This window comes from Myodes glareolus, chromosome 9 (assembly GCF_982192425.1).
Source record: "Myodes glareolus chromosome 9, mMyoGla1.1, whole genome shotgun sequence".
In the NCBI taxonomy this organism is placed as follows: domain Eukaryota; kingdom Metazoa; phylum Chordata; class Mammalia; order Rodentia; family Cricetidae; genus Myodes; species Myodes glareolus.
In genome coordinates, this window is record NC_142034.1 from 80,873,032 (window position 1) to 81,016,051 (window position 143,020).

A 143,020-nucleotide genomic window follows, 5' to 3' on the forward strand; every position below is an offset into this window, starting at 1 on the left:
CTCCTTATAGCCTTTATTCTTCACAAAGCAGATGGAAGAACCTGGTAAAAATGGGAATCAGCTCTTTTTCATGGCACCTCCTAGGGGATGAGGCCTGTTAAGATGCAGCTGTGCATCGCCTTGCCAGCTGCCAGCTGTCAGGAACTCATCGAAGTGGATGATGACCGTAAGCTCTGTACTAAGCACGTGGCTACAGACGTAGCCACGGATGCTCTGGGTGAAGAGTGGAAGGATCACGTGGTCCACATGGGCGGTGGGAACAACACACAAGGTTTCCTCAGGAACCAAGGAGCCAGCTGTTGGTTGAGTCAGGCGCATCTTTGTTATAGACGAAGAGAACTGGAGAGAGGAAGTGTAAGTCTGTAATAGCATAGATGCCAATCTGAGTGTTCTCAACTTGATTATTGTAAAAAAAAAAAAAAAGGAGGGGGGAGTGTAATGGTCTGTTCTGTCCCTTTAAGAGACAAGCTCTGCCCACTCCCTCCCCTCAAAAGGATCGGATCTTCCTTCTGTTTCCAGCTTGAGTTCTCTCTTTTCCATGCGGAAGAGGTAGTTTCTCCTCTCCTCTCACCCCCTTCCCCTTTCTCCCTGTTTTCCCCCCTCTCCCTCTCTCTGCTCTTCCTTCTTCTCCCCTTTTCCTCTTTCCCCTCCGTAACCCACTCACTCTGCATGGTGTGCCTATCCATCTCTGTCTCTCACCCACCCACCATGGCTCCTTGTGGGAGCCACTTACCACCTCCCACCAGCCTGGGACCCACAGAGGTCTCAGGTGGTGAAACCGGCTGCCCCTCTGGCCCGCTGTGTTCTCCTACCTGCAGTGACCTGCTACTGCCCCTCGGGGAAACTGCACCATTTTGTCATTACAGGGAGAGAAGGATATTTCCTTAACTGACATGTGTCACTATGCCTCAGAGGTTGGAGACCAAAAGAGCTAGCAAAATCCAAAATCTTTTCAACCTCTCTAAAGAAGGTGAAACCCATCAAAATGATAATCAAAAAGCCCTTATACCAAGAAGGGAAGAAGCGCAGGACCAAACTACCCAAGACTCAGTGTCTTGTTACTCCATGTGTCCTGCAACACAAACACTGGCCTATTGCTCTGAAGAATCAACGCACTAAGAAAAATAAGCAGGAGGCTGCAGAATATGCTAAACTTTCGGCCAAGAGAATGAAGGAAGCCAAAGAAAACCTCCAGGAGCCGATTGCCAAGAGATGTATGTAGTCTGTCCTCGCTGAGTGAGTTCTGCTTCTAAGTTTGAGCCCAGCCAAAAATAAGTAACAAATAAGTCTTTAAAATGTAACAAGTAAATAACCATCATAAAGCACTTGCAAGGTAGTTGCAAGAGAATTAGGAATTCAAGGTCCTCCTTGGCTACCTAGTACAGGTCCAGCTTGGGCTATGTAGGAGTCTCTTTAAAAAGAAAGGAAACAAACAAGTATTCACAGTGCTTGACTCTTGGGAGCAGAGGCAGGACGGTCCCAAAGTTCAAGGTCAGCCTGGTCAGGGAGTTCCCGGCTAACCAGGCCTATTCAGGAATTGGTCAACTAATCAGACAGTCGCTGTAAATCTGCACAGGACATATCCACCCCCAAAGCTGTAGGATGGCTGACTTGGTCCTCAGCAGCAAATCCAAAGCCTTGTCCTGTACAGTCCACAGTCCTTCCTGTAGCTGATCTCAGTTTTCTTTCGCTGTCAAACTCCGACCACACTGTCCTTCCATCCATGCACTCACCATGCTACACTCCCACTGCCCCAGCTTCTGTACAAGCTGAGCCTTTGCCTGAACCCCCTCTGCTCACTTCCCTTCCGCATCCTCCTTGGTGGTGTCCACACAAACTTTCCTTGTCAGACCACGTCCTTCCCCTCCCTCCCAATCCGAAAATGACCTTTTCAAGTATTTGTGCACCATCCACTGTACTCCTACTTACTGGGAACCCAGGCTAGGCCCTGAGCATGCTGGGTAAATAATCTACTACTGAGAGCCATCCCTAGTCTTTTTCTTTCTCTTTCTTTCTTTTTAAAATTTCGTTACGTTTTATTTGTTGGTTTTGATGGGGTGTGTTGCATGGGTCCCACGCCTCCGTGTGGAGGTCAGAGGGCAAATTTCAGGGGTCAGTTCTCTTTGTCCCGTGTGGGTCATGAGGGTCAAACTCAGGTTGTGAAGCTCGGTGACTTCTGTCCTTATCCCATGAATACTTAGCAAATACTGAGTACATGTGTGGCCTTTGCTGCACGGCATTTGTCCTGGAAACCTGAAGTGCTCGTCATCCTCCCCAGTTCCGGAGCTCTGACTTTTATCCTGGTTCAGGCTTCTCAGGCATCCCCAGCGGTAGTTTCAGAGGTCCAGTCCACTATTGTAGAGGGGAGCCCAGCGGCATGGAGACAGTGGCGCTACCTCTCGACTCAGAGGCCACAGGACGTCGACTCCTCGTCTTTTTATTTCATGATCAGGCTCTTGCTATATGGCCCAATTTAGCCTTGAATGATTGAATTAGTCTTCCTGCTTCTACTTCATAAGTGCTGGGGTTACAGGTATACATCACCACTACTTTTTTGAAACGAGGTTTTGTTTTGCCTAGTCTGACCTTGAACTACTGATCCTCCTGCTCCCGCTCCTGAGTTCTGGGATTACCTGTACCAACACACCTGGTTCCCCACTGCTCCTCTTTTTGTTTTGGACAGGGTCTCACAGCATAGCCTAGGCTGGCCCCACCCTGCCTTCACAACCTAGCTCTTGCCTGTCTTCGCTGTGCCCTCAGGGCGTGCAGTTTGATACACACACACACACACACACACACACACACACACACACTGGACATTCAGCGTGTGTTTATTGAGTAGACAGACTAACGAACAAGCACCTTGATGGTCTCCAGAGATCTTTGGCGTTTTGGCTCTTTATGCCACTGACATAGTGTACATATTGTCACATCTTGCTCTGAGGAATAACACAGTGATATGGGTGTGAAGGAGGGGAGAAGTCATTCCAAGCAAATGAGAAGAAGTCCCAGGTCAAGGAAGCTTGGGAACTCCTTACGCCTTTCCGTGTGACACTGAGAAGAGCACTTTCCTCCTGAAGGCTGTCTGTACGGCTCCTTTGTGGGGATCTGGTTGTTGCTATTACCCGCTGGCTTCCCTGGGGTAGTGTAAGGTCCTCTTACCCTTAGCAGGCTGTACAAAGGTGACCACTAGAGGGGGCTCCAACTCACAGCATCTGTCTGCAGGGCCGTTGGCTGCCTGGGAGGTTTGCTAGTTTTGCTTCTGAGGCCTTTCCTTCCTCTCTAATCTTTTTTCCTTGCTGTCTTCAGTCTTTCTCTCTCCTCTCTCCAGGGTTTTCCTCTCCTACTTGACTCTCAGCCCTTCTCCTCAATCTCTGTTGCCCAGTTAGGTTGGCCCCACCCTGTGATTAGCCCTAGGGTCAGACATAGCTTGGACAGAGATTCGCCAACATGGGACCTCTCTGCCCACCAGGGAGTTCACAGTTTAATCTGAATCTCCCCAAAGCCAGAAAGCCATGATGCTTCCTGGGAAGCCTGCCTAGGAGGGACCGAAGAGAGACCTGCTCTTCTTACCTAGGAGTTCCACATTCCACTGAGTGGCTACCTCACACCTCATTTCCTGAGATGGAAAGTTGAGGGAAAAATGGGAACAGCTTTGCCTCACTGAGGGATAAACTGAGGCTCCAGCCCAAAGTGAAATAAAGTGTTAAACGTGTTCAAATCCTCATTCTGCTGTTTAGTGAGCTTGGGCAGGTTGCTTCACCTCCGGGCTCAGTGTGTTAGGGCTGTGAGAGACGTGTGTAAATGCTTAGAGCTGAGCCTGGAGTTAGTCTCTAGGCCAAGACCACCTGCCCAGCTGAGGTGTCAGAACTGCGATGGATCCCCATCTTTGAACTCTTAGGCTGAATGTCTTCCTTGTGGGTGGAAGCCACAGGGAACAGAATGCCCCCCTCTGGGCTCTTCTTTTGGGGAGAGTTTTTGGCACCAGTCAAAGCACAGAAACGCCTGTCCTCAGGCACATTGTATCTCTTTGTGTCATGGATTCCTCTGGGGGAGGGGGCTAGCCTTCATTCTGACCAGGCCATACCTGAGAGACCCTCAAACCCAGCTCAGGTGGAAAGGAGGAAGAGGTCGGGGAAGGGCGGGAGGACTAATGGAACCCTCACAGAGGAAGCTCTGCCAGCCATCTTTGACCTAGCTGCTCCACTTGCCTGGTTGACCCTACAGATAGACTCACAGATAGAAGTAAAACGATGCATGGTGTTCCCAGCTACCGTGTGTCTTGCTGTTACAGAATAGTCAAAGCGAGACATGGTGGTGCACACCTATAATCCTAGTACTAAGAAGGGACAAGGCCAGCCTCAGCTACATAGGAAATTTGAGGCCAGCCTGGGCTACATAAGATCATGTCTCAGAAATGAAATTAAATGCCCCCTCTTTCCCACAAGGATCAAGTCTCTACTTTGCTGCTCCCAATTGCCATTGTATCTCTCCTTTCCTCTTTTTATCAAGTTTTTTCTTTTTAAATACAAGGACCCATTATGTAGCCCAGTATGGCCTTGAACTTAGGGTGATCCTCCTGCCGTAGCCTTTCAAGTACTGTAATTACTGGAGTTATAGATTGGTTGTGAACCACCATGTGGGTTCTGGGACTCAAACCTGAGATCTCCGAAAGAACAAGCACTCTTAAATGCTGAACTCTTCTTCCTCTTAATTCTTTTTAATAAAAAAAAAATCAACCCGTAGCAGTCTGTTCTCTCCTTCTATCATGTGAGGCCTGGGGATTGAACTCAGGTCGCCAGAGTTGGTGGTGAGTGCTTTTATCTGCTGAAGCATTGTCTGTTTGCCTCTCCTCCCCAAATTTAGCCAGGGTCTCATTCTGTAGGACAAGTTGGTTTGTCTACAGGATCAAACCTATGATCCCGAGTACTTGGATTGCAGGCCTGCAGAACCACAGCCAGCACCCTTGTGTTTCCTTATTCCAGAACACAGTGGTGAATGAAGCAGAAGCCTTCCCCAGGCAGGAGGCCTCACCCCGCAAGCAGCCTTGAGCTCTGGCTTCCTGTTCTCCCAGAAGAGTGTGGAAGATGGCATCATGGGTGGGGCAGGAAGGGGGTGACTGTGGCAAAGCTTTTCCACTGGCTGTTCAGCCTGGAAGTTTCTCTGGAAGTGAAAGAGATGTGGACGTCTCCGTTTTTACTGCTGGTGTGGTGGTTCGGATGGGTGGTGACAAGGGCAGGGTCTTCCACTTGGCTGGGGACCCAAGGCCACCTAGGGAAGGACAAGATCCAGTAATGATTAGTTTGCTGATTAGTTTGTTTCATTATCTACGACTAGCTCTCAGGGATCCCAGCCAAGAAGTGCAATTAATGAGGGTCAACCCCATGAACTTCCCCTCCTAAGCCTGCACACATTTCCTTTCTGCTCATGATACAGCCCCTAGCTCAGGACAACAGAGAGACCTGTGCATGATAATACAGCCCCTAGCTCAGGACAAGGAAGAGACCTGTGTGAACACATCTGTGTCTAGGCTGACACAGTCTTCACTCATGCACACACAGACCTGCCTGTTAGGCCAACAGGTGCATACACACATGGAAATATGCACATATACACGCTCCCATTCGATGCATGCTTTCAGACACACAGTGCGCTCAGACAGCTACCCCGAAGTCCAGTACAAATTCTCACAGCGGTAGTTTCCAAAGGTGGCTGCCAGCTAGTCTTGTATTTCTCCCACCATCTGTCAAGAAGAAAACCTTCTATCCTCCTCTTGTCCGTTTGTGGTGGAAGCAATGCTCTGACATTTCTGAGCCCATGCTTGAAGAAGCCCGGGAAGGAGCCATCTATGAATGAATGAGTCCATCCATCCGGAGGCTGCCATGTTGGGAGGAAGCCCAAGTGAGCCACACAAGTCCCAAGTGCTGGGACTAAAGGTATGGGTCATCACCACCCAGCTCTGTTTATATTTTTGAGGTAGATATTGTTATGTAGTTCAGAGTGGCCTGAACCTATTAGCAATTCTCCTGTTTTAGCCTTCCAAGTGCTGGATTACAGACATGAACTACCATGCCTACATCTAGATTACCCTCATACCATGTGAACTCCTCTCTCTCTCTCTCTCTCTCTCTCACAGAAGTTACTCCATAACGTGATACAGTCAGGGAGCCCTTGCAAGACTTCATATGCCATTTAAACTTTGACCATCCAAAATTATGAAGAAAGTAGACTTCCTTTCTTTTTAAGTTACCTAGCCTCTGTTATGTTGTTACAGCAAAAGAAAAGTAGGATAATGTGCAAGGCAAGAAAAACACATGGATAAACTATTAGAAAGGGCTCCAACCTTTAACGTTAGCTCTAGGTAGAACTATGAGTCTGTATACATGAAAATCATAGTTGGCAAGAAATGAGAGGCAAGCAGGAAAGAGACTCGATGTAGCCGCCAGTGGGTGAGCTCTGGAACTCAGCCACCTCACCTATGTGAACCTCAACCTCCTTATCTATTAAAGGGGTTTAATGACAGCAAATGATATACTCTGATGATCAGATGAGATATACTATCTCTGACTGCCCTGTGGACTCTGGTATCAGCCTGGAATAACACTTCAAATGCAAAAGCATCCTTCCTTATGTTAGAGATTCAGGACTAAGCAGAAGACAAGGTCGGGGGTGCGTGTATGGCGTTTCTGGAGACACAGTCCTTTGAATGCCCCTCAAACATTTTGACCTTCAGGTACTCCAAAGAAAGAGAAAAAATAGGAACGGCCAAGCCTCTTCTCGGCATTCTCCATATGTTCGATCCTTTCCATAATTTTGCTGCCTGCATTAAGTAATTACTTGTCTTTGCTTCTGAGCTTGGAGCCATAGTAGTTCCCAATAACTAGAGGCTTAATAACGCTAAGTCGTAATGAGTGTCCTGCAGAATTACACACCGCATTAACACCAAATGAGTTCATTAGAAATTCATTAGGCATGATTCCTGTGGCTGCCACAGGAATTAATCACGGTTAGCCAGCGGCAGGAAAGTGGGTGATGGATAATTGCGGGCAGGGTGGGAAGATCTTTTGGCATCTGATTTTGGCCCCGAGCAGTTTTTTGTGAGAGTCCTGGATTGTTTTTGGTGTGAATTTGGAGGTGAGGCTACTTGGATGTCATTAGACCTCCTTCATTCTTCCTCCTCCTCCTTCCTGAATGTAGCCACACTTGGGGTGGGATCTACAGACATGGAGTTAGGCCACCTTCTCTTTCAATCCTGATTGTAACAGGCCAACTTAGCACAATTGACTCCAAGGTGGAAGTACCATTCAGGCCATAAAACCCAGCAGGTAGACAGTACCACCTGCCAAAATAAAAACAAAGACCTAACCCATCAACATCCATAGTTCTAAGAAAGTCTCTAAATGTACTAACCTTGCCTTTTGACTTCTGTAGTTCAGCTTCTGGCTAACTGTTCTTGTTAACCAAAGTATGGCGACCCAAGATGTGTTTCTTTTGTTCTTAAAAGCTCACCCAGAGAAACACTCGAGGCTATGCTGGGATCTCGATTACCCAGTGTAGTGGCCCTCCAGCTAATACTGACTTTCTATTGGTTTCAACCTGACCTGTGTCCGAGCAGTCTTCTCTGGTGGGTAGTCCGCAACCCTGATGAGCCGGGAAGTCATATTCATCTGGCCTGCACAGTATTAACCCGTTCTCTTCCAACATCATCCTACCATGTTCCTCAAAGAGCTGGCCTTTGAAGATCCTGCAGCCTGTGAATCTCTATGGAACTATCCATCAAGGCTCCCCCAGCCCCAACCCACGTGTCTCTCACTAGGTCAATAGTTCTCTCTCTCTCTCTCTCTCTCTCTCTCTCTCTCTCTCTCTCTCTTGACAAGGTAGCCTAGATTGACCTCTAATTTGTTATGTAGTCAAAGATGAACTTGAACTTACGATCTTCTTGCCTCTACCTCCAGAATCCTGGGATTACAGCATGTGCTACCACATCTAGTTAATGTGGTGCTAGGGGCTAAATCCAAGGCTCTGTGCATGCCAGGCAAGTAGTCTGCCAACTGAGCTGCCTCCCCAACCCCTCTCCCACATTTACTTTCTTTTTCTTTCCTTTTCCTTTCTTTTCTTTTCTTTTCTTTTCTTTTCTTTTCTTTTCTTTTCTTTCCTTTCCTTTCCTTTCCTTTCCTTTCCTTTCTCTTTCTTTCTTTCTTTCTTCCTTTCTTTCTTTCTTTCTTTCTTTCTCTCTTTTTCTTTCTTTAAGGCAGGCTCTCACTATATAGCCCTGGTGGTCCTGTAACTCAATATCTACACCAGGTTGGGCTTGATTTCTCAGATCTGCCTGCCTCTGCCTCTTGAGTGCTGGGATTACAGACATGTGTCTCCACTCTCAGCCCATATTTTCTTATTAGCTAGTAATATTCCTTAAGTTAGGCTGTCGCCGGCTTATGACAGGTTAATTTACAAGTTTTGACTTTGGTGCAGATGTGATGTGAGTTTAATAGAAACCATGCTTTTTTTTTTGCGGGGGGGGTACAGTGCTAGGGATTTAGACACAGCTGCAGCCATGCCAAGCATCCTTAGATTCTCCCCCTGAACGATACACATCTATCCTCATGCTTTGAATTTTGATCTTCTTTGGGTCTTAGTGACTTCCATTAGCTAATGACCTGGACATCCAGTAGAAGTTCAGCCACATCCCCCAGTGCCTCAAATAATACTGCCCATGTCAGTGCCTGGTCCTCAGTAACACTTTGATTGTTCTTATCAGCGCTAAGTCTTCGGGTGAATAAGTTGTGATGTATTGTTGGGGGGATATCATACTGTGAATCCCGAGTTTGCATTTTTGTTAATTAAATAAAGCTCACCTTGGGTCAGGAGGCTGAGTGAACACTAGTTGACAGGAAGTAATCATAGAGTGTCAGAGGGCATCCAGGAGAGTTACATGCCCAGGAAGAGGCTGGGACGGATTTGGAGTGACATGACTTTTTATACTGTGGTGGAGCTCAAGGCTGCTCTCTTGGGGAGACGCCGGTAATGACAGAGGCTTAGCTAGTTGCTACTCTGCCTGAGCTTGCAGGTTTTCAATCTTACCTTTGAATCTCAAGTCTTATTTATAAATAGAGCAATAGAGATTCAGCTAAAGCTACCTTTGTGGCAATGACGGGGCCAGTGCCTATGGGAACAGATTTCGCCAAGCTGCAGCCTCAGTCAGTAAAAATAACCTTGGAGCTGTAATTGCTGGCTGAAATAGTAGTAGATTAAGGCACAATAAGTTATCTTCACAGTGAATGGCAATGTGGCTGTTGAAAACAGTGTCTTGGCCAGGCAGCGGTGGCATGCACCTTTAATCCCAGTCGCTAGAGAGGCAGAGGCTGGTGGATCTCTGAGTTTGAGGGTAGGCTGGTCTACACATTGAGTTCCAGGACTACAGAGAGACACCCTGTCTCAAAAAACTAAAAGCCCAAAAAGAAACAGCAACAACAGCAGCAGCAACAAAAACCCAGTGTCTTGGTGTGGTGGTGCACTCCTGTAATCCCAGTACCCAGGATGCTGAGGCACCAAGAGGGTTTTGAGTTCAAAGCCAGCCTGGACTAAATAGTGAGATCCTATCTGAAAATAAAACACAACAACAGCAAATACCAGGCGTGGTGGCACATGCCTGTAATCCCAGCACTGGGAAGAATGAGGCAGGAGGATCATGAGTTTGAATCCGGCCTCGGAATATTAGTTATTTTTCTGACCAATGTTACAAAATACATGAGAGAAATCGATAACGTAGAATCCAGTTATTTTGTCGCATGGTTTCTGAGGCCTCAGTCCATCCCAGTGGAAAGAGCATGAAGACAGGAGCTGTTTATTCTGTTTGTGACCACAGCTGCTCACAGGGAGCCAACCAGCACATAGAGAAAGGAGGCCAGAAGCAATAGTGAACCTTCAAAGACCTCTCCTCAGCGGCCTTCTTCCTCCATCCTGATTCCATGCATGTAAGATTCCAAAGCCTTCAAAATTGTGCCACAAGCTGGGGTCCGGGTATTTCAAATGCGAGCCTGTGTGGGATCCATGCAGGAGAGCCAGAGGGACTATGTTTGCCAGGCACAACATGCTGCTGCGCATATGAGCTCACAGAGACTGCGAACAGCATGCCCAAGCCCTGTGTAAGATAAAGCCTTGCAAAAATCCAAGCACAGAGGTCGGGAAGTGGGCCCCAAGTCCCACCCTTAACCAAGAAGCTATTTGTCATCGGTAGCTTCTGGAAGAGAGAAAAATCTGTTCTCAGTAGAGTAAAACTGAGGTAACAACTTTGCTCCAGGGCAGACCCTGTGCCCAGGAGCAGTTAGTAACACAAACTGGACTCCATAGTTTTGTTGGTTTTGGTGTGTATTTGTTTTGCTTTAAGAGAGAGAAAGGACATGTGTCCGAGTGAGCAGGGAAGTAAGGGGGGGGGGGGATCTGGGAGTATTGGAGAGGGAAAAATACAATTGAAATTTATTGTATAAAATTCTCAAAGGTTAAATAAAAACATTATAAAAAGGGAGTGTGTTGGGGACATTCTAGACTCAAACCATAATACTGGGCTACGTAGTCAGTTCCAGGCTGTTTTGGGCTCAGTCTGTGTCTCTCCACCCTGTTGATCAGGGTGGCCCCAGCTGGTTGGAATGTGGTTGGCAGTTCACTAGGAAGATGAGGTTTGATCCACATCAGTTGTTATGAGCAAGGAGAGTGGGCTCAGCTCTGCTAAAAGGAAGGACAGCTGAGCTATTCAGAGCCCCCCTGAGCTTCTTGAGCTGGGGAAGTAGCTCAACTGGTAGAGTGTGTGTTGCCAAGGGTGCATGAAGCTATGAGTTCAATCCCAGCACCAGTCTGAGTGTTGTGGCTCCTGCTTGGAACCCCAGCGCTGGGGAGGTGGAGACAGAAGAAGTTCAAGGTCATCTTCAGGTAGATTGAGGCTAGCCTAGACTACATGAGATCTCTTCCCCACAATTCCCCTTCCCCAAAAAAGAAAAAGGAGAAATCTTGAGGGAGAAAATGGTTTGTTCTAGGGCCTGACGGGGAAGTAAGCTAAAAGTTAGGGATAAAGTGGGAGTGGGGGTGAAGAGGGATAAACTGCTAGACACTGTCTGCTGTTTCAGTATTCCCTCACACAGAACCCAGGGCTCAGGAAACTGAGTGACTTAATTGGTAAATACAGTTTACATCCATGTGAGGATGTGGATAAGGAGCGCAGAAGGAAGCCCAGGACTCCTCTTCGATCAGGGACCCGAGTACCCAGGTCCCCACTCCTTACTCTGCATATTCTCAGGAAACGGTGGCTGTCTGAGACACAGCCAGAGTCCAGGTGGGAAGTTGGGGTGTCCAAAAGGAGTAGCCTTCGACTCGTTCTTATCTCCACGGGGGTATATTTGCACCACTGGTTCAATGGCCCCATAAAACCTGCGGTTGGAGTTCATTTACCCTTCCTGGGAGGCTGAATGTTCAAGCGGATGAACCCCACAATAAGAGAAAAGAGACGGGTGTGGGTGGATGGAAGGGGTGGGTCAGATGCATCATGGGAAGAGGGTAGAGCTGAGTCAGGCACCCGAGTGCCAACTCGGTCCTTTCCACCCCTCACCACTCCCATCCTGTCCTTGGCGGCTGAGCAGCAGTTTGGGAGAAGTTGGTGGGGCGGGAGCTAAGTGGGGGCCAGAGAGGCCATAGGTCTGTCCTGCTGGCTTCTCACCCAGGTCTTCCGGCACCGCTGCTCTGAATGTTGGTTTGCAACTTCACACACTTGTTTGGGAAGAATCAATGAATGAGGTCAACCAGAAAGGCCCCAGACCTATTAGCTATTACTGTCATTGTTATTTCTTCATTATTATTACTCTGGAGGAGAAATTCTCACATGGCTGTGGGAGAAAATGTAAACCATTCTAGCCTTTCTGAATGGCAGCGATAGCTATAAATACTTTATTATTCTTTAAAAAAATCATTATCTTGTACTTACTTATTGTGTGTGTGTGTGTGTGTGTGTGTGTGTGTGTGTGTGTGTGTGGACCCATGCCACAGCACATGTGTGTCAAAGGGCAACTTTGCTGGCGTTCGTTCTCTCTTCCTATCAGGAGGGTCCTGGGGATTGAACTCAGGCTATCAGGCTTGGTGGCCCTATTTTACTATTTCTTAAATTAATGAATTATTATTATTTTTCTAAGGCAGTGTCTCACTCTGTAGCACCAACTGTCCTGGAATTCTGGATAAACCTCCTGCCTCAGTCTCAGATCTTAGTCCCAAGTACTAAGATTACAAGCACACACCACAACGCCCTTTGAAATATATTTTAAATATAAGACCTTTTTTTGTGTGTGGTGTGGTGGCATATACCTCTAAGCCCAGTCCCGGGAGTCAGAGGTAGGCAAATCTCTGAGTTCAAGCCTAATCTACATAGTGGTACCTTGTCTCAGACTTGTTTCTTCCGGGAATATTATGTTTAGTAATCTAGCCCTTTATTTTTTTCTATTTGTTGTACAAAAACAATAAGGGTCCTGTGCAACATATGGAGTGTTCATATGTATCTCAGTTTGATTGGTTTTCCCCACCTCTCCCCCAGCTCTCCCCTCATCCCTTTCATCCTCCTCCCCACTGTACCCTTTAATCCCAGTATTTCTCCCTCCCATGTTGCTCTATTGTCTCCCTTGGAAGCCCGTGTGACTTTTTCCCCAGTCACAGGGCCTCTTTCTTGCTTAGGAATCCATCCTTAGCAGATAGTCCTGCTCATTATCTGAGATATATACACACCAGAGAGATGTCAGGAATAATTGATTAATTATAGCAGAAAAGAACTGGAAATAACCCAAAGATCCAGGTAGAAAGTAAATTAACATAGACTAGAACATAGACTACTGAGTGTGGTGCTGTGGATAGATCCCAAGATCATGCCCATGCTAGGCAAGCTCTCTACCACTGAGCAATTTAAGGTGATAATAAACATCAAATGTATTGGCGCTTGCCTGAAGTTCCACTTCTTGGGAGGGTAAGGCAGGAGGATCAGGAGTTTAAGGTTCTCCTAGACTTCACAGGGAGTTTGAGGCCTATCTGTCCTACTTGAGACTCTGTCTCAAAAAGGGAGAAAGAGAGAAAAGAGAAGAGAGAAGAGAGAAGAGAGAGAGAGAGAGAGAGAGAGAGAGAGAGAAAGAGAGAGAGAGAGGAAAAACTCATTGTCCAGTTTCTAGGATTGGAGACTGAAGTGTGTGGCAGAGCTGACTTTTATCAATTTAGAAAGTACTGCGGTCCGTAAGATGGCTCAACAGAGAAAGGCACTTGCTGCCAGGCTTCACCAGAACTCAATCTCTGTGCCCCACATGATGGAGACAGAGAACCCATTTCTGAAAATTACCTTCTGACCTGCTCTCTCTCTCTCTCTCTCTCTCTCTCTCTCTCTCACACACACACACACACACACACACGGGGCATATAGGAACAAACACAAACTCAAAAGAAAGGGAGATCTGTGAGTTTGAGGCCAGCCTGGTCTACAGAACAAGTTCCAGGACAGCCAAGGCTGCACTGAGAAACCCTGTCTCAAAAAAAAGGGGGGGTTATGGTGGTGTGAAAAAGAGGGGTGGTATGGGGGAGGAGACAGAGAGAGACACAAAAGAAAGAGAAATCAGTCTCGAGTTTGGGAGTCGGCAACTGTGGCTAATTCTGCTTTGAACAGAAATGATGGGGGCTTATAGAGAGGAGACCCCAGAAAAGGGGAGTTTTTATTTGTTCGCTTTTGGTTTGTTTCTGAAACAGGACCTTGTTCTGCAGTCCATGCTGTCCTTGGTCTTATGGCAATCCTCCTGCCTCAGCCTCTCAAGTACTAGGGCTATTGATGGAGTCCCAATGCCCAGCCGATATTCAACAGCAGGAATGACGAAGATGCTGATGATGAGGATGCTGATGATGAAGATGCTGGTGAGGGCCTTTGTAGCTACTTTGCATTGCTATCCCTGTGTGGCCCAAGAAGCTAACCAATAAGCAAAGCAGGCAGCTGTCACCCCAAAGCCTGGGACTTCCACGTGTAAAGAGGCACAGATCACATCGAGCTCACACACTGCCCATAAATGCTTTGGGTCTAGGTTGGCCTGGGTGCTCCATGGAAAAGATGCACGCCTCGTTCTTCTGGGTCACGACATCCAGAGCAATGCAGTGCTTGGTGAATGGAAGAACAAGTGAAAGCAGGATGAGGAAAGGGCAGGGCAGGGATGCGTGGAGGGTGGGATGAGCAGAGAGGTGAATGACCACGCTCTATGGCAGTCCTGACCCTAACCTTGCTGAGAAGCAGTGGGATTGCAGGTGGTTTTTCCTGGGTGAATAACCTTTGGGTTCTGCTCCTCCACCTCCTGCCCACATCATAAAACAGCAAACACCTCCTAATTAGGGGCAGGTCTGAGGAGTGGGGTGACTTTGGGGCTGAACCTTGGCAGTTGGGAGCATTTATAAACGGAGACTCCAGACTCCTCAGTACCAACCTTCTTCCTCAGCTCACTGCTCTCTGCGGCCAGCTCTCTCCCAGCATCATGGCTTTCAGTGGCAAATTTGAATTTGAGAGTGAGAAGAACTATGACGAGTTCATGAAGGGCCTGGGTGAGTTTCTTCGTATCTCTTTCCTGGGGCTGGCTGCTTGAACCCAAGCCTTTGGGGAAGAGTGGGATAGAATTCCATCCATCCATCCATTTATCCATCCATCCATCCATCCATCCATCCATCCATCCATCCATCCATTCACCCGTCCATCCATCCATCCACACTTTTGCAGAGCATTCTGTCCTGTCTCTAAGAATATTGAAGCTGTTAGACATTGTTTAATTTTTTTAAAAGGCTTAGAATCTTAGTATTTCTAGTACCTTCTTATCTCCATTTTGAACTTGAGGCTCAACCAAGTTACGTTAATATTCCAAGTCACAGAGTTGTGATTGGTGAAGCAGAGATTTGATCTTTAGTTATTCAAATGTTTGTTGTTGTTACTAGAGACAGGGTCTCATGTAGCCCAAGCTGGCCTCAAAATCACTTTGTAACTGAGGATGACTTTGAAATTCTGCACCTTCTGCCTCTCTTTCTAAGTGCCAGGATTACAGGCATGTGCATGCTTATTTTATGTAGTCCTGGGGATCAAACCTGAGGTTTCATGTATGCGAGGCAATCGCTGTGTCAACTGAGACACATTCCTAGCCCCACTCAAACTTATTGAACATGTGCTACACGCAAAGGTTGTCCCAATATTCTTGACGTGGCACCTCGGCATGATCGACCTAAGTCAGTGACAGAGGTCATTAACACCCAGGACCCTCTCTTGAGAGCTGTCACTATATCCTGCCAGGGAGAGATGACCAGGGAGGTAATATAAAAACCAGGTTTGACAAGAAAAGCCACACGTGCTCGTAACTGCTGAGCCATCTCCTCAAGATTTGCTGTTATTGAAGAATACCAAGTAGTTGTGAGGGGCTGTGAGAGACACAACCACATTGGATTCAGCTCTCACAACAGCTCCAAGGGTCAGACCTTACTGTCATCATTTTGTAAAGGAAAGCAGTGGGGTAGTGACCTGCTCAAGCCACAGGTCTCAGGGCAGAGTTGGGATTTGAACCATCGGCTATCTATGTCTCAGACACTCTATTGGTCCTGCAGACTTGCCTGCCTCTGGGAAGGAAACCTCTCTCTCCAAATCAGGGTGATAAGTAGATCCTATGTGAACTCTTTGCTTGTGGCGGGGCACAGGTGTTTCAGAAGACGTGACTACAAAGGCACGGAACCTAAAGATCACCACAGAGATCCAGCAGAATGGACAGGACTTCACCTGGATCCAGTCTTACTCTGGGACCAACATCATGACCAACAAGTTCACCATTGGCAAAGAAAGTGAAATTCAGACCGTGGGAGGCAAGAAGTTCAAGGTGAGAGGCCCCTGACTGCCCTTTCCTGTCTTCCCAGGCTAAAGACCAGTTTCTCCATTTCAGATATGGCCTCTCCGCTCCTCAGGCTGAGGCTTCTGTTTATAGCTTAGCCTTCTGTGTAAAAAACTTTCTTTCTTGTGTTTTTAATGCTTCTGCTGGGTAATGGCTGTCATTAGTTAGGAACCCAACACAGAGATACAAATAGCTGATGTGCTGGTGGGGTACACGTCATTAATCCCAGCACTCAGGTGGCAGAGACAAGAGGTTCTCTGTGAGTTCCAGATCAGCGAAGGCTACATAGAAAGATGCTGTCTCAGACAAACAACCTCAGAACTCAAAAAACAAAAAATAGTCTATTTTCTGAGCATGGTGCATGGTGCAAGTTACAGCACTTAGGAGGCAGAAGCGGGCTGTCTCTGTGAGTTCTGAGCCAGCCAAGGCTGCCTATGCCTAGTGAGACCTCTTCTCAAAAAGAAAAAGCTAGCCGGGGAGTAGTGGTGCATGCCTTTCATCCTAGGACTTGGGAGGCAGAGGCAAGCAGATCTCTGTGAGTTCGAGGCCAGTCTGATCTACAGAGTGAGTTATAGGAAAGCCAGAGCTATAACAGAAAAACCCTGTCTCAATACTGGCCCCATCCTAAAAAAGAAAGAAAGGACGAAAGAAAGAAAGGAAGAAAGAAAGAAAGAAAGAAAGAAAGAAAGAAAGAGAGGAAGAAAGGAAGGAAGGAAGAAAGAAAACCTAATATTTGCTGAATATTTAACATAATTCACTTCAGATATTTACTGAATAGTTGTTCTATCTGTCTGTCTATCTATCTATCTATCTATCTATCTATCTATCTATCTATCTATCATCTGTCTGTCATCTATCTATCATCTATCTATCTAATCTATCTATCATTATCTATCTATCTATCTACCTATCATCTATCTATCTATCTATCTACCTACTTATCTATCTATCTATCTACCTATCATCTATCTAATCTATCTCTATCTATCTATCTATCTATCTATCTATCTATCTATCTATCTATCTATTGTGTATGCACATATACATGTATGTATACTCGGCTGTGCATGTGTGTATGAAAACCAGAGGTTCGTATCAGGGTTCTATTCTCTTTAACACTCTCCACCTTGCTTTTTGAGGCAGGATCTCTCGCTGAGCCTGGTGCTTTGCAATCCTGCTCGACTGGCTGACCAGTAGGCCCTTGGGCTCTGCCTGTCTCTGTCCCCCAGTGAGGGGGGTGTGGTATGGGGATGCAGCTGTCAGCATACGCTGTCATGTATGAGTGCTGAGGATCCACACTCTAGCCCCTTTGCCCACTGAGCCATCTCACCAGCTATTTTCTCCTTTCCCTTTGTTTTTGAGACCTCTGTGTGTGGTAGGAAAGCACTCTGCCAACTGAATCAGTCCTACATATATTATTTATTTATTTTCTATTTTTTTTTTATTTTTCGAGACAGGGTTTCTCTGTTAATAGTCCTAGCTGTTCTGGAACTCATGCTGTAGACCAGGCTGGCCTTGAACTCACATAGACCCAACTGCCTCTGCTGCCTTAGTGCTGGGATTAAAGGCATGCATCATCACCACCTGGCCCACGTGCTATTTTTAAAATAACCTAAGTGATGCCTAAAGACTTGTTAGGCTGTGCTGAGAGGCTTTGTGTTCAGTGCCCTGTCTCTCTTCCAGGCTACTCTGAAGCTGGAGAACGGGAAGGTGGTGGTAGACTTGCCCAACTTTCACCAGACCTCAGAGATCGTGGGTGACAAGCTGGTAGAGGTGAGTTTGCAGAGTTTCCTATTAATTCCATTTTATCATTTATTTAGTTTTTATTTTATGTGTATTAGAGTTTTGTCTGCATGCATGTCTATGTGTGAATGTCAGATCTTGAAGTTACAGACAGTTGTGAGCTGCCATGTGGGTGCTGGGAATTGAACCTGGGCCCTCTAGAAGAGCAGTCAGTGCTCCCAACAGCTAAGCCATCTCTCTAACCTCATATTATTTCTGTTTTAAAAAGGTGCTTTATGGGGCTCAGAGACGGCACGCAACCTGCCTGAGGTCACGCAGCTAGTACACTGTAGAGGCAGAATGTGTCAGCTGATTTCTAGAGGAAGTTCTCAGCCTTTTCTCAAAGACCAGTGGGTCTCTCTGCCAGCCTGCCATGTTTCTTTCTCATAGAATTAAAATACATCTGATCATGGTGGCAAATGCCTGTGATCTCTACACTCTACAGGCCAGAAGGATCCTGAGTTCCAGGTCAGCCTGGACTAGAGTGAGACACTGATCCCTCAAAATGCACGCGTGCACACACACACACACACACACACACACACACACACACACACACACTTGCACAGCCAGGCATATATTTTCGTGGAAATTGCATGCCTACCTGAATGAGGTTCTAGGTTCAACCCTTGGTACTGCCAAAATCAACACTATTGAACTGATACAATAAGAATTGGAAAATAGACGTAGCACTGTTAAAACAAAGGTGAGCCAAAGGGTAAATTGCTTGCTACAAAGTCTGACCATCTAAGTGCGATTCCTGCCACCCACGTGATGGACGGAGAGAACTAACTCCCCCAAGTTGTCTCCTCACCCCCGCGTGCAAACTGTGGCACAGGCACCCCCCCCCCCCGACACACACACACACAAAGAATAAAAGTATCATCTGCTCTGGATGAACACTGGCCCGTTGGAAGATTTAATGGGAGTTTTGAATGAAATGCCAGCCAGTGGGTCCTGACCTCCAAAGCAGTGTTCCCGGGCCTGAGGTGTGCAGAGAGAGCTGAGGGTAGGACACGTGAAACTTTGTGTCCACAAGGCTTCATCTTCACAGGCTGAATCAACCCTCAGTTTGCTCCTCTGCATAATGGGAGTAGCTTCCTGGGGCTCTTGGGAACTATAGATGGACTATTGTGAAGAGGACTTGGCATGCAGTAGTCAAAGTGTGTGTGTGTGTGTGTGTGTGTGTGTGTGTGTGTGTGTGTGTCAGGATAGAGGCTGACATTCCTGCAGCCCATCACGCTTGCTCCTGGTCAGCATTTTCTCTGCAGCGACTCCTGTAACTGACAGGAAATCTAAGCCCCAGAAGGCAGTGCACCTGCCTCACATCCACCCAGGAATAGCAATGGTGGCTGACCTTGCTTCCCCTGCACCCCACGATCACCTCAGGGCCACCGTCTAGGGGAGTAGCACTGACGTTCTCTGTTCTGGTTGCTTCTTTCAGATCTTCACCAGTGGGGGTGTGACCTATGAACGAATAAGCAAGAGGCTGGCTTGAGCCTCCACCCTGGGCTGGGCTCTGAGGGGCTACAACCCTCCAATAAATGTGCTTCATGCTACTGGTCCCAGAGTGTCTTTGTTTCTCTCTACTGGTGTCTTAGGGCAACTCTTTCCTGAAGGGGAGTAAGAAAGTGTCCAGGGATGGCTGCACTGGCCAGATGTTGGCCCTGAGATGCTTGTGGGTTCTACCACGGCCGAGGGAGGTGTGGATGTTAAATCTGGAGGGCAATGCCCCCCATCCATGGGAGCGGCCACAGGCGGAACGTGGAGGCACACTTCTGCCAACACCTTGTACCGTCTGCCAACACCTTGTACCGTCTGCCACCGTATTGCTTTCAGACTCCTTTAAAGGCACAGTTTGGGGCTAACAGGATGGCTCAGAGAGTAACAGTGCTCAGTAAGCATGAAGACTTGAGGTCAATATTTAGCACCTGAGTAAAAAGCCACACGTGGTTGTGCTTAGACCTAGAACCTCAGCTCCGTGGGGAGTAGAGACTGGAGAATCTTAGGGACTTCATGGACTCCAGCCTACTTCCAGGTTCAGAGATCCTGGCTCAAGGAAGTAAAACAGAGGGATGGAGCAGAACACCCAGATCTTCCTGTATACAGGCACCCCACACATACCTCACACACAGATATACACATATACACGGACACTGTGGTACATGTGAGACTGTCCTCTGAGCCAAGCAACCGCAATTTGGGGGAGTTCAGCTGTACTCGCTTGCAAAGGGACAATCCCAGCTGGGCTTGTTGACTGCTTACAGTCCCTCATGGAGGTCCTAGGTACGACCCTAGGACCCTTGGAACACAGCCTGTCCCTACCTGTTGCAGGCAATGCTGCCTTAATTGCATATGGCTCCGGGGAGGGGATAGAGGCTTTAGGTCTTGCCTTGAAGACTAGGGAAGGAGGCTCCATCTTTGAGGCTGTGAGGAAGCCTTAATCTTTGCTAGGCAAGGCTTTCCAGCTGCAGCCTGTCGGGGAAGGAGCACCCACACCCTTGGGAGAAATCCTCAGCTATGCTCTGTAAGGAAACCCAATAAACTCACTGCTTTGCCAGCGTGCACTGTGGCTGAATGGAGCTTTGGTTTGTTCTTGGGACCTTAGGGGAAGGGGCTGATGTGCAGATGTCTCTCCCCTCGGAAGGAATTTTATTAACAGATGCAGTTGTCTGAGAAGGGTGCCATGATTTTCAACACAGGACAAGTCTATCCTGACTCTCGGTGGGAAGGTATGGGTGGCAACAACACCTTTAGGAAGGGCCCTGCCTACCAGGCTCCAGGATAGGGCAGACATGGAATCTTCAGCTCTTACCCAGAGAAGTCATTTCAGTTTGACTGGGAAACTGCTGTCCCTTGGTCTCAGTGCATCCACTGGTACAAAAAAGGGCTGCAAGTATCAACAAGGGCTGGGGGGAAACAGTGGCCTATGATATGGCAAAGGCTCACGGGTGTGGCAAGAGAGACTTCCCCAGATGTCCTGGACCGGAGGAACCTGGTTTGTGGGGGGAAGTACTTGGAAGTATGGGTAGGAGGCTGCTCACTCCATGGTGGGTAACAGGGCCATGGGTTGAGGATTCTGAAGCAGCTGGTTTGTGACCTCACGGGAAATGGAATCTGTCCGGGTATGGAGCAGAGCAGGCAGCCTGCTGGACCCCTCACGCAGATGGGCCCGTTTCCATCTTCTCCTCTCCTGTGGAGTTCTTGCCATGTCTGGGTATTCACTGGCCTTCTCCCGCTTCCCACAGTTTTTGCTTTGTTTTGTATGAAGTTTCATACTTCCCCCTCTTCCCCTGCGGAAACTCTAGCTCATTTATTTATTTATTTATTTATTTATTATGTATACAATATTCTTTCTGCATGTATGCCTGCAGACCAGAAGAGGGCACCAGACCTCATTACAGATGGTTGTGAGCCACCATGTGGTTGCCGGGAATTGAACTTAGGACCTTTGGAAGAGCAGGCAGTGCTCTTAACCACTGAGCCATCTCTCCAGCCTAAAACTCTAGCTCTTTTGCCATTGGCAAAGCAAACTGTCAAAAGGCCAAAGATGAGTGATGTTGACTTTGCAAGCAGGATTGTTATCCCAGCCCTGAGCTACTGCCTCGGTTTGTGAAAAGGGACACACACACACACACACACACACAGAGAGAGAGAGAGAGAGAGAGAGAGAGCGCCACATCAGTACCCATTGGAAAGCTTGCTCCTAACACAGTGGAATGGCGCAAACCTTCTTGGAAAAGGACATGTTCCTCCATAGAAGTTGAATTATTAGCCAGGCCTGGTGACACATTTCTGCCATCCCCGTTACTTAGGAAGATGAGGCAGGAGGACCGCAAGTTTAAGGACTATATAGATCAGTGGTCCCCAACCTTCTTAATGTTACCACCCTTTAATATAGCTCCTCGTGTGGTGACTGACAAACATAAAGTTATTTCGTTGCTATTTTATAACTATAATTTTGCTACGGTTATGAATCATAATGTAAATATCTGATATGCGACCCCAAAGGGGTCATGACCCACAGGCTGAGAATCACTGACCACTAAACAAATCTGAAGTCAGCTGGGACTAGAAAGAGTTCAAGGCTAGCCTGGACAACTTAGTGTGCCGCTATCTAAGAGATAGATAAGACAAGTACAAAGAGGACTGAGGATGGAGCCCAGAGGCAGAGAATTGGCTCAACATGTTCGAGGCCCTGGGTTCGATCCTCAACACTGAAAAAAAGAAAGCTGAATTATCAAAGGCAGGTACACTAAGATTATCTTGGATATACAAATTCTTATGTATATGTATGTGCATGGAAGACATAAGAAATAAGGTTAAAGGCATGTTGGCACATGCCTTTAATCCCAGCACTGAAAAGTAGAGGTAGGCCTATCTCTGTGAGTTTGAGGCCAGCCTGGTCTACATAGAGCAGACTTCATGCCATTCAATGGTACATAGTGAAAACCATGCCTCAATTTTTTTTTTTTTTTTTTTTTACTTTGCAGCTGGTAGCAACTGGCTTGCAGCACAGGTGCTTACTAAGTGGTCCTTAAGGTGCTTCCCCTTTGATGTAATCTCCAGTCTTTTGCTTTTGAAGTTTCCTTGGCCTCAACAGAAGTTCTATCCAGTGCACTGATAGCGTCCTCTGTTGCTTTCCTCGCTCTATCAAGACTTTGCCCATCTTTTCAAGAGCAGCGCACAGTCTCCTACCTCCCCAGCCAGCAGCCAGGACCCCACAAGTTCCACCGTTTTGCCAAACTTATTGCTAATTAAATGAACTAGGGAAGTGTTAAATCGAAGGAGCAGCATCGCTGTTTCCCCTGCAGACTGAATAACGACTCACAGTGGGCTTGGATAATAAGTCGCTGAATAACAGAGTTAGCCATGATTAGGCTGAAAATTGTAAGAGGGAGAGGGAGAAAGAAGGGAGTTGGGGGAGGGACAGAGGAGAGGAAGGTAGGGGAGAGTTCATCACCGTGATTATTCTAAAATAAATTCAAGGGTTGGAGAGATGGCTTAGTTGGTAAGCTGGCTATTCCGAAAGCATGAGGTCCTGAGTTCAGATCCCCAGAACACAAAAGCCAGAGGTGGAGGTGTACGCAGTGACCTCCGTGTTAGGTGGGCAGAGATGAACAGACCCCTAAAGCCTGGTGGCTGTTTAACACAGACAGTCATCTGGAAGTTCCGTGGCTAGTTTACACATAGTCAGTGGCTTTAGCGTCAGGGAGAGGCTCTATGTTAAAAATAAAGGAAATCACTGGGCAGTGGTGGCACATGCCTTTAATCCCAGCTCTCAGGAGGCAGAGGCAAGCCATCTCCCTGAGCTCAAGGTTGGTCTACAGAGCTAGTTCCAGGACAGCTAGGGCAGTTACTCAGAGAAACCTTGTGTAGAAAACAAAACAAAACAAACGCACAGAAACAGAAAAAAAGGGAAATTAACTAGATCCAAAGACTACACAACTTTATGAATTTATATAGTTAAAATTCACATTCAATTTTATTTATTTATTGGTTTTTCGAGAGAGGATTACTCTTTACACCATGCATGCTGGCATGTCAGCACCACTGACACACACTACTGAAACACATCAGTTCCGATTCCAGACTAGTTAATGTTTAGATTACAGTGTTTGTTCTCTACATAATAAGCTTTTGCTCTTGTTTTTTTTTTTTTTTTTTTTTTTTTTTTTTTTTTTTTTTTTTTTTTTTTGAGACAAGGTTTCTCTGTGTAACCCTGGCTGTCCAGCTCTGTACACTAGACTGGTCTCGAACTCAGAGATCTGCTTGCCTCTGCCTCCCAAGAGTGGGGATTAAAGACTTGGGTCACCAACACTGCCAGGCAAGTTTTCTTATTCATATACAAACATAATGGTCCAGTTATGGGAAGCAAAACCATGCAATGTATGTGTCCCAGCACATGAGAGGCAGAGGGAGGTGGATCTCTGTGAGTTTGAGGGTAGCCTGGTCTACAAAGTGAGTTCCAAGACAGTCAAGGCTGTTACACAGAGACATCCTGTCACAGAAAAAGGAAAAAAAGAAAAGAAAAAAGAAAAGAAAGAGAAAAAGAAAGTTAAAATGTTGTTTATTAATTGATCATGACAAAGTATCTAGCCCAGGCTTTTCTCAAACTCACTACGTATCTATCCAAAGATGCCATTATGTTCTGAAGTATGAAGCAGTCAGTCAAAATTTTAACTCTTTATGTAAAAATTCTGTCAGGCCTATCTTATCAGTACGCAAATTTGTTTTAATAAGTGATAATTTATATGTACCAAAGAGCTGTATTTAAAATGAATATGATTTATTATCATAAATGTCTTATTTGTATGTCTATTCTATACCTCTATATGTCTGGGTCATAGGAAAAACTTCTTGGGTGAGCAGCAAGTGGGAATGTTCTTGAAGCTCTGGCTTAGGGCACCAAGGTTACTCCAAGTAGACAAAGAGGCAAGCGCATTTCAGGTGGTTTGAAGCAAATACAGGAGTAACCAGAGTGCCCAAGGCTTGTTCAGAGTCCCATTTGCAACATAAGTAAGCCAAGACCTGGGGTGGGGATGGGGGTAAGGGTTGTCTTCAACTTGTAGTATGTTCACCAGCACCCCTAATCTCTACCCACTTGTTATAGATGGCCTCGGTTATAGCAACAAATTGTATTTCTTGATTGTTACTAAGTGTTCTCTTGGCTGCAGTTTGCTGGTACAATGGGCAAGGAGTACATCTTGCAGGGATGAAGTGTGAACAGTCTAGATGAGAGCCTTCAAACGGTGTTGTCATCACGGACCAGGCTTTGATAGCAGGAGCCTAGAAGGAAGCAGGTTCTCATCGGAAACGGAGTCTGGCGGTGTACACCCCTTACACAGCTCAGCTCAAAAAAACACTGGAGAGAGCCAAGGTGGGCTTTATGGTTTGTTTTCTGAGGCCTCCACTCACCCGCCTCCTGAGGACTGGATTAAAGGTATGTACTACAGAGAAGCTGAGAGCTCACAGGGTCCAGATGTGGGTTCCCTTCTGAGTCTGGGAGCCAGGCCTTGAACAATCTTTCCTTGAATCTCTGCAGAATTCTCACATCTGTATTATGAGGAAGCTCACTAAAGAGGTTGATTCTGAGCTGGGCGGAGGTGGTACACACCTTTAATCCCAGCACTCTGGAGGCAGAGGCTCCAGATCTCTGTGAGTTCGAGAGCAAGTTAGTTGCAAGCCGGTCAGGACTACACAGAGAAAACGTGTCTCGAAACAAACAAACAAACAAAAGGCTCTGCACCTCATTCCAATTAGAGAATCCTCCTGGCCATTCTGCAGCTTGCTCGGGCATGATCTGCCACACTCACCCACTCAGCAGCCCTGGAAGAACCTTTAAGGCCATCTCTGTCCTTTGTGTTTGTCGTTTTTGTGGACACACAGGGTCCTGCTAAGTAGCCCTGATACCCATTACGTAGATTAGGCTGGCATCAAACCCCGAGATGAGTCTGTCTGCTGGGATTAAAGGGGTGTGTGTCTCACCATGCCCAGCCGCGTCTGCTTTTTAGCCTTTTCTAGTCGTGATCTGGTATGGTAACAAAGTCTTAAACAGAATACCATGTCTGTGTGATCCCTCGGGTTAAAGGCTGAAGCCGTGACTCTGTGGCTCAGCTTTGCCTAGGGCTCCTACCAGGCCAAAAGTTCAGTGGTCTCCATGGTAACAGATGGGGAATAAAGCCACAGGAAAGGATGTGTCCAAACTGAATCCATTGCTCTTGGTAAACTCAATTTATTTTTCTCAGAATCCCCCAAACCTAGAGTTCTCTGCCCAATGAGCCTTGAGTACAGGGGGCTGAGCATGCCAGTTCTCTACCGACAGACACAGGCCCCACGTACCCTTCACACCTTGAAATGTCACCCAGCAAGGCATCTGTGTTGGGCTAATACCCCTGAGCCCCACAGGACAACAGCTCTCATAATGGTTTTCCTGGAGGGAGATCAGGGGCCGAGAAGAGCAGACTGACATTCTCCATCATAGTGGAGGCTGTAGTCCATAGTTGTAGCACACACGTTGTGGTTTTGAATTAGGGTCTCACTGTGTAGGTCAGGCTGGCTCTCAAAATCACAAGCCTCCTGCCTGAGCCCACTGAGTGCTAGGATTACAAACACAGATCACCAAGGCTGGCTCGCTTTTTTTTTCTTTTAAACCATTTTTTTCCAACTTTTTGTGTATGATGTGTGTGCTCCTGCGAGTATACCCATGCTATGGCACGTATGAAGTTCAGAGGGCAACCTTCAGTATTGGTCCTTGCTTGAGACCAGGTTTCTTTATTTTTTATTTTATGTGCATTGGTGTTTTGCCTGTCTGCATGTCTGTGTGAGGGTGTCAGATCCTGGAGTTACAGGCAGTTGTGAGCTGCTGTGTGGGTACTGGGAATCTGGAGAGTCTTGTCTCCAATTCCCATCTTGTTGCATAAGGGCCGGGACTGCAGACACACACTGCTGTACCTGGCACACAAAGATGGGTGTTCTGACGACCTGACCTCAGGTTTTCACCCTTGTATAGCGAGCACCTTACTCACTTAGCTGTATCCTTGGCCCCTTGTTTTCCCTTCTTCTCTCTCTGCCTTTTCCACCTTCTGTGTTGCTGGGGCTATGATCAGATCTCTGTGTATGCTAGACAAGTACTCTTCCACCCAGTACTCAGCCCTGTCACCGAGCTGCATTCCCAGCCCTTGGCAGGTGTCTTATCCAGGCAGTGTCTTCCTGCATGTGCCTTTGCCACTCGAGAGGTCAAGAGGAGAAGGTCAGCTGAACCCAGGTGTTCAAGACCAGCCTGGGGAACATAGTCTGCTATTATGGCAACCAAAATGCCTTTATTGTTATAATGACAGCTTGTCTTATGTTTTTTGTTTGTTTGTTTGTTTTGCAAGACAGGGTTTCTCTATAGCTTTGGAGCCTGTCCTGGAATGTGCTCTTTAGACCAGGCTGGCCTCGAACTCACAGAGATCTGCCTGTCTCTGTCTCCCAAGTGCTGGGATTAAAGGCATGTAACATCATTGCCCGGTTTTGTCTTATGTTTGTATAATAACCACCTCTTATTTGGAGATACTGACCTTGACTTACATTATATTGTTGACCATAAGACCCCAAGAGGCAAGTGCTGTCACCACACCCATTTTAGCAGGGAAGAAGACAGCTTGCGAGGGACTGACCAATTTGTCTCCCAACAGCAACGGACCATAGTTGATTATATAGGCTCATCCCGTGAATCTATGGTCCCCAGTTATTTGATAACAAAACAAAACAAAACTTAGTCTAGGTGTTGCTGTGAAGATTTTTTTTTTCCAGGTGAGATTATTTCTTAAATGTGTGACTTCAAGGGCTGGAGAGATGGCTCAGAGGTTAAGAGCATTGCCTGCTCTTCCAATGGTCCTGAGTTCAATTTCCAGCAACCACATGGTGGCTCACAACCATCTGTAATGAGATCCGGTGCCCTCTTCTGGCCTGCAGGCAAACACGCAGACAGAATATTGTATACATAATAAATAAATAAATAAATAAATAAATAAATAAATAAATATTTTTTAAAAAAATGTGTGACTTCAAGAACAGCAGGTGAGTCCCTTCCAACCAGGGAAAGGCCTTAAGAGCAAAGATTAAAGTTTCCCAGAAAGGGAATTTTTGCCTCCAGGCTGCAATAAAGAACACCAGCAGGTTTCTGGTTTGCTGGCCCACCCGGCAAAGTTTAGACTTCACTTGCATCAGCATCTTCGGCCTGCTGGCAGGCGCTCTAAAAATTCTGGGTTTGCCAGCTTCCATGGTTGTGTGACTCAATTCCTTATAGCGAATCTCTAACTGCTTTTCCTCTAGACAAACAGTGATGGTTGATGCAGGAGTAGAGTGGGAAGGTCAAGCTTCACATACTCCTGTTGTGGAATATTGTTTAAGATGTGTGACATTTCTTTATGCTGTAGAACATTTGTCTTAATGATACAAAGTTGGTGTTGCATTCTTTTATGTTGCATTTGTTACTTTGCCTATCTAAGACACCTGATTGGTCTAATAAAGAGCTGAATGACCAATAGCAAGTCAGGAGAAAGGATGGGTGGGGCTGGCAGGCAGAAAAAATAACTAGAAGGAGAAAAAGAGAAAAAGGGAAATTTAGGGGCGAGAGGAGGAGGACTCCAAGGGTCAGCCACTCAGCTACACAGCAAGCCATGGAGTCAGAAGAAAGGGATGCAGAAACAGAGAAAAGGAAAAGTCTAGGGGCCAAAGGTAGATGGGGTAATTTAAGGTAAGAAAAGCTGGAAAGAAACAAGCCAAGCTAAGGTCAGGCATTTATAAGACAGAATAAGCCTGTGTGTGTGTGTGTGTGTGTGTGTGTGTGTGTGTGTGTGTGTGTGTATGTATGCGTGCTTCCTTGCCCCACAAAAAAAAAAAAGTAAAGAATTAAAACAAGCAACAACATGCTCCTCTGCCTAGGGAAGCCCTGCTTTGAGGGAACAGCTCAGGTTCAGAGCAGCTGGTCTTGCTGCTGATGGCTCCAATATTGTAAAATGTCCTTCATAGGCTCACTTATTTGAACACGTGGTCCTCTGCTGGTGGCATTGTCTTGGGAGTCTGTGGAACCTTTGGGAGTTGGGACCTAGCTAGAGAAGTAGTTCTCTAGGGACCCAGCTTTGATGTTGATAGCTCGGCTTTACTTCCTGTCCCATCTCTGCTCCTGGTCCATGGAGTTGTGAGCAAACAGCCTCCTAATCTTGCCACGGCTGTCACAGCTGTTCTTGCCCACCATGGCTTCCCGGCCACAGTGGACTGCACTCTCAAACCGTGAGCTGAAATAAACATTTTCTCCTTTAGGTTGTTCTATCAGGTCACAGCAAGGAGAAAACTCATAAATCCCTTGATCTCCTTTATAACTCTTCAGGAGGAGACTCTCGCAGAGGAGAACTAGGGAGAGGAGGGGAAGGGCTGGCCTGCAAAGACATGTCCAGACAAAGAAGGAAGAGACCAAGAGCAGGTGATGTGTTTATGTTTATTGCAGGACGCCTGGTCCTGGGAATCAGGTTAGCTCTGGGGCCCCAGCCTAGAAACAGACAGAATAACTTGGACTCCAAACTAGTTGCACATAAATACAAAGAGTCTGAGAAAAGGGGGTGGTGGGGTGGGAGTCAAAACACAAAAAATAACAAACAAATGTGCAGGTTCCTATGCTCACTGACAAAATGGCGGCGCCTCATCCAGCTCTCTCCTTACTCTGTTTCCACGAGACATTCATCTGTGTAGAAAAGTTCTATCACTGTGGAACCCGACTCAGCAGCACACGACCACCTTCCTGGCCGTTCCTGCTGTGGTCTCTTGGATTGGCAAATGAATCAAAGGGAACCAAGATGGGAGGCAGGGTGGGGTGGCACACGTGGGAGGGAGGCTGAAGCAGGAGGATCAGGAGTTCAAGGTCAGCCTCGGCTATGTACTAAGTTTGAGGCTAGCCTTAGCTACACTAGACCTGTTGCAAAATAAAAGCACCCCCCCCAAAAAAAAAAGAATAAGAAAAAGAAAAGAAAAACAAAACAAAGACACAATCTTTTCAAAAACAAAAGTAAAATTTGTTTCTGCGGTCTTTTGTACCCTCCCAATTCTGATTAGTGAACAGCGTGTCCCCTGACAAAAAACAAAACAAAACCCACAAGAACATCCTAAGCACAGGCTATGAGTCAGAGTAATTAACATATTGCACATGGTGACAGTCTTCCTGAGCCCTCCAACTGCAGATCCCCACACACTGGCTTTTGCTCCAGCAATCAATGCTAGCGTCCTATCCCATGGTCGTCTCCCTACTTTTCAAATATCAGTATCATTACTTTTTACTACTGACCACACTCAAAACTGGGGTTGGTTTCACCTTAGCACTACAAGCATTGGAGGGAAGTGAGGACCAGTTCAAACCTTTGTCTTCCTTTCAACAACATTCCCCTACCAGGGGGCAGTAATCTGAGTCCAACGGGAGAACCCTAGCATGCCAGGGGTGGACCCTTCAGTGCTGGGAGCCTGGGAGGTGTGCGCCCCCCCCACCTGCTGTGGTTACACACCGGTTGCTCACAACTGGGTTAGGAAAAGACACAGCCTCAACGTGGGACAGACAGTGCGGCAATTCAAACGTTTTCCTCTTACGGAATTTTCAAGTATCACAGAATCCCTGACACAGTATGTAAACAAGGTGGTTCTGCAGGAGAGAAAGCTGGATTGTTCTGGGAAGCAGCAGCACATGAAATATCTAGAAGGGCGAAAAAGGTTTGAGGTTCAAAAAATAAAGGGCAAGATAGCCACTGTACCTCCTGGGGCCAGTGCTCGGGCATAAACACAGACAACTGTGCCCTTGGTGTGGAGCTGGGGAGAGAAAAATACTCGGGATGGATCTTCTAGAGACACAGAGGATATAAATTCCAGGCGCCAACTTTTTTTTTCTTTCCTTTTCTTTTTGATTTTTCCCTGACAGTGTTTCTCTGTTTAACCTTGGCTGCTCTGGCCTCGAACTCACAGAGATCTGCCTGCTTTCGCCTCCCGAGTGCTGGGATTAAAGGTGTGCGCCACCACTGCCCGGCTGCCCCTTCTTTTTTCAGTGGCATAGCTGTGACGAGTAGTCTTAGAAAAGCCCGGATGTGCTGCTGATCTCTATGCAGTCTGCAATGTCCAAGCCTATTACCAAGTCTGATGTGCTTCACTGGCTCCCCCAGCTCAAGGGAATGGTCAGAGAGCTACGTCTTTGTCTTTCAGCCACACATGGAAGAGGTTTCCCAGAGAGACGTTGTTGGATGAGTTATGTCCCTGAATGTTTGGCTCTGGGTTGTTCTTTTTTTTTTTTTTTTTAAAGCACATAGATCCTCACTATTGAAAGGTACTAGGTTCTTTGCCTCTCTTGGCTGAGCTCTCCCTCTTAGGTGTCCAGTTCCTCGATCCGGGTCTTCCAGGATTCTCCGTGTGGTCCAAATGTGGCCTAGCTGTCAAAACAACCTGTGGGGAACATGTGGCTCCCACTGAAGTAGCTGCTTCCATAGGTGGCAGAAAGACAGTGCCTGGGTTCAGCTGCAATGGCCATCTGCATGCTTAGGGATGCAGGGACGGGCACAGGACACATATCCAAGGGTTGGAGGGTTGGGTACGGGGTGTGGAGGGACGGACCAGTGTCTCCTGAGAGCAGGGTTCCTGAGCGGTGGGCTTGTAATGAGTCCCGATAAGCCAAGCACAAGTCCTGGGCTGGACTCTGGAACTGGGCTAGCGTTGGCGGCGGTTGGCTGAGCGTAGGGTAGGTGGGTGGCTGGAACAGCACTTGGGTGGCGGCTGGTGATGTGCCAGGCACCATGGCCAATGCCTGGCTCTTGACAGCAACGGCATCCTTGAGAACATTGTCATATGCTCTGAAAGGAAAAGACTCAGGTGAGCCTTGGAAAGCAAAGGTCACCAGATACCTGCTTACCTTCCTTGGTAAGCGGGACCGGGAGAAAGGTGCACCATGCTATACCAGTCTGTGATAGCAAGCTATGACACAGCCTCGCTGGCTTACCAACCAGACTCCGGGTCTCAGCTTAGAGCTGCTTCTGACCCTGTGTAAGATCAGCCAGATTTGCCACTGAAGCCCCTGTACCAACGCATCTGGGCTGTTAAAACCTCAGAGGGTAATGTGGTTCCCATCTGCTTCGGTTCACTCCTACATCCCAGCACTCGGGAGAGGACCAGATCTACTTTCTGGGTTCTTCTGGGCCAGTTCGCACCCCAGCTGGGTGAATCCTTAGCTTGGAGATACCAAGCAAACATTTGCAAAGAGGGGACACAGTGGGTATTTTCTGCTATCCCCCCCACCCCGATCTCAAAATGCTTTGAGAAGTAAAAACAATTAGAGGCGCATAGAAGAAAGGCGCCTATGGAGTCTACGATTTATTTGAACAAGGATTTCCCAGAGTGACAGCTGGCAAGGACAAACAGCTAGCCTGGTGACTGATACTGGATGATACTGGAGTGGCCATCAATTGTCAAAACAGGCTGGGTTCTGACTTGGGGACACCTTTTTTTTTTTTTTTTTTTTGCTTTTTGAGAGAGAGTTTTTCTATGTCACCTTGGCTGTCCTGGAACTCACTCAGTAGACCAGGCTTGCCTTGAACTCACAGAGAACTACCTGCCCCTGTCTCCCCAGTGCTGGGATTAAAGGCATGCGCCACCACCACCAAGTTTGACTTGGGAACTTCTAAACGCATTACAACTCAAGAGATGGCCTAAGGGGCCGGGCTAATGTTTCAGGCAGCTCAGCAAAGCTGCACTCAGTGGGAAGCTGAGAGGTGTCTCTTTGGGGGCTGAAGGACTTCCGCTTCTGCCACCCAGACTCCTGGACTATTAGTCAGCTGGCGGAAGAGGGCATTGACTGGAGGCAGCTACTTAAGGGCTGTCCTGTACTCCGTGGCTGCCATCTCTATGTCACGGTGTTAGATCTAAGATGGCATCAGCTTTGCAGCCTGCCCGAGAAAAGGAACTCATGAGAGAATGAATTCATGATCTTTCACAAAATCTCGTTGGGAATCAGGTCAATCAGCCCCAACAGGATGGAGTTCAGTTGATAAGAGTATTGCCTAGCATGCATGAAGCTGAGTTTGACCCCCGGCACTAACTAAACTAGCACACACACCTGTAACGCCAGCAGCACTCAGGAGCGAGGGCAAGGCGTTCAAGGATACCGCACTAGCTACATAAAGAGACTGAGGTTAGCCTAGGCTACATGACACCCTGTCTCACTAACAAAACAAAACGATAGGAGAGCAGGCGTCCCAGGCCCACTCCTCTTCTCCTCACTCCCCGATCTTAAAAAATACAAAGAAAATAGGCAATTCTCTAAGTCCTACGTCTTAGTTCTTTTTTGAGATAGAGTCTCATTATCCTAAACTGGCCTCCAGCTTTCAATCCCCCTGCTTCAGCTTCCCAAGTGTTAGGACTGCAGCTGCATCCCACCATACCCCATTTTCCAAAATACCAGTTCTGTAAGAGGGCATTCTGCTTCTTCTACACCTCATCTGGGGAACCACCATCTGTCCCAGACTCAGAAACATCCTCCTGCAACCGGGGTGGTGTCCCAAGGGCAAATAGGTCATTATTTCAGAAACTCAGACAACCAAGACTTACACCAGCAGGATTTCAATACACGTGCTGAGATGCTCCAGGGAGTAGCTTGAGACCCTCTGCAAGTCTCTGGTCCAGTAGGGAGAGAGCTGAAGGCAGATCCTGGAGGCCCCAACACAGGCTGCGGCGACCACGGAAGGCTGGAATTTGTAAAAGATATGATCTGAAAGAGAATTGCGGAGGGCGTGAGGACTGGAAAGCATCTCCATGGCGTCTCCTGCTTGGTCTGCCCAACAGCAGACAAATCAGTCAGTTCAAGGGGTACGCAACGCTGGCATTTTACAAATGGGGTGAGAAGAGATCAGGTGCCAGTGTTGGGGCTTCGGTCTGGGCGTTCAGTGTGTGGTTTCTAGCATCAGCCTAGAGGGACAATTCTTTAAAATGGTGTCTACAGATCCCAGAGAGACGCAGGTGTTTGCTGATGGGCTACGAACAGAACCACAAAGATCTTTATTCTCTTTTTTGGTTATTACGAATAGGCAGAGCCTGCCTAAAGGCTGTGTGCATAGCAATAATGTCTGGTCCTCAGCAGGCACTGAAAAGCGAATGAAAAACAAACAAATGACTGTACGAGTCTGATACTCATAACTTTGTCTAGGATTATGAAGTAACATTAAAAAATTTAAATCACATTTGCTTATGTACTGTGTAGGCACATGAGGTTTCCGACATTTGGACATGTGGAGGTCAGAGGACAAACCAACGGAGTTAATTCTTTCCTCGCACCAAGTGGGATTCGGGATTCGGGAAGTGGGATTCAGAAAGTGGGAGTTGGGGACCAAACAGCCCCATCTTCCCACTGAGCAATCTCACAAGCCCAAGAAAGTTTACAGTCTATCAACACACCTGAAGTTCTGGTGAATGGACACAGTGGACATTCCTATACTTTTCACTGATATTTGGGGTCCAGTGCATCACTATCCGCTATCAATTGCTCATAACTTTCAAACACTACAAGTTTTGCCTTTGAAAGCATCAATCAATCAGTTAAGAGTGGTATAATTATAAGTAGGAGTCACTGAGTCAGACTTCCAGCTTAAATGCCATCAGGGGACTTGAGGAAGTGATCTCACTTCTTGAGTATATATCGCCTCATACATAAAATGGGAATAAAAGAAACTACTTTGAAAGGGGTTTCAAAGCAACTTGGGAGTGAAAGGGTTTATTTGACTTCTATACCCAGTCCACTGAAAGAAGCCATGGCAGGAATTCAAACATGGTAGGAATCTGGAGGCAGGAGGCTGATGGAGCTGATGCAGAGGTCATGAAGACCTGATGCTTACTGGCTTGCTCCCATGGCATGCTCAGCCTGCTTTCTTATAGAACCCATGACCAGGGGTAGCACCACCCACAATGGGCTGGGTCCTTCCACATTAATCACTACTTAGGAAAATGCCCTACACACTTGCCTACAGCCCTCTCTTATGGAGACATTTCCTCAGTTGAGGCTTCCTTCTCTCTGGTTGACTTCAGCTTGGGTCAAGCTGACGGAAAACTGGGCAGCACAGGGTCACTGTGAAGTTCACAGGAGTTAATGCATACAAAGGTCTGCAGCAAGGCACACAGTAAGTGCTCAACCAATGTTGGATAATCCCAAATCACTGATATCCTGCTCTGGGCTATTTCATCTTATGGTGTATCACTGAGCAGGTGTACCGATAGTATTTCTGACCAGCATCTCAGCTAACATTAAAACTCAGTCTTGGAGGGCTGCAGGCGTGGCTCAGCTTTAAAGAGTGCTTACTCTACACTCATGGGGGTAGGATCCTAACGCCCACATAACAAGTTGGGTCTCCTGCCATCGCCTGCAGCCCCAACTCTGATGAGGGCAGAGACAGGAAGAACACTGTGGTTTGCTGGTTGCCAGCCTAGCTGAAAGCAAGTGCCAGGTTCAAGGGGAGACCCTGCCTCAGAGGAAAAGGTAGAGAGAGTGACAGGCCGATTGCCTTCTTTCGGCTTCTGTGTGCGCACACACACTGTGTGTATACGTGTGAGAGAAAGATTTCTCTTTCTCTCCAAACAGGGTAACTTGTTTTCATGTGTACGGGTGCACATACATTTTTTAAAGGATTTATTTACTTATTATGTATACAATGTGCTGCTGGCATGTGTGCCTACATAACAGACGAGGGCACCAGATCTTATTATAGATGGTTGGGAGCCACCATGTGGTTGCTGGGAATTGAATTCAGGACCTGTGGGAGAGCAGCCAGGACTCTTAACCTCTAAGGTTAACCTCCAGCCCCTAGGTGCAGATATTTGCAGACATGCACGTGGATGCCAGAGGCTCCTCGGGGACCATTTACCTTGCTCTTTGACAAAGGGTTTCACACTGGGACCTGAAGCTTACTGATTACGCTGCTGGCCGGCCAGCAGGCAGCCGATATTCTACTGTCTCTGCTTCCCCAGCTCTGGGATTACAGGTGTGTGTATTACCACGCTGGCTTTCTGTGTGGGTTCTTCACCTTGAACTCCAACCCCCCCATGCTTTCACAGCAAGCACATTGTCAACTGAGCTACCTTCCCAGCCCCCAAACGAGCCAACTTGCTGCTAACACAGATGTGAACATTGTCACCCTCCCCCCACCCTATTTAATCTGTGTGATGACAGCCCTTTGGGAATGAGCTACTTGTGAGTTGGTGTGATTTAAATCACCTGAAAGGTTCTAGATTCTCATAAGAAATGCCCCCGGTGAGTGGCTAGTCTCTAAGTACTAGTGGCTTTTGTGTAAGCTGCTATTTTGTTTATGTGTTATTCTATAACACTGGGAATGTCCTTGCATTTCTTTGCAAAGTGGGAGTGATGTGTGTTAAGAATGGAGAATAGCCCCAGCCCCTGGCATCCATCCCAGCCACCCCCTCTGGACTCCAAATCCCAGCATACCAGGTCCTTACCCCTCCCTGGGGTGGGCTCCCAGAGGAGGAACACGTGGTTCTGGGTTTGCATGTGCTCCCCGCTTTTCTGTCTCCCCATCATGCACTCGACCACCCGAGAGCACTGTATTTAATAAAACAATGGGCATTTTAATTTGGTTTGATCTGACCTAATTGGATTTCTTTGCGCTGGCGGAGCCGCCTGTTTTAGGATTTTTTTCCTAACAATATGGGTGTGGGGGCTCTAGGCAGGAAAGAAGGTCCTCCCTGGATGACACTCCTCTTCAGCCATCTGATCCCCAGCCCCTGTGCGCCTCCCTCACCCCACTGCCTCTGTGCCCTCACCTTGCAGGGTAACTTCCAGGAAGTAGTGGGCATACTCCTTGAGGCACTCTTTGGTCTTTCGGAGGCAGGTGGTGGGCCAGGTGTGGCAGTGGTGGTCCTTCTGGCTGACAGAGGCCAAGAGGTAGTAGTCCAGAAAGTGGGCAGGTGTGGGCAGGCAGAGGTCCCAGCTGAACGCCTCCAGGAGCAGAAGTTCTGTGGACAGCAGCTCTTTCTTGGTGAGGGAAAAGTTCTGGCTGCTCAGGATCCTCGAACTGTTTATCTGCTCCAATTTGGGCACGCGGTCTTCCCTGTCCTCAAACTTACCTGCGGGGAGGCAGAAGCGGAATTTACTAGAAGAAGCTGAACCGGGGATGGTAAATTCTCCCCTGTGGTATCTGGATGGAGTTAACAAGAGTGACAGAAAGCAGCAGGTAGGAGGGACTGCCTAGGAACAAAAGGACACATTTGGACCACGAATCTCCACGCCATCACTTCCTGCTAGGTGATGATGATGAGGTGTCTCAATCTCTCTGTGGCCCCAACTGCAAGGGGACCTGATGGCATAGTGCGGCTTTTGTTTGAGTCCGCGAGGAAATGCACACTAAAGCTCAGACAAGTGCCTGGAACGTTGAAGGCGCCGGGATGCAGTCGTGAGCAGCTTTTAGGTTCTAGGGGCGAGGTTTGTACCTTCCCTGTCTGGCCCTCATCAATTCAGGCAGAGCCATAATGGCCTCAAGTCTGACCCCATCCTTTTAGGTGCAGAAGAGTCTGTCCACAGCTTTCCACTTCCTCTATGGGCCTCATATTCTCGCCGGAGTAGTTTTAGTTTGGGATATGTTGGACACGGGTTGTTTGGAAGGTGAGCTCAGAAAAGACTGGCAAATCGAGGAAGGAATGAAAGGAAGAAAGCCCCAAAGGAATTCTTAGGAGGTGCTGCTGTGGACAGATGGAGCCTGACCATATACTAAGGGGTTCTGGGAAATGGTTAAAAATGCAGGCTTTAGGCCTTGGGTTATAACTCAATAGCCAGAAACAGGGGGGCTTCTCCTGCACTGAGAGTCAAGATCAGAAGCTACTGGGAGATATGATAGGCCCACTTTTTGAGACTCCTTTCTGGGGAGACTCCACATCTGGCAGTGAACCCCACCACTGGCAGTTCCTTGAAAGCACTATGTCTCCTGGTCTTGTCTGCACGGCACTGTAGCCTTGGATAGCCATCTTCATCCCCTCTTCACTCGGTCAAGTTCGCTGTCTTTCACGCTCCTTCGGAGTTACTGCCTTGGGTAAGCCTTCTCCAGCTGAGCCCCTTGAGAGTTAGCCTTGACCTGTCTGCCACCTGTGATCTCTGGATAGCCTCATGGGGTGCAGAGCCTATAAGAAAGGTATTGGGAGGGGCACAGATACCTTTGTGTACCTGCCCACGGCTGTGGCAACTGACTTTCTGACGCACTTAGTCTCCATCTCTCTGGAAAGGTAAGAAGTACTCACCAGAGGCTGCTCTGAGAAACACACCCATCCTAAATGCAAGGAAGGTCTGCCAAGTGAAATCAAACCCTGGGCAGGCCAGGAGCCAGCAACAGCCTTTCATGAGGGTGGGGAAGGGAGGATGTGCAGAAAGGGAAAGTGGATTACTACGGGGAGGAAACAGAGACCACTCTGGCCAAGTGGTCTTCCCAGAGTGCAGTGGGTGGCTGCAATGGAGCTCACCCTCACTGAGACAGGTGAATGCAAAGGCAAACTGTCCAAGGGGAGGAGCGTCTGCTCTAGCTGCAATCTGGGCCCCAGTGCTGCCTGCAGCCACTTATCCAGGCCTTCCTCCTCATCAGCAGGATGCAGTCCCATGATCCTCCCCTGTGGAGTGCTCTTTAATGCTCTTGCTCATCCCGTGTCCTTCAAAGCTTAGGTGAAAGGCCTTGTTAACAGGAACCACCACCACCGGATTCTAGGGCCTCCTGGAGGTTCTCTCTGGCCCCTGGGATCTAAGGCTGTTTGTACTTTCTCAAGGGAGTTTAGTGGTCCTATGTTTTTCTCCAATGGCCATGTTTATTTAACTTTTTCAGATTTTACACTTCCTCTTGCATAATATTTCTATTAGTCTTTTCATTTTTTGTTTGCTTTGTAGGGTCTTATGCATGGCCTCGAACTCACAGAGAACCACTTGCCTCTGCCTCCTCCTGAGTACTGGGATTAAAGGCAAGGACAATCATATTTAGCTTTTCAGTAATTTTAACTGTGTGTGTGTGTCTGTCTGTCTGTCTGTCTGTCTGTCTCTGAGTGTGGGTATGTGAATATGAATGCAGGTGCTGTCAGGATCCAAAAGGTACCAGATCCCCTGGCGCTGCAGTTAAAGATGGCTGTGGGTTCTGGGAGTCAGTCTTCTGCAAGAACTACACACGGTCTTAATCACTGAACCAGCCCCTGACCCCCTTTTAAGACAAGCCCATCCAGTAACTACAAGACTACATATAGCAAGATCATATAGTTTAATAATCATTTAAAAGGCAGCAACTCCCCCTGTCCCCCCCCCCCCCCGCAGTTGTGTAGCTTTCCTGAACCTTATATAGAACTAAGCTAATCTTGGTCATGTAAACTAAACAGATATGATGCCCCCCTGGCCTCCAGTTTGGAGCTAGTTACTGAGTTCTCGCCCTCCCACATAAAAGGGAAGTGCTCTACCACCAAGCAACAAACACCCTCATCACCATGAGTTTGCTTTTTGTTTTAATTTGGGGAGGGGAGGACAGGCAGGGAGAAGCATAAAGTGGCAGGGTATCTAGCCCAGGCAGAACTGTACACTGAGGGTGGCCGTGAGACCCTGGAGCAGCATTGCTGGCGGCCAGCCATCTATCTGGAGGCACCAGCTGATGTGTTCAATCAGATTAGTTTCCTCTGCCCCTCCCTGCTTTTCAAACCTTTCAGAACCTTGCTACCAAACCTCAGAGGATTAACCCCCAAAGGAGGGGGTCATGGCTTGCGGAGAAGGGATCTCGCTTCCCTGGCTCCCTCTACTCCCCAGACAAGCAGGGAAGGCCTCTTGGGGACCCTCCACACTGCGGGCTACAGTCAGGCAGGGTTGGGCCTGCATCCTCAATGAGTTTGCTCTGGTGCTAGCGGCTTGAAACCCTCCAGGCTGTTCTTTTGTTTATGACAAGGAATACAGAGAATGATCCCGCAGAATGGAAAGTGCTTCTCCGGCGCCCAGGACACAGAAGGCCCTGTGCCTCACCATGCCGAGTCCTCAAAGAAACCCTAAGCGTCCCCAGGGCTCAAAAAGACAAAAAGATGATGAGAGCTTTATCCCCAGAAGTGGCTTCAGAGTCCCTGCTTCTTTCTGTTGGCCACAATGACTTCACAGCACACACATTGTTTCCCAACACACACACACTTAGCAGGCAGGACCGGCTTTGGGTTTCCTAGCAGTGCACGTGCCCAGCAGACATTTCCTCCCCTCCTCCCACAGTCTTAAGTGGTCTAGTCCTTTGTCCCCAGTGCTGCCATCACCAAGCACCATTGCACTTAGCTGCTTCCTCCTTATGAGCAAAATACACAGAAAGCAGTTGCCTACCCGTCTTCAGGGCTGTTCCCGGAGAGATGCTGGGACACAAGGCCAGGCTCTCCCCAACTTCCTTGGTAAACTTTAGATTGTCAAAGCCCTTTAGTCCATGGAAATGAGAGAATGGAGAACACACCCAACCGTTCTTCACCCACATCCCCAGCCACAGATAGTTAGCTGGTCCACCCTTATTCCATTTCTGTGTGTTGCATATAAAACGCAGGCTTTGCAGGTTACAGATGGGATATGCCACTACCCCCAGGACCCCAGCATATCCTCCTGAGGATGTTTTTCTCCAAAGATAAAATATTAATAATAGGAATACACTATCACTAATGCAATAACTTATCTTTTATTTTTAAGACAGGGTCTCATGTAGCCCAATCGCAAATAGTCTCAAATTCACCATGCCATGGAGGTTGTTCCTGAACTCTAGTCCCCTTGCCTCTTACCTCTCAAATGCTGGGATTACAAACCTGCATGCAATAACATTCTAATGTTCCGTCCAGATGTGATTTGCTCCAGGGGCTCTGAAAACACATTTATTCTTCCCTTTCATTGTGGATCCCGGAGTCGAACTAGGCTCACACAAAGAATCTAAAATCTTTCAGTCTTACTTCCTAGTGCTTTGAGAACGGGAGTCCCGCTATATTTTAAAATGTTCCCCATTCTTGATGGACTGGATTGCTTCCTTGTGGACGGCCACGCGTGCAGCAAAGCAGAGAGGCGCCCAGTTCTCCTTGCTGAGTCATACTGGGATTTACAGCTATAGTCGAAGTATCCCAGGAACAGAAAGGTCAGCTTGTATTGCTTGACTAAGGTGGAGACATGGGTTCTCTATGGTCTAAAGGATTCCTCCTTTCCCCATGAGGTTCACAAACAACCTGTGAAGCCAAGGCAATACCTCGAGACGAAATGTCCTGTTTCCCAACAACTCTGTCTCACTGGCTCGGCATCCATGGGTGATGCTTTCCTGGCTAAATGGTGACATTGGAGCTGAAACGGCTACTGTACAGATGTTGTCATTGCATACACAGTTTTTTTCTTTTAAATTCTTTTCCTAGCCTTAATCTTAACAGTTAAGAGTCCTCTTGACACTGTTCTAAGATTAAAAACAGCCACAAACTTATAGAAGAACCCATGGTGGCTCCCAGAGGTCAGGTATGTAAGCAAAGGACCTCGTCTGTCCCATTTGCACACCTAGCTGAGTGGCAACCCCAAGGCTGGTGTACAAAGAGCTAGGGTATTCGTGGCAGGGAATGACCAGAATTCCAGCCCACTGGTCTAAACACCCACACTCCCAAAAGCATTTACTTCTTCTAAGGTAGGGTCTCTTAAACTAGACTAGCCTGGAGCTCACTATGTAGCTCAGGCCTCATATGCATGGCAAGCCTCCTGCCTCAGTCTCCCAAGTGCTGGGATTACAAATGCGAGCCACTAGGCCTGGGTTGGCTTAAACTCATTTTAAAGTCATTTATCTTATCTTGTATGTTTGAATGTTTTGTCTGCATGTATATATGTACTTCGCATGCATGTCTGGTGCCCTTACAGGTCAGGAGAAAGCATTGGATCCTCTAGAACTAGAATTACAGATGACTGTGAGACACCATGTGGGTGATGGGAACTAAACCCAGGTCCTCTGCGAGAGCTGTAGGGTAACAGACTCGACAGAGGCCACCCAAGCACCACTCAGGAACAGACCATCCAAGGGAAAAGCACCTAATGTTCCAAAAGGAAATACCTGACATTCCAACCATTGCAGATAGGATCACCTCACGCCCCTTAGCCCAGCACACACCCATTCTCTTTTCACCAGGACACCCTAGACAAATGTCAGCCAATCATGGGTCCTGAGCCTTAGAAATCCCTCACCCCAACCTCTGCTATTATAAAAATCCCACCCCAACTGTGTACTCTGGTCATGCCAACGTCTTAGACTCTCTCTGTGAGGGTTCGAACTTGAATAAAGGCTCTGTGCTTTTATATACAGGACTTGGTCTCCTTGGTTTTTGGGGGACTCTGTGGACCTGGGCATAGCAGCCACAAGTGCTCTTAAGTAAGGAGCCATCTTTCCAGCTCTGTTGGCCTAGACTCTGAACACTCTGGGCCTCGGTGGTAAGACATTGATTTTGCAACAGGCTAGCTCGGCTTTCCTTCCATCCCTCCTCCCCTGGGGGGGTGGGAGGCTGATGAGACAGGATCTTACTACCTAGCCTAAGTCTTGAGTTCTCGGCAATTCTCAGGCATCAGCCTCCTGAATCCTGTGCTTATGGTGTGTGTGTGTGTGTGTGTGTGTGTATGTATGTATGTGTAGGGGGTCTCTTTCTCTCACACTCTTCCTTCTTTCCTGTGTGAGTGTGTGTGTTCAAATGTGTGCACACGTGTTATGGGATGTTTGAACACTAAGTAAAGGTGGATTGCTGTGACTGGTGTAATAAAAAGCTGAACAGCCAATAGGCAGGAGGTATAGGCGGATTTCCTGGGAGAAGAAGAGAAGGACTCTAGGGAAGAGAGGGGGGAGGAAAGAGAGGCAGAGTTGCCATGGAGACTCGATAGGAGTCAGACACATAGAACAGGGATGTAAAAGCCACGTGGTAGAACACAGATTAGTATAAATGGTGAATTTAAGTTATAAGAGCTAGTGGAACAAGCTGAAGCTAAGGCCGAGCTTTCATAATAAGTCTCTTTGTCATTATTTCAGAGGTGGCTGGCGGGACAGAAAAGATTGGTTACACACACGGGTGGGTGTAGAGGCTCAGGTAGACACCAGGCATCTACTTCGAACCTGGAACTTGCTCATTAGGCCTGAGTGGCTGGCCAGCGGACTCCAAGGACCCTCCGGTCTCTACCCCTCCATCCCCATAGCGCTGGGATCGCAGCCATGTGCCACAGAGCCTCGCTTTTACTCCACGCAGTGAGGAAATCTGTAAGCACTGAGTCATCCCCCCCAGCCCCAGCCTTCCCTTTTAGAAAGGGAGAAGAAAAAAAATAAGGCTGTGGTTGCAAACTCAAAACCACATAGCAGGAAATTTACCACTTTAAAATGCACAGTTCAGTGACATCACACACTTGACGCGGTCGTAGACATCACCACCCCACTTCTCCTGAACCCTGCACCTTGCAAACCTCTTTACGCTGGAAAATTTATGATAAAGGAACAAAAGTTAAAAAAAAAAAGAAAAGAAAACAGGAAGAAGAAGAAAAAGTGTTGTAACAACCCCTGCGAATGCAGTACTCAGCTCCAATAGTCAGGGTATCTATCTACACTGCCTCTAAAAGAAAACATTTCTAAGTTTTATTTCATTTTACACATAGAAATGCTTTGCCTGCAGGTATGTATGTATGTGCACCACAAGGGCGCTGGTGTCCTAAGAGGTCAGAAGAGGGCACTGGATCCTTTGGATTAGGAGTTATGGGTGGTTATGAGTCACCATGTAGGTGCTGGGAAATGAACCCACGTCCGGTGCAAAAGGAGTCATCTCTCTAGCCCCCTAAAAAAAATCCTAGACAAAAACATAAACATAGAACGAGGTTCTAAGAAACTTCAGGTTACACACAGTCTGTTCATTCTCTCTCTCCTTCTCTCTCTCTCTCTCTCTCTCTCTCTCTCTCTCTCTCTCTCTCTCTCTCCCAGTTTTTCAAGACAGGGTTTCTCTGTAAAATTGCCTTGGCTGTCCTGGAACTCACTTCGTAGCTTGGGCTGGCCTCAAACTCACAGAGATCCACCTGCCTCTGCCTCCCGAGTGCTGGGATTAAAGGTGTGGCACAGTCCTCTCTTAACTGCTGAAACTGCCCCTCGTTAAGTCCTAGCATTCTTCTGTGGTTGGCAGGATGCTGGACTCCCTGCCCATCTGGTACCCGTGCAGGATGCTGGTACCTGCTGCCCATCTAGGTTCTGAGCCTAGGCTCAGAGGAGGCCAAAGTTTCTCGGCTTAAGAAAAACCCTGGGTTTTAGAACAGCAACAGCTGACAGTTCTTTCCGCAAAGGCAACGATTCTGAAACCAGAACCACTTGGCATCAGGAATGCTTTGCTCTTAAAAACAGCGCGCCCCTCATCTGAGAACAAGAACCATAATTGAATCAGGAGTTGGGACTCTGTGGCCGCCTGGCAGAAGGGTAGCAGCTGGTTGTGTGTCCCGTCCCCCCCCCCCCCCCGTCCAGCATGGCGCTGATGAGGGTGAGAGGGATCAGAGCTGGATCAGAGGGACAAAAACCTGCCCCATTATCATCCTGGCTTGGCCTCGTGCCAGCGTGGATCCTGCCGTCTTTCCAGGTGAATGTGAGACTTGCCGAGCAGCATGGGTGTCACATGGAGAGAGCAGTCGTTGCTCTTGCAGAGGACTTGGGTTGCCAGGGAGAGTGTGGCCAGGGTCCGAGGAGTGGCAGGCAGCCCAAGCTGGTCAGGCTCTCAAGATATCTTTGAGGTATCAATCTTTTCTTCTTCTTCTCGGATTCTACCCTCCTCAGAGGAAAGCAATGTGGTCACCAGAACAGGAACAACTCATTCAGCTTTATTTACTGGAACCAGTAACCAGAGAGAAGATCCTAGAGGACACTGCCCCGAGTCTCACGTCTCTAGCCCCAGTCCAGGTATCATTGTGTGAATCTGAGCAGCTGAGCTGATGGATGCCTCACAGGGCAGGGGAGAGGGTTCAAGGGCTATTTCAGGGAACATAACAGACAAAGGAACCCCTGGCACAGGGGAAGTGCCCATCAGTGGTAGCAGCTGCTGCTGGATTATTTACAGAATATGAGAGGTATTTTTTTTTTTTTTGCACCAAACTGGCAACTTTGAGAGTCTTGTCAGATGGGCACAGATGAACGACTAGCGTGGCGGCTAATGTCAGAGGGTATTTCCTTACAGGTTCTTTAAAGGGGTGAAATCATCCTAACAATAGGCACCTTCCGCTTCAACCCACTATACAACTGGTTCTGGGGGCAGAGAGTGGACGCTATAACCCCAGCCTCCTTCCTCAGGTATGGCACCTTACACTCAGCCCAGAGGGCTGTGTTGGGTTTGACTCTTTCCCCAGATCCGTGTCTCCTCGGGGATGGGATTTCCCAGCTGGTTAGAGCAAGAGACAGAGAGTCTGCCCACCAAGCTGGGAGCTTTGGAAGGTGGACACGTGGTTCTCAGCTGCACCCAGCCTGCTGTGCAGTAGGCAGCCCCCACACCACACCTGGCTTTCCTGGATCCATGCAGGATGAAGTCCGGCTGCTTGCTGCCAGGAGGCCAGGGCACACATCCTCCATGAAAACACCAGAGCATAGCTTCTGGCCTAAGGATAATACTCAGTAGATAGCTCTGGTTCTCTTTCATAAATGGTTCCAATGTCTAGAATTGTCTATACCACAAGCATGGACATCATCCTCATATACATGGTCTCAAAGCAACCCACAGTTTCCGAGGATAACCCTGTGGATGCAGGCTTCCCGTAGGCGTGAGTGTGAGGCCAGCTGCTGCCCCACGAATATTTTCATTTTCGATTTCCTGTATGCTAATGAGCAATTGAATTCCAGAGCCTTTCTGGGGGAAGACTGCATGGTCAACAGGATTTAGCTTTTTCTGTGAACACAACAGAATTTAAATCAAAAGCGTGACTCGTTACCAAGATACTTTCTGTAATGAATGAATCCCTCGGCCCACCTGGAAAACACACACAACCAACTCCAACCTTTTTGGCTTTTTGTAGTTATCTAGGCAGTTCGGAGAGGAACTTCCTACTCTCCCCCAAGGGAGGCCCAGCTGGTGTCTTTCCAGGAACTAGGACACAGATGGGGCAGTGTGGCTGAAAAGCTGCTCAGATGGTAGCCCAGAAACTGCCCGAGGACATCGTCCTTGGAAGAGACTGTGTTAATAGCACAGAGGTAAGAGGTCAGAGGCTCAGCCATGCCACTTACTGGTGCGTACTCTGGGCTGAGGATCAATCCTCTGGGTCTATGCTTTCTCTTTTGTGGCATGGGAATAACAGAATGAGTCAAGGTGGCACTCTGGGTTAGTGCCCTCAGAACAGGACCTTTCTAGATCCTATGGTAGCCAGAACTAACCCCATCCTTCATACAGGTACAATGCCAGTTAGGTTTCTGGATGGACCTTGATAAAAAAAAAAGGGACAGAGAAAGCCAGGGACAAGGAAAGAGAAGGCCCCCTTTACATCAGTGTTTGTTCTCTGGGAAAGAAAGAAAGCTGTGATAACCACAGGGTTTGGGGACCACGCAGCACCTAACCCCACTGTTCCTATGGTCCTGCTGCAGCTGGTTACATCTCTGACCTAAAGATGTTGAAATTAGGGATGTCCTGGAGGAACAAACTTTATTAACAGCTGTCCCTGGGCTTTGGAGCCTTGGGTATATCTGGCATGAAGATAGCCTTGGGACCCCTGTCATACTGGGCTGCCGCCTCCCTTAGGAAGAAAGAGAAAACTCCCTTCCTTCCCCCCATCTCTCTTAAAAGCAAAGCCACTCTGTCTGTCAATGGCTGTCTCCAGTGTGTGTATACAGCAATCTGGATAAATAATGCAAGAATGGACCTATGGACGGATGGGTGGGGGAATGAGAACGAGCCCATTTCCGAAGGTCTGAATCCATCCCCGAGTCCAGTTTGTGGAAGAGCCTACGGCGAGGCTACGAGTGGCTGTTTTCTTCAAGAGGAAATTGTGGAAATGCCTCTCAGGGTTGTTGGTGGCACCAAGCCAGCTGGGTCACACACAGGCTTCCCTTCTCACTGCGGGGACGTCGCTGCCTCAGGAGGCAGACACAGGAACGATGACTTCACAGTGTAGCTCCAGCCAATCTCGGGTTCCATTGTGTCCTCCTTTATAAGTGACCCAAATAATTCCACTGGCTGGAATCGAGGATTGTGGGGCAGGAGCCACTTGTCATGTGCACGGCTGGCACCGGGTGGGGTAAGGGCTTTGTGCGGGAGAACAGAGTCCCCGCATGAATGAGGCTCTTTTAGAAACTGCTGAGTAGCTACTGTCCATCCCCACTTGTGGGCTCTGCCTCTGGACTGGGTCTGAAGGGGCCTCTGCTGGCCACCAGCAAGCCTTTCTAGTTGTAGGGCCGAAGGTGCAGACACCAGAGGTCCCAGATCCTTTGTTCCCACATCTGCTGGGAGCAGAAAGAAGGAAGAAGGGGGACAACCATGGCCACTGCTTGAGGTTATGAGGGGAATCACTTCCTGACGCACGGGAGAGAGTCCTGAGGGCTGAGGCAACCCTCCAGTCAGCGTGGGCCTGTAGCTTAGAAGGTAGAGGATTTGGGAGCTTGAACAACCTGACGGCTGACCTGGGTATTTTTGGTCCTGCCAAGCACAGAGGTCATCGGGTTAAAGGCAAATGCTGCTGCCGTGAGACAAGACCCACCAAAGCCATTCCAAGTCATTCACCCAATCCCCCTTCCTACTAACCTGTCTTCCTAGGTGTGTCCTTTTTATACAAGTTATCTATTTCTTGAGCCTTGGTTTCCACCTCTGTTAGGTAGGGAAATAACACTTATCTCCTTAGGGTCTGTTTTGGGAATTAAATGAGTAAGAGCGTATTACAAAGAAAAAAAACTTTGCGTCGCACATAAATCTCAATAAACATCAGCTACTCCATTTCTCATAGCAGATTTCCCCATCCCCGCCCCCACATCCTGATGATGGGGACAATACAGTGGAGCTGACAGACATTTCTATTCTATTTCCTTGTCTTCTAAATTTTCTCAAGAGACAAAGATCACTCTCCCACAGAGGAAAAACATCTTTAACTCCTCGGAAGACAAGGCCCTGCTGAAGGGATGGCAGACTCCAGAAGTGGCAGCATAAAACTGCCATAGAAGGATCCAGAATGTGAGACTGCCGAGGCCAGGAATATTCTGGCACGAACCTGCTTTGACAAGTGCCCACAAGTCAGGAGACGTCAGATTTTCCTAGAAGAGCCCCAGAACCCCACCACGCTGGTGACAAAGAGGAGACTTTTCCTGTCTAGACGTCAAAATGCTTGTAATTAAAATTAAGACGGGGAAAGGGGAAAGGCAAGGCACGCTTCCCCCAAGTCAATCATAAAATTCTATGCCGACAGAACAAACACAGCAGGGAGTTCTCATCTCACCACCAGGCCAGCACATTTCCCTGGAGTATACAATGCTTTTTAACACTGACCAAAACAACCAACTATGCTAGCTAGGTGGTGATCGGTACTGGAGAAAAGGAAGCTGCTGTGACCAAGGCTCACCCTTGAGGCTAATGAATCCTGTACTCCACAAACCTGAGCGGCCCAGAAAGCTAAGTCAGGGCTCTGATCTAGAAAACTCTCCACATGGTTTTCCCTGGGGAGCACAGGGTGTAACAGACAAGGCCTCCTGGGCCAGTCTTTCAGGATATCAGCAGGAAATGGGAGAATGAGGTCCAGGGGAGGGGGTGGTTTAGCGAGGGGCATAAGATAGTCTTGGCGCTAATTAGGGGCACAATGTGGTCAAGATGCCGATATTTGGTGCTGGAGAGATGCCTCAGCAATTAAGAGTACTGGCTGCCCCTAGAGAGGACCTGGTTCAATTCTCAGGACCAACATGGTGGCTTTCAGCTATCTGTAACTCCAAGAGATCTGACGCCTTCTTTAAAACAGTTTTTCAAAAGACTTTTTATTCATTCATTCATTCATTCATTTATTTAATGGGTGTTTTGTCTGCATGTATGCACGTGTACCATGTGTGTGTCTGCTGCCTGAGGTCAGAAGATGGTGTCAGATCCCCTGGAACTAGAGTTACAGATGGCTGTGAGGCACCATGTGGGTGCTGAGAGTCAAACTTGCGTCCACTACAAGAGTCAGCCATCTCTCTAGGCCCCCTGATGCTCTTTTTTTCACCTCCATGAGCACAGCCACACATGGTACACAGATATACCAGTGGGAAAAAAAAAAGCCTCATACACATAAAATAATAATAATAATAATAATATTTTAAAAGATGCAAATATTCACCACAGAGGGACTTTATAGCTGAACCTCGCTCCTACCAGTCCTTAGCACGGCACAGAGGGGGTGCCTGATTCCAGCGCCCTAAAACTCTTCCCGCTCATGATGCACCCTGCTTCTTCCCTTTACTGCAAGGACACATTGTTCTCTTAGAAGGGCTTGCTCTTTAGCGCACATCCCAAGACCTGTTGGTAATGCAGGCCTAAGCCTGCATCCTGAGGAGCGTTTTCCCGACGATGAGCAACTTGAACAAAGGGGCTCAGGGTACCTGCCAAGCAGGTACCTGGGTGCAGGGTGAGTAGTCCTCATTCAGGGATACTGTGAACATCACTTCTATTCCGTATCACCTCTCTAGAGTCTACATCATCCCTAATAGAACGGGGGTGGGGTAGGGTTGGGGGGGTGGGGAACGACAGTCTAACACCTGTGTGGGGTGGGGGCTACTGAACACTGCATTTTCAATCAGTTGAAATCTAAAACTCCTGAGGGGAGCGAGGGCTACAGATTCTCAGAACCCCAGTTCCAGGACATACAAGTCTGGGCTCGAACCTGCTAAGGCATTTTGTACAATTTTAAGAGCTTCTGGCCCAGTCATCTGTCTGACAAGCAGCTCTCAAATAAAATCCCCCCCTCCCCCGACACAGCTCCAAGCCTGCCAGCCGGCAGAGATGAGAATGGAAATGGAAAAAGCACCCCCGCTTACTGGGCTATCATGTTTGAGCCGGTGCTGCGATCCCCACGGCACAGCTCTCAGCAGAGAGAGAGGCCACCTCTTCCAGGCTATGTGGCCACCACAAAATGCCACTGCTGAGAAGTGGGGCCACAGATCCTGTAGCAGCTCTGAGTGGCCCTGAAGACACCCGCTGTAACCCAATCTCTAAAATGCCGAGCCTTTCGCAAATGATCCCCACAACAGGACAAAGAAAATGGGGGTGTGTCTGGTCGCTTTTCCACGAGCTATGAGGAAATAGCAAATCGTTCCCTGTATTTTGGGGGTCTGTTTCCTTAAGGACTTGGGTTTGACTCTAGTAAGAACTCTCACACCTTGCCAGAACCCTTGAAAAATCACCCCTTTGCTTCTGATGTCTGCAATGAGAGCCTTGGAGACATCTCAAACGTTCTTAGCTCCAGGGTGGGGGCGGGGGAAGCTGTTGCGCCTCCCTAGGCTTAGTTCTTCCCTGCTTACCACAAGGGATTAAGACCACTTTCAAGTTTCTGAAATCTTAGGCAAGATCTCCGAAGGGCAGCCCCCTCCCACTCCGTTGCCGGAGCAGCAGTTCTGGCAGAGGTAACAGTTACTGACTGATCAAAGCAGGGGTGGGGTGCACGGGTGGGAGGGACACCAGGGTAGTGTAATGGTGATTTGCTGGTAGAAAGCCAGGCTTTCCCTATAATCTCCTGAGACCCTTGTGCAGGAGCCTGGCAGGCCATCAGCCTTCACCGGCTTCTACCTGAAGAGGCAGGACTATTGATTTCAGCTTTAAGGTGCGTCTAAAGCAACCAACACCTTTCTATTCCTTCTCTGAACATCACAGACAGGGCAAGGAACATGTGCAAAATGGCTATGCTCTCTTCCACAGAGGGCACTCTGACAAGAGCCAGGGACAGGCAGGCACACCAGTCAGTTTTGACAATTTATTGCTTAGGTGGAGATTTTATGGATGGGAGTGGTACATGCTTACTTATGACCCTAGCACTTGGGAGGAGGAAGCAGGGGGTGGAGAGTCTGGAGTCAGCCTGGGTTATATAACAAATTCTAAGGTAGTCTGTTCAACAGGGGGAAAAAATTCCTCAAAAGAACCAACAAGAAAAGATCGCCTAGACCTCTCTCTCTCTCTCTCTCTCTCTCTCTCTCTCTCTCTCTCTCTCTCTCTCTCACACACACACACACACACACAAACACACACGCACGCACGCACATATATACATTGGTACATTGGTTTCGGGAGACTAGAGTTTTCCCATGTGGCTTTGGATATGCTGGAATACTGTAGATCAAGCTGGCCTTGAACTCAAGAGATCCACCTGCCTCAGCCTCCTAAGTGCCAGGACTAAAGGTGTGTACCACTGCGCAGCTGCCAATAGATATTTTTTAAGGCTTTTTATTTTATGGGTATGAGCGTTTGCCTCCATGCACGTAAGAATACCATGTATGCGCAGTGACAGAATACAGTATCAGATCCCCTGGAACTAGAGTTAGAGAACTTGTGACCTGCCATGTCAGTGCTAGGAGTCAAACCTAGGTCCTCTGCAAGAGCAGCAAGTGCTCTTAACAGCTGAGCCACCACTTTACTATCCTCTGCCAATGTCCTAAATGTACATGCGTGTGTGTGTGTGTGTGTGTGTGTGTGTGTGTGTGTGTGGTGGTGGTGGTGGTGGTGCTGGAGATTGAACCTGGGGCCTCACACACAGTAGGCAAATACTGTCCCGTGAAGCTACGTCTCCAGCCCCTCTCTTGCCCTATGGCCAAAACATTCCACTTGTGGAACAGGACCTCCTCTTAACAGACTCAGGTGAGTACGCCATGAGGGAGGGAACAAGACAGTGGCTATCTGGCTGCACGCAGCAGGGGGAAAAGTGGATGCCAACCAGTGCAGATATCATTAAATAATAAAATAAATAAATGCTGCTCATAAAACGGGAAATTACAAAGAGCAAAGATCATCTCCAACAGACCGAAGAAAGTACTTTGTGTAAGAACCTATTCAAGTATTATCTATTTATTTGTCTGCCTGCCTATCTATCTATCCTATCTATCTATCTATCTATTATCTATCTATCTATCTATCTATCTGTCTATCTATCATCTATTTATCTATCATCTATGTATCTATCTATTATCTATCTATCTATCTATCTATCTGATATTGTGTGGGGGCACAAGAGCCACATGCACATGTGGAGGGCAGCAGACAACTGTGACATCAGTTCTTCCCTTCCACCCTTATGTGGGTTCTGGGAACCAAACTCAGGTCATGGGACTTTTAACAAAGTGCTTCTCCCCCCCCCCCCCAGGCCCCAGTTACATATTTATCCTGTTTGGTTTTGTTCCTTGTGATGGCCATATGCTATAAAGTCACCTTGAACACTAAACCACTGCCTTTAGGGGGAAGAAATGGGGTGAGGTCCCCAGGAGCCTCTGACGACCCCATGTCACCAGTCGGTCAATACATAGCGTACATAACTTTGAAGAGTTTATTCCCATTTAACACGCTGTATTGATGATCCATTAACACTGAACTCAGGGCAAGATGCACAATGAACACCTGACCAAGAAACACAGGCACCTTCTCGGAGAGGCAGGACACAGTTTTCCTGAGCACAGAAAACAGGACAATAGCCTTGCAGGAAGAGGTGTGAGGGGCACCTGAAGTAGCAGGGCCATCAATAAAACTGTGAGGAAACACAGCCTTCACCGGAACACAGGAGAAGGCTTGTTTACCACCGGAGAGATGAGACAAAGGCAGAGCTCCGCCCCTTTCCACCTCGTCTGGGAATACACATAAAGGGCAATCGGCAACTTCAACTGCTCTGCCCACAGGCAAGGATGAAAGCGTCAGCAGTGATTTTTGCTTAATTTTTTTTTTAATGAAGGGCTGGGAATGTACCTCAGGCTGAAAAGTGTTTCTCTAGCATACACAAGGCCTTGTGTGCAATTCCCCAGCACTGGGGTGGAGGGGCGAGAGGGTGCTGTCAGACAAATCCATGAGCCTTAAGTGCAGAATCACCGAATAATGGGGAGCAGCTAGACATAGCACATTTCCACAAAAATACACCAGATCAATTTGACAGAGAAGCCTTCCAGAGGTTTCCTCCCTGTACAGTATGGTGGAAAGTGATTTTGTTTTATTTTTTGGATCTCATTTCCAACTGATAAAGGATTTCTAAATTTTAAAGACCTATACTGAGGAGATGAGCCCCTGTGCAGCTGAGCTACAAGTGATAGGCTCACTTTGGACTAAGGGACCCCACCTAAGGACTCCATTCAGACAGGGATGCGCTTTCCAGACAGAGATCACATGGCTACCTCCCACTCTTCCGGGGAAGTTTAGGGGCTGACATGAAGGCCATGAAAGAACTCAGCCTCACCTAAAAACCAAGGCTGGGGGCTGAGAAAAAGGCCAGAGGGTAAAGGTATTTGCTGCCAAGCCCGATGACCTGAGTTTGATCCCCAGGAGTCAGGATGGAAGGAGAAAACTGATCCTTCTCTGAATTGTCCTCTGACCTCCACAGGCACAGTATAGAATGGGAAACACACACACACACACACTCTGTCTCTCTGTCTCTCTGTCTCTGTCTCTGTCTCTCTTTCTCTTTCACACACACACACACACACACACACACACACACACACACACCGTCAGAACTTGACCCTAAGAGGCAGAAGGACCATCATCTCACTATCCCCACCTTCCACGGCTTTCCAGACCTGAGGTGGTCGGCCAGGGGCCAGATAGGCTTCCTTCCAGCACACAGGCAACCACTCAGCAGTGAGCACTGTTTTCCCAGGGAGGGTGTGAGGGCTAAAAGCGGCCATGGAAGGCAACAGAAGTCTGTGGAGACAAAGCCCGTGGGATTGAGATGAACGAGGGGAAAGAACGGAGAAGAATGGAGAGACGGGCCCTGGCTTGGCACTCACTGCATTCACTGGGGGGTTGACGATGGCATGATAAACTATGGCGGTCTTCCTGCTAGGAAGTGAGAGTACTTTCCCTCTCCCCACCAATTATAAAGACACACCAAGTTCACCGAGGTCAGAAGGAATACAAACCAATTTGGAGATATGGACTGCGAGTACAGGGGAAAGTCACATTTTGTATGTATAATTAAAAAAATATTATTGCATAGGAGTACACATGTGTGTTCACAATGCATATGTGTAAGTATGCAAGCCGCGGTACACATGTAAAGGTCACACAGGACAACTTGGTGGAACGCATTATCTACATTAACGTCTGAGGGTCACGAACTCAGGTGGCTGGGCTCCAGCTGCAGGCACATTTCCCCACTGAGTCATCTCACCAGCCATGGAGATCTTCAAAACTTATTTTTTTAAATGATAAAAACATCTTTCATGGTTTTTTTGCACCTTTAGGCCTAACATCACATCTTAAGGCCGTGGAATCTTGACAGAAAGGCCATTCTGGCCTCTCTGGTTCCTGTCCAGGGCTCAGGATTCAACAGCTTTGTTACTTTTTTTTTTTCCTTTTTTGGCTTTTCGAGACAGGGTTTCACTATACAGCCTTGGATGGCCTGGAACTCCGTCTGTAGACCAGGTTGGTTTTGAACTCAGAGATCTGCCTGCCTCTGCTTCCCACATGCCGCGATTAATGGCTGAGCCAGCACCATGCAGCTCTGTCTAGTTTTTCAAGTCAGCTCCAGGTGACTACAGGGTCTCAACCCAGACTTAACACATGATCTGGAAAAGGGGTTTAACCGAGAGCCGTGCCTGAATGCTCAGAGTAGAAGCACAAACATGAAAACTACACTGTGGGACTTGCTACCCTGAGTTATATTTCCCTGCCCCCATCTGAGGTGCTTATCTGCAAAGAATCAGAACTTCCCTCTGCTCCTGGAGTTGGATGAGGAAGTTTGAGTGCACGTGATTATTCCTTGATCCCTACTGGGGACAGGTGAAGGTCGAGCGCACGTGATCAGTAGGGGTCAAGTGACGGTCCCTCCTTGGGTCAGGTGACAGTCCCTTCGCAGCCCCCTCCCCATCTGGTGCCATGGTATAAAAGCTAGCACCAGCAGAACAATAAACAAGCTGCTGTTTCACCTCAACCTCATGCTCTGTGGATTCATTCAACCTGGACACCCTCCGCCGAGACTCGTGGTTCCAGACCGTGCTGGCGCGGTACTACACAGCGATCTGTGAGCAGAGGACTGGATAAACAGACCGCGTCATCCACGATGGACACGAGTCGGTGGAAGATCTGAAACGCGCTACATCATGGACACAGGGAAACCACTGCTCATGCACTGTATGAGCTTTCCTACAGGAGAAGCTGAATACACAAACCAGACAGCTAGAAGGCAAACGAGTGGCTGCCAAGGCTGGGGTGGAAAGGAACAGGAAGCGCCTGTCTCTCTTCCGGCACTGAGCCACATCCACGGCCCTCTTTTTTTCACGGCCCTCTTTTTTCCACGACCCTCTTTTTTGTTTTTATTTTTTTGAGACAGGGTTTCACTAAGTTACCGGGGCTGGTCTTGAACTCACTGTAGCCCAGGCCAGCCTTGAATCTACCTCACCCTGCAGAATGCTTGGGATTTCAGGCTGGAGCTGCCATGCTCGCAAGGATTACTTTCTTTGCTTTTTCTTTCTTTTCTCTTCCTTCTTTCCCTTCTTTCTTTTTTTTTTTTTTTTCTAGTTTTTAAAGATAGGATTTCTCTGTATCCTTGGCTGTCCTGGAACTCACTTTGTACACCAGGCTGGCCTCCAACTCACAGAAACCCTCCTGCCTTCTCCTCCTGAGTGCTGGGATTAAAAGTGTGCACCACCATTGCTCAGCTGGGATTACTTTTAAAGTGATAAAGAAGGTCCTAGAGGGAGACAGAACGACAGCTGCACACTAGATGGCGTGGATCTACTAAATGCCATTGAATTGTACTCTTTAAAATGGTTGAACCGCTGAATTTATACAATACTATGAATTTTATCTTAAGTATAAGACAACCAAAAAAAAAAAAACAAGCCGTGTGACTTTGGGGTAAGTTACACAGCCTCTCTGAACCTAAAATCACAGGCATATGATACCATGACCACACATGCTGGCTGGCTGGACTCTGAGGTGGGCCTTTGGAAAGAGACCAGGACAGAATGAAGCAGGGACCGGCCAATCCTGTCATAGGATGTCCTGAAGCAACTCACCTGAAGTTTGTAAGTTTCCATGTTGTCAAATAATCCTTTTAATTAACTAACAAAAACACCAAAAAGAACAGTTGGGGGACAGAGGCTGGGTAAGGAGACAGATAAAAAGGAGGATGGCCGTATTCTATAGTACGTTTACTGTTTTGTTCTTGTTATTGAGATACAGTCCCACTGTGCAGCCCCAGCTGGCTTGGAACTCACTATGTAGATCAAGTTGGCCTTGAACTCACAGAGATCTGCCTGCCCCTGCCTCCACCTCCCCAGTGCTGGGACTAAAGATGTGCCTCCCCACGATGTTTATTGTTTTGTTTTGATTTTTTTGTTTGGTTGAGGGTGGAGCCCAGGGCTTTGCACATGCTGGGTAAGTTCTCCACTGTCAAACTCTACCCCAGTCCTGTATGATACTTTTATGTCTATCCTGTGTGGAGGTAGGAGACACAATTAACTTAGGCATAGAGACTAAGTAAGGGGCCTCTTTGCCAAATGTTGGCTACCTGATTACCTAAGGTTCTGCTTGTTTTATGAGAGCTGCGGGACCCAAGGCAGACAGAGAAGTTCCATCTATGCAAAAGCCCTTATTTGGAAACAATGTTATAAACCTCAGAACTTGGAGTTGGGGAGATGACTCAGACAGTAAAGAGTACCAAGGTTGGATTCCCTGCACCCCTGCACAATGCTGCATGTGGCTGTGTGTGCTTATAATTCCAGTGCTGTGGGGCTGGAGACAGGAGGATCCCTGGGACTTGCTGGCCAACTAGCCTAGTCAAATTGGCAAGTTTCTGGTTTGGTGAGAGACTCTATCTCAAAAAATAAACTACAGAGCAACCGAAGAAGACACCTGAAGTCGACCTCTGGCCTCCATAGGCAGGTTCACTGACGTGCACACACAAACAAGTATGGATACACCTACACATAAAACCTGAGAACCTGGGGCTGGAAAGATGACTCGGTGGCTGTGTTTGCTCTTGCAAAGGACTCCAGGTCGGTTCCCATCATCCACATTAGAAGGCTCACAATCACCTGGAATGCCAGTTCCAAGGAGATCCCATCCTCTAGCCTCCATGGACACCCGCACTCTTGTTCAGATAAGTATACACACACACACACACACATACCCTCGCGCGCGTGCACACACACACACACACACACGCGCACACTAAAAATAAATCTTTTTAAAAAAGCAAAACCCTTTGGATTCACAGGTGGGGCCAGAGATGCCAGGCTCCCTTATCTCACAGTAATTTGATACCAAGCCAGCAGAACTCCAAGTTTCCCCAGACAAGGTGACCGACCCCACCTACCCTGCGAAAGACAGTGAGCCCAGGAAAGGGAGAGGGGCGAATAGGATTTCAGGCTGCCACGGGAACTTTTCTTTCCTGGAGCCCTGGAACATATGGCAGGTGTTCTGAGAACTCCATTTCTGCCTCCCCGGTCTGGCTGAGGCCCATCAACACGTGGGTGGGGGCGTCTGCCTCTCCATCTGGAAGGCCCTCTTCCTCCACCACGGCGACAGCAACACAATGGAGACTCCAGTGTGAGTCTTCCACCCTGGTTCCCCAGACAGACGCTGGGGGAGCACTCCCCGGCCCCCAGGAAATCTAAGTCTCCTGCCCCCGGCAGGCCTCGAAGCAGTCCACAGATCACAGACGCAGCAGGCCAAGGGTCAAGGTGTGCCTGCAACACGATGCCTGCTCTGCCCGTCTCTGACGGAGATGGCTCCCTGGGCTCTGCATCTCTTCCTGAAGGGATAAGATGCTACAAAAGGCTGGGCTCTGAGCAAAGTTAGCTCCCACTGATAACTTGCAAATCCTAGCTGGTCCAGATTAGAGACAACTTACAATAGGGCGGAGGTCCGAGGTGACAATAAGACAGGGTTTGGGAAACTTGGAATTCACTCTCCTGCCAGGCGGGGTGGTGTATGTCTGCAATTCTGATGCTGTGGAGGATTACAAAGTTTGAGGGCGGCCTGATCTCTTCAGGGACTTTCAGATTCACTAGGGTTACAGAGCAAGATCCTGTCTCAAAAAAAAATCAACCGACCATCTAGCCAACCAGTCAACCAACCAATTAAACAAATAAAACAAATAAATAAAATTCCAAAACTGCTGCTGCTGCTCTGTGTGTGTGTGTGTGCATGCGTGTTTAACAGAGTGTTTAATGTGTCTTTAACAGAGTGATGGTGACCAATGGGCTTAGAGCAGTATGCCAAGAACAGACAAAACCACAGCAGCTTGTGGGTGCCCCCCTCCTACAGTAGGAAATATTCAATAACCTAGGGTAGTAACACAGCATGGAGAATATAAAACCTGATTGTAAGTCAAGGGTAAAAATACTGATATTAGATGCCAAGGAAGTGTCCTTAATGGCAGCTGCCTAGCTTGAGACCGAGATTTCACGAACATCCTACTCCCCAGTACAGAGAAGCAGAATCCCAGTTCCCGAGGGATTCCTAAGTTTTGTTCATTTTGCTGTTTCCACAAATGCTCTTACGAGGACTTATCATGTGGCAAGCTCCTTTCCCTCCCTGGAACTCTCTGTATGGAGTGTTTGCACATGTATAGGCACACATATGTGCATGTGCTATGAAGTCTGGAGGTTGACATTAGATGTCTTCTAGATTGTTCTCCACCCTATCTACTGAGACAGGATCTCTCACTTGAACCCACACACAGCTAGTCTACCTAGTCAGTTTGTCTTGCAGACACCATCTCAACCTCCTGGGTGCCGGGATTATAGGCGGGTTGCCACATTCATCTGGCATTTATGTGGATACTGGAGACTCAAACTGACAGCAAGCACTTTACCCACTGAGCCATCTCTCCATCCCTAGTAGCTGTTAATTCTAAGTACACGAATCTGTGTTTATATATATCTGCGACCTCGGCTGCGGAGAAAAGTGGGAGAGGTTTCCAATAGGGGCGGGTGGCCCAAGTTCACAAATGCAGCCAGAAGTAATGAAGGCAGGGGTCTGTGATGGGACAGGGGTCCCCAGTGTGACTGCCATCCAGGGAGTGATGAGGAGAAAGACATGAAGCCAGAGGGGAAAGAACCCGAGGTCTGACCATTATACTGAAGCTCTTGGTCTGTCACAGAGCAGTTTTAAGTGGCAAGGTGACATAGTAGACCTGTGTGGTCAGGAGCTTATCCAAGCTGTGGTGATCCTCACCAAGAAGAACAGATGGCTGGAGATCTGCTGTTTTCAGTGAGACTACTTAGGAAGGTAGACCCTACAAGGAAGGTGCTCAGGCCTGGACTACATCATGGATCCAATTTTGGTCCAAAACAAGCAGTTCCATCTTTAGACCCCTCTAAAAATAGTGAGTGTGAGGGCCCATTCAAAGTCCTCGTGGAAAGAAGCAGGAGACATGAGGTCAAGGACACAGGTACCAGGAAGCTATGGTCTCAAATACACTAGCTGGGCAGCCCAGCTTCTCTGAGCCTTGATAACATCAGGTAGCAAGACTGTCTGTCTTCTAAAGTCACTGTGTAGATTCATTAAGATCGAACTGTGAATATCCTTATTTGCAGGGGAATAATTCTTTTGTACACTGTGAGATGCTTTACTTTCGTTGGTTTAATAAAAAGCCAACTGGGGACTAGAGCGATGGCTCAGAGGTTAAGAGCATTGCCTGCTCTTCCAAAGGTCCTGAGTTCAATTCCCAGCAACCACATGGTGGCTCACAACCATCTGTAATGAGGTCTGGTGCCCTCTTCTGGCCTGCAGGCATACACACAGACAGAATATTGTATACATAATAAATAAATATTAAAAAAAAAAAAACTTAAAAAAAAAGCCAACTGGCCAATAGCTAGGTAGAAAGAAGTTAGGTGGGAGAGCCAGACTGGGAGAAGATGGGTTTAAATTGTAAGAGCTAATTAGTAACATGCCTAAGCTATCGGCTGAGCATTTATAAGTCTCTGTATGGTTATTTGGGCGCTGGCTGATGGGAGAAAACCCCACCTACACTTATTAGTTTCTCTGGTATGGTATAGTCACAAAAATTATAAGACAGTTCACTGCCAGCAAAGGATGAACACAGAAGCCATGGAAAGCTTATAGAAATAAGCAGCAACTCAGCCGGCCACAGAAGGAAGTGTTTCTACTTACTCGCCAGCAGGAGGCAGGAGACAGCCACAGTATACAGCTGCTTGGAGGTGGTGATGCTGTACTGGTCCATGAAGTGGTCCAGCAGGAAGATGGCCAGGTGCCGGGCTGAGGGGCAGAGATGGCAGTGTCTGCTCAGCAGGGTCAGAATGTCTACAAAGAAGCGACGGCTCTTCAGGAGCGGGGAGTGGGCACGAAAGGTGGGCAGCTTCAGTTCCTGGAGGAAAGCAAACAGAAAAGGGTCAAGGACTTGTGACCCAGGGCCTGTCCGTGGACTGGCAGGGGTGGGCAGCGATCCCCTCTACATTCCTACTCGTTTTAAATCTCAAGTGATGGTGCTTGTGTTCTAGAAACCCTAGACCAGTTCCCATCCACCCTCCCGAAGCACAGGCCCTCAGGACCATTGCGATGACAGAGAAATCAGGCATGTCCCCAAGGAAGGTGCTGTGCAGGTCCTTAGAGCAACAAAAGAATAGTGGCCTGGAGGCAGTGACCCACATCCAAATTCCGGTTCTACAGAACAGCTGAGTCACTTCTCTTCCTTTGTTTCTTCTTCAGGAGCTGAGGTCTAATGAGAAGCTATGTCTAGCACACAGGAACCTCTCAGGGTTCTCTGGTAATTCCCTCCATGCCTGGGACTGTGAGTGACTGCTTTCCCCACTTCGGAAAAAGCCAAAAACAGGACCAAATTAAAAGGTATTGTTGGACATGACTGTAACTCTAGTACCCACAAGGCAGAGGCAGGGGACGACTGAAAGTTTGAGGCCATCCTGGTCTATACTGTGAGTTCTGGACAGCCAAGGCAACACGAAAGGGACATAACTCAGGAAACAAATAGATTTGAAAGAATAGTTCAATGACTAGCAAGCCCTGTCCACCGTGACCACTCATGGTGAATATTTTGCCTTCTGTCTCCACCGTCACAAGATCTCATTACAGATGGTTGTGAGCCACCATGTGGTTGCTGGGAATTGAACTGAGGACCTTTGGAAGAGCAGGCAGTGCTCTTAGCCACTAAGCTATCTCTCCAGCCCCCGTGGTTTTAGTTGTGAGACAGGTCTCTCTCTATGGCTCAGGCTAGCCAGAGCTCACTATGCAGCCATGGCTTGCCTTGAAGTCAAGTAAATTCCACTGGCTCAGCTTCCCAGATGCTGGGATTTCAGATGTAAACTATCAAATCTTTTTTTTTAAAGATTTATTTTAGGGGCTGGAGAGATGGCTCAGTGGTTAAGAGCATTGCCTGCTCTTCCAAAGGTCCTGAGTTCAATTCCCAGCAACCACATGGTGGCTCACAACCATCTGTAATGAGGTCTGGTGCCCTCTTCTGGCCTGCAGGCATACACACAGACAGAATATTGTATACATAATAAACAAATATTTAAAAAAAGATTTATTTTATTGTATGTGTATAAGTACTTGCCTAAATGCATATATGTGGAGTGTGTGTGTATGTTTGTGTGTGTGCACATTCCTGGTGCTCTAGAAGGCCACAAGAGGGCATCAGATTTCCGGGAATAAATGCTTGTGAGCTGCTGGGAACTGAACCTGGGTCCTCTGAAAGAGCAGAAAGTGTTCTTAACTGCTGATCCACCTCTTTAGCTTCCTACTTTCACTTTCTCCCCCACCCTCCAAAAAGGACTATGTAGTCCAGTCTGTTCTGGACTACTCATCCTCCTGCCTCAGCTTCCCAAGTGCTGGTATTACAGCTGTATACCACCACACCTTGATCCAAAAAGATTTTTACAATAATTTTCCCCACACACCTAAGATATTTACCTTTCAGTCAAGGTAGGCTAGATATATTTGTTGAGGAAACATCTCCATGCTCTTGGCCTTAGCACTATTTTCCTGGTGGAAACTCCGGTGTCAGGAGAGCAAAGTGGAGGAAGAAGAGAATGGGCAGGCCCAAGAGAGGATGAGGCAGAGGTCATACATCCGCCTCTACACCCACAAAGGCTGCAGGCATAGAACTAAGGAATGCTGGAGACTGGAAGCTGGCATATGCTGCTGGGCTGTCCATAATGTATCTCACTGGGTCTGGAACATCACCACCCCGAAGCCACCAAGACTGCCTTGCTCACAACCCAAACAGTCCACATTGGTTCTCTGACCTGGACCTGTGGCAAACATTCTGGGCTAGTTTAGTTCTCATGTGTGGCTGAATGTAGTCTCTCTCTCTCTCTCTCTCTCTCTCTCTCTCTCTCTCTCTCTCTCTCCCACATACAAGTCTTAGTGACATTGAGTCAAATAGAGAAACAGAGGAGAAACAAAAACTGAAAAACTGAAGGAAAACGGGAGAGAGATTGGCAGACAAGGAATTACGAGTGCTTACTAGTGACATTAAGCAAATTGGTACCCCTGTTCTATGTCACTACACCTCTCAAATGGTGTTGAAGATCAAACCTAGAGCCAAGCCCAGGCTGGGCAAGGGCCCCACTACTGCACCCAGCACCATGCCCCTCTAACCCTTTACTCGACCAGCTGCACACTAAGACTAGAAAGACGTGTCTGCTCATTCATTCACTAGCAATATGAACTTATTCATTTCTCTCAGTATCACAAACCTTCTGCATACTAGGCATTATTTTAGGCTCCAGGGATATAGCTTCAGCAATGCAGATTCAAACCTAAATGTAGGACTTGAAACTAAAAAACTCTTAAAGGAAAACAGAGGTAAATGCATCTATGACTTTATGCAAAAGCAATGGTTTCTTAAATATGATTCTAAAAGCTGAAGCAGCAGAAAGAAATATAAGGGAGATTTTAAAATTAAACTTTCACACTGGAGAGATGGCTAAGCAATTAAGAGGGCAGGCTTGCTGTTTTCCCAGAGAAACTGAGTTTGATTTCAGTCTGCAGCACACGGCCACCTGTGCAAATTCAGTTTCTAGGGGACCTGACACCTTCCTCTGTAGGCACCTGCACATATGCACATACATACATAGAAACAAAATAAAAACAAATCTTAAAAAAATAAAACAAAATAGGCAACATATGGAGAAGGCATTTCTCTAAAGAAAATTAAAACATGGCTAGAAAGCAAATGAAAAGATGTTGCACATGACTAGTCACTAGGGAAACACAAATCAACCCATGAGGAAATGGTACTTCACATTCCCTGGGGATGGGTGTCACTTTAAAAATGAACAAGACAAGAAGCAAACAAACAAACAAACAAAAAAACTCCAGATCAAAAAAAAAACCAAAACCAAACAAACAAAACAAAAAACAAAAAAAAACCCCAAAAACCATACAAGTTAAAAAATAAACAAGTGTTGACGAGGATACGGGAAAATCAGAACCCTTGCACACAGGTAATAGGGAAGTCAAATAGGGCAGCTACTGTGGGAAGCAACATGACAAATCCTCCTACTGCACTCAGTCACCGGGGGAGCCAGCAACCCCAGCCCTTGGTACAAACCTATGAGAAATGAGAACGTGGCCGTGCCACAAGGAAAAGCTGCAGACGCGTGACCGTCATACTCCCCAAAGGGAGGGAGGCCGGTCTGGCTAAAGCTTGCATTCAGATCTCCCAAGCATGTCTTCTCTTCTGGTTTGTCCTCGGAGGACAAGAGGTCAGGATCAGCTATCTCTGCAGCCCTAAGCTTTGCTCACAGGAGATGCACGGGGCCTGGATAAATTCCTTTCTGTCTCTTAGTTCCCACGTGAAGAAACCCAGGTTTTAAAAAGTCCCTTAATCCCAAGGCTTTGCTGAACTAGCAGAGAGAGCCAGAGGCCAAAATAATGGGTTCCATCCTGACATTTTCATGTATATTGCTGTATATTGCCGTGTGTGTCTCTATGCATGTATGTGGCATTTAGTTTAACCAGTGCCATCCGTGTCGTGTGAGCATTAGATTGGAACTATCCATGGGAGCGTGGTGGGGTCACCCAAGGGTTCCCTACTGAGGGTAATGCCTTTTCCTCCTTCAGTGCATCAGCGGTCATCATAATTGTTCTCCAAGCCAAGCACCTACCATCTTGGGGCATTCAGCTGTGCCCCCTTGCAGAATTACCCCAGTCGGGCTTGCTGACTGTTTAGACTCACTTATCACAAGAGTGTCGCCCGATTATCTAGCCATTCTCTACCACTCTTACGTACAACTCTGCCTTCACTGCACACGGCTTCTGAGAGGGGATAGAGTATACAGGCCTGGGGAATCTTGGTGAGGGAGGCTCCGTGTATCTAGCTATAGGAAACTCTCACCCTTGCTGGGCAAAGGCTTTCCAGGTGTGGCCTTTTGGAGGGGGTGCGGAGCACCAGTGCCCCTTTAAGCGACCCCTCTACTCTATAAGGAAGATGAATTTATTGGTTCCCCCAGGGTGGACTCTGGCCAAGCAGTGCCTGATAGTTGAGACCTCTGGTGAAGGGCTAGACCAACTTCTTCCCCTGGGAACGGGTTTGAGCAACAGTAGTAAATTCAGGAGTAAGGAAGGAAGCTCTCTGAACCTCTCCTCCATCGCGCCTGACCGATGACAGGTTCATTCTTGTGCAGACCCAGGGCAGGCACAGGCAGTAGCTTTAAGTTCATACTTCCGATGACTCTGTGTTACCCAGGATATGGCTTGTTTGGTCTTTGAGACAAGGACTCAGGTAGCCCAAGATGGCTTCAGATTCACTGTGCAGGCCAGGATGACCTTGAACTCCCACTGTCTCCACCTCCCAGGTGCAGGAATCACAGGTCTGAGTCACTGCGGTTGGCTTTATTTATTTATATGTATTTATTTGAGGCAGTCCGTCGCAAAGTAGTCCAAGCTGGTCTAAAACTTGCTAAATTGGACCAGTTTGACTTCAAACTCCCCCTTAGCCCGCTAGCTTCCGGGATTACATGCGTGAGCCACCATGAGCAGATGACCATTTTCATTTTGAAATCATGAAGATATTTTATTCCTAGCTTACATGAAAGAAACGGCCTGCCAATGTTGCATGCATTTTTGTCTACAGTGTTTGCTGGGTTTATGTGGCTACTCCAGAAGTTCGCAGTCCTTGAGGGCAGATTCCAAACCCCAGCGCCTCGGTGTAAATACAACTGGATGTCCCACAACTAACTCTTGAAGAATGGAGGGAGGAAGGTGTGTTCAAGGAGCAGCTCTGGGCCAGTGGACATCAGAAAGAAGAAAAAAAAGAAACAGAGATAAATTTTTCTCTGGTTTTGCCTGGCCTGGAACTCGCTGTGTAGCTTAGTCTGGTCTTGAATGTTCACTCCCACTCCCACCCCCCTCCCCACATACACCTGCCTCTGCCTCCTGAGTGCTGCGATGACCAATGTGTGCCCCACCTGGCTAGAGAGGTAAGTCTTGGAAGAAGTGTGAGAATTTGCCTCTGAAGATGCAGCAAGGGGAAGCTTATCTGTAAAGCACAGGTAACAGTCAGTGGTAACAGTTAGTTAGAGCCAGCTCACACTTAATGGTTAAAAGAGCCAGGCGGGCCAGGCAGGTGCTGGTGGCTCACACCTTTCATCCCAGCACTCAGGAGACAGAGGTGAGCAGATCTATGAGCTTGAAGCCAGCCTGGTCTACAGAGCGACTTCTGGGATAGCCAGGGCTACGCAGAGAAACCCTGTCTCACAAAACCTAGATAAAGCAGACTGGGAAGATGGGTAGGGTATGGTCTAAGAAATCTGTCCAGCCCTGAGGACAACAGGGAGCCATAGAAAGGTTTAGAGTAGGGTTTCTAGCAGGTCTGAGATCTTCCATGAGATCTCTGCACCAACCCAACATTGGGCTCAAGCCAAGGCAGCTGCCATAGGGCTGCTGTTTCCTTAGCATCCCAACCCCCAGCAGACCCCACAGGCTGCCTGGTTGCTCCCTCTAAGCACGGGACTCTAAATTCAGGCCATCAGTGTCTGGCAAGCTGCAGCTGCCACATTAGCCTTTGCCAAATGACCTTTGCCCGGGCCGCGCTACCCTCATCAGGGCAGTTCAGTCACAAAGCACAATCAGATATAAGAAGTCCTGGCTTCCCTCCCTTGGAGCTCGACACAGCCAAGTTCGGCGGCTTCTACATCTTCTCTCCCTCCCTCTTGTCAAGTGAGAGAAGATAATGCCACAGGGCACCCTATATGTTCTCTCACAGGTTCCTGGGAAAAGTCCCTTTTGCCTTAGTAGCTCCTGGAAGAAGAAGCATAAAGAAAGGTATACAGAGCCCGGCAGTGGTAGCACACACCTTTAATTTCAGCCCTCGGGAGGCAGAGACAGGCGATCTCTGTGTTTGAGGCCAGCCTGGTCTACAGAGCGAGTTCCAGGACGGGCCCCAAAGCTACAGAGAAACCTGTCTCAAACAACAACAACAAAAAACAACCCCCCTCCAAAGAAAGGTTCATAACAACAAGGCAGGAGGCAGCAGTGCACACCAAGGAGCCAGGAAGAGAAACGCTTTCTAGAAAAGTCCAGGCACAGGCTAACAAGATCCTGACGGCCACAGCTAGCTCTGGGAGATAGATTTCCTACTTCATCTTGCCCCTCAAATACTTAAATGTCATTTCCTGAGAGGCCCCCCCCCTGACTTCTATTGTTCCAAGAGGAACTCTCCTTTCTTTCCTCATGTCTGCTTATCTCCCCCCATCCCGCCCCAGTCTGGAGAGGTGGTTTTATGTAGGGCACACAGGCCTTCACTCACTGCATGGCCAGAAGTAACCTTGTACTTCTTCTGATGCTCCTGTTTCTACCTCCCAAGTGCTGGAAAGGCAGCTCACCAGTGTGTGCAACCACAGCCGGCTTCCGTGCCGCTAGGGATTGGATTCGCTAGGCAAGCACTTTACCCACCCACCTACATTCCCAATGTTTGTTCGTCATGGCCAAAATTCTGCTTATTTACGCGTCTTTCCACTAAAGAGCAGATTCCAGACAGTCAAGGCCACATGCTAGAGACCCAATTTGCCCCACGCCCAATTTAACGGTTGACACACGAGCAGGTGTTGAAAATGTCGTCCTTCCTCCTACCAAACGATGTGTGGAAGCAGCCCTGGCTGGGAAACTGAGTTGTACTATTTACTAACCTTGGGTTAGTAAATTCTGACTCTCAGCGGCTTCGTCTGAGAAATTCAGGTCGTGTTGCTGTAAATTTAACGTATTTGGCACACACCAAACAAGTCGTCCCAGTGAGAATGGAGAATGGGCCTTCTACAGAGCTGGGTAATCAAACTCCAGATAAGCGGGGTGTTATCGGAGGCCTGGAGCTTAGCGGAAGGCTAGAAAGCTCTCAGAGGAACTTGCTCTGCTTAACAAGGAACAAAGTTTTCTACCTTGGGGTATGTGGACAGCTGGGGCCAAGGAAGCCTCTGGAGAAAAGGGCAGCTGTCTATTAGCTTGTTCTACAGGGCCCCCCCAAACCAAATGGAATTAGTCATGCTGAGCCGGAGTTTCTTCCTGTTCCCCCCAGAGAAGGGTGCTATGTTGGCAGAGGGACAGCGGCGCGGGGCTTGCAGCATGCTTGCCCTGTTTAGTTTGAAAGTCCAGCTGATTCCGTCGCTAACCCAATTAGCAGGGGAGAAGCACTCATTACACGGCTTTGCCCTAAGGATCTGCATTCTTCAATCCCCAAGCACTCTTGACCTAAGCCGCAGCAGCTCGAGCACAGGAAGCGGGCCTTGCTGGCGAGGGGCCTGGATTTCAGGGACAAAGGAGCAGCATGCCCAGGGCGGCCTGCAAAGCTCTTTCTCAAGATCAGGCAGGCGCTTGGCAGGCACCGACAACCAGCTTGGCAGGGTGGGCTGCGGGAACGCGGCCAGGCAGGGTGACCTTCCTCTCAGCACCAGTAGAGCCAGCAGCAAGGCTGCAGGAGGGAGGAGACAACAGGAACAGATGGATGAAAGGCGCTCCCAGACTACCCCCACGCCCCAGATGTTGGCCCCTTATCACCTGAGCCAGGCAGGAACGCCTTCTGTCCCAGGTGCACGTAGAGATGAGCAGATGGAGTCCAGGGACAGATGGCTACGGTCACCAGAATTCAGGGACTCGTACCTTACAAAAACCTGCTTTTGTTGCCATAGCTGGGATTTTTGTTTGTTTGTTTTATTTAATAATTACCATTGACTAAAAAAAATAGTTCTTTTTTTTTTTTTAATTGAGATACACACCAAAATGTTTACAGTGGTTATCTGGGCAGGTAATGAAATGGGCTGAAATTTTGCAAGGTTTTTGTTTTCAAACTTTTCAACGTCTGAATAAAAAAAAATCAATAAGTAATTTTATAATTGAATTACTAGGTTTGTAGCTTGAAGAAAAGGTATGGAGAGGGCTTGGTCACTACTGTATTAGGGTCAAACTCAAATGTTCTCCCTTCCCCCTTTAATCAGCTCCTCAGTTGCAAAGCTGCCATGCTTCGTGAGCATCCGATTGCACCCTCCTAACATGCACGCAGCACGCCAATGTCTTCCTCCATAGTTCCCTTCTGCTGAGTCATTTTTGTTAAGTTTTATGTTCACCGATGAATTTTACGGCTTATCTGTATGTATGTATGTATATGTAGGCCTGGGCCTCCATGAGTTTATGTGCACCGTGTGTGTGCAGTGCCCACAGAGGCCAGAAGAGAGCATCAGAGGCCCCAAAATTGGAGTTAGAGGCAGCTGCGAGCCACTGTGATTGCTGGGAATTAAACCTGGGTCCTCTGTAAGTGATCAAGTGACTCATCTCCCCAGCTTTTCATTAAAATACCTGAATGATTCTTTATGACTCTCCCCCCACCCCCACCCCAGGGTATCTTTGTGTAGCTGTCCTGGAACTCAAGAGACCCACCTGCCACTCAGGGTGCTGGGATTAAAGGTGGGAGGGCAAAATGGACACCACCAGCTCCTTTATGATTCAGAGGGATTCAGGACAAAGGACAGGGGATTCTCTATGGCTTTATGCGACTCTCAGAACCTGGGATGACACACGGCCCCCTCCCTGCTTTCCCTCCAGAGAGCTTCTTGAACGTTTTCAATGGCTGCGCATTATTTCGCAGCAATGTCCTGTGAGCCCTGATTTTAGAAACGTGGACTGCTTCTCTTCCTTGGCCCTCTGTTCTCTCACTGTTCTTTAGAGAGACCTCCCCCAACCTCTGTCCCATATGACAGCATCCCAGGAATTCCTCACAACCAGCAGGTATTCCCTTTCTTCTTTTGGTTTTTCAAGACAGGGTTTCTCTGTGTAACAGTCCTGGCTGTCCTGGAACTTGCCCTGTAGACCAGGCTGGCCTCTGCCTCCCGAGTGCTGGAACTAAAGGTGGGCCACCACCACTGGGCTACAAAGCAGCAGGTATTTCGAAACAATGTTGCTTACCACAGGGTAAGGTCGAGTGAATGCCTACCGGTGAAGGCATGTGTGAATGAATGAGTGGAATGTCTAGCGGAAATCCTTCAGATGCCTTTGACCTTTGATGCTCCCCTGTCCCCTCAGGTCCCCTTAGCTATCCTGCATTCTTCTCTTGGTAACCAATGTGGGGGTGTCACTGCCCACAGAGGGACTTCCCCCAGCTGTGACACAGGGGCCGCAGTTCCAAGACAAGAAGAGCCATTCAGAGGGAAGGTTAGGTGGTGATATCACGTCAGATTTGATTCCTTTCGTCCCTGGGGCCAGTGAAATAGCTCGCTCAGAAGGTGAAGGTGCTGGCCACCATGCCTGACGATCCTCAGGACCCACGTTATGAAAAATGAGAGTCAAGTCAAGTCCTGCAAGCTGTCCTCTGACTTCTATGCATGATGCACACATCTGTGCTCACACACATACATGCACACGCGTGTGCACGCAAACACCCACACCCACAGATGCATACACAAAGCAAGTGAAAAGTAAATGCAATGTATATTTAAAGAAACCACCGTTAGAGAACCAGCCTGGGGGTTCTCCAGTAGAGAGAGGGTTACCCCAGAGGCAGAGTTCAGGGAAACAAGGACCCATGAATTATAACCTGCACTGAGTTCCCACACTGAGCTACATACACAGGCAGTGGGGGTGCCTGGCCAGGTCGGCAAAGATCTCAGATATGTGCCCCATCCCCTCTGCTACCCCTCCTGCACAGAGGCACTGACCTTGGCAGAGTAGCAAACTCGACGTCTGTGCTGGGCTTAGAAGTGCAAGGGCACAAGACAGGAGCCAGAGCCAGCCAATCCTGTAGCTGTTCAGCCACGGAGGTCAATGGCCCCTTGAAACCTTGGCATCTGAAGGTCAGTGCACTCTGAAAGTCCAACTAGTTACCCCTGGCTTCCTCCATCGCGATGGAAGTGACCCTCCAAATTTTCACCCTTGGGGTTCTGGTCTGAATTATTTTCTTCAGGCACTGGCTCAGAAGTCATTTCCCTGCCAAGTTTCTGTCAATCACTCCCTAAGCATCGCAGACTTTTCATCCATTCAGGCTCACTGGCTCACCCACTTTGCTCTTACCGCCCTTCCTTGACAGACTGTTAGTTAGCAGCCCTGGGGACTGGGTTCCTGTCCTTCCGCTTGTGACCCCAAGACCTGATACAAAAGAGATGCTCAGAAATTGCCCAAAGCTCCTATTTTTGAGAACGGCACACACTAGTAGGACTACAGAGGTGAGGGCGAGTGATGTTCTCTTTGTGTTTTAACAAATAAAGCTTGCCTGAAGATCAGGGTGCAGGGCTAAGCCACTAGAGGCCAGGGAGCGGTGGTGCATGCCTTTAATCCCAGGACTCTGGGGGACAGGCAAAGGAATCTCTGTTAGTTCAAGGCCACCCTGGGCTACACAAGACTGAATCTGTCTAAAAGAGAAACAGAGCTCACACAAAGATGATCCCAGCACTTGGGATGGGGAAGACGGGAGTGATAGGCTGGGCAGAGAGAGGCATGTAAGGCAGGAGGAGACAAGGGCTCAGTGTAGTCTGAGGTTTGGTGGAGATAGATGTAGTCTGAGGATGCAGTCTGAGGAGACAGTCAGAGGACAGGATTGCTCCTCCGGTCTGAGCATTGGTAGAGGTAAAAGGTCTCTCTAGTGGCTGCCCCTCTGCTTCTCTGATCCTTCAGCTTTCACCCCCTAATAACTGACTCCGGGTTTTATTTATAAAGGCCAACCAGAATTCATGCTACAGATGAGCTCATCTCAGTGGGCAACTGTAACACTCACGGAGACCAGAGTGGGGGTCTGAGAAAGTGGCGATCTGCATTCCAGATGAAGAGGAAGCATTTTTCTTCCCTAAGCATAGCTAGGACAAAGGCTTTAACAGAGCCCCATGAGCCTGAAGAAGAATTATAAATATGAGCAAAGTACAGTGACTTATATGCATGAAAATATGAAACCCACATTTTTATTAACTAGAAATATGTTGCCATGTTTTTAGTTTTAATAAAGTTTATGAAGAATTTATTAACGATTAGAGAATTTTGCAATTTTTGTTTCTTCTTTTTTTAACTTTAAAAAAGACCATAAAAAGAACAATAAATTGCTGGGCGGTGGTGGTGCACGCCTTTAATCCTAGCACTCAGGAGGGAGAGGCAGGCGGCTCTCTGTGAGTTCAAGGTCATCCTGGTATATAGAGCGAGTTCAGACAAACAAAGGCAGTGTTTCCCAGTGAGTGTTCTATGACAAGGCACACGGTCTTGTGACATGCTTTCGAAAGGCAAGGGTTCCATAGGCCAATTTGGGAGACAACACCTACCATACTGTTCACTCCTAAAGTACCCATCAACACAGTCCCGGAATATTTAGTCAGTGAAGAATATTTATACGACATGGGGAAACCGTACACTAAATTTATTTTGCCACCCAGTGCCACCATTACCTCCTTTTTGGAGGGCAGAGCGCCAGCAGTCCAGAGAGAGACAGTGCTTTAGGGTGGTTGGCTGATGACCAGCAGCGTGGGCGAAAAGGAAACAAGAGCACCGGCAAGGCAGGACTCTGGTGGAATCCCTGGCACGGTGCTTCATAACCTGACGACGCCTCCAAACCCAGAGACTTAGGAAAAGCTGGCTGAGATTAAAAATTGCAGCTTTGCCAGGGGTGGGGTGGTGCATGCCTTTAATCTCAGCACTCTCAGCACTCGGGAGGCAGAGGCTGGTGAATCTCTGAGTTTGAGGCCAGCCTGGTCTATAGAGCGAGTTCCAGGGCAGGGCCCAAAGCTATATAGAGAAGCCCTGTCTCAAAAAAACCAAATGAGAGAGGAAAAAAAAAAAAAGAAAAGAAAAGAGAAGAAAAGAAAAGAAAGGAAAGAATTGCAACTTCCGGAACTGGAGAGATGGCTCAGTGGTTAAGAGCACTGACTGCCATTCCAGAGGACCCAGGTTCAATTCCCAGCACCTCCAATGGCAGCTCAATTCCAGGGAATCTGACACCCTCAAACCAATGCATATATATATATATAAAAAAAAACAAATAAATTATTTTTTAAAAAACTGCAGCTTTGAACTGCCTCAGTACGAATTTCCCTGTGGCCATGACATTAGCAGCCTGAGAGACATCTTTGACGGGCAGTAGAATCTGGTACAAGGATGCCCCAGGCAGTCAAGGGTTGGGTGCCTACCAAAGGGAGAAGGACAGGTATCAGGATTAAGCACACAGCCCTACCCAATCTCACACATAACACTTTACACCTCAGGATGCTGGTGGCTTCCAGTTCTTTGTGAACGCTGACCTACCTACCTCCCCCATGGAAGCAATTGTGTTACAGCTTGCTAGACCATGAGGCATGCCACCTTTAGGCAAGGAGGGACAGCGCCTTTCTTTTTACTCCTTGAAATCCAGCTCCCCAAGCTTCTACACCTTTCCCTGGATTTCACATGTGCTTGGAATCTCTCCGTGTGTTACACAGTTTTGCATAGCCTTCTGATAAGTACAGAGTTCTGCCGGACATTCACACACACTGACTTAAAATACAACATTCAGAAGCCTATATATTCATCTTAAAGCAAGAGGAGAGGAAACGCTATGTGCAACTAAGGTGACCAACAGGAAGTGGAGACTTGCAAATGCGGGGGGGGGGGGCTTTTCAAAGGCCCCATCTCTCCTCCTCTCAGCGACTGGTTCAGCCTGAGGAGGCATTTCCCGTAAGGCGTGAACAGCTCCAGCAGACAGGGTTTCAACATTCTCCGAAAGCCAACAGCGCTGGTGACATCCCCTTCTGCGGAAGTTGGGCCCAACTTCCTTCCAGCAGGGTGAGAAGTCAGGCCTGTGACATCCGTCACTGGCCCCCTGGACTCCTCAGCAAATGGCAGATGATGGGACAGTTCCCTAAATCTCCTCATTCCTGAGAGCCGCAGTCACTGGCTCTCTAAGCAATATTCAGTACCAAGCCAGCCCATCTGACAGTGACCCCCGCATTGGTCGGTCATCCCACTCAGACCCTGGAGCCCCCTCCCCAAACATCCCCATAGATAGCATTCAGGGTCTCTTTCATCACACCCCCAAGGTCTTCAAGTCAGTCAGCTTCCAGATATGACCACATTCGTCACACCGCCTGCACTGAGGAGACTCCTCATCCTCCTACACCCCCTTATCTAGGGTCAGGCCAATGTGACCTTGATTTGCGGCTGGTTCTCTAATTGATCTAGTCTTTATAACTCTCTTCTCTGGGTCCCTCCTCCACCTCTTCCTGCTCCTTCTCTTCCTCTCTCTTTAACAGCCAGTCCCATCCCCTTCTCTCTGCTTTCCGCACCCTTCCCTCCCCCCTCTCTGCCGAGAGGTGAACCAAGGCCTGTACTTGCTCAACAAGAGTTCTACAATGGCAGTCAGCATGGTTATTCTGCCAAGGACCCCAAATCACCTCACTGATACTCCTAGCTCTTGTCACTCATCCTCAGCGTCCTTAGGGAAGCCCTCCATGGATCAACAGGAAATTAGCTTCCACCATTACTTCCAAGCTGAGGTTCTGATCCCCTGCTCACTCACTTCTGAGTCTCTCAAATGACAGTCAGTTGACCACATGAGTGGCCATATTTTGTTTCTGCTGTAACAATTAAAGCTTGCCCGGGGATCAGAGTGCTGAGCGAGTCACTGGTTAGTCATAGAGGCCAGGCGGTGGTGGCGCACCTTTAATCCCAGCACTCAGGAGGCAGAGGCGGATGGATCTTTGCGAGTTCAAGGCCACCCTGGACTACACAAAATTAACCCAGTCTCAAAGAGAAACAGAGCCAGGTGGTGATGGCGCATATCTTTAATCACAACACTAGGGAGGTGGAGACAGGAGTGATGTGGCTGGGGAGAGAGAGGAATATAAGGTGGGAGGAGACAGAGCTCAAGGTTTGTAGAGAGGACTTGTGGAGACAGAATACCCCATTTGGACTGAGGATTTCATAGAGGTCAGAACTAGTGGCTGGCAGCTCTGCTCCCCCGATCTTTCGGCTTTCACCCCCTTAATATCTGACTCCAGATTTTTACTAAGACCACTTTGATTCATGCTACACACATGCACCAGGATCTCCTGAAGTCTGGCTTACAAATAGAAACTCCTCCTTATGCTGGGGTCAACGGGATCTCCTTTAAATTCTTGTCTACCTAGAACTTTAGAATGTGACCTTACTTAGACACAGAATTCTCCCAGGTGAAATGAAGTTAAAATGGGGGTCATGGTTCCTTCAGAGAAAAGAAAATAGGGACTAGAGCAATGGCTCGGGAGTTAAGAGCACTTGTTCCTCCAGAGGATCAGAGCTCAGTTCCCAGAACCCATACTGTGGCTCATAACCACCCATAAACTGAGTTCCAGAGGATTCAATGTCATCTTCTGATCCAAGGGCCTCAGACACACAAGTGGCATAAAGACATACTGTTATTCCTTTGGGTCACTTTAAGAACTAACCACGCCCACCCCAGCCACTTCGGACCTCCCTCGCCGCCATCCTCTCTCTCTTTCTCTCTCTCTTTCTCTCTCTCTCTCTCTCTCTCTCTCTCTCGTGTGTGTGTGTGTGTGTGTGTGTGTGTGTGTGTGTGTGCGTGTGTGTGTGTGCGTTTGTTTCGTGTCGTGCGTACGTGTGTCTTTGTTTTCTCTATGTTTGTCTATGTCTCCCTTTCTTTAAGTAATAAATGTCTAGCTTTATGTATAACCTTATGTCCATTTACTCTGCCGTCCACCACATCCAGCCGCCTGACTCTGCCGCTCGCCCGGGGACCCTGTACTGCTCTGGCAGCAGCTTCTGCCTGGCTTGCAGGCCGCCCGGGCCATCCCATCATCATTATTTTTAAAAAGAACAATACATACATGCAGGGAGAACACTCTCAAACTGACAGAGATCTGCCTGCCTCTGCCTCCCAAGTGCTGGGATTAAAGGCCATTTAGCCTGGCAGCTAAAATAAATCTTTAAAAAAAATTTTTTTAACACAAAACAAAACAGACACACAGAAGGAAGATAAGGAAAAGAGAGACACCGTGAAGCCAGAGCAGGAACTGGAGAGATGCAGCTAGAAGCCAGGGACTGCTACAGACTGCCGTTAACCACTGGAAGCTGGGAGAGGCAGGAACGGAACCCCTCTGAGAATCGACACCATGATTCAAACCTGTACCTCAGAACCAGAATATATTTCTGCTGTTCTAAATCCCCCAGCTACTTCTTTGTTACAGCAGCCCTAGGAATGACATCTGTCTCTCAAACTTCCGGCTCAGGGAATCAAGAGTTCAGGAACTAGCCCTAGCACGTCGTTCACTCTGCAAACCAATTCAAAGAGGGCAAAGGACGCCATATTGAAATCACAGAGGTTCCTAATGCTTACCATGCAGACAGCAGAGAGGGACACAAAAAGACAGCTAGGAATGTTTGAGCAATTATCCCCCTACCCTTTCCTTCTTCAGACAGGGTCCTCACATATCCTAGGCTGTCTTCCAATTTGCTATGTGTCCAAAGATGATGACTTTGAACTCCTGATCCTCTGGCCTCCACTTCCTGAGACCTGGAATTATAGGTATGCGCCACCGGGCTGTTTTATGCGATGCTGGGGATAAAATCTAGGGTTTTGTGCATGCTAAGCGAGCACTCAACCAACTGGGCTGCGTTCTTCACCTCTCTGAAGCCACTTCCATACCCAGAAGAAATTATGTTTACAAGGCATTCATTTGGTCGTCTCTGGCAGGTACCCTGTAGGCATCCAGTAGTAAACAGCTTCCTTTAGTGGGCAGCATATCCTTTAACACTAATAGTCAGGCTTTCCTTTTGGGACTCTCCAAGAACATTTGCTGTGAAAACGCTGGACATACCCAGTGATAGAGTGCTTTATTCCAATCAGGGAGCAACCTGCAGCCTTTTGCTTCTGCCCACTGGTTCTCTTGTCCTGACTGCACGCGCACTTCCTCTGCTGACTCTCACACCACTCACTGCCTTGGATGGCTACAAACCCCCTGAAAACCAGGGTCCGATGACAGCGAGCCTGCATGCCTGTCTCACATTCTTTTTACAGCTCTCCACATGCTTTGGGGATAAGATGAAAACTTCTATGGAGAACAGCATCCCAAAAAGCCAACACTCTTGGCCCATCCCTGTCTTCCTTTAAATCACCAAGAGAATCGCCATGGGATTCATGCTTTGTGTGAATGTCACATGTTGCCCTGGGCTGTGCTAGAACAACATAGCTGACTCTACCTGCCCTCATCCTTCAAATACCATCCTCAATAGTTCCCTAGGCAAATCCTCTTGCCTTTTGTACAGGGACAGTGTGTGTGTGTGTGTGTGTGTGTGTGTGTGTGTGTGTGTGTGTGTGTATGTACTTGTGGAGCCATACTGAACTTTCCAAATTCCTAGCTTTGCGGTCTAGGTTACTCACTTCTCTAAACTTAGCCCATCCTCTCTGTAAGATCATAGGGCACACTAGAGAGGGTTGCAAGAAGGCTTAGCAACAGAAGGGAAATCCAGCTCTTTGCAGACAATTGAGCACTCATTAAATGGTGGCTACAAACACCAACTTGTTAGCACATAGTAAGCACCATTAAAGGTACACTGTCATAATTGGATCTTACGGTCATTAATATATGACCACAAGTGACTTTCTATGAATGTCCTTAGATACGCTAAAGTTCTCAGGGCAGATTTTTGGGACATCATTTCCCCTGGCAGAGCATCAGGAGGGCAGGTTATATATAGCGCTCATTAAAGACTGTAGACGAAGGCTTCATAGTGGGCCTCACTGAGCGCTGATAAAGTGAAGATGGTCCAAAGAGATATCCGAAGTTTGCTTCCCCCAACTCAGGGGCAGCAAAGCTTGAAGGTGAATGGATGCACTGGCCTCTTCCTCCTGACTAGAATCTCCTCCCTGAGAAATGTCACCTCCTGGGTGGTCCCCATCCCCGGCAAGGTGTCCCCCATTGATCTGATGAGATCTCCCAGAAACTACCTCTCAGTTGGGTTTTAAAGGAACCCTAAGAGCTGAGAAAATATTACAAGATTCTAATCTCAGAAAGCTAAGACAGGAGGACAGCAAGTTCGAGGCACGCCTGGGCTACACAGGGACTCTGTCAATAAATACACAGAACCATGAGAACTAAACTCTGAAGTACTCAGGGTGATGGAGACTTTTCTCTGTGGCCGGGCCCAGGAAATGCACACGGAGAAGTGGATGAGAAGGCCGAAGTGTCAAAATGTACACAAAATCAAGTCGTCGTTTGCAGCTCCGTCAAAACTAAAGTTTGTGGGAAAGGAAACTGATCAAGTCAAAAGCTTTGTACAAGACCCAGCTTTCTCACCCAGCTCAGTGATGGCCCAGGCATCATCTGTCTGAGAAGGTGTCCATGTTGTGACACCCCCAACTGCAACCCTACATACTTCTTAGCTCACAGCAAGCCCATTAAAAGTCTTGACTAGGTAACAAGGAGGGTTCAAGTAGATCTCCCTGGGAAGGGGAAAGAAAAGATTTCCCGAGTAGACTGTGGGCAGATGGGGATGGGAACCTGAGAGATCAGATTTGGGGAGACAGAGGTGAAGAATCCTGAAAGACTACTGGAAAGTGGGGGGAGCATTTCAGGGCCAGGTAAAAGCCTGGCACAAGAGAACCTCCCAGGAGCCTACAAAGATGACCCCAGCTAAGACTCCTTGCAATAGCAGACACGTAGTCTGAACTGGCCAGCTCCTGTGACCAGGCAAGACATCAAATGGAGGGAGTGGGACACCAACCCAGCCACATAACCTTCAACCTAAAGTTGTCCTGCCTATGGGATGTGCTGGGTGGGGGTCAGGGTGGCCTTGAGATCAAGGGAGTGACCAACGAACGACTGGTCTAGCCTAAAATCCATGCCAGGAGAGCAAGCCCACCCCTGACACTGCCTAAGGCACCAGAACCCACCGGTTGAATGACCCAGAGAACTAGGGTAGAACCAAGCACAACTGGAGAAAAGAAACTGTCAATGTAATGCCTAATGATATTCTGCTATCCTAATAGATTGGTGCCTAGCCCAATTGTTATCAAAGAGGCTTCATTCTGCAACGGATGGAAACAGATGCAGAGATCCACCGTCGAACATTAGGCAGAGTTTGGGGAATCCTGCAGTAGAGGGAAATAAAGGAGTGTAGAGACAGAAGGGTTAAGGACACTACAAGAAAACCCACAGAATCAACTAACCTGGGATCACAGGGGCTCACAGACACTGAACCGACGACCAGGGAGTCTGCATGGGACTGACTTAGGCACACAGCATGTATGTGACAGTTGTATAGCTTGGTCCTTTTGTGGGACTCATAACGGTGGGAGCAGGGGCTGTTTCTCACTCTCTTGTTGGCTTTTGGGACCTTACTCCTCATACTGGGTCACCTTGCCCAGCCTAAATACCTGGGGAAGTGCTTCTCTTACTGAAACATGCCATGCTTGTTAACACACATGGGAGGCCTGCCCTTTCCTAAAGAGAACCGAACTGGAGTAGGAGTGGGTTAGGGGGTGGAAGCAGAGGAGGGTAAGAGGGAGGGACTGGGAGAAGATGAGGGAGGGGAAACTGAGGCCAGAATGTAATCAACAACAAAAACTAAGTCTTGACTCAGGTGTGGTGTCACACTTTAATCCCAGCACTTAGGAGGCAGAGGCAGGTGGATCTCTGTGAGTTAGAGGCCAGCCTGGTCTACATGAGAGTTCTAGCCCAGTCAGAGCTACACAGTGGCAACAATAAAATACTATGTCTTGGCTAAGGTGGAACTCCAGGGACAGTGGGTGGCAAGGTCTTAAGTACGTATTTAAAGTCTTGAGGCTGTTTTTTCTACCAATATAATGGAATTACTAGTACCTAGACTGTCTGCCTCCGTCCCCCAGACAGGAAAGTTCAAGAAAGCAACTGTGGGCTGTAATGCACAAGCCTTGGTTACATAAAGTGTCTGTGATGAGCACACACTGACTAGGACTCCTGTGCAGCAGCACCTCCCTGCTTAGGACAAGGAGATGCAGGTCTTGCCCTCAAGAGCTAACCACACAGAAGGGGGGCAGGACAGGTGGGTCCTGGGGGCTTGCCAGCCATTAGTGTAGGAAACAGTTGAGCTCAAACTGTCTCAAAATATAAGGAGAACCAGGCATAGTGGCACACACCTTTAATCCTGACATTCAGGAGACAGAGGTCAGGGCATCTCTGCGAGTTCAAGGCCAGCCTGCCCTACATAAAGAGTTTTAGGCCTGCCAAGGTGGCATGGTGAGAGTCTGTCACACACATGCCAAAGAAAGTAAGAAGTGACTGGCTTAGATAAAACACCACACACACACACACACACACACACACACACACACACACAAGAGTTGGGGGGGCAGACAAAGAGAAAGAAACATGAGGGGCATGTAAAATAAATTTGTCTAAAAAATTGAATAGGTTAAAAAAAAATCAAGGGGAAAGAAACCAACAAACAAAAATTATAATAGTTAGCTCCAGAGTCAGAGGTGCTCTGAATTGATTGGATTGTTTTTTTCTTGTGACCGAAAATATCAGCAATGGAAAAGATAAGGCTATCCATGAGGTCTATTCTAATGACTCCAGACTCTGGCACCATCTGCTCCAGTGACCTGCAAGGGACCCCGAGCCTCAGGATAATTGAAACTCTGCTTCCAAACATCCAATTACCGAGTGGCTGCCACTCGCAGTACACACTACAGTGCCAGGGTTAAGAGGGGGCAAGAGTTTTCCAGCAGAGCCTCCCAGCCCCTCATAGGGTTGTGGGCCCATTCGTTACTGCAGTCAGAAGTTCATGAGCCTCTGAGAGGCCCAAGAGGCCCTTCCCTCTGCCTTTCTGTTTTGGGGCATTCTCACGCGAGTGTCCTGGTCTTTTTACACACACCCAATGAGCCATCACTTTTAGATGATCCAAGGGCACTAATTTTTTTTACAGGGATACTACCTGGGCTAGCAACATTATTACTATGGAGCAGGCATCAGCACCAGCAATCATAGACATTGCTGTACCCTCTTGAGGATTTGATTGGTGACAGGCAAAATCCTTACAATTGTATCAACTCCATTTTAGGAATTTATCCCTAGACAGGCCAGCAGATAAGGCTCATGGTCACAGTGCTATAGACAATTGAGGGATTCACTTGAAATAACCCAACAGGCATTCAGGGGAAGAATGGCTGCTCAAACTATTATAACAGACTCCTGAAAGGCAAGACGGTACAGATTAAACACAAAAGCAGCTGAAAGGTGGAGAAGAGGGTACACCTGACTCCATTTACACACACATACACACACACACGTGCACGCACACACGTGTACACACACATATGCACACGAAACCCTGGGAGAGACTAATTCTAGGCTGTACGAAGTAGATTCTGAATGATCTGGGGTTGGAAGTAGGATTGGGTGACTGAGAGGAACAAGGGGGCTTCCTAGGTTCAGCTGACATTCTCTGTCCTGATCATGGTAGTTACATATTTATACAGATCCTTGAAAAACTCACAATACACACTGTAAACTGTGTGCACACTTCATACCTGTGCATCGTACTATATGTCAGCATGTCACACTTGAACTGGACAAAAGCAAGAAAGCGTTGGAACTTAATCCTGCAGCAAAGAGAGCAGTCAAATCACGGTACAGCTATAAAGTAAAGCATTGTGCATGGTGCTGGCAAACACTAAGACAAAGGCTAGATGTGGTGGCATGTTAATTTCAGCACTTAAGGCTACAGCAACAGGACTATAGGACTAGACTTTTTTTTTCTTCAATGTGTGTAGGTGTTTTGTCTGTATGTATGTGCTCCAAGTGGGTGCAGTACCCAAGAAGACCAGAAGAGGGTGCTGGATGCCCTGAAACTGGAATTACAGATGGTTGTCAGCTACTATGCGTGAGTTTTGAGCATTGAACCAGGGTCTTCTGGAAGAGCAGGGTGGCCAGTGCTCTTAATCACTAAGTCATGGTTCCAACTCTTGTGTTTATTTTTAAAAATTTCTAGACAGACAAATTCATATTCTCTCTGAGTGAGTGTGTGTGTGTGTGTGTGTGTGTGTGTGTGTGTAAAAACCTCAGTGTTACCTCATTCTGACAGGCGCTCACATTCTAGAAAAATCTCTAGCTGCATTCCCTTTGCCCAAGGGGTGAATGACAAATGACCAAGTCAAAACTCAGGGCCAGCTCCAGCCTCGCAAGCTCTGCCTTCTCTTAACTAGTGAGTCCAGGCTTCCCCAGCAACCAGGATGCCAGCCCAGTCTTTGCACCACAAGCTTCAGAGGCTGGAGAATCACTCAATGCACACATCCTTGTCTTCTCCCAGGGACAGTGTGTCGTCCAGAAGACAGAGTGGGGCTTCCTCAGGGCGAGAAGTACTGGGACCAAGTCTCTACTGGGTGCTGTGTTCACACCAAGCACGTTGGTACCAAGGTTTGAGGTCTCTCAAGTGAACACCAGAGAGTCCTTATTCAGTTTCTGTAATATCCTCTTCTGAGACACTCACAAGGAGTTGAGCCTCATGGTGCAGGCCTGTTACTCCAGCTATTTGGGAGGCTAACCGGCAACTTGCCTCAAATCAAAATGTAACAAAAGAAAAAAAGGGCTGGGGATGTAGCTCAGTGATAGAGCCCTTGTCACGCATGTGTAAGGTCCTCGGTTCAATTCCCAGTACCACACATCTACACGTAATGAAAACACAGATGTGATGCTTTGGGGTCAGGGGCTGCATGGCTGGACAGCTGAATGCCTGCCATTTAGTGCCCCAGATACTTTCCATCCTCCTTGATCAGTCTTCCATCTCATCCGCATCCCCCTCCTGGGCTGCTCAAGTCAAGTTTGCAGTTCAGACAGCAGGAAAACACTCTGTATTGTAATCTCAGTTATGCTCATTTCCAGGAAGGAGCCACCAAGGACAGCCGCTTAGAGTGGTACCAAAGACCACAGCCATGAGATAGCCCTGCTGCTGAAGACCCCAGCCATGAGATAGCCCCGCTGCTCAAGACCACAGCCATGAGATAGCCCTGCTGCTAAAGACCACAGCCATGAGATAGCCCTGCTGCTAAAGACCACAGCCATGAGATAGCCCTGCTGCTATAGCAGGCTAGGGCTTGTCAAGACCAATACTCTGATGGTGCGGGAGAATTGTCTGTATTCTGTCAATCATATTTTAATAAAACGCTGATTGGCCAGGCAGGCAGTATAGGCGGGAAAGCCAGACAGGAAGTAGGAGTGGAGTAAAGAGACTGGGAGTATTCTGGGACACAGGAAACCCTCAGCCATTCCTGGGCAGACCACCGAAGAGGCAACATGTAAGCTGTCACACTGAGAAAGGTACGGAGCCAATGTGGCTAATGTAGATAAAGATAATGGGGTAACATAAGTTATAAGAGTTAACAAGAAGCCTGACCTAATGGGCCAATCAGTTTATAACCTGATGTAGACTCCGTGTGATTTTCCTTGGGACTTGCTGGCGTGTTGGGGTACTGGGCAGGACGGAAACCCCAACAAGCCAGCCCCCCCCTTGTTACACTCTGAGATCTACATTAGACAGATGCGACCGTCCACAGTGGCCAGGGCATCTTTTTATTGGAGAACTGGATGTGTCTCAGACGTATGGAAAATGGCCCTTTGTGTACAAACAGGTTCAGAACCCAAAAGGGGAAAGGGAGTGGGAAACTCAAATGGACAATAGCCAAGCTGACTGTTTTGTTTATTGTTATTTTGTTCTTTTAGGGATTCAATTTAGGGTCTCAGGAATACTAGGCAAGAATTCTCCCACTGAGCTAAGCTCCTTACTTTTATATCACTGCATATTAATTTAATTTATTCCTTCATTTATTTATTTTGTGCTTTGTTTTATTTTAATTTTTTTGAGACAGGGTTTTTCTGTGTAGCAGTTCTAGTTGTCCTGAAACTAGCTCTTGTAGACCAGGCTGGCCTCGAACTCAGAGAGATCCACCTGCCTCTGCCTCCCAAGTACTGGGATTAAAGGCGTGCGCTACCACCTCTCAGCTTATTTTGTGTTTTTGAGGCAAGGTATTACTCTGGATCCCAGGGTGGCCTGGAACTCTCTGTAATGCAGACTGTCCTTAAAGGCATGGCAGTTTTCTGAGTGTTGGGGGATTACAGACATGAGCCACCATGCCCAGCCTTCTCTGCCCTTCTTAAAACTACCTTTGGAGACAAGATGCCAGGAAGTTATCTTAGACTGCCCTTAAACTTGCTCTGAAGTGCAGGCAGGCCTTGAACTTTCAATCCCCTTGCCTCAGCTTCTTGTGTAGTGGGATTGAAGGCCTGCACCAGTAGGCTTGGTTCTTAGCCAGATTTCTGAAAATGGACTTGGGTCGCATTTTTCTTTTAGGAGACAGAGACTGGGCCTAGTGTAAGGAAAGAAAAGAGACATGGAAGACAGGGGACACAGCTGCTATGTCTACCCCAGGGCAGGCGGTGACAGGAGTCATGTTTCTTCAAGGCAAGAGGGATCACAAGCCAGGTTCAATCAAAGAGGGTGTGCTTGACAGACAGTTCTTCTGAACGCCTAGAGTGGGGCCAGTACCTGCAACTGCTAGCTGCCAAGGGGTGGTTCAGGAAAAGCATAATTCCTTCAGACCATGGTCCGGTGAAACGGACTACAGTGTCTTGGATAACAGAGCTTAAATCCCCTTCCAGCCCAGCTTATGTTTCCACTCCTTGCAAAAAACATTTTTTCAAAAGTGACTTTAAGATAGTTATTCATTCTGTGCCTTACAGGTCCCCATCTGTAGAATGGGCTGAATCCCAGCACCGGAACCAAGGTGGGGGCTAAACAAGATAACACACGGACAGATGCTAGCAAGGTGTAAAATTTATAATAAGTTCGAATTTGTCGCTGTGTTGGAAGATAACTGTAAAAAACACAATCACAAACTACTAAAAATGTCCGTTACTAACCCACTACTTCAAGACATGGTTTTGCAAAGCTAGGGCTATAACTTGCTGGGAGAGTACTTGTATAGCAATCACAGGCCCTGGATCTGATCCCCAGCAATGTAAACAAAATCAAAGCAAATGAGAACAGTCTCACGTAGGCAAGGTCTTCTCAGCACGCAATGAAGCAGTTTCAGGAAGTAGGGGAAATGTATCTGACGGTATGGTGCTGAACAGATCTCAATCTAGGGCAGCATGAGATAGGCCTAAGGTGCCCCATGACTTCCATTCCAGAAGACAGGGAGTACCTGCCGGAAAAGCCTCTAGGTTGTAGGCTCCTCGGTGAGGTCTGGGAGAAATTATTCCTATTATTTGAGCTCAATATGTACTTATTTTCCTAAGATACTGACAGTGTACATTGGTCCAGGCCAGGACACCTGTCTGTGGCTAATTGTATTCTTTTTTTAAAAAGATTTATTTATTATGTATACAGTGTTCTGTCTGCATGTATGCCTACAGACCAGAAGAGGGCACCAGACCTCATTACAGATGGTTGTGAGCCACCATGTGGTTGCTGGGAATTGAACTCAGGACCTCTGGAAGAATAGTCAGTGCTCTTAACCTCTGAGCCATCTCTCCAGCCTGCTAATTGTATTCTTATGGCCCCACCCACCATTGTCTGTGAGGACAGTACCCAGGTGTCTAGAATGCTAAGAAGGTGCCTTCCTCTTGGTCCAGTGTATGACATTTCAGCCAGCACCCCACCCCACCCCCAACCACATGCCAAAAACACTTCAACCCGTCTGAGTGAAGTCTGCCAGGTTTCTTTCTCCATGCCCTCAGCATGTTGTGACTGTATTAGGTAAGGCAGTGGCCTCTGAGGTCCCTCTGCACCAGACACTGGGCTGGTGATGCTAAGGCAAGGCAGACCTCATGTCCACAAGCTGCTCACAGTCAGTTTGCAGGAGTAGCTACGTCATGGATGACGAAGATCATAGAAAAGTCAATGCAAGATTAGCCAGGCCGGGGCACCCAGTGGGGAAAACAAAGTGTGCAGGATGGGGAAGGCAAGTCTCAGGGTAGGAGCTGTCTGTGTCCTACTTCAGTGTGCACCCCAAGCCTATGCCAATGTATTAGGTAGAAGACTAAAGACTGTATTAACTTTAAACTTAGGAGGATGCATTTTCTGGGGGCGGGGACAAAAAAATAGCTCTAGGTTTAAATCTGATACTCAAAGGGCTATGGACCATAACAACCATCACTACCTCTATCCTCCATGCCACCCAGGTGGGCATGCTATGCTCCCCTCTCATGTTGAGGGCACAGGTGAGGGGCACATTTTCCTGTAAGAGCTTCAGCTACTGTTTAACTAACCCGCAGCAGACAGGTCAGAAGGGGCAAAGCTAAGGGGCAGTGTGTTTTAGGACTGAAGGGGTCTTCCATGGAAGCTGCAGGACCGAGAAGGAGGGCCAAAGGAGGAATTTAAGGGTCTGGTGTGGGACAGAGGTGGCCTGAGAGGGAGAAGTGGGAGACACTTTTCCAGAGACATTTGGTAGAAAGGCACCCTGCCCCCATCAGTTCCTGAATTCTGTCTAGGCTGGGTGGAAGGTCTTTGCATGAGCCATCTCATTCCTGGGTCCTGCTATCACTAGAGACATGGCGTTGAGCAAACCACCAAGTCACTTCCACTTCTGAGTCTTGCCCACCACCATGCACTGCTCTCATGAGATGAAACACCTTTCTGTTTTATTTTGTATTTCGAGACAGGATTTCTCTAGCCCTGGCTGTCCTGGAACTAGCTCTCGTAGACCAGGCTGGTCTCGAACTCACAGAGATCCGCCTGTCTCTGCCTCCTGAGTGCTGGGACTAAAGGTGTGTGCCACCACCGCCTGGCAACGACACCTTTCTTTTTCTGGGAGGTAGGGTACGATAAGTTCTCATGCAGTTCAGGTTAGCCTCCGACTTGCCAGGTAACTCCTGGTCCTCCTGCCTTCTGCTTCCAAGTGTTGGTATTATGGTTACACACAGCTAAATGCCTTAAAAGAAAAACCTGGACCATGTGTGGCATGCATGCATGCATGCATGCATGTTTGCATGTTAGTATATGTGTGCATGCTTGTGTGAATGTGCACATGTGTGTAGAGGTGTGAAGTTAGCACTGAATTTCTTCCATTCACCCTTTATTGAGGCAAGGTCTCTTGCTGAACCTGGAACTCCCCAATCCTGGCTAGTCTAGCTAGCCTGGTTGCCCTTAGAATACCTTCTCTAGGCCTCCTGAGGGCTGGCATTACAAGTGGCTACCATGCCTGCCTGGCAATTCTTAGATTATCTCCCTTGACCTTTAAATTCCTGTAAAATACTTCTTCCCAGTTTATAAAAGAAACTACTGGATGATTTGTTCATTTTCATCGTTTTGAACATACGGGGAAGGCTCTCCGTTCCAGACATCAAGGTCCCAGAACAAAGTTAGGGCAGACATAGGTGGACTCTTTGGAAGCATCTATGTTTAGAATCAGGGGAAAGACAGCAAAGTAAGAGAGGAAAAATTCAGGTATTAGTAAATGCTATAGAGAGAATGAAACGGTGATCTAATAGTACTTGGGTGGGGATTAGTAAGAGGCTACTGTGAGAGACTGAGAAATACAGATTGCAAATGAATAGCCAGTACAAAGGCCCTGAGGCAGGAACAAGCTTGAGGCGGTTAAGGGACAGAGAGGACGTCAAGTGAGGCTCCAAGGGAGGGAGCCGGAGACAAGTTAAGAGAGCAGGCCAGAGAGGCTGCGTCAGGAAAAATCCAGGTAAAAGTGTGACCTGGGAATTTCATTTGAATATTGCATTTATTCATAATGGACGTAGGTGCTTTGCGGACATGTATACCTGTGCACCGTGTGTATGTAGAGCCCAAAGAGACCAGAGGCTAGGGAGTTGGATAGCCGAGGACTGGAGTTACAGATCGTTCTGAGCAGCCATGTGGGCGCTAGGAACTGAACCCGCGTCTTCCGAAAGAGCCGCCCTGCTCTTCGTCATTGAACCATCTCTCCAGTCCTCTGGGCATTTAAGATGAAGAGTGACAGGTCTTGAAGCAGGAAAGTGACACAGTGGAGTGCAGGCTGTGGGGGAAGAAGGAACCACAGCATCTGGGCTGGGAGATGGTAAACCGTCAGCTCAGGAGAGGCCACCGTTACTAATTTGCACACCACACCAAGACTTATTTCCATGGTGTTAAAATTTTCACATTACTGTATGCTGCTATGCCAGACTCTCCCATCTGAAGAAGAGGGGCTCCTATTGGTCCCGAGATGGCAGCTGTGCCCTCTGCAGCCATCAGGAGAGGATGGCTGCTAGTTGCTCCACAGAAATAATTGCGTAGCCTGTATGCAAACATGCTTTGTGTTCGTCTGGCAACATCCAACAAAGGGTGAGTGTCCAGTGTGCCAGGCACTTGGAAAGTTATTCCACAGTAGTAGGAACACATTATTAAAGTTAATGTCTCGTTTTAAAAAAAAACACCCTGTCTGGGAAAGATAATGCACCAGCCCTTGTTCCTCAAAGACAGTAGATCAGTCAGGGTACCAGTCCCTTTTCCGCACAATTTTCACTTAAAACTCCATCAAGCCAAACATTCTTAAACATCTTTGAAGAAGGAGAGCAGAAATACAGTAAGAATACAGTCAGCAGTATTTGGAGGAAGTGGGACATTGTAACTAATCAGATTTGACCCTAAGGTCAGCTTCAAGCCTGGAATGTCTCAGGCAGCTGAACTCTGAGTTACATTGTTTCCACAAGTTTTCTCTTCCCATCCGGCCCTAAGCTATGCACAGAGTTATGTCCAATCAGGAAGACAAGTTCCCCAGTGGCCCTCACTACCTGCATTCAGCCCATACTTTTAAAACAGACTAAGAGTATACTGTTTCATGAATCACCCCTACCTCTGGCCCTGCTTTCTGGACTTGACTTCTGAACCTCCGAGGCATCCAGCACCGTGACCTGCTTTTGAAAAGATCTGCTAGGACCCAATTCTGTCTCCAGATCCCGAGACTGGAACATTCTATTCTGGAAAGAGCAAAGTAACATGGGAAAGCTAGGCCGGGGTGGGGGTGGGGGTGTCAACAGGTAGACTCACTCCCTGATGAGGAACACACTCCCCCTCCCCCCGCCCGGAAAGTCTGGGGACTCTAAATAGGCCTGCCACAGACACTGAGTACACGTGTACTGAAAGGGGACCCGATTCTGCAGGGACCCACATGCCCCCATCAGACAACTTCTGTCCTACACTGGGCTGACAAACCAGTTGAGAACACCTCTCCCCTAAATTCATGTCCACCTGAGCACGTGACCATACTTGTAAGTCACATCCTTTCAGACGTACCAGTTGAAGCAGTTCTGTCCTATCAGGTTAGGGTGGGCTCCTATGAGAAAACGGACACAGACCATCAGGCACGGAGGAGGAGACACAGAGGTGGATGCTGTGAGGAAGCTAAGAGCGCTCAGAAAACTGAGGCAACAGGACCATGAATTGGAGAACTGCTTGGACCAGACAGTAAGCCGACAGCTAGTCTGAGCGACATGTTCAGACCCTGTCTCAAAAACAAGGCGGAAGGGTCATCTTTGGGACCCCCGCAACATTAGAGAACACATTTTTGCTGCAGGACGCTCTCCAGCTTCTAGCACTTCCCTACAGTAGATCCACTTCTGTCCAAACGACCCTTTCCAGTCCTGGTACAAGAAGGAAGAAACACAGAGTCGCCTTCAGCCCCCTGGGCTTTTCCAGCCTCCCAGGGGCCACCAGCAGCCTGGGGAGGGGAGGGGAGCGGAGGGGAGCCAGGATCATGTTTCAGGCATCCCCACCTTCTACCCCAGAAGGCCAACTGGCAGGGGAATTTCTACTCTCTCCCTTGGCTAACTAGTTTGTAACCTCTTCCAGTGAGATTAGTAATCTTCTCTTCTTGCTCTTGTTTTGAGACAAGGTGTCACTGGGTAGCCCCCAGTCCTTCCTGAAACTCATCCGTGATGACTCTGCTGGTCTTGAACTTGTGGGGATCCTTCTGCTTCTGTCTCTACAGAGCTGGGATTATCTCCAGGCCTGGCTTTTACATTTCAGTCAGCTCCTACCTTAACAATGCATTCCCACCAACTACCCAGTATTTCTTTACACGGTACTGTAACTTTACTATTTTAGCATCAATTTATTTAGGCATCTGCTTTACCACTGAGCTATGCACCCGTCTAATAATTTTATCTTAAAAGCAATTGCTGCATCATTATTACAAGAAAGGGGGAAAGCTGCATCATGTATGGTAGGCAGAACTGCTGTATTATATGACTTTGAACTACACACTGAAATGCACACACAGTATTGTTTTTTTAAAAGTTCATTCTCGTAACATTTAAAGTAATATCCGCAGGTAAACCCAATGGGATAAGATAACTATTCTCCATTTAGTTGCCTGGAGCTCTGCTTTCCGGAAAAACCGACTCCAAGTTCTTGGATCTTCAGGTCTTCTCCCAGGAGGAAGATTCCACTCCCCCATGAAGGTAAAAGGGCAGGCGCACAAATAGGCACCAAGAGTTCTGAGTTCCCACGCGGGGTGTCCCACACGAGACATGTACACGAGAGCGAAAGTGATTCTAAATACCCAGTCCTTGCAAGTGACAAGGGCTGAGAGGGACTGACCTTTTCGCGTAGAGTGCAGTGGACGTCCGAGGCGACGCGCCCTTCCCACCACGGCTCATCCATCACCGCCGCAGATCCGAGGCTACCGGGATCTCTGGGCGCACCCTGCGAGGACACGGGGAGCTTCAGCGGACGGAGACACTTCCCCTATCCCGCCCTTGGTCACCCTTATCCTTGCCGGTCCCTGTCCCCGTCCTGGACGGGCGCCCCCTCCTGCCCCGCTCAGCGGAGCTGGCGGTCGCCTGCTGTCCTGAAAAACCAGCAGTGTCCCCCTCCTCTCTCTCCGCCCGCCCAACCTGGGGCGATCTGGAACTGTGTGTAACAACTTGCAGAATTTCCAATGTCCCCTTCTGCAAAAGTTGCAAAGTTGCCGGCTGCAGTAGCTCGCTCGGGGGTGGCTGGGTCACCGGCTCTGAGTCCCCAACTCCTCCCCCGCCGCCCAGCCTTTGTCCTGCTCGCACATCCTGCCCTCAAGCCGGGGCGAGACTCACGCATCTCTGTCCCCGCGTGGGGAGCCGCGGGTGGCAGGTCTCTCCCCGCACCGGGCGCGCTGTGCCCTCCGGTGGCCGTCCAGCCCTTGGCCTCGCGGGCTGGCGATCAGTGCCTCGGCAGCCTGTCCGGCCCGGCCACCGGCGCGCCCCTGCGTGCGCTCGGTCCCGCCGCGGCTCGCAGTTCGGGCCGCCGGGGGCCTCCCTCCCTCGCTCGGGGAATTGGGGGCCGGGCTTCGCGCATGCGCCGCCGGCGCCCCGCGCCCCGCGGGGCGGGGGGCTGGGAATGGCAGTCTTTCTTTCCCCGGCTCTGGGCTGAGCTTCCTGCCCACCCTCCTCCCTCGCCTTGGAGAAAAGCTAGGTTTCACCTTCCCCGAGCCTCACGGGAGGTCCCCAGTCACTCCGCCGACTTGATCCCGGGGCGCGGGGACACGGCGCCACCTGCGCGCGCCGCGCGTGGAACCAGCGGCCGGGACGCCCCCAGAAAGTTCTGACTTCCGCATACGCTGCTCTTGCCAACCTGCGGACGCTTCCACCTGTCTTTCTTTCTTTTTAGCCTGTCCTGTGATGCGGAGGTAGATTTCCAAACAGTTCCCACAGGAGCCCCGGAAAAGCCACCCTTGGTTACGCACGAGTTCCTCCTTATAAAGGGGGCTCAGTGAGTATTTTATTGTGCTCTTAAGCGTGCATCCATGCCGAGCAGTGCAAGGAAGCAGTCCTTACGGTGGGTTGCAGTGGGTTGCGGTAGAGAAAGCCCTTTTAATACACTCGCTTTCAGAAAGGCATTTTCTGGAGTCAGCCGTATAATGGAATAACATCCCGCTGTGTTGATTTCTATGACCCCCTTTGGTCATTCCAGTAACTTAGAATCAAAGCCACCAACTACCTGGGTGTTTTTGCCCAGTTCCTCAACCGCTTAGAGCATGGGCAAGTCTGCTGAGGGTACATTATGATCAAATGAGAAAACGCACGAAAGAGGATAACCACCAGGCCCGTTAGAAAGTGAAAAATCAATAAATAATTTCTATGAAAAAGACTAGTTTCTGCCTAGTTTTCTACATGTAGGAAAACTTTATTTTTTTCATTTTCGATACAGTGTTTCTGTGTGTAGCCATGGCCATCCTGGAACTCACTTTGTAGACCAGGCTACCCTCAAGCTCAGAGATCCGCCTGTCTCAGCCTCCTGAGTGCTAGGATTAAAGGCTTTGCCATCACCCGCCCAGCTACAAGTAAAATTTTACGGGTTAAAAATATAATTCAGTTTTGAAATTCTGTCATAGTGGTGCATGCCTTCAATATTACCACTCGGAAGACTGTTAAGGAACCTGGAGTTCAAGGCTAGCCAAGGTTACACAGAAGTTCAAGCCCTGTCTAGACTATGTGAGATAAAAAACAAAACAAAACAAAATCTTTGATAAACTTTCACTGACAAAGCAGTTTTAGCATTCATGAGCCCTCACAAAAATATAAAATATCTGGGATTAAACAAACGTGGTATATATTCATGCATGTGTGCATATCTTTATGTGTAAAACCCTAACACCTTCATGTAGAAATGGATGGAAATCATGAATGAGCACATCATCAAAAAGAAATTTCTCAAGGACAATTGCATGCTCACATTTAACTAACAAACACAATTTTTAGAAACTGGAGCATATCTTTCAAGGATGTTTTTGTGTTTGTTAATGTTTTAGGCTAGCATAGAAAGGCAGCATTTCCCGCCTATGTGTCGTTACTTTGCTCTCAATCATTTCTGTCCCCTACTGTCATGGGTTTATTTAGCATATGAGTCCTAAGGTTGGTAAATATATAGTGTTCTTGGGACTGTAAATGCCACATAGATCAAAAAGTTGCAAAGTATTGAATTCAACTATTCCACATCTGTGAGTCTGTAGGCCAGGCTGGTGCACATAGTGAATTCTAGGCCAATCAAGGATACATGTGAGACCTTATCTCAAGGAAAAAAAAACCCCTACACACACACACACACACACACACACACTACACACACACACACACATACACATACACACTATGGTGCTATGGTGAAGTGTTTGAAAAAGGAACTAGCTCAGAACGATCTGCTTATAAAGGTATTTTTGAAAAGAATGACTATTCAGTGAATTGGGGTAGGGCAACATACACGATATATTTAGTAAACAGGAGGCTAGAATATGGTTTTACTACTTTCATATCTATTTATTCACACAGAAAAGAAATTGGAAAATATCCATAAAATTATTGACTATAATCAGAGTGATAATTATGGGAAAAAGAAATGAAAGGGAAGGGACGAGGGTGGTGGTGGTGGGGAATGGAAGGAGCTGGTGCCAGCTATTGAACCTAGGGACTTCCACATTCTGCAGACTCTCTCTACCTCTGAGCTTCATCTTCGGTCCTGGAAATCTTTAATTTACCCCCTGCCAATATATCTGTGCTTTCTAAATCTCCTACAAGAAACATATTGCTTTTATAGCTACAAAAAATGGATGTTATTTTCAATACGTATATGCTAAATTTTCGGGGTGGGGGCTCCCCTGAACAACAGCTTGTGGTGCCGTTTGTGTCTTACTTTTTTTTTAAATCACATTATTTTGTTTTCAGTAATCTCCCCATTCTGGGTCTATGGAAAGAAGGAAGACTTGGATTCTTCATTAGTTTATTGTCTCCCTTTCCTGACTACACATCGGCTCTGAGTTTGTCCAGGCAGCTGAAAACGGAAGGAGGAACACACACTTCAGGCTTCCCTCTTGGGGCTGTTTTAAGAGGAGTCTAAACACACTCGTCCAGCCCTCTTTTGTGTATCCTCAGGAATCCCTCGTTTTCCCACTATCTCTGAAGAGTAAAACCACATTGCAGCAATAAACTCATGCTTTCAGGGGCTGGTCCCTGGTCCCAGGTGCCCTTAGCAGAGGCAACTTCCTGGGCTGGGGCTGGGAAACAATGTAACTGGAGTTACTTCTCCCAATTAGGCCAAAAGTTTGTTGATCGTTCAAAAACTAAGCTTTTATTAAGTGCTTCTTATGGAGCAAGGACCACTTCCCCCGCCGCCTCCAAAGCTGGCAGGAATCAAAGGTTTAAAGCAACGCCATTCTAATTACCTTCAAATCTCCCAGGTATAAAGGGAGAGAAAGCAAATCTCTGCCCATTGCAATCTTACTTAAAGGCAAACGAGTCTAGTGTTTCCACCAAGTTCTTATTGATTGTTAACTCTACAGTAGACTTTCCCTCTCCTTCCTCCATCTGCCCCTTTCCACGTGGCACAACTCACCTTGTGCCAGGCCCCATTCTGTTGCTAAAGATAACCATTAGCTTGCTTCCTTCAAAAGTGACTTCTGGGGGCTGGGGGCAAGAGAGGTGACTTGGTGCTTAGGAGTACTTGTTGCTCTTGCAGAAGACTGAAGTTCAGTTCTCCGAGCACACGTGAGGCAGCTCACAACTCCCTGGAACTCCAACTCCAGGGGACCCAATACCCATCTGATGCTTCCTTCCTTCTCCTCGGGCACTTGCACACAATTGCACACACACACACACACACACAGAGAGAGAGAGAGAGAGAGAGAGAGAGAGAAATAAAAATAAATCTTCTAAAGTGACTGATAGGAGCTGGGGACCAGACTGAGTTAGAGTGCTTGCCTAGTTTGTAAAACCCCATGTTCAATCCCTAAAACCACACAAACCAGGTGTGGTGGTGCGCACCTGTAATCCCAACACTCAGGAGGTAGAGACAGGAGAGCCAGCAGGACAGCTACATAGTGAGTTTAAGGCCAGCCTGGACTGAAGCCTGCTTCCTTCCCCTCAAAAGTGACTGGTGACAAGGGCATGGTGTGCACCCCTGTAATCTCGTTACTCAGCAGACTGAGCTAGGAGGATCGCTATGAATTTGAGAACACCTTGGCTAGATAGCAAGTAAAGGCTGACCAGGGATACATAACAAGACCTTATCTTACCTTCCTCTATTTTCCAAACACTACACACGTGTGGGCGTGCATTTACCTGTGTTTACCATCATAGAGATTAGTCTTTCCTTTACACCAATGGGGCATGCTGTGCACATCCTTCTGTCCCTGTTCCTTCATGGCCATAGAGCTGCGTGGTACCCTAGTGTTCACAGTGTGGCTCCATCATGATAGGCGTTGTCTTTTGCTGGGCACCAAGATTGTTTGTAGCTCTTTGCTGTCTCGGCCGCACTGTAGAGGATATTCTGGGCCAGTGGTACAGTGACACAATTCCTCCATACACATTGAGTAGTGTTTCCTCCTGGTCTGAGTAGTTCATATGATGTTATTTAGAACCCAAAGTGTGAAGGCTGGCTGTGTTAACGGGGGCAGAAGGAAGACACCACGTCGGTCTTTAACCAAAACCAAGTAACCCTTTCAAACTGTTTCCAGTCATGTGTTCCGAAGAATCAAAAGTATTTGCCAAATCCTCTATGACCCCGGTCTATATAATTACTCTGCAAACTAAACTCAGCAATCAAACAGAAAGCAGAAAAATGGTAGCATTTTGCTTCACAAAGTCTGGGACATTTACAAAGCTGATCCACACTGCATCCCCCCTTTTGTTTGTTTTGTTTATTGTTAATCGAGATAGGGTAACAGCAGCCCTGTCCTGGAACTCACTTTGTAGATAGACCAGGGTGGCCTCGAACTCACAGAGATCCACCTGCCTCTGCCTCTCAAGTGCTGGGATTAAAGGCATGCGCCACTACCTCAATATTATTAATTAAGGCACAATATCATTCTTGTAAGTTAACATCTATATAATATATTTGAGCTTTTATTTGGCAACTCTTGGGTTCAGATCCAAGACCTGACCCACGCTGCACGCTAGGCACAAGTTCTGCCACTGCACGACACCCCAAGTCTGTTGACACTAGGAGTTTATCTTTGATTATGTGTTCTGTAATTACATCTTTCAGAGAGGTTGAATGTGTGGATAAAGCCAACAGTTATGTGCAAAAAGCGTCTTCTGTTCCTCTAGCCCACTGGGAAGTTACATCCCCTGCGCCTCGGGAGGACAGAATTCCTCCAAATCTAGGATGCGTGAGACTCCAGGGGAGTTAGAGGCAGGTGGGCTAAATCTACAAGTAGGCATTAAGTGGGGAGCAACGGCAACCTGGAGAGGCCATGCACTCCTCCACCTGAACCAGAACTTTGCTCTGAACACAGAAAGCAGGCATTGCACATTCTCGGGCCTCTGTGACAGAACACCGCACAAGGTGGCCTAACGTCATAGAGAGTAGTCTTTCCATCCTGAGTGCCAGAAGTCCGGTCGGTTGTCAGCAGGGTCATGCTGCCTCTGAAGATACTTGAGAAGAACGCTTTTTTCCTTTTCCACTTTTGTTGGTGGCCTTGGTGTATATTCATATGACACCAAGCTCTGCTTCACCCTCCTGGCCTTCTTCCTGCCCTCCCCTGGACTTCCAAAGGTGTTACACCAACTGTGTTGCCCTGTGGGACCATCCTACTCGAGTATGGATTTGTTTTTTTTCCCCCCTTTTTATGTATGTATGTGTGCATGTTTGAAGATGTGGGGGGAGGACACATGTGTGGGAGTATATGTGCACTTGAGTGCACACACACACACACACACACACGTGCATATGAAGACCTGGAGCTTACTTATGTTGGGAATCATTGTTGATCATTTGTCCGTCTTAGGCATTGTGACATTGTGGCTGTCACTCAAACTCAGAGCTCCCCAATATGGCTTTCTTTCTTGTTGGATTGTTCTAAGGAATCTCCTGTCTGTGTGCTTTAATCATGGAACCATCTCTTCAGTTCCCAGGATGGCCTTATTTTAGCCAATGATGTCTACAATGACCCTGTTCCCAAGATAAAGTCACTTCAGCACATTGTTTGGCGGACATAGTTTCTCTCCAGAGGAAATAGCATTTTAAGAAATGCTGTCGTCATATGCTTTCTTATGAGGAAAGGGAATAATGGGGCCACCCATGCCTCCTTTGCTTTCAGCTCTGCTTAACTCATCAGCGAGCCAGAGGCAAGGAGGGCTGATTGGAATTTCATGTATCAAGAAGTCAAACAAAAAAACCACAGTCGTTCTGTGTACTATTTCTACTGTTGTCGTAAGAATTAAAATATTGGGGGCTGAGAGATGGCTCAGAGGTTAAGAGCACGGACTGTTCTTCCAGAGGTCCTGAGTTCAATTCCCAGCAACCACATGGTGGCTCACAACCATCTATAATGAGATTTGGTACCCTCTTCTGACCTGCAGGAATACATGCAGGCCGATGCTGTATACATAATTAATAAATAAATCTTAAAAAAAAAGAATTAAAATATTCATGCACAAACCACTACAAGACAGGAGGTTGTGCTGTTCAGTGATTCTGAGTGTAAGATAAAAGTGTTTTTGCAATTAAATTCTTTTAAAATTGCATTTACTTATTCTATGGGGCGGCACACATGAGTTCATTCTCTCCTTCCACCATGTGGGTCCTGGAGATCAAACTTACATCCTAAGGCTTGGTAGCAAATGTCTTTATCTACCAAGATCACTAGCCCTTATATTTGCATTTAAAATGGGAACTTTACAATATAAAAACAATGATAAAAACTCACGCTGATGGGTCAAATTTTTCTTTATAAGCACATATTTTAAAACATTAAGATTGGGCTGGAGAGATGGCTCATTGGTTAAGAGAACTGCTTACTCTTCCAGAGGACCTGAGATCAATTCCCAGTACCTACGTAGTGGCTCACAACTGTCTATAGTTCCAGTCACAGGGGATCCAGCACCCTCTTCTGGCCTCCAAGGGCACCAGGCATGCATGCGATTCACAGACATACAAGCAGATTAAATACTCACACACATAAGATAAATAAATAACATTTAAAAAGAGAATCGCCAAAAAAAAAAAAAAACCATCAGGCCAACTTGAAGGAAATAGAATGAAAGGAAAAAGAAAGCCCAGATGTCTGTAGATTTTATGGCGCCTTGTCTTACCTTTTGGGCAGAGGCCTCATATTTTCACTTGGCACGGCTTTCCACAAATTATGTATTCAGGTTCCCATATTGTCCTACTCCTGAATTTTATCCCTGGAGGAGACCCATTCTACTTCCTTCTGAAGATATTCCATGAGGCACTGCTCTTTGCCAGAGCTTTCCACTACCCCTGTGGGGAAATCCTTTGAGCAAAATGTTCCCTTTCGCATGTGTGAAAATTATTTAATTGCTATGGTAATTCTCCGCGTGTGTCAATAGATATGCTAAGGTGTACCATGTGCAGAGTGCTTAGCATATACTAGGCACCATGCCACATAGGAAGCTGTCCCTAGCTTTTAAACTGTGGTTCACCCCCTTTCCTCTGTTTCTCCCCACAAGCAAGGCATGTGTCTCTTTCACGTTCACATCACTGGCACACAGCACATGCCCACAGTAAGGAGCCCCTGCCAATACAAGTTTCCTGAGTCAATAAACAATGGTCATACAATTAGCAGACCAGTGTGGGTAGAGGCTAAAGGAATCACCTTGTAAAAAAAATGACGGTCCCCATTTTCCCAGTGAGACTGGGAAACTTACATCACCTTGGCTTAGTCACTCTGGCTCTGTGAGCTTTCTTGATTATATTAGTAAAAGAAGCAAACCCTTCCTTAATGGATCTCTCCAGCTATGAAAGGAAATACAAGTGCATCTACTCGTTATTTTTGTCTTTGATCAAAATACCAAGGAACACCACAAATGATACATTCTCTGCCACTTGTTAACAAACACATTTAATAGGTGGCAATTAAATAGTAACATTTTTCTTATTTAAGAAGATTCTTGTGGCATTGCTCTTCAGAACCTGAAGCAAGCTCTGTGTAAAAATCTCTGCGGCACCTGGGTGATATCTACATTCCCTGATTCTAAACCATTGTTTTTCTTTTTAGCTCCTTGTGGGCCACTCACAGTCCCAGCCCCAGCCAGGGAGCCCTAGACAAGGTGTATATGATAGGAGCCCGCCAATCCAGCTAGGCTGCTGTGGGGCAGAGAGTTGCAAGATGCTGAGAACTTCATGACTGCAGCAGGAGGAAATAAAAGGAGCCATTAACTTCAAAGACCCCAAGGGAGCCTTCCGAGCCTCCCTTCCCTGACAGACAGACAATGGACAGGAAGAAGGCTGAGACTAGACAGTAAAAAGGGACCAGACAAGCCTCCTTCAAGCTGGGGAGATACTGACCGCCAACCACAGGCGGTCATCCTGTGCCATCAGGGAGCCAAACCTTGGGCCATCAGGGAGCCAAAGCTTCCAGGTGTGCAGAGAGCAGAAGATGTGGGAGCGGTCCACGAAGAGAAAGGAGCTGAAGACGTGGGAGTGGTCCACATAGAGATTGGAGCTGAAGATGTGGGGAGTGGTCCACATAGAGAAAGGAGCTGAAGACGTGGGAGTGGTCCACATAGAGATTGGAGCTGAAGATGTGGGGAGTGGTCCACATAGAGAATGGAGATGAAGACGTGGGAGTGGTCCCCTCAGTAGAGGAGGCTGAGGCCATAACGGAGGAAGACGCCAGTCAATCTATTCCTTTAAAATATAGTTGGGTGTTGTGGCTGTAATCCCAACACCCAGGCTGTGGAGGCAGGGGGAGGACTCAGATATTCAAAGGGGCTATATCAGCTTGCACTCCCACCAGCAATGGAGGAGTGTTCCTTTTACCCCACATCTTTTCCAGCATAAGTTGTCGTCAGTGTTTTTGATCTTGGCCATTCTTACAGGTGTAAGATGGAATCTCAGAGTTGTTTTGATTTGCATTTCTTTGATGACTAAGGATGTTGAGCATTTCCTTAAGTGTCTTTCAGTCAGTTTAGATTCCTCTGTTGAGAGTTTTCTGTTTAGTTCTGTACTCCATTTTTTTTTTATTGGATTACATGATCTTTTGGTGATCAATTTCTTGAGTTCTTTATATACTTTGGAGATCAGACCTCTGTCTGATGTGGGGTTAGTGAAGATCTTTTCCCATTCTGTAGGCTGTCATTTTGTCTTGTTGACCGTGTCCTTTGCTTGACAGAAGCTTTTCAGTTTCAGGAGGTCCCATTTATTAATTGTTTCTCTCAGTGTCTGTGCTGCTGGGGTTCTATTTAGGAAGTGGTCTCCTGTGCCATTGCGTTCAAGTGTACTTCCCACTTTTATTTTCTATAAGGTTCAGTGTGGCTGGCTTTATGTTGAGGCCTTTGATCCATTTGGACTTGAGTTTTGTCCATGGTGATAGAGATGGATCTATTTTCATTCTCCTACCTGTTGCTATCCAGTTATGCCAGCACCATTTGTTAAATAGAGCAAGGCAGTTTCTAAACATTACCCAGAAGCATTATCTTTCCAGCACAACCCTTGACAATCAAACTTTTTAGTACTGTCGAGGAATGTTTACCATTGTCCCTCAGTAACTACAGCTCCTATCAGGATGGATTCCTGGGGGTAAAATTGTGACACTAGAAGTCAGAACTCCTACCCTGCATCTGTGTCATCTGTGTGCTCTGTGTGGCGACAGCAAAGCCCTGTATAAAGACAAGGAAGGCAGCAGCGCTGAACTGATGAAAGGATCCAGTCCTCTGGTGCCGGCTGTGTGCCAGGCCCTGCACTAAGCTCTCGGGACACATCAGCGAACACTACCAACAGCGTCCCTCCATGCATACTTGCAGTAAATAGAGGAACTAGAACATGAAGCAGACACTGGTTCTTAACATACAAACACTGCTAGTCCGCATCTGAGTTCAGCCACGGTGGTGGGGTATGTTCCTATTCTCCAATGATTACCAGAACCTTCTCCAGGGCAGAAACGCAGAAAACCATAGGTAAGTATGACCCTGGGAGTCAAGGGAGTTCAAGGGGTGTGGGGGTTGGTGGAATTCAGCTCCTGGAGTACCGTCGTGTGGCTGGTAAACTCCCATACACTGATTTAGCACCCTTCTGTCTCACATTCCCGGCTTCCTGGCCGTATCTTCCAAACACACTCCCCATACCCAAATCTTTATCTTAGCGTCTGCTTTTGGGGGATGTCCAAAATAAAACAAATCATAAACAAACAAATGAAACAAACAAACTAAACAAGAGGCTAGTAAGAGCCTCACAGAGAAGACAGGAGTGAAGGAAATGAATGCTCACAGGCTACAGGACACTAGAGGCCCTGAGAGGACTGTAGCCACAGGTGGTTAGATAGCAGGGGGGGGGGGGGGTGAACAACGATGATGACTATCCAGACAGGGAAGAGTGGGTGCAGTGGGTGCGGCAAAGGTTCAAAGCAGTGATTGATATGTTTGGCACGCCAAAGCAAAGAAAGGGCAGCCTGTCTGGTGGATGAGGAAGTGAGGTGGAGCTGAAGGCCACACCACGAGGGCCTTTGCTGCAATCCACGTATAAAGACTCAAGATTTTTATTCTAAACGCCACAGATAAGGAATCAACAGATAGTTTTAGGCAAAAGAGTGGTGTGGCGTGCGCTGTGCTGCCGGGTTCTGTGCGCGACTTTGACACGCCAGCAGTTTCTGTGGGGCGTGGGTAGCAGGTGTCTGCTAAGGAGACCACTGCAGAACTGCAGGCCACGGGTGGTGGCTTGGCCTGGTGCTGTGCACATCAAGGTGGAGATAGGTGGAGTTGGGGTAGGTTTCTGTGAAGAATAATGGCAGACAAAATGACAATGGCGTGCCTTTGTCTGGACGAGAGATGATCATTCAGTGCCCACCGAAATTCCCCAAAGATGGATACCATTCTTAGCTTCCTGTTACAGATGATGAAGTCAAGGCACAAAGATTGCCTAGAGTAAAGATCTGAATCACCACTTCAGTTACTAGGTCTCCATACCTATATTCTATGAGCTACAGTTCCCGTGTGTGTGTGTGTGTGTGTGTGTGTGTGTGTGTGTGTGTGTGTACAATGGCAGGGCTTCGTGCGTGCTAGGCAAGCGTCCACTGTCTGTGCTCTAACCTCTGGAGTTCTGTAACCCGTCAGAGCCTGTCTTCTTTCCCAGGGATCCAAAACGAGGGTGAGGGCAAGAGGAAGCAAGAGGGTTAAACCCTGGAGTTCCCGGTGTAAACAAAATTTATGGGTGGCTATTACCCTAGAAGTAGCAGTACTAAGCCTCAGTAGACCTGACCCAACTAGAAAACTCAGGCGTTAATGCCTTGTACTAAGCAGAACTTAGAAAACAGGCCAGTTTGCAAAAACAGGAGACTTCCCGCAACCAACCTAAAGGAGCTTGGTATGTCCGAGTCAATGTGACAGGGAAGACCACCTGCATCAGCTCTGCAATGAACACAACTCAAGTCCATGCCTGCAATCGAGGTACTTGGAAGGGTGAAGGAGGGTCAGGCATTCTCGACCAACCTGAATTACATGAAGCCCTGTCTCAATCAGCAACAAACAGGGCAAAAACCAAAAGCAAGACAAACCAACCACACAAGAAACTTTGAAATAGTCTTGCCTTTTACCTTAGTTACTTTTTTATTGCTATGAAAACAAACAAACAAACAAAACATGGCCAAGGCAACTTATAGAAGAGTTTATTTTGGGTTTACGGCTCCAGAGATCTAGAGTCCATGATGATGGAGGGTAGACGGCGGGCAGCGGGCAGCGGGCAGCGGGCAGCGGGCAGCGGGCAGCGGGCAGCGGGCAGCGGGCAGCGGGCAGCGGGCAGCGGGCAGCGGGCAGCGGGTGACGAGAACAGCTGAGAGCTGACACCTCAAACCACAAGCATGAGGCAGAGTCAACTCATAACACTGAGTCTTTTGAAACCATAAAATCTGCTCCAAGTGACACACTTCTAGCAAGGTCGCACCTCCTAATCCTCCCCAAACATACACCAACTGCGGACTAAGTAGTCAAGTGCCAGAGACTTATGGGGGCGGGGTTTCTCATTCAAACCTCCACAGTTTTGGTTTTCTGGTTCAGATTTCTTCAGTCATTCTGCCAATAAAACTTATCCGTTGGCTTAGCTCATGGAGCATCCTTCTGTTCTGTAGATGTGATGTTATCCAGTGGATGAGCCAATCAGATCGTAGGGGGTTCACTTGGTGAGTTTTTCCTTTAATATAGACACTGTGGTTAGGAGGCCCACCCTGTTTCCAGGCTTTATACCACCTCTGTGGAATCAGGGTAGGACCTCCACCCTCTCTGCATTCCTGGGGAGTCCCGACCGCCTGTCTCTCCCCAGTACTGCCTTAAGACCCTGAGACCTTAAGACCCTGTGATCATGAGAAGCTCAGCCCTCCCGGACCTGCCCTTGTTCATTCAGACTCAAACCTTTAAGGTTTACTCTGATTTACTCAAATCCTCTGCCTTATTCCGACGCCGTCTCCTGCAACACTGCTGGACCAGTCCTCTCAGCACCTACTTTCAGCTTTCTTAACTCCTGAGGGGAGTTAAAAACAGCCCAAAGCCTGGGCTGCTTGCCAGACCAATTATGCGCTTTACGTTTCCCAGGTGTTTAATTTAGGGACCAGCGGAGAACCACAGACGGACCCTGCCTGCTCCTGCCAGATTAGCTTCCCTGGCAGCTGCCTCAGTGGGGGTGCTATCTGTCCTCGGTTACCTCCGGATGGTGGGTGTGACTGTGGGGTGGGTTTCTTTTTGGTCCCCTCACTACGACGGCTTCTTTCTCTGTCGTTGCTGTAAACTCTTCGGGCCGTGAACTTCACGGTCTCAGAGCCCACCTCCCACCCCTTGGCTTTATTACAGTCACCGGAGATTGCTTGAAGATTTTGATGCCTGGCTTGCTGTCACCAGCCAGCACAGCACCTGCTTGCTTCTCTGTGTCTGCAACACCCAGTCCGGTGGGCGTGTCTTAAAGAACCCTGCCCTTTCCTGCAGTTGCCCGCCTTCCACCCCTTTCGTTCTGGTGTCACCTCATTCACTCCCCAATCTCAACTTTGAATCACTCCCTGGGCTCCGTTTTCCGTTCCCCAGTTCACTTCCTCTAAGCCCCGGACACCGTGTAGCCTTGAAACCCTGGACCCTCCCCCGTCTCTCAGTTTCACCTCCTTTCTTCACCTCTTCCAGAGTCAACTCCAGCGTGACTCAGCCACCGCCCCCACCCCCACCACCCCCGCCATAAGTGACCACCTGTTGGGAGCTGTGGAACCCCCCCACCCCCACCCCCGATCCTGAATTTCTTGTAAACAACATGTTTTCCTCTGCTCTGAGACAGCCTGCAGCTGCTCTGAGCACGAGACCCTCAGGAGTTCCTGATGGCAGGAGAGTGGTTTCTGGTGGGTATGGCTGGGGCGTGGCTAGCAGTTAAGGATCCCTATATAAGCGGCTCTGGTACACACTAAAGGGGGCATTCTTGGGGCATTCTGGTTTCAAGGATGACCCGTGTCTCTATCTGTGCTGTCTGTGAGTCTTGTGTGTTTCAATCTCCAGCCCCTTGCCGGGTTCACGAACCGTACGTGTGGCAGCGCATAGAGCGCAGACGGGTGTGATGCGCCGCAACCACCTTTAGCCCCCTTGCCTCTTTGGGGTCTTGGGGTGACATGCGCTCAGCTTGAGTTTCTTCAACTCAGGTTGAAGAGTCTACTTGTAACACAGGATCCAATAAGCAGCCGGGCCTGACTGGAGAGCCGCACAGTCACAGCAATAGCCTTCCGGTGAACTCACCACCCTGAGGGGAGTTTTCCCACTGTAAACCTTACACTCAGCTGGGCAGGCCTCCCGTATTCTCGTTCAATAGCTCTTAAATCTGGTCCCTGGACCAGTAACATGGGTGTCACCTGGGAGCTTGTAAGCCTTTCACATTCTCATGCCCCAGCTTGGGCCCTCCTGAGGCTGCCTCTCCGCTTTGGCTTTGTCAGGCCCTTCCGGTAAGTCTGATGTGTGAATTCGAAATGTAACCATTGTTCTAATGCATTCCGTCTTCCTTTCTCTTAGGCGACGATTTCATCCTGTCTCCTCCCGTGCAAACATTTAACGCTTCCTTTTTCTGTGTGAGAACACGGAAGAATGAAAGGAACATCTACGAGCTGCTAGCTACCTTTCTCCTCAGCTTACATGGCGTGAACTCTCACGTTCTCTGGCTGAGGGAGAGTTTGCAGTATTCGTGTCTCTGGGAGTGTCTGTTCTAAAGCCTTGTCCTCAGACACTGGCCTGGCGAGAGCTAAGCAGCCTGTGGATAAGGGGTGGGTGACTCACCTCCTACTTCAGTTAGTATGTCTGTGACCGCGTACTCTATTTGCCCATGTGTTAAGGATCTGCTGGAGTCAGAGCGAGACAGTGCCCAGTAAGATCCTCCAATGTGTCGGCTCCATAAACATACCGAGTCAGACTACTTTGCACACGCCAAGCTGACGTCACAAAAAAGTCGGGTGAGAGCGCGTACTGCCTGCTGTTAGCCAAACAAAAAGATATGACCACCGGGGAAGGTTAAGAGGAAAGGGGCTGCCTAGGGCACCCCTCCCCCACTTCCTAACAGCATGGTAGGAGACACCTCCAACTTGGAGGAGGGAGTTATATTCAGGACTTCCATCTTGGAAGCTAGTACCAGGTCCACCATGGGCCTTCTGGGCAAAGCTATGGGACTTCTGCTAGGTCAGTACACACACTGAGCCACTGCGATCACTTTAGGTCAGGTAACAGACACAGACACTACTCCCCTCTCACCTACCTGAGGCTCTACAGTGTGGATTCTGGAGTTACCAATGGGGTAACATGGGAGCCAGCACAGACGGGCCTACCATAGTGAGACACAATGGTTTATAGAAGTCGATTCCCCGTGGACACCCCAGGGTTTACGATGGAACCCCTGGACCTGCTCAGCATCAGATGGAGATCTGTGTGCTGGCGAGATAGACTTCCATCTCTGCCAAGGCACTAGCAGGCTTGCTGTGGGCTTGGGGACACTCATTCTTCTCCTGAGACTGTGCGGGCCACCCACACTGTGAGATTCAGGTGTTATCCTGTTTTTAAGCAGCCTTGGTGCCCAGGGGACTCTCTCCACCTCTCATCCCTGAATCCCAAGCTGCTTAGCTCTTGTCAGGCCAGTTTCTGAGAACAAGGCTTTAGAACCGATCCCCCCGCCCAGAGAGATGAATCCTGCAAGCTCTCAGTCACTCAGAGAAGGTAACTGTTTATTTCACAGAAGTCGAGTAGAATGGCAGCTACCAGAGGCAAGTGGGGTGTGTGTGTCACGGGAAAAGGATGAACAATGGTCACTGAATTATAGCAAAACAGGAGCAGGAAGCTATGGGGTGCAACTGCACAGCAGGGTGACTGTAGGTGACAAGAATGTGGTATACAGTACATAAAATATTTTGGAGGTTGCTTGTTTTTTAAGATAGGGTCTCAAGTTGTCAAGGCAGACCTCAAACTCACTCTGTAGCTGAAGATGGCCTTGAATTCCTGATCCTCTTACAGATATGTGCCTGGCTTGGACTGACTTAGCTTTTTTTTCCCCTCTCCCTCTCTCCTTCTTTCCTTCCTTCCTTTGTTTCTTTGGAAGGGTCTTGCTAAGTAGCCTTGACTAACACCCCACCCCCCAGGACTCACTATACAGCCCAGGCTGGCCTTAAATCCCCAGTGATCCTACTGACTTCTAGAGTGTTACAGTTGCAGACATGAACCAATAAACTCAGTGAACATGAACTCAATAAAGGAATGATAATTCTTGAGGATATAGATAATTTAACATTGTTGGGACATTATATAACATATATATTTCCCAGGCATTACATAGTACCTGTTAATGTGTTCAATTTTAGGCACTTTATTTTTTGTTTGTTTGTTTGTTTTTATTTTTCAAGATAGGGTTTTGCTGTAGCTTTGGAGCCTGTCCTGGAACTAGCTCTTGTAGACCAGGCTGGCCTTGAACTCATAGAGATCCGCCTGCCTCTGCCTCCCAAGTGCTGGAATTAAAGGCATGTGCCACCACTGCCCAGCTAATTTTAAGCTCTTTAGAGACCTCTCCAATAAGAAATGTGCACTGACTATCCAGGATTCCCAGGCCAAGTTCCACCCACTGTCTTCTGCAACAATGTCCACGTGTGTTACACATGACCAGCTACTCAGTCCTCACAACTCCTGTGTCCTTATGAGCATCACGATTTTCAAGTTAAGAGAGCTAAGCTGGACTGGTGTCATGCTTTGTAATACCAGTACCTGAGAAGTAAAGGCAGGAGGATCAGGGGTTCAAGGTCATCCCTAGCTACGTGACAAGCTCTAGGCCAGGCTGGGTTGTATGATATTTTATCTCAACACACACACACACACACACACACACACACACACACACACACACACACACCATAGTCTTTTAAATGTTTAAATGTGTAGTTCAGGGTCATTAATTCCAGTCAAATTGCTGTGAGACTGTCAGCACTGTTTCTAAATCTTTTCATATATATATATCCCTCCATCCCAAGGAATCCACACACAGCAACCGGAACTAATACATAAATTTGTCAAAGTCACAGTATAAATCAGATCACTTTTCCCCTCCCTCCTTGTGACTACCTGGTTCTAGCCAACACCGTCTCTTATTTGAATTAGGACAATGACTTCCTATATCACTTCTTTTGTCCTTCCCAGTCTGTAATCTAAGTCAGACTGCATTTCTGTTCTACCCAGAACTCTCCAGTGGTTCTCGTGGTACCCAACATCCCCGAAGGGCCTTCGTGACTTGGCTCTTGGAACCTCTCTGATGTCTGTGGCCACCTCTATCACCCAGATTCTGAACTAGCACAATAAATCTTCATTGAGAATACCAGGAGCCTCAAGGGAGCTAGTAGGATCATCAGGGTACATTTTGTTCCATCTGAGATTTGTAGACTTGTGTGTGTGAGCATGTGCATGTGAAGACCAGAGGTTGATATCAGTGTGTGTGCATGTGCGCGCGTGTGAAGGCCAGAGGTTGATATCAGTTGTCTTTCTTGATTGCTCTCCCTCTTTTCCGTTTTCTTTTTTTAAACAGGTTGCCAATTCCGTGCCCGGTTCTAGGGACTTGGGTCTGACTAGGTGTGGTGAGAAGGAATGAAGAAAAGGTAATTACGGACAGACAGGCAAAAAGCTGGGTTCTACCCTGAAGCCCCAGAACTTAGCATTGTAGATGATTGTGAGGTGGGTCCTGGGAATTGAACCCGGGTCCTCAGGAAGAGTAGCTAGTGCTCTTAGCTGCAGAGCACCTGAGCCATCTCTCCAGCTCCACAGGTATTCTTGAACTTCCTTTGTAAGGGTGGGCCTGGAATTCAGGTCCGTCTACTTCAGTCTCCATAGTATGATGTTGTTTTGGATTTAAAACGAGACTCTTCAAAACAGTTGTGTGTTCTCTCTCCATGCAGTTGGGGATGTGTGATGTGGAGAAAAGAGGAGGTAAGGTTTAGCCAGATCAGTATTTTCCTGAGAAACAGTAGTGAGGTGAGAGGGGCGAGGACATCAGAGCCAGTGGTGCAGAGGAACGCTTACTAATGATGGGCCTGAAAACTGCAACAGGCAAAGAGGACGCTAAGTTAGCTAATACATAGAAACACTTACTGCTGGGTCTGGCACATTATAAAGGCTCAAGAAACATGAGCAACTGTAACCACAAACATCCATCCTAAGTCTAGGCTGAGTACCCTTAAGCCCCCAAATGTCCTGACCGAATGACCTTCATTACGTCTCCGTGGCCTGGCACCTGTAACTACACACTGATCTCCAGTGCAGAGATGATGCTGAAGATGAAACCATAACACCCAAGACAAGGAAAGCAGTCAAGATATAGTTAAGTCTTTAGGTGAAAATAACTAAAACTTAATTTGGGTTTCACCACCGCCACTGCCATTACCACCACCACCACTAAAAGCCATTATTTTTTATGCTATATTGTAAAAATATTTATTTATTATGTATACAATAGTCTGTCTCCACGTATGTCTGCAGGCCAGAAGAGGGCACCAGACCTCATTACAGATGGTTGTGAGCCACCATGTGGTTGCTGGGGATTGAACTCAGGACCTTTGGAAGAGCAGGCAATGCTCTTAACCACTAAGCCATCTCTCCAGCCCCATTATTTTCTTTTCCACTCAAGAATTTATCAGTAATATGTTTCTCTGATTTCAGTATGTAAAGATATCTCTCCAAAATATTACAGCCTGATAATGCTGTGGTTTTTCTCTGAAATATACACCTCTTTTTGCAAACCTTCCCTGACTTGGCTTCAGTCACATTCAGGCAGACACTCGGGGTGCTTCCTCATCTGTGAACCGTAGCTGCCAAGTCCCAAGCTGTGGCCGGCTAATTGGAAACATGCCACCAAATAGAGGGGTTTTTATCACCGTGTTCCAGGCACTCAAGGCCAAGGCCCTTTTTCCTCCTGCTTCAGTAAAATTCAGAGATTTGCCTGAGGAAAGCGGTCTGTCTTTATGCTTTTGCTAGCAGAGACATGAATGCGTAGAGTGTCAGAATTGCGTGGGTTCTAAAGGGCAGCACCTAGCATCAAAACTCAGGAGCAGGACTACAGAGTCAGGAGTCACAAGAGAAAAGCTGCCCCCTGCCAGTCCCAGGTCCCACTGAGAGAGGACTGAAGCCACTCCTCCATGGTGGAGATTGATACATTTCTGTACTGACTCTGCATGGATGGAACTGTAAGTCTCTCAATGGAGGAAAAGTGTTGGGAGAAAGAGTTCTGGGTTCAAGTCCTTTTCTCACTGCTTCTTCTTTATTAAAGATTTATTTTTATATTAAATTAAATGTGTATGTATGTCTCTGTATGTGGGTGATATGTGCACATACCCCTGAAGGGCAGAAGAGAGGGTGGGGTCTCCTGGAGCTGGAGTTTATAGGCATTTGTGAACTGCCTGATGTGGTTGCTTGGAAGCAAACCCAGGTCCTCTGCAAAAGCAGTGTGCACTGCGGAGCCAGCTCCCTAACTCCCATGGTTTGCTGCTAACCAAAGGAGCCTGGATTCCATTATTTGTGAAGTAGATGTGGTCACTCTGAATCTCCTCAATCCTATCATTCATTTTTGACGTTTCTGCTCATGAGAATGTGTGTGGAAATTAATCTATTGGGAGAGGTAGAGGTTGCCTTTTAATGGAAAAATTCTACACTTGAAGGTATCTCTTATTCATGGAATTGACTTAATGTAACTAAATAGCTAGGAGCTAGCTGTAAGGATTGGATTTATTTAAATGAGATGTCGTCTGAAGGCTGGTGATGTAATTCAGTGGGTAGAGTGCTTGCCTAACTAACGTGCACAACGTTCAGGGTTTGATTCTCAGCACCACTTAAAACCTGGCATGGTGACCTGTAACCCCTGACCTGTAACCCCCCCCCCCCCCCGCACTTGGGAGGTAGTCCCCAGAGGATCCGAAGCTCAAGTCATCCTTATTACACATTGAATTTGAAGCCAACCTGAGCTACAAGACACCCTGTCACAAATACAAAGTAACTGCAAAATGAGAGGTTGCTTGAAAAACATTCCAGAGAGTGTCTGACCCTGGGGTGAGCCGAAGGGGTGGGGTGGGGGGGCAGAACTGCAGGCTCAGGGTGTTCCACTTCCCAGGCCCCAAGCTGTTAAGATTTCCACCGCACCTTATCAGAGTACAACTGAAAAAGGGGGGGGGGGGGAGAGCACCAGCCTGTCCTGCAGGATTACCTCTTATCTGTAATTTGTGGAAACCAGGTTGAGGGGTCTGCCTGTCCCTTGATCTCTTTCCTACACACTTGCTTTTTTTCTTAATCCTTAGGAAACCCATTTCAGGGCAAGGTCATACTCTGTTCCCTCCGTTTGGCATCTCTGCCAGGGACTCTGGAGCTGTCATTTGTTTCCTGTTTGTGCCGAGTTATTTATTTAAAACCATTGGTCAAAACATTCCCAAGGTGCGTGTTGGATGAACGGCGCATGCTCCCTTGGTGATTGGCTCGCTGAGAGCTCGCTGGTGGGCCCCTCAGGCCACAACTGCTTCTCCTTCCGCTCAGACATGCTGCTGGGACCGGCACTGGCATCCGAAGCTCTCTCTGCCTGAAGTGCTGTCACCACCAGCAGTCTTATTTACACACTTCCTCGCACGTTCTCATCTTGTCATTAAAATGCCAGCTCGGCAGGACCACTTCTGACCAGCCCCTCCAGTTGTAACCCGCCAGTCCAGTGGGCTCCCCGCCCCGCCCCTAGTTTCCTCCTGTAGCTCCTACCAAGCCATTTTACCCTTTACTTGGTCATCTCTTTAGAAGAACATAAGCTCCAGGGAGAAGGGGTTTTCCTTTTGTTATTCAGTTTTATTGCCCATGCCCAGATTGGGTCCATGTACATATAGGTACTAAGTATTTACTTCTATAGCTATTACTTATTCATTTAGTATTTTTCTTTTTAAACAAACAAACAAACATATAAATAAATATTTGTGTGTGTGTGTGTGTATGTATGTATGTGCATGCATGCTTGTGTATGCTTACACCACAAATTGCACTTTCGGAGGACAGAGGACAATGGCGCTCTCTTTCTACCATGTGGGTTTTAGGGATTGAACTCAGGTCACTAGGCAGCAAGCCCCTTTACCCACCGAGCTCTCACTGGCCCCAGTAAGGGTTGTATTTTTTCTAGTTCTTTATCCAGCAGCTACATGTATTGATTGTACGTTTTTTACCGCTGAGTAGCATTTCACAGTGTGGGTGTTCAGGCTGGTTGAGTTGTTTGCTCATCTACTGAAGGGCAGAAGGGCTGGTTCTGGTTTGGAGCCACTGGAACCAAGAATAAAGCTGCTCCCGAGAGTCCCTGGTGGGAATGCACTCTTTTCTCCGAGATAAAAGCTCAGGTGTGAGTCGGGCGTGGCAGTGCACACCCTTGATCCCAGCACTTGGGAAGCAGAAGCAGGTGGATCTCCACGAGTTCGAGGTCAGCCTGGTCTACAAAGTCAGTTCCAGGACAGCCAAGGCTGTTACACAGAGGAGCCCTGCCATGGACGGCGGGTTTGGCGGGTAAGTTCAGATGTGTCATTGTTTGTTGATCAGTAGTTAGGTTTCATTCTTCAGAAACTAAACTGTCTTGCAGAGGATGTGACATTTTTGCCCCTTCACCAGCAGTGCAGAAACGATACCGTTTTCTGTACACTTGCCAGCCCAAGTCTGTTCTCTTCATCCACCACATAGGTTCCTGGGATCAAACTCAGGTCATCCAGCTTGCAGCGGGCACCTTTAGCCTACTGAGTTATCTGACCAGCTCTTACTGTCATTTTGAAGAAAGGATTAAAAAATGTATATGCATGCATGTTTTGCCTACTTGTGAACTCTGTGTGTCCCTGGTGCTCACAGAGGTCAGACATGGGTGCAGGGAGCCCTGGATTTGTTGTGCTGGGTACTGAATCCAGGTCCTCTGCAAGAGCAGTAAGTGTTCTCAGCTGCTGAGGCGTCTCTCCAACACTTCTTTTTTTTTTTAAGATTTATTTATTTATTATGTATAAAACATTCTGCCTCCATGTATGCCCGCATGCCAGAGGAGGGCTCCAGATCTCATTACAGATGGCTGTGAACCACCATGTGGTTGCTGGGAACTGAACTCAGGACCTCTGGAAGAGCAGTCAGTGCTCTTAACCTCTGAGCCATCTCTCCAGCCCTCTCCAGCACTTCTTAAAAAGATATTTTGATGGGTGTGTAGTGATGTCGTACTTCTCATTTTCATGATTCTTCTGTGTAGAATCTTGAACATCTTATATGTGTATCCTTTGTAGTATTTCTTCTTCTATATATGGTCTTCAGTGTCGTGGTTTGAATGGGAATGGCCCACACAGACTTATATAATTGCATGCTTGGTCTCCAGTTGATGGACTGTATGGGAAGGATTAGGAGGTGTGTCCTTATTTGAGGAGGTGTGTCCCTAGGGATGGGCTTTGAGGTTTCAAAAGCTCATCCCAGGCCCAGTCTTTCTCTCTCTCTGGATCATAAAAGCTCTTAGCTACTGCTTTGGTTCCATGTCTTTCTGTTTCCCACTGTGATGATCATGGACTAACCCTCTGAAACTGTGAGCAAGCCCTCAGATAAAGGCTTCTTCTTCTTCTTCTTCTTCTTCTTCTTCTTCTTCTTCTTCTTCTTCTTCTTCTTCTTCTTCTTCCTCCTCCTCCTCTTCCTCCTCTTCCTCCTCTTCCTCCTCTTCCTCCTCTTCCTCTTCCTCCTCTTCCTCTTCCTCCTCTTCCTCTTCCTCTTCCTCCTCCTCCTCTTCCTCCTCCTCTTCCTTCTTCTTTAAATAATAGTTGCCTTGGTCATGGTGTCTCTTCACAGCAGTCGAACAAGGAAGAAGACATTCAGTGACATGTCTCTTCATATCTTTGGCTCATCTTCTCATTGGATCGCTTGCTGCCTCACTACTGACTTGGGAAAGTTTAGCCATTCTGGATATTAGTCTCTTGTTATAAATATGGTTTGAAAATGGCTTCTTTCACTTTGAAAAAGGCATTTACAGGATAAGATTCCTCATCGTCCCACCCCCAGATATGTGTTTGTATGTGTGGTATTGGGCACTGAACCCAGGGCCTGGCACATGCTAGGAAGGGCTTAATCACTGAAACACACCCCAATGCCTCTTCTCCTTTTAAGGATTGTTCACCAAGTAAATGTTTTTTATGGTTTTTAATGAAGCCTGTGATAGCTTGAATGTAATTGGCCCCTATAAGCTCATAGGGAGTGGCATTACTAGGAGGTGTGGCTTTGTTGGAGTAGGTATGGCCTTGTTGGAGGAAGTGTGTCACTGTGGGGCGGGCTTTGAGGTTTCCTGTGCTCAGGATACCACCCAGAGTCTCAGACCACTTCCTGTTGTCTGCAGGTAAAGATGTGGGACTCTCACCTCTTTCTCCAGCACCATGTCTGCTTGCATGCCACCATGTTGTACCATGATGAAAATGAACTAAACCTCTGAAAATGTAAGCCACCCCAATGAAATGTTTTCCTTGTAAGAGTTGCCATGTTCTTCACAGCAATAGAAACCTTAACTTAGCCCAATTTACCAATTTTCCTTGAGTTGGTTATTGTAATGGTTTAAGTAAAATGCTAAAGATCCCTGAGCAGCAGGCAGTAGGCCATGAGACCAGGCCACAGGTCCCTGAGCAGTGACAGGCAGTGGACAGTGGGTCCCGAGACCATGGCAGGCCACGAAGGCAGCCAGGTCCCAGGCAGGAAGCCGTGTGGCAGATGAGAGACTGAGACAGATAGGCACACCATGCAGAGTGAAGTTGGATATATATTTAGTGGGTTATGGAAGGTAAGGGGAGAAGAGGGAAGAGGAGAGGGAGAGAGAGACAGAGAGACAGAGAGAAACAGAGAAGGGGAAGGGGAGAAGTGGGGAGAAGTGAGAGACAGAAGTTGCCTCTTCAAAAGAGAGAGATGGAAATAAAAGGACTCTGGCTGAAAGCTGAAGATCAACTTGCCTGGGTAGATGGGGGTGGAAGTGATCATGGCTTGTCTCTTAAAGAGACAGGACAGACCATTACAGTTATGCTTGGTGTCAAGGTTAAGATGTCTTTGCTTAACCAGGTCTTAAAGTTATCCTCCTGTTTCTAGCTCAGTGGTTTATATTAATAGCTGTGAGACACTCATGTTTAACAAGATGTGAAGTTAGAGTGAATTTTTTTTCTCTGCTTTTGGACATCTAATTTGGAACCTGCATTTTGACAAACCCTTCCAGGGCATCGGGGTATAAGAAGCCTTGGGAGGGATTCATGGTTAGTGATGAAAATGGCAAAGAGTCACCCACTCTTCAGGGAGACGGGCGTGCTTCTGTTCTGTAAATATAGCTGTAAGCATAAATGCAATGGCCATAAGTGGATTTTAAGTTACCAATGTGATGGCCCTGGAGACAGGGTTGGGGGAAGATGCGCACATATCTTATAGAGGAGAGGCCAGAGCTCAAGGACCGGAATCTTTTATAAGAAGCTACGTTTTTAAAGACTTATTTTTATATGTGTCTGTGGAGTTTCCCAAAATTGGAAGAGGGTATTAGATCCTCTAGAGCCAGTGTTACAGGCAGATATGAGCTACTAGATGTTAGTGCTGGGAATTGAACTCAGGTCCTCTGGAAATCTGGAAGATTTACCCTTCTCTGCAGTCCTGTAAGTTACCCTCTTAATAGTTCTACAGAAGTGTTTGTGTGTGCGTGTATGTGTGTGTATTTGTGTGTAATAGGGTGTCTTACTTGATCACTGTCTGCTTTATTTTATTGAAGCTAGGTCTCTGAGCCCCAGAGCTCACTGAGTCTAGGTAACAGAGCCAGCTTGCTTGGGATGCAGACAGTTGCCATGCCTGCCTGACTTTTCTGTCGCTGCTGCCGATCCAAACTCCTGTCCTCCCCACCAAGCCATCTGCTACTTCTATTTTTATTATTCTGGATACTAAGGAACTCTGCCCTTTCTGGAGATAAACACTACACAGGCAAGTTTGAAAAGACAGCCAGAGCTGGGGTGTGGCTCAGTGGTGGAGCACTTTCTCTACCATGTGAGAGGCCCTGAGTTCATCCCTAGGCCTAAGTAAAAAAGCAAACAAGCAAGCCCAGAACAAAGACAAAGGTGATTTTTATAATGGCTGTGTTTAACAGATAGCTCCTGAAATTCCTGAAAATGTACCAATAGACTTTCAGGAGCTGGTATAAGCTGGTTTTTTCTTAAGAAGGTAAGAAAAAAGAACAGAGAAGAGAGAGAGAGAGAGAGAGAGAACACTTCTTGCTGGCTTTTTTTTGTTTTTGTTTTTTGTTTTTTTTTTTTTTTTAGCAAGGAGTCAGGAAATGGGGGTGTATGTTTATGACTTGTGGTGGCCTTTTGATTATCTTTTTTCTTTTTCTGCATTTCTTTGTTTTTGTTTGTTTTGCTTTGCTTTTGAGATGGATTTCTCTGTGTAGCCCTGACTATCCTGGAACTCACTCTGTAGACCAGGCTGGCCTTGAACACACAGAGATCCACCTGCCTCTGTTTCCCAAGGGTTGTGATTAAAGGAGTGCACCACCACCACCCAGCATTAACCCATGTTCTGAAATCTCCATTTTGCCACTTGGCCTTTTACTTTCCCTCAGTACAGCATGTCTGACTTGCTCTGAGTCTGCTGGCGAATCCCTGCCTTTTTTCTTCCCAGGGTTCTCTTTCTCCTGGAAGAAAGAGAGGATAGGAAGAACTTATCCTCTCCTGTTTAACTATTGGTCATTCAACTCTTTATTAAACCAATCAGAAGGTGCCTCAGGGAGAGACACATCTTTACAGCGTACAAAAGGATTATTTCACAACATCTAAGGGCTGTGTCTCCCATCTAAACGTTGCAGTGAACAAGCCTGGTCACAAAAGGCCCTTACAGGCGAACATGGCTCTGAGGGTGGATGTGCTTACGGAGCAAGCAGGAGACTCCCTAACTCAAGTAATGGTAGGAGAGAACATACTCCACAAAGTTATTCTCTTTCTTCCATATGTGCTCTGTAGCATGTAGCCCGACAGAACATATGTGTGTCCGTGTATACACACACAAATAATAAATAAATATTAAGATAAAATAATTAAACAGGAAGCCAAAGAGAAGATCCATTAGGTAAGAGCCCCTACTCTGCAACCATGAGGAATAGAGCAACCACATCACAAACTGGGCATGGTCCTTCCTGCACCTGTAACCCAGCATGGATAGGACAGGGACAGAGTGGTGATGTGGCTTTCTGATTTCCTAGTCAAACAGACAATAAAGAAACCAAAACGGGGAGGCTGGAGAGATGGCTCAGCAGTTAAGAGCATTGCCTGCTCTTCCAAAGGTCCTGAGTTTAATTCCCAGCAACCACATAGTGGCTCACAACCATCTGTAATGAGGTCTGGTGCCCTCTTCTGTCCTTCAGGCACACACACAGACAGAATATTGTATACATAATAAATAAATAAATATTAAAAAAAAAACCAAAACGGCACCCCCCACAAAAAAAATGAGAGCTCCAAGTTTAGGGAGAGACTTTGTCTCAAAGGAGTAAGGTGGAGAGTGACGAAGGGGGTCACCTGACACTTTCCTCTGATCCCCATACATGCGTGCAGGAGTGCATGCATGCACGCACACAAATAAGTAAAAATTAATAAACAAGTAAAATAGGCTATGTGTACAATAAAATAATAAAATAGGCTATGTGCTCATGAAAGACCTGGATAAATTCAGACCCCTCTAGCAGGAAGAGAAGAGCCAAAAATCTAGGATTAGCTGGTTCAGTGATTCTGTTTTAGGAACTAGCTGAAGATAAAGTTAGATTGTAATCTTGAGAATAACCTTGAGAAACAGGGAGTTATGGAGTTACCCCCTTGTGATTATCACTGGTATTTTCAGAATTTTCAATGACTTGGATTACTGGGTTGTGGTTTCTTCCCTTAAATACCCCTTCTCCCAACTACTCTGGGTCGAACTCCTCCCCTGCATGGGTTATGAGTCTCAGCCCCAGTGCACTGGTTCCTGCCTCGTCAAATAAACCTTGTGTAATTGCAGCAAGGACGGTCTCTCATGAGTTACTGGGGGGTGGGGGGTCGTGTTATCCTGAGACTTGAGTGAGAGTCTCCCCACTGGGGGTCTTTCACTCAGGAGTGAGGTAAGCGAAGCTGGGTGGGGGGACTTGAAGATGCCAGAAAAGAATGCTTGAGGAAGTGGCCTCAGAGTAGAACCTGAAGGAGACAAAAGGAGGCAAGCAAATGGCATGCATGGGTATTGCGAAGTTAGGAACTGAGCCAGTGCTGTTGCCTAGAGGAGGTGGGAGCATGCAGGGCCAAGTGGCGGACTATGGCAGGCAGGTGATGGGGAGAGGAAGAGGAACAATGTCCCCAGTAGCAGCAACCTCAAGGAATCACAGAGCCTTGGACAAGAGGTGGCTCAGTTGATAAAGGTGACTATTGTCAAGCCTGACACCCTGAGGTTGATTCCAGGGGACCCACACAGGAGGAGAGAACCAAGTCCTAAAAGTTGTCCTGTGACCTTCACATGTGTGTGGCGGCACGTACATGCCCCTCCTGCTCCCCCAAAGTAAATAAATAATGTTAAATAAAAGAAGCGGTTACAATGCAGGGTGGTTATGGATCATGCCTTTAATCCCAGCTCTCAGGAGACAGAGACAGGAGGATCTCTGTGAGTTCAAAGTCAGCCTGCTCTACAGAATGAGTTTCAGGATAGCCAAGGCTACACAGAGAAACCCTGTCTTGAGAAACCAAGAAAAAAAGAAGAAAAAAAGAAAAGAAAAGAAAGGCAGCTACAGCAGCCATGACTCTCTAAGGTTATGTCAATCATACCCTTCTTCTTTTTCACCATATAGCCATAGACATAGCCCCCTAGAGCTCCCCTTGAAGATGGCTTCCATCTTCCGCAGTTCCCAACTTTCTCAAACAACAGTCAGCATTGTCTATTTGTGGCAACACCTGCTCAAGATCTGTGCCCTTCCTGTCTTCCTGTCCTCTCTCTCAGCTAGTCTGTGCCTGTCTCTGGGACTGAAAGAGGGCACTGGCTTGGGCTCAGAGAAGCAGCCCTGAGGCCTTGTCTCCACCTCTCCTGCCCTTTGAGCTGGCAGGGTGCCACTGAGGTTCCTTTATTCTCCTGTAAGTTCTAGAGATCTGGTCACCTTAGAGAAGAGGCTTATGGGAGCAGAACTGGCGAACCACAAAAATCACAGAACATCTGAGCTGTACATAAACGCAGAGTCCCTAGGTCCAGCTTGGGAGGTGGCTCTGCCATTATAATATTCCTATGCTGTGCTTTATGCAGGGGTGGGGTGTGTGGGGGAGGGTCTTAGCTCTCCTTGGGGTTGCTAGGAATTCCAAAGCTAAAGTTGCCTTGTGAAGACTGCATCAGTCTCGAAGTGTGATGAATTTTTCACGCTCTATCACCTCATCATTCTCCTCTGCCTTTGAGTGAGGACCAGGACTGAGGCTCCCCAGCTTCCTAACATCCAGAGCAGTTTCCACTATGCATGGGCTGGGTTAGATGGACTAGGCCCACAGTACTGCAGCTTCTCCACGGGGTGACCTCCACCCACTTCTCAAACCCCTCTGTCCTCATTGGTCAAAAGGGCATCATAGTAGTAAGCCTGCCTTCCATATCTGTGGAATCTCATGTGGAATCTCATGTTGTGCTTCTATTGACAACTCCACTAAGTACTGGCTTTGATTGTTGGACCTATTAAGGCCCAGTGTTCCAGTAAACAACCCTTCCTCAGGTTAGGTTGAACTGTTCTTTCAGCTATAGGAGTGACCTCAAAAACTGTGTTGGTATGTGACACCTGACCACTTGCTCGTGGTCATTGCAGGTGGCAGGGTAGTTCCTGGAGTCTAACATCCTGAGTTCATTCCTGGAGGTGTCTTTGTCACGCAAGCGACCTCTGGCATTGATCTCACCTTTCTGGGGCAGGAACTTCACTGTCTGTGAAGGGAGGGTGGTGATCTAGGAACCTGCTCACAATCGTGTGAACTGTGGAAGAGGCCACCCACAGCAAAGGCAGCATACAGCAAGTGTTCAGTAAACGTTGCTGCCATTTGTATTGTAGCTCAGGACACTGTTTCGTGCTCTGTATGAAGATCTGTCTTTGTTTTTATCTCACCTGCCTAAGGCACCTTCTGATTGGTTTAATAAAGAGCTGAATGACCAATAGCTAGGCAAGAGAGAATGAGTGGAATTTCAGGACAGAGATAGGGACTCTGGGAAAGAATCAGACATGGAGGAAGTCAGATGTATGTCACTGAGGAAAGGTAATGAGACACATGATAGGACATAGATTAATATAAATGGGTTAATTTAAGCTTTAAGAGTTAGTTTGGGGGGCTGGAGAGATGGCTCAGAGGTTAAGAGCATTGCCTGCTCTTCCAAAGGTCCTGAGTTCAATTCCCAGCAACCACATGGTGGCTCACAACCATCTGCAATGAGGTCTGGTGCCCTCTTATGGCCTGCAGGTATACACACAGACAGAATATTGTATACATAATAAAATAAATAAGTATTTTTTTAAAAAAGAGCTAGTTTGGGACAAACCTAAGCTAAGCTAAGACCAAGCTTTCATACTTAATAAGAAGCCTTTGTGTCATTTTTGAGAGCTAGTAATAAAAAACAAACTAACAAAAAATCCCACCAAAACAACTAACAAAACCTGTTACAAGGCACTGTAATGGTCTGTCCTGTCCCTTTAAGAGACAAGCTCCACCCACTTCCTCTCTGGTCTCTCTACTGAGACAAGAAGATCCTCCTTCTGCTTGCTGCCCAAGTTCTCTCCCTTTCTCTCTCTCTCTCTCTCTCTCAAAGAGGCAGCTGCTGTGTCTCTCCCCTCTCCCCACTTCTCCTCCCCCCTGCCTCTCTCTGCTCTTCCCCTTTCTCCTCTTTCCCTTTCCCCTCCGTAACCCACTAAATAAATACCCACTCACTCTGCATGGTGTGCCTATCCATGTCTCTGTCTCTTGCCTGGCCACGTGGCTCCCTACCCGGGGTTTGGAGACCTGTGATGTGGTTTCATGGCATGCCTATCTACCTCAGTCTCTCACCCACCATGCAGCCCCCTGCCTGGGACTTGCTCCCTGCCTTCGAGTCCTGCTGTGGTCTTGTGCCTGCTGCCCACTGCCACCACTCACCCCTCAGGAATCCACAGTATTTTACTTAAACCATAACAGAAGCTTAACAGTGATTTATTATAAAACAAAGTCTTTAGTGAGGGGTGGTAAGATGGTTCAGTGTGGAGCTAGAGAGATGGCTCAGTGGTGAAGAACACTGCCTGCTATTTCAGAGGTCCCGAGTTCAGTTCCCAGCAACCATATGGTGGCTCACAAGTATATGTAGTAAGACGTGGCCTGCAGGCATACATGCAGACAGAATACTGTATACATAATAAATAAATGAAACTTTAAAAAAAAAAAAAGATGGTTCAGTGTGTGTAAGATCAATGGCCAAAAAACCCGATGAGGACCTGCACCCTGTTCCAGGTGGTGAGAAGAAAACACGGGTCTGCCTGGCACTTTGTGACACCAGGCAGTCAAAATGGTGCATGTCCTGCGGAGAGAGGCAGATATGAAGAGGAGCAGACTAAGAGGAGCTACTTGGTGCCAAGGTGATGCTTGTATCTAGGCTGCTGCAGAGGTCTGGGCCAGTGTCCCTGCCACAGCCTTGGTCTGTATTGATGCCCGTGACTCCTGTTACCACCAAAGGCTCAAAACATAGGGCTGCATAGAGTTGGCCTCGCTCCTCATGGCTGTAGCACTAGGGAGAGAAAATCCTACCTCTGCTGGGCAGCACAGTAGAGCTGACTCTGTTCTCCCAGGCAAGGGAGAGCTGGCCCTGAGGGCACAAGAGTGGAAGAGCTGGCCCTGTCCCCTAGTCTGCCATGTGGTGGCCAGGAGGAAGGAAAGATGTTCTCCCCCACCCCTGGCCCCAGACACCTGCAGCAGGCAGGAGAACTGACCCTCCTCACCAGCTGCAGCACTTGGGAGAGCAGGCCCTGCACCCTGCCCGGGCAGCGCAATAGAGCTGTTGACAGGGGCATGCGTGAACCAGCCCCGAAAATGAACATAAAAGATCTGGCCCTGCGGGGCTGGAGAGATGGCTCAGTGGTTAAGAGCATTGCCTGCTCTTCCAGAGGTCCTGAGTTCAATTCCCAGCAACCACATGGTGGCTCACAACCATCTGTAATGAGGTCTGGTGCCCTCTTCTGGCCTGCAGGTATACACACAGACAGAATATTGTATACATAATAAATAAATAAATATTAAAAAAAATCTGGTCCTGCCCCTCATCTGCCCGAGGGAAGCATGGGCAAGGGAGAGATGCCCCTGACTCTTACCACCCGTGGTAGGTGGTGTTGGAGCCCACAAGACTTTACAATGAATGTACAGCTGACGCACCACTAGGCAGAGCCCTGGGAAGTGTATGCGTACACGTCCACATGGAATTGTCTGTTTTGCAGAGCCGCAGGAACACTTGTCTTTTGGGAAAGCCACTGTCATATCTGTAAAAACCTGCAAAGCCATGATTCCTCCCTTCAAAATGGGATTCATTCCCAAAACACCTCAGCAGCGTACCTTCTCCTGTACTGGCAGTGGAATGACCTTTCCATTTCCTCACACCAGTAGGCCTGAGAGCAACAATATTCACTCTTTGTTCTAACAGTCAATAGAGTCAGTCCCACAGAATTACTTGCTAGCAGGCCACATAGAAATACCAAAAGAAGATAGGCACTGAGCAGGAAGGCAGCATGCCCCACCTTTGCTAACAAACAAATCTGGGCGTCCCCTAGAGCTGCTTATCACAAAAGAGACTGGGTGAGGAAAATGGGTGAATCCAGGACTTACCTAATGGTTTGGAATGTTAGGTATTTCCTTGAATACTGGGCTTTCCTGGGTTCTGCCACCTGTTCCGGAGAGTGTTGCTTTGTCGGATTCCACCTGCCCCTTTTGTGATTTTGATATGCATATCATCATTGTCCTTGCCTGTGGAATTTTATTTTTTTTGATATTTGTTTATTATGTATACATAATTCTGTTTGTGTGTATGTCTGCAGAAGAGGCCAGAAGAGGGCACTAGACCTCATTACAGATGGTTATGAGCCACCATGTGGTTGCTGGGAATTGAACTCAGGACCTTTGGAAGAGCAGGCAATGCTCTTAACCACTGAACCATCTCTCCAGCCCCGCCTGTGGAATTTTCCAATTCTGTCTGTAAAAACTAGAAACCTCGTGGAGATCGGCCCTTACTCTCCTTCCTCTTTCTTCTTCCTATTCTTCCCCTTCTTCTCCACTTCCTCTCACTTCACTTTTCCCTCTCACCTGAAAAAAATAAAGAACATGCAGAGGTAACGTGCTTGAGTTAATTTTTATCCTCGGATCCTCGCTTGCCATAGACATTCTGTTCTGAGCCCTGAGGGGGTACTCAGGCTGGTACTCAAGGCCCCCCCCCATAAGGTGGAAGAGCTGTCCCTGAGATTGACCCCTGCACCCCAACACAGTAGAGCTGGCCTTGGTGGTGTAGGTGTGGGTGATTGAGAAAGCTGGAGAACTGGCCTCTTGCTCCTAGTTGTACAGGGTGAATTAGCAAGGGCTGTGCTTCAGAGCTCACCCTGGTGGTGAGGATGGGGAGAGCTGGTCAGTTGATTAACCCTGCAACCACTCAGGCCCAGAACTATGGCTATGACTTGGCCCGTCCCAACATCCACCCCAGCTATGATCTGCTGGAGCATGTGAAGGGCCCGGTCCTGCGGATCTAAAGCTGCAAGATCCCCATGACACAGGACAACAACATATCCAAGAGGAGTCCTAGTGAGAGCCCAGCATCGATAGTGTAGCAGAAGCCAGAGGCCTCGAACCAGACCAATGGACTCATTGCAGCGAACACTTGCAAGTAATGATGTATGGACTGAAGAGTTTGCTGTGTGACTCACTAGGTCACACTGCAACTGCCGTAATGAGATTTTTCTTTCTTTCTCTTTTAAATTTTATTCCATTTTATTTTGCGGGGAACGGTTGTAAGGGCAGATAGGAAGAGATGGGGAGATGAATGGAATAGAGATGCATGGTGTAAAAGCCACAAAGAACAAATAAAAAGTTAAAAAAAATCACAAGGACCTAAATGAAAATCCCCAAAGCCCACATACAAGTCTGGCATGCTTGAGCGCAGGTCTGTTACCCCAACACTACCGGGGACAGAGACAGGAGGATTGCCGGGACTAGCCATCAGTCTAGACCCAAGATCAGTGAGAGATGCTGCCTCAGGGGAGCGATGGAAAATGATGGAGCAGAACAACTGGCGTCCTCCTCAGACGCTGCACACACACCTCACACGGACTCCATACACACCTCACACACCACACACACACCACACACACACACCTCACACACACACACACACACACACACACACACACACCTCACACGGACTCCACACACACTGCCCTCACCACACACACACCACACACACACACACCACACACACACCACATACATACACACATACACACCACACACATACCATGCCCTTACCACACATAGCACACCACACACACACACCTGACACACACCTGACACACATGCACACACACCACACACACATACCCCACACAAACCTCACACACACACACACACACACACACACACACACACACACCACACACACACATGCACCATGCCTCACCATACACAGGCACACACACAGACACCACACACACACACACACACACACACACACATGCACCGTGCCCTCATCACACACACGCACACCTCACACACACCATACACACCTCACACACACATGCACACACACCATACACATATACACCACACCCACACACATGCACACACAAACATTCAAATACACACAGACACACATGCACGCACACACAGGAAGCAGAGGCCCGAGTGTGAAGATCTGACATGCCAGCAGCTTCCTCCAGTAGAGTTACTGTTTTTAGGAATCTTACACTCCTCTCCTGATGCTGCTTTGGAGGTAGAAACCAAGATTTGATGCCCAAATTGGTTCTGAGAGCATCTGGCCCAACCCTTCATTTTGCTGAAGCCACAAATGTTAATGACATGGCCCAAAGCACAAAAGGAGCCCAAAGATACTCAGGACTAGACCCCATTCTTGCTTTCCAAGAGCAGGCACCCTGGTGCTGTCTCAGACTTTCTCTGTCACGCCACACACAGGGTGCCCCAAAATGTCCTGAGAACAAACAAACGGTAGGGAAAAGTGGGACTGATTTTATTCCTTTTCCTTTTTTTTTTTGGTCTATTTTCAGCACTAGATCATGACCACCCTAGACCCTTGGCTGGCGACTCTCCCTTTTGTCTGGGCCTCTGAGTCTAAGAAACTGCTGCAGAGGCCTGCTGGTTCTTCCAGACGCCTGTGGTTTGTTGGAGGTTTGTGTGGTGTGTGCGCCCTCTACTGGCACAAGTGAGGATGACTTGCAGCAAGGAAGCGGTTTCTTCTTGTTATGGTGTGGGTGGAGGGTGGGATGGGATGGAGGTAGGTGGGGTGGGGTGGGGATGGGGTGAATCAAAACTCCAATGCAGCTTTCACGCAGTCTGTACTTGTAGAATTCTTTCCCTGCCTCCCTGCCTCCCTCCTTCCCTCCTTTACCTCACCGGAATCCCAGCTCTGTCAGATCTTATCTTTACCCAAATTTTGAATTTTGCTCTTTGCTTTTTCATTATTTTTGATTTATTAACATTCTGTATTAAAATATTACTGCTATTAAGTATTGAGATTTTTTGACATTTAAATTTTGTGTATGAGATGGATGTTCATTCTTTTCTGTCTAATTTTGATCCTAAGCCTGCCTGGGAAGAGCCCTAGTACATGAAATACATCATACATTCATCGGGACAAACTTAATGTCTATCTTTCCGTTTGGACTGGATGCTCCCTGCAACATCGTGATCAAAGTTGGGGGTCCTCGAACTTCTCCAGAAGCGGCCTTTCAAAGGGTGTATTAATGAGAGAAGATCTTTGGACCAAAGACCACCTTATGGCATAAAGATGTGCCGTTCTGCTTCTTCTTCAGTGTCTACATAGTGGCAAGACCCAAAGACAGTCCCAGGTCCCAAGACCCTCAAGAAGAAACCCGGGATAGGATGAAAGATTACGGTCTCACTGTGTAGTCCTAGCTGGTTTGAAATGATAACAAATCAGATCAGGCTGTCCTCAAACTCACGGAGATCCGCCTGCCTCCGCCTCCTGAGTTCTGGGATTAAGGGCACCCACCATTATGCCAGGTAAAACAATTTTTTAAAGAAAGGAAAGGAAGAAAAAACTGTTTTCTAATAAATGGAGGTGCTAGTCCATCTCAGAGGCTGACCCATCTATGGGAGCCCTGGGCAGGATTCTTGACCACATGTTGATATGTTTGGGCCCCAGAGTCCTGCCAGGTTTCTAGGCCTTTTCCATTCCTATATCGTTTGTGACTCAGTGAGGACGATTAAGTAAACCCTGTTTTATTAACAGTGGGACCACTCCCCAGGAAGTCCAGGCGTTACTTGCTATTCCATGAGTATCCACCAGGGGGCAGTGAGAGCCAACTGCTTGAGAGTTAAGGCTCTTTCGGGAAACGCTCTACTAATTTGCTCTTGGGCTCACACCAGCCTCTTGCACGGAGGCTTCTTTAGCCCCGCACACTGAAAACAGATGAACTAGGGAAGAGTTAGCCTCAGTGCTATTCAATCCTGTCAGCAATGCAGGAATATCCTGGTCTACATCACTGAGCGAGCAGTGGAACAAAAACCAAACCAAAACAAAAACCCCACCCAGGTTCTTGAGGTATTCGTGTTCTGGAAGGTTCAAGGTTATTCCCATTGGGTGTTGGCGGTGCAGGTCTTTAATCCCAGCACTCAGAAGGCCGAGGCAGGCAGATCTCTGTGAGTTTTGAGGCCAGCCTGGTCGATGGAGTGAGTTGCAGGACAGCCATGATACAGAGATACCCTGTTTCAGGGGGAAAAATTATTCACACTCCCTCTGCATTCTGGTAATAATTTTTTTTTGGGATAGTCTCACCCTCAGCCTGAACTGGCTTTGACCTCAATGCAATCCTCCTGCCTCAGCTGGCAGAATGCTGGAATTATGGCACAAGCTACCAGGGTAAATCCGTGTTCTTAAGTGGAAGGAACTGGGCTATACCCATGAGAGTCTGTGTGATCTCTCCCTGCTAACATTCCAATTCTTCTGACCTCAGCCAATCCCTCAAGCGCGCCCACTCTTCCCTGGGTGGCGAGGGCATCTGTACCTGCAGGCAGGTCATTTTGCTTGGGGGAACAGTTCCTTCAAGTTCTCCCATTGCCCTGGGCCCTGCTTCAGTGCTTAGTTTTTCCATGCACATATGATTTCTGATTTATAATGATTATAATTTGACCTATGAATTTTTGACTTTATGGTGGTGCAAAAATAACACACATTCAGTAGAAACCACTTGGAAGCTTGATCTTTCCCTTCGATGAGAATGTGCAGGAGAGAGCAGCCTTTGCAATGCAGGGCATTGTCAGTGGGCGACCCATCGGGGTGAGCAATTGCTCTGCCATGTGCTGTGTGGCCAGACCCTCATGTGTCCTGCTGAATGTATCTTTGACTGAACAATTATTTTATTTATTTATTATGTATACAATATTCTGTCTATGTGTATGTCTGCAGGCCAGAAAAGGGCACCAGACCTCATTACAGATGGTTGTGAGCCACCATGTGGTTGCTGGGAATTGAACTCAGGACCTTTGGAAGAGCAGGCAATGCTCTTAACCACTGAGCCATCTCTCCAGACCCTGAACAATATTTTAAACGTACTGTGTTTCAGACATAATTCTACTGTAAGTCGAGGAGCATCTGCTCTGGCTTGAAGGACTCCCAGAGAGCTGTGGAGGACAGGGGTGGGCGTGAGAGTGGTTTGTTCCTGGTCTATGCGATGGTACAGGGCACACACATGAGTAAAAATCCCTGAGTTTTCTGCAGAAAATCTTTGCCTCTTTACAAGTAGACCTCAGAGATGAACTCTAAACAAAAATAAATATTTCAGTCACTCCCCTATGCCTTACATATTTTCTGTTTGTGAATTGTATTTCCCATGAGGATAGGAACTGTCTTACCAGTGGTGTATGCAACCTCCAGGGTTTAGTCCACAGCCTGTACCCTAAGACAATTAGTGAGCAAACAGATAAATGATGAAGCAAAAGCTTGGATTTAATGATTTTTTTTAAAAGCAGCAACAGAGGAGGCCAGCCTGGTAATAGAAGCTCCCAAGACTGCCAGACCCCAGTCCCAGTCCAGAGGTCTTCCTCCGTCAGCACCCATCCCTAGAAACTCGGTCCCTGCCTGGAGGCTCTGCTCCCTGCTTGTCTATACCTCATTGGGGTCTCCCTGGTCAGCGTAGATGAGGAAGCCCGTGAAGAGGCTGTCGGTCCAGTAGGGGTCGTAGAAGAGTCCATTCTGCTCGGAGTAGAAGATCTGCAGCCAGACTTCGTCCCCCTCCTTGAGAGCCAGGATGGTAGAGCCCGAGGCCACGTCGTGGTTGCCTGTGTTGGCGTCAAAAGTCCGAATGCGGTACTGGCCGTTGTGCACCAGGCCGATGGCCAGGTGCTTGTTGGCCAGCGTTATGTCATAGGTGAAGTAGTAGATCCCTGGCACGCCGCAGACGAACTTGCCGCTGGACGCATTGTAGTGGCCACCCTCATTCATCAGAATCTTGTCAAACTTGATGGGCAGCCGCTCGCGTGGATAGCTCTTGGTCACCGCCACGGAAAAGGCCGACTTGGCGCGACTGCTGCCGCAGCTGCAGGGGCCTGGGAGACCGGGTTCTCCTTTCTTGCCTTTAGGTCCCTTCTTGCCTGGTGTGCCGTGTTTCCCTGGGGTACCGCTGACCCCCTTGGGTCCTCGAGGGCCAGCCCGCCCAATGGCCCCAGCTTTGCCCTTTGGTCCTTGTTTTCCACGGTTGCCTGTCCGGCCAGGTGGACCTGGAAGACAGAACAGTTGGTTTTATAAGGGACCTGTAAAACCGGGGCAGAGCCCATGATGGAGGAGAATGAGAAGGCTTTGGGACACAGGAGGGGACAAACGCTGAAGGCGTGACCAGAGGTGCTTCTTCTTGGTCTTTTCAGGGAAACCAGGATTGCTACGCTTCTTGGAAGCCCCAGGAATCACAGCAGCAGAATACTTCACTGTGCTGGAAATGCAGCTCAGGTGATAGAGTGCTTGCTTAGCAAGCGTGAAGTCCTGGGTTCAGTCCCCAACACCGCATAAAACTGCACACAGTGGCATACTCCTGCATTCTTAGCACAGTGTGTGAGTGTGTGTGTGTGGATCAGGAGTTCAAGATCCTCTTAGTTACAGAGTGAGTTTGGGGCTAGCCTGGGCTACACCTGTCTGACTCAGGAAAACAAAAAGGAGGAGGGAGGCTTATATGCTATGTAAAAATCACTGTGAAGTCCATTTTGCCAAAACAGCGATGGGTACCAGAAACTTCCAGGCTCCAGGGGAAATGGCAATATCACCTGTCCCGTGTTCTCTCAGCGTGCTGGACAATGCCTGGCAAACACCGTCTAAACGTTAAACATCAGTGGGTAAACCCTGCAGAATATTCCTGAATGTTTACTCAGAGAACACTTCTTGGTTTTTAATTGGAATATTTCATAAAATATACATGTTCTACAAACAGCATTTTTGGGCCAGTGATTCCATAGGAAACATTTGTCCATACGATTATTTAGCACAAAACTGTATTTATTTTTTAGACAATCTCACGTGGCCTAGGGCTGGCGTGACCATGCTGCCAAGCCAAGGCTGGTTTTAGAGCATTGACTCTTCTCCTACCTCCCAAATGCTGGGATTCCCATATGAGCCACCAGGCCTGGCTCTTCAACACCTTTCAAGCAAAGCATATATGGAAGGGGGCTTGGCTTCTGTCTTAACGCAGCTGTGCATTGGCAGAGTGGCAGGGCTGTAAAGGCATGTCAAATGCCCATTAAGGTCTTGGTCCTGAGAGGTGTTGGTGCTAACGAACATCTGAGCATCGCCAGACTCAGGGCAACCATGGTTAAACACACCAAAGTGGAGGAGGGGGAAACTTTTTAGCAATTTTTTTGCCCCAACAAGGTACTTTGCTTCCTCTGCGTAGCATGTAGGTATTTCTCTGGGTGATGGTTAATCTTGGTTGTCAACTCGATTGGATCTGAATCAGCCAGGAGACATGCCTCTTCGTAGGTCTGTGAGGAAGGATTAAACTGGATGAGGAAGACGCTGTCCTAGAGTGGGCAGCACCTCTGGCTGTGTCCCAGATATAAAGCAATCTGAGGGAGAGGCTGCTGCTTCTGCCTGCCTGCCTTCACTCTCAGTTGGTGAGTGCACGCCATTGTAAGTGCTGCCCTCTGCTAGTGAATGAGTGCATCCACCCTCTTCCAATTGCTGTCGCCATCCTTTGGGGACATTACCAGCCTCTCCAGGGGACTGAAGACTTGTGTTCCTCCAGGAATCCTCCAGATCGTCATTGCCACAATAGGACGGCTGAGGTATGCAGCCTTGTGGACTGAGCAGCTACTGCACTATCTGTCTTCCCTTCACGCATATGGTCATTTTGGACTCTCCAACCCCTATTATGTAAGCTTATCTAAAAAAATCCTATTTGTCAACGATGCTGGAAGAAGTTGGAGACCAGAAGAGCATTTTGACATCAGACATGGAGATGCAGAATTTGGAGTTTGCCCTAGTGGCTTTTGTTCTTGCTTTGGTCCAGCATCTCTTCACTATACCCCCTTTCCTTCCCTTTCGCATGGTAATGTATGTTCCGCGTGCCACCGCATGTTGGAAGTATGTAGTCTGCTTTTTGATTTTGATTTTATGGTGGCATACAGTTAAGAGATGGCCTCAAGTCTCACAAGAGATTTTGGATTTTAAAACAATCTTAAGATTGAATTAGTTTTGCATTATGATAAAGCTAAGTCTACGGGGGCCACAGAGGGGCATGTGGCAGTTTGAATGAGAATGGGCCCATAGGTTCATGTAGTCTCAGATTTAGTCTCCAGGTGATGAGCTGTCAGGGAAAGATTAGAAGGCATGGTTCCTGAGGGAGAAGCAGGGCCGCGAGGGAGGGCCTGCTCCAGGCACACACAGTCTCTCAGTCTCTCTCTCTCTCTCTTTCTCTTTCTCTCTCTCCCTTTCTCTCTCTCTCTCTCTCTCTCTCTCTCTCTCTCTCTCCCTTTCTCTCTCTCTCTCTCTCTCTCTCTCTCTCTCTCTCTCTCTCTCTCTCTCATTTTGCTTGTGGCCCAGAACATAGAGCTGTCAGCTCTTCTCCAGCACCATGCCTCCTGCTTGCTACCATGCTCCTCACCATGAGGATAATGAATTAACCTTCTGAAACTGAAACCAAGCCCCCAATTTGCTTTCTTCTTCTTCTTCTTCTTCTTCTTCTTCTTCTTCTTCTTCTTCTTCTTCTTCTTCTTCTTCTTCTTCTTCTTCTTCTTCTTCTTCTTCTTCTTCTTCTTCTTCTTCTTCTCCTTCTCCTCCTCCTCCTCCTCCTCCTCCTCCTCTTTCTCCTCCTCCTCCTCCTTTTCTTCCTTCTCCTCTTCCTCCTCTCCTTCTCCTTCTTCTACAGCTACCTTAGTTAAAATGTCTATTGCTGCAATGAAGCACCATGACAAAGTAGCTTGGGGAGGAAAGGGTTTACCTGACTTACACCTCCACAGCACTGTTCATTATTGAAGGAAGTCAGGACAGGAACTCAAATGAGGCAGGAACCTGGAGGTAGGAGCTGATGTAAAGGCCACGAAGGCCTGCTGTTTACTGGCTTGCTTCCTATGGATTGCTCGCCCTGCTTTCTTATAGAACCCAGGACCACCAGCCCAAGGATGGCACCACCAACAATGGGCTGGGCCCTCCCCCATCAATCACTAATTAAGAAAATGCCCCCAGGCTTGCCTGCAGCCCAATCTTATGGAGGTATTTTCTCAGTTGAGGTTTCCCCCTCTCAGATGACTTCAGTTTCCATCAAGACGACATTAAACGATATAGCACATTCGGCCAGGGAGCCTCCTCACAGCAATAGAACTAAGACAGCAATGCATGCTCATTCTATTGGTTTCGTTCCCCTAGAAAACCCTTATACACACTATATTTTAGCCCTGAATTTACTGTTACATATTTAAACATTTATTACTTTAAATAGATGGGAAATAAATTTCCTAATAGCATTTTCTTGTTGAAAAATCTAATTTTCAGGAGCCATTTTTCAAAATTTTTACTTTACATTTATGAGTGTTTTTTCTTGCATGTATGTCTGTGTACCTCTTGTATGCCTGGGGCCAAGGGCATTGGATCTCCTGGAACTGGAGGGATGGATGCATGTCAGCTACCACATGGGTCATGAGAGACAAACTCGGATGCTCTGGAAGAGCAACCAGTGTTCTTAACCATGGAAACATCTTTCCTGCCAGGAACCATCTTTAAACTGTGTAAGTGGGACACAGATACGGTGTCATGGTGATGAGGAGTCCTCCTTAAACACATCCCATCTTCCTCTCCCTTTCTAGACACAACCACTGTACATCAACCAGTGTGCACCCATCCCTACTTTTCTCTAGGTATCTAAACATACAAGGTGCATTTACTTATACAGTTAACAAACAAAGGCATGTTTACTTATACAGCTAACAAACAAAGGCGTGTTTACTTATATAGTTAACATGCAAAGGCATGTTTACTTATACAGTTAACATAAACCAGGCAACCAAACCACATAAAAGAATGTAGACTGAGAGATACGGGTTAATTTAAGTTATAAGAACTAGTTAGGAACATGCTTAAGCCAAGGCTGAGCTTTTGTAATTAATAAAAAATCTCTGTGTCATTTTTTGTGAGCTGGCGGCCCAAAGGAAAATCCATCTACACCTACAACTCTAGCACCAAGTGCTTCAATATCCTCATTTGACCCTCTTGAGCATACACATACATATGAGCACACACATGCACCTGCGCGCGCACACACACATGTACATGTCTTATGCACACACACACAGGCACATAAGTAAATAATGAAAATTTAAATACTGAGATGAACAAAAGCTAGGAGAAGGGGCAGAGGGAGCAGGAAGATCGGTGGCAGCCACTCTGGTTCAGCGTTCTTTCCCAGTGATGCACTTAGGGAAGCACGGCAGGAACTTGCAGCTTGGGCTGTGTGATCTGCTTCTTTCTTCATTACCTTCCGAAAGCCTTCTGGAAACACTGATTTTCCTAAGACCTTTCTAGAGATGGGTTTATGTTTGTTAGTTGGGGGGCATGGCTAGACATATCCTGCTCCTGTCCCAAGGTGACCTGGATTTGACTGGGTTACACACACCAGGCTTCTCCCTGTCTACCTCTCAACACTGTCTCCTTTGGTGGTCACTTGACCTCTGGCAGGAGAGATGACTCCCCACCCCCCCAAAAAATCCCAGGCCTGTTCCCTCCTTGCTCCTAATCAAAGAGAGAGGTTGACAGAGACCATCTCCCACAAGATCCACAGGGAAATCTCCAGGAAGACTTTGGCAGGTCCTGTTTGACCCAAATATACCATGGAGCCAAAGAAAGCAAGATGATGGGGCTGAGAGATAGCTCAGAGGTTAAGAGCACTGACTGTTCTTCCAAAGGTCCTGAGTTCAATTCCCAGCAACCACATGGTGGCTCACACCCATCTATAATGAGACCTGGTACCCTCTTCTGGCCTGTAGGAATACTTTAAGGCAGATGCTGTATTCATAATGTATAATAAATTAAAAAAAAGAAAGCGAGATGATGCCATCCAGTGCCTGGCACCCTGCAGGACCTCTGTAGTGGGTATTTGCCCCACCTGTGACATTGGGCTGTCTAATCCGATGGAGGCAGATCTTCCTGTCTGCTGATGTAACTACTTTAAAAGAAAGAGGGGGGCAAGCTCTCCCTCTTGGGTAGTGGTCGTGATACGATGGCTGCTTCCATTACCCCAAGGCAGAATGGAAAACTGTGTCAACTCTCCACCTTGCTGTTATTCGTGAGTGTTTCCAAATAAATCTTTGTTTTCCTTTTATTCAGGCTCTCATGGATTCACATACATTCGCCTACATTTGGTACTCAATGTGGGGCACTAACCTATGACCCTGAGATTAAGAGTCTCATGCTCTACTGACTGAACTAGTATGAAAAATGTTTAAGTTTTCCTCAGTGAGTAATAAATTTTCTTTTTAAAAAATATTTTTTATCTATCTATCTATCTATTTATGTATACAATATTTTTCTGCGTGTATGCCTGCAGGCCAGAAGAGGGCACCAGACCTCATTACAGATGGTTGTGAGCCCGCATGTGGTTGCTGGGAATTGAACTCAGAAGCTTTGGAAGAGCAGGCAATGCTCTTAACCTCTGAGCCATCTCTCCAGCCCCAGCAATAAATTTTCTTAACAGCAATCTCTGAAGTCTCCAGTAAGAAGATGGGACACCACAACAATGATTCTACCTGGTTCATAATGATGCCATTGAGCCAAGAAACATCACTCTAAGATTTGCTTTGGATGCAGACTGTGCAAGATAATTCCAAATTGGCTAGTTGAAATGGTCCATCTTCTTACAATCCTTTAAGCAGAACTTCAGATAAGAACTTCAGATAGGCCTTACCACTACTCAGAAACTGGCTACAAATGTTATAGCTAGTCCTCTTGAGACTTAACCATTGTTTTAGATTTTTTTTTTACAGGATCCCATAGAGAGATTGTCACCCCAAGACAGTTGGAAGTAATTCTAAGAAAACAATGCCTCCTCTCCCAACAGTTGAGATGTGTGGTTTGGCTTTTCTCAGGGTTGGTTATAAGTTATTATAGGGCTGGAGGCATAATAATAATAGTTAGACTCAGGAACCTAATTTGGTATAGTAAACGGGGGATAGGATAGGATAGAATAATAAGGTAGCTTAGTGTACCTGCCTGTAAACTATTTTAGCAACTATTAATTGTAGACAATTTACATTGACATACATTCTTATATTTTGATACACATGCAAAATTACTTTTGTATTCCTGTCTAAATAATTTGTATGTTGATACTAATTCAAAATTATATTTATCATATTGTATATGTTCCTATTTGTTTACAATGTTTTTGCAAACAAATGTAAAATTATTTTTGTCATGCTGTATGTATGTATGTTTCTACATCTGCTTAAGATTTTTATATATTGATACAAATTTAAGGATATTTTTATTTTTACTTCTGATCAAGATATTTTTACATATCTGTTACAATTTTGAGGTCGGGTCAGATAGCTGTTTCCATTTACCCCAGGGCAGAACGGAAGAGTACAGCAATTCTCTACCTTGCTGTTATTTGTGAGTGTTTTCTAATAAATCTTTGTTATCCTTTTATCCGGGCTCTTGTGGATTCACATACATTCGCCTACAGACCTCCTTAGGTCCAAGCGTTTCCATTATTGTTAGAAGTCTTCCCCTAGGAAGAGGTACATTTGGAGGAGTTGGTTTCATGTGATAGGAAACATCCTGGGTTTGGAATCTAAGTTCAGGAAATCAGGTTAGGGGCAAGTAATACTGAGACATTGATTGTCTTCAAGACTAGAGCTTCACACAGTCCTTGCCACCCAGTCTGGTGAGGTAGGTACTGCTGATATTGCTGTTGTAGATATGGGAACACTGAGGTTAGGGGAGGTTAAGACACTATTCAAGGTTGTCCTCAGAGTTAAAGCGCTTGCAGCAATGACATGCTCACCTTCATCTTGCTACCTGACTCTTAGTTTCCTCATTTGAAACTTGGAATAATAAGGGCATTTGCTTTACAAGACAGTCTGATGAATGACTTTCTCAAAATGCCTTCTCAGTGTTACAACACCATGTAAGAAAATGCTGTCCTGGGGCTGGCAGGGTAGAGCATGGACTTAACCTGCACAAGGTCAGGGTTGACTTCCTAGCATCGAGAACAGAAAACCAAAATAATCTCCCTGTGTTTCAGGTGTGCATTTGAGGATGCTGATCAAGAGCAGGAATGCAAGGTCAGAGCTAGAGGGAATGTCAAGGAGGAAGGAATCTAAAGACAGTATCTGCTCTGGTCCATGCCACCCCTTACTACCCAGTGGGTCCCATGGGCTGTCAACTACTACAGAGTGGTGCGGGAGAATTGTCTGTATTCTGTCAATCATGTTTTAAATAAATGCTGATTGGCCAGGCAGGAAGTATAGGTGGGTCAACCAGACAGGAAAAAGAGGTGGGGCGATGAGAATGGGAGTATTCTGGGAAGAAGGAAGCCCATTCCTCCCATTCCTGCTCAGATCACTGAAGAAGCAAAATGTGACCTGCCCCGCTGAGAAAGGTACCGAGCCATGTGGCTAATAGATAAGAATAATGGATAAGAATAATAGATAAGCTACAAGAGCTATTAAGTAGCCTGAGCTAATGGGCCAATCAGTTTATAACCTAATGTAGACTCTGTGTGATTTTCTTTGGGGGCTTACCGACTGGGGAGTACTGGGCAGGACAGAAACCCCTAAGCAGGCCTTTGTGTTACAATAGAGTATCAAGTACTTCCACTACCCACTCAAAAACATTCAGGGGTGACACACGATCCAACCTTGGCAAATGGTGGTACAGCATCACCCTTTGAAAGGGTGAAAAAAGGGTATGGATGAAGCCATCGGAATGGAGACCTGAATGCACCAGCTGCCATTTCAGAGCATCCCGCTTTAAGGGGGATGAAGCTGACATACAGGGAGAAGCAGAGCCCAGACAACAAGAGTTAAAAATCCCAGGCCAAGCCATTCCTGAAGCTCAGCTCTTGGTCTTCGCAGTTTCGTGAGTCAAGTAATCTCATTTGGGCCCATTAATTGGGCTTCTGTCACCTACAAACCAAGCCTTTTGAATAACAGCTCACAGGCTTGCCCACCCTCCGCTCCCCCCAACAATTCCAATGCTCTACAGTGGCTGGAACACAGGATTGAGTCTCCATTGTTCTCTTCCATTTGGTTACAAAGAGGTATCAATGAGTGCTAGTTTTAGGAACTCTGAATCATACCCCGCCCCATGACAGATGCTGTCAACTCTGGTGGGACAAGCGGGCAGGTATATACAGGTCTCTTACCTTCTTCTCCAGTGTCCCCCCGGTCTCCATCCTGGCCATCTTGGCCATCTTTACCAGGAAAACCCATTCTTCCCACCATTCCTGAGGACCCTGGTGCTCCTGGAGGGCCAGGGGGGCCTTGGGGACCAGGCAGACTGCAGACGAGTTGAGGGCCACCTTTCTGGAAGTCCCTTCGAGCAAAAGCACCAATCAGCGGGTCAGCAGCACACGGAAGGGCACAGGCCAGGAGCACCCAGGGGATCATGGTGGTCACCTGCGGGCGACAAAGGAGCGGTGGCAGCTGAGAGTGGACACGGTTCTGACATTCTCCTGGTCAGTCCAAAGGCATCAGGAGGAGGCGGCATAGGTGCAGTTACATTTCTGCCTGTCTCTCTTTGCTGCATCATAGACAGCCATCTAGACAAGCCTGTGGGTTGTGACCCCTTTGAGGACTGAATGACCCTTTCATGGGGGTCACCTAAGGTCATAGAGAAAACATAGATATTTACATTATAATTCATAACAGTAGCAAAGTTACAGTTACAAAGGAGCAATGGAAATAATATTATGGCTGGGGGGGGGGGGGTCACCACAGCCTGAAGAACTGTATTAAAGGATTGCAGCACTAGGGAGGTTGAGAAGCACGAATCTAGACAGTGTCATCGTTTTGTTTTGCTGTGTGTTGTTTCCTAAGACAGAGTGTCTCTGTGTAGCCCTGGAAATTCACCTGTCTCTGCCTCCCGAGTGAGTGCTGGGATTAAAGGTGTGTGCGTGCCACCACCACCTGGCAGGGCCAGCATATTTTAAGGGCACATTTGGGTAGCTGAATCCTGTGCTCAGATATACTTTGCGGGGATCTTGAGAGTGAACCATTCACCGTTAGGCTGTCATTCATTGAAGTAGCTGAGATGCAGAAAGAACCTACCCACCCCGCCACCCAACAGCCCCAGTGACCGATGACCACGGCTTGGGTCAAATATGCAAATCGAGTTAGAAGAGCGGGCACATGTTGATTCTTGCTGGTGATTTAGGCTGTTTCCCACAGGGACTTGGGGTTGCAAATGAGAGGAGACGAGGGGGGGTTCAGTGACTGAGAGAGGGTGATTTCACATGAGCGTGGCAACCTCAGTGCTGGAAGGCCCTGGTAACAACTCTTCCCTGGGTGCTTGTGGTGCCCAGGCCCACACTCAAGGCCCAGAGCTGTCAATCTCACACCCCCTCCCACAGTGCAACAGCCTTAAGGAAAAGAGGCTCAGAAAAGCTGGGTGATGGTACTGGCTAGGCCATGTGACTAGCAGGTGGTAGACTGAGGTTTGATCCAGGCTATACAGCTCCAAAGATTGCCCCCTCCTACTTTGGGCTGGACCGTCCTTAATGTTTGTGGCAATAGCATAAGCCCACTAAGTATAAGCGTGAGGCATCCTGGGAGCTCCTCTTCTGCCCACGTACATGGTGCAGATACACACACTAAGGCTTGGAGTAGAAATCAGTGGCTTTGCTTCAGGCCTATCAGCAAGCTAGAACTGATGCATTGTCACCAATGGCCTCTTCGAGGTAGCTAGGACAGAGAACAAACACGCTGGGTGTGACTTCCTGTTACAGGGATGGCTCTCAGTGGTAACTTGCTTTGTGACCTCAGGCTAGCCCCTTTCCCTCTCTGACTCCTAGTTTTCCTACCTGAACAGCGAAGGGCTAGAAGAAATCAATGGTTTTCAATCTGAAAGTCTACCAATCAGGTTGTGGGGGAGGGGCAGATGGTTGAGTCCCACCCTCTAAATTTAGGTACTGTGTGAGTAGCTCAGGGGCGGGGCTGCACAATTTGCTTTCATAGTAAGTTTCTAAGGGTGGCTGGGGCTGATGGTCATCCGAGTCCCAGTTTGAGACCCATCCAGCTCTGGCGTTGAGCCTTTCCATCTCCAGCCTTCCTTCTCGTTGTGGAGATGAAGGCTGGCTGGCTCCAAGCTTCCCACACAGCCTTCAACTATGCAAACAGAGCTCATTCAGGGTTCATGGGTGGCAGGGATGCTGGAGGCAGAGTGGGGACTTCGCTCAAGCTTTGGAGCTCAGGGCTCTTCCTGGGTCCTTCACCCATCTCCCTCCACCTCCTTCCTTCCCACCCTGCTTTGGTCTTGATGCTGACAGCTACCCAGGCTTTGGGGCTGTCTTTGACTGTTCCCCTTGGAACGATCTGACCCCTTCTCAGCTCCTGGTCCCCTCCAGGTCAGGACATTTTTCCCCCAGTACTTGAGAGTGAACCCAGGGCTTCACCCATCCCGGGAAGCTCTACAACTAGGTTGCACAGCCAGCTCCCTTCTTTTTCCTTCTGAGACAAGGTCTCTCGAAGTCTCTCAGGCTAGCTTGAGCTCCCCTCACTGCTGTTAGTTTATAAAGGGACAGAGGGACACAAGCACGGGTGACCATACTTGGTTGTATTCCGTGTGTGTGGCTTGCTCAGCATAATAAATCACGTGTGTTAATGTGACACCAACGACAGGTGCTTCTGGAAAACTGACCCAGACACTCCTCCTCAGACCCCTTTCTCTCTTTCCTCTTCCTGCTAAATGAGATGAGAGCTGTGGGAAACGGGCTGGTGTAATTTGTACTCCTCCCCACCGCCTCCGAGTTGGGGCTTGAACCCTGGGCCTCGTGTGGTATGTGCTACACAAGTGCTCGGCCATTGAGCTACGTTCCGCAGTCCTGTTATTTAGGAGCGAATGCACACCCAGAGTCCTGCAGAATGGAAATGAATTTTCCAAGCAGTTCAAAACTGATCTGGAAATTCGTGACCTGTAAACATTTCAGATTAACAAGAGAGGGAGGGAGGGAGGGAGGGAGGGAGGAAGGGAGGGAGGGAGGGAGGGAGGGAGGGAGGGAGGGAGGGAGGGAGGGAGGGAGGGAGGGAGGGCGGAGGGAGAGGGGTAGAAGGGAGGGAGGTGGAATGACTTTTACAAGTATGTGCGAACTCCCAGAACAACTGAAGTCATGGCAAAGAAACAGCTAGACCGGAGTGGGCACAGGGGCATATCTACCACAGTGTTCTCTATTCTGCCCCAAAGCACAGCTACAAAGGACCCCGAGAGGAAGAAACTTGCTCTCTCCAGTCTAATCTTCTCTGACAGAGAGGGGTCAATGGCCTCTCCGTGACAGCTGGCTGGAGCGGGCCCCAGAGCCCAAGGGGCGGGCTGCTCTGGGACACACAGGGAGATGTTTTATTTTTACTTTTTTTCTGGAGCTTTGGCCTGAAGGTTCCTGCAGCCCCACAGGCATTTCTGCAGCTGGAGCCAGGAATAGCTTTGGAAAGAAAGACGGGGGACTAGCTCTGCTTCCAGGGTGAAGGGAGAGAAGAGTTTCCTTGCTTCTCAGGCACCTCCAAGAAAAACAAGACTCCAAATAGCTCTGCTCCCCACTGAGCCCAGTGCTCACACCACCATCCACACGACGGCCCTGGGAAGAAAACTGGGCACTGGGATAGCTGCTTAGAAGGCAGCAAGCCCCCAAAACATCTAGATGGAGCAACTGTCCCGCAGCCTTTTGCATAAACATAGAGCCAACTTGGGGAGGGAGTCAAATCCAACTCCTGTAGTTATAGATGACACTGGAGCAGAGATAAACTGATATTATTAAGCATCCCCAATGTTCCAGGGTCTGCACGAAGCTCTTTACCTGCATTGCATTATTGGAAAGGTACATTAAGCCCTACAAAGGCAAAAATCACCCTTGTTATCGAAGGGAGAAAGCAAAGTTCTAAGAGGTGAAGAGGTTTACCCATTGTCACACCATCAGGGAGTAGGCTCTACCCACGGTCAGCTATCTCTAGTGACCATGCTTACCCCATATTGCCTTTCTCCCTTCTGCAACTTTCCCCAACACCCAGAGAGGCAAGGAGTTAGTGGCAGAAGTTATATTTGAACTTGGCATTGGCTACAGATGCTTTTCATGTTGTCAGCATTGCTTAGATGCTTTTCCTTCCGAGCATCCCAAATTATAGAAGAGACCTTGAAGCACATACCAGAGTCACACGTATGATATGTTGTATTCTAGTTTACAGCTTTACACGCATGTGCACCACACGACTTTGAAAACGTCCAAGTGATATTTCTGCTTTCTCAGGACACTTTGGTAATCAGATACTCGAGGACAACCTCTCATCCTCTGGGGTGTGGTGGGTGATCCCAGCACTTAGGTGGAAGCCGGCGGATCAGGAGTTCAAAATCATCCTCAGTTACATAGCAAGCTCAAGGCCAGCCTGGGCTACAGGGGACCCTGTCTCAAAAACACACAGAAAAGGAGGCCAGAGAGATACTCACTAGTCAAGAACACTGGCTGCTCTTCTGAAGGACCTGGGTTCAATTCCCACCCCCCACATGGCAGTTCACAACTGTCTGTAACTCCAGTTCCAGGAGATCCTACACTCTCACACCGACATATCATACAGGCATAACACCAATGCACATAAAATAAAATTAAACACACACACATACAGGGTTAAGGGAGAGAGAGAGAGAAAAAGAGAGAGAGAGAGAGAGAGAGAGAGACAGACAGACAGCAAGAACTAAACAATGAAAATTTTCCTGTTTTTTGAAAACTCTCTGCTTTAATGAACAGGATCACCCAGAACCCTGACTCCACCGTAACCCCCTCTGGAGTGTTCATGATGTGGGGTCCAGCTAGGGTCCTTGCCAAAGCCCACTCCATCCATTAGTCATTCCTCATTTGGACTTACAACATCCTCCCTTCATGTGCACACTCCACAACTCCTGGCCTCTTCCACGTGCCCCAGCCAGAGTTGAAAACCGTTCCTCAGGCGCCTCATTCTTCAAGCTGGTCCAGCAGCTTCTGGTTTGTAGGCCACAAACACAGGAATCCCTAACAGACCCATAAGGCCCTAAATGACCTGGCCTCAGCGAAACCCCAGCCTCTGCTCCTCCCTTCCTTGCTTGTTGGCCAGCTATAGGGCTTCTATCGGGGCCAAGGCCCAGCCCCTCTGCTCTTGAGGTAGCACCTTGCCCTCAGGCTCATGAGCCTTTCTTCCAGGTATCCCCTGACCTCCTCTCTCCCAGGCTGTTCTCCTTTCAGTCCTAGCTCTGTGTTTCTTCCCCTCGCTCTTGCAACCACTTGGTATTGGCTCCTGTGGAGCACGGAACTGCGGCGGGTCACCTGTTTATAAACTTTCAAGCATATACAGATATTTAAGAACTATCTGCCTGGGGGCTGGAGAAATGGCTCAGCAGCTAAGAGTGCCTTTTGCTTTTCCAAAGGAACTGGGTTCGATTTCCAGCATTTATATGGGGCAGCTCACAACCATCTATAACTGCAGGGCATTCGATGTCCTCATCTGGCATCTGAGGGTATCCTCATATATGAGGTGTGTATACACACACACACACACACACACACACACACACACACAACCCTTAAAAAAGGAAACTAGTTGATTAATACATGTTTGAGACTCAGAGAGGTCGTAGAAAGAGAAAAAGTGGTCTAAATGCTGGAGGGCATGGAAATCACTCATTCAAGCAACTTTTCTCTTCCATCCGCTTTTTCTTACCTGACTCAGCCAGAAATTCACCTTTGGATTGCTCAGACAAATGTCTGCCTTTTTGCCTCTGTCTCTGGGGCTGTGCTTGCAGAATGCCACACATACAGCAAACATTCCCCAGAGAGGGGTTCAATTGGTTAGAAAAAGAAATTAACCGTTACCCCGCCCCCCCCCTTACCTTAAACTGTGTCATCTAAATTGTTCTTTCTGGCTATGGGTGGGAAGGAGGCCTTCATCAAGTCTTCTTGCTAAAGCGGAAAGTAATGATGAATTAAACCCCAGAAATGGAATTATGAGGTGTTAAACTTGGATGTGTTCTGAAGTCTGGTTTTAATCTGTCCCGTCCTGAATTTCTAGCCGCTCAGGAAAGTAGCTAGTGATTCATGAATACACATGTTCCAGGAAAGCCCTGGGAGCCCATGGCTCCAGCCTGGAGCCCACTGGAGGGCAAGAGCCGTCTCCCTCCACACTTCACAGGACATAGCCGCTGGCTCGTTCCTGAGGGCCTTCTGTCAATGTTGGACTCGAGAAGGGGCAGAGGTGGGGAAACTGGCCTTCCCTGTATTTTTCTGGAACGTGGTTGCAAGTGCAAACGCCAGGAATGCGTTTCTAGGCCTTGAGTGAGGCCGTGAGGCCCAGGTGCTGACCATGCTTTGCGTGAAGATCTGAAGATCTCAAATAAACAGTTCTTTGCTCAGTGGTAAAGAGCCCCGGAAAAGGCAGTCACTTATTCTCTTAACCATTTCATGGCCACGATGCCATTTTTAATCCACAGAGTCTGTGTCAAGAATGAGACTACATCTCTAAACATCCAAGCTAGGGGTAGACGCACTAAACATTGCAGGTGACTACCTGTCCCTCTCCTACTCTGCTCCCCGGAAGTCCTCTCGGTTGCCCACCTCGTCCTGGAAGCCTTAGGTCTAGTCTCATCTCCTTGGGAACACTGCCCACAGTCTAAGGTATCTGACCCACATGCTCTTGGGCTGCCCCGTCCTGCCTTTCAAATCACACCGCCATATTGTGGTGATGATTTGCTTCTGTCTCCTCCTACTGGGAGATCTGGGGAAGTGGGGGCCTTGCCTGTCTCTGTCTTTAACACTGGAGCCTAGTACAGTGTCGCATATAGTGTATGTTCAATACGAGTTAAGAGACCTTGGATACAGTGGTCACTCATAATTCATGAAACACCAACAGGATTTTGATACATTTGTGGCTGACGAAGCCACACTTAACTACTACTAAGAATGTAGAGACCCAAGCACTAAAACTGCAGTTTAGTTGAGGCTCACAGTCCTGACCTCCACCAGGAGACCCTGGAGTGCTGCCCTGCCTTGCCTCATCCTCAGGGGAAGAGGACCTCCAGATCGGATCCAACGGGGTGATTCTCCCTATGTACAGCTTTAGAAGGAACGGGCTGGTGGCTGGGGTTAAAGAGAGCTTGCTTGCAGATGGATGAAGACTGCTGAAAAATTTGCTTTGATGGCAGTGAGAATTCTCTAATGGAAAACACCCTGCCTTCCCTAATTCCAGGAAGCAAATTGGAAGCAGTCCTCTCCCAGTTTCTCCAAATGCTGAGGTGGCCTGGAAGAGAGGGCCTGGCTGCAACTCTTACAGAGCTCTCAGGACACCCCCTTTTCTGGGACCTCAAGTTTGGGACTGACTTGGAAATTGCCCAGAAGAAAGAGAGACAGAGGATTTCAAACTGAATACAGAGAGTTGAAAAGTGGTGTGGGGGGGTCTTCTTGCTGAGAAATGTTTTAATTCCTCCCATTTTTCTCCTTCCCCATTTTTGGCTCTGCCTAGGAACAGAGGTCTAAAGATAAATTATGACCTAATGAGAGGTCTCAGGAGCTAGGATCTGGCTGTGCTTGTCTCAGCAAGCATTTCTGAAGGCACACAGGGAGTCAGTCTTGGAAATAATATTGAAGGATCCTATTTTCATCTATGTATAGTGTGGGACCTTCAAAATCAACAAATATAACATTCACCATGGTGGGCAGCGCAGATCAGCCCTCTGGCCCAGGCTGCTTTAGGTGTGAACCTCCACCGAAGAACCTGCTACAGGAGTCCAGGGGTGGAGCCAGGCTCCTGGTCTCTGAAATGGGGACCAGCAAGCTCCACTTTGCCTGTGGCTATTGTGCCAAGTGGAGGACCAAGGAGGGCAGCAAAGGAAAAGGACACAGTGGGATGTGTGATCCCTGAGTGGGGCGTGAAGGGTGCTTGTACTTCTGTC

At 47.7% G+C, this 143,020-nt stretch overlaps 3 protein-coding genes, 1 long non-coding RNA gene and 1 pseudogene across 6 annotated transcripts in view; 3 read left to right on the forward strand and 2 right to left on the reverse strand.

The window, feature by feature from the left end:
• The first annotated feature begins 102 nt into the window (after window positions 1-102).
• Window positions 103-1,222, forward strand: LOC148121007 (small ribosomal subunit protein eS6 pseudogene; annotated as a pseudogene).
• A 13,213-nt stretch (window positions 1,223-14,435) lies between these two features.
• Window positions 14,436-19,257, forward strand: Fabp6 (fatty acid binding protein 6). Its single transcript, XM_048435871.3, has 4 exons — window positions 14,436-14,592; window positions 15,724-15,899; window positions 17,595-17,684; window positions 19,138-19,257. The coding sequence occupies exons 1-4, from the start codon at window positions 14,526-14,528 to the stop codon at window positions 19,189-19,191; spliced, it is 387 nt and encodes a 128-aa protein (XP_048291828.2). The 5' UTR covers window positions 14,436-14,525; the 3' UTR covers window positions 19,192-19,257.
• Window positions 19,258-28,663: 9,406 nt separating this feature from the next.
• Window positions 28,664-90,279, reverse strand: Ccnjl (cyclin J like). 2 transcript variants are annotated; one of them, XM_085694861.2, is made up of 6 exons: window positions 90,184-90,279; window positions 89,328-89,432; window positions 59,490-59,703; window positions 36,024-36,326; window positions 32,808-32,967; window positions 28,664-31,057 (listed from the first exon to the last, which is right to left on the reverse strand). In XM_085694861.2, exons 2-6 carry the CDS (start codon window positions 89,388-89,390, stop codon window positions 30,637-30,639), a joined length of 1,161 nt encoding a protein of 386 aa, XP_085550987.1. In that variant the 5' UTR covers window positions 89,391-89,432; window positions 90,184-90,279; the 3' UTR covers window positions 28,664-30,636. The 2 variants fall into 2 exon arrangements, with proteins under 2 accessions (XP_085550987.1, XP_085550986.1); XM_085694860.2 differs by lacking the exon at window positions 90,184-90,279 and adding an exon at window positions 89,819-89,941.
• Window positions 88,031-89,825, forward strand: LOC148121008 (uncharacterized). Its single transcript, XR_015738891.1, has 3 exons — window positions 88,031-88,193; window positions 89,097-89,188; window positions 89,340-89,825. It is a non-coding gene; the product is annotated as an uncharacterized LOC148121008 (long non-coding RNA).
• A 36,071-nt stretch (window positions 90,280-126,350) lies between the features above and the next one.
• C1qtnf2 (C1q and TNF related 2) overlaps window positions 126,351-143,020 on the reverse strand; it is a 21,481-nt gene continuing 4,811 nt past the window's right edge. Inside the window, exons 2-4 of one of the 2 annotated variants that reach the window (XM_048435984.3) lie at window positions 140,966-141,035; window positions 135,267-135,519; window positions 126,351-127,143 (exon numbers count right to left, since the gene is read on the reverse strand). In XM_048435984.3, the coding sequence (XP_048291941.1) occupies window positions 126,530-127,143; window positions 135,267-135,519; window positions 140,966-140,980 (882 nt within the window). In that variant the 5' untranslated portion in view covers window positions 140,981-141,035 and the 3' untranslated portion in view covers window positions 126,351-126,529. The remainder of the gene's footprint in view (window positions 127,144-135,266; window positions 135,520-140,965; window positions 141,036-143,020) is intronic. The other variant, XM_048435983.3, reaches the window with a different exon arrangement.

Excerpts from the sequence above, each read along its gene's own strand:
- Fabp6 (XM_048435871.3), top strand. The coding sequence starts at position 14,526 with ATGGCTTTCAGTGGCAAATTTGAATTTGAGAGTGAGAAGAACTATGAC. Across the intron at positions 15,900-17,594 it reads TGGGAGGCAAGAAGTTCAAG|GCTACTCTGAAGCTGGAGAA; the intron begins GTGAGAGGCCCC and ends TCTCTCTTCCAG. Across the intron at positions 17,685-19,137 it reads TGGGTGACAAGCTGGTAGAG|ATCTTCACCAGTGGGGGTGT; the intron begins GTGAGTTTGCAG and ends TGCTTCTTTCAG.
- Ccnjl (XM_085694861.2), bottom strand. The coding sequence starts at position 89,390 with ATGGATGAGCCGTGGTGGGAAGGGCGCGTCGCCTCGGACGTCCACTGC. Across the intron at positions 36,327-59,489 it reads CTCCTGCCTCCTGCTGGCGA|GTAAGTTTGAGGACAGGGAA; the intron begins GTAAGTAGAAAC and ends GCCTCCCCGCAG. Across the intron at positions 32,968-36,023 it reads CCTGGAAGTTACCCTGCAAG|ATCATATCTTTTACAAATTC; the intron begins GTGAGGGCACAG and ends ATTCTCTTTCAG.